General features: G+C 42.5%; 2 protein-coding genes and 1 long non-coding RNA gene across 21 annotated transcripts in view; 1 reads left to right on the forward strand and 2 right to left on the reverse strand.

Annotated features, from left to right (window-relative positions):
* Positions 1-39,924: 39,924 nt before the first annotated feature.
* TFCP2L1 (transcription factor CP2-like 1) lies at positions 39,925-77,108 on the reverse strand. Of its 2 annotated transcripts, XM_017823541.1 has the most exons (15): positions 76,975-77,108; positions 72,628-72,779; positions 58,796-58,872; positions 57,118-57,223; positions 56,743-56,849; positions 56,115-56,267; positions 54,948-55,058; positions 53,134-53,225; positions 51,717-51,765; positions 51,527-51,620; positions 50,560-50,650; positions 49,800-49,900; positions 48,694-48,836; positions 46,248-46,299; positions 39,925-45,810 (listed from the first exon to the last, which is right to left on the reverse strand). In XM_017823541.1, the coding sequence occupies exons 1-15, from the start codon at positions 77,034-77,036 to the stop codon at positions 45,773-45,775; spliced, it is 1,428 nt and encodes a 475-aa protein (XP_017679030.1). In that variant the 5' UTR covers positions 77,037-77,108; the 3' UTR covers positions 39,925-45,772. The 2 variants fall into 2 exon arrangements, with proteins under 2 accessions (XP_017679030.1, XP_017679032.1); XM_017823543.1 differs by lacking the exons at positions 58,796-58,872; positions 72,628-72,779; positions 76,975-77,108 and adding an exon at positions 57,655-57,777.
* A 199-nt stretch (positions 77,109-77,307) lies between these two features.
* LOC108501545 lies at positions 77,308-89,484 on the forward strand. The gene is made up of 5 exons (XR_001876207.1): positions 77,308-77,479; positions 78,008-78,123; positions 84,481-84,550; positions 84,636-84,695; positions 85,825-89,484. It is a non-coding gene; the product is annotated as an uncharacterized LOC108501545 (long non-coding RNA).
* A 10,708-nt stretch (positions 89,485-100,192) lies between these two features.
* Positions 100,193-144,179, reverse strand: part of CLASP1 (cytoplasmic linker associated protein 1) — a 175,830-nt gene continuing 131,843 nt past the window's right edge. For 9 of the 18 annotated variants that reach the window (XM_017823514.1, XM_017823516.1, XM_017823525.1 and 6 more), the window contains 11 exons: positions 144,058-144,179; positions 131,821-131,964; positions 130,516-130,622; positions 125,459-125,575; positions 121,732-121,882; positions 120,660-120,906; positions 119,703-119,896; positions 118,697-118,825; positions 108,238-108,444; positions 106,106-106,222; positions 100,193-104,326 (listed from right to left, as the gene is read on the reverse strand). The exon at positions 144,058-144,179 is cut by the window's right edge and continues 22 nt beyond it. In XM_017823514.1, the coding sequence (XP_017679003.1) occupies positions 104,240-104,326; positions 106,106-106,222; positions 108,238-108,444; positions 118,697-118,825; positions 119,703-119,896; positions 120,660-120,906; positions 121,732-121,882; positions 125,459-125,575; positions 130,516-130,622; positions 131,821-131,964; positions 144,058-144,179 (1,622 nt within the window). In that variant the 3' untranslated portion in view covers positions 100,193-104,239. The remainder of the gene's footprint in view (positions 104,327-106,105; positions 106,223-108,237; positions 108,445-118,696; positions 118,826-119,702; positions 119,897-120,659; positions 120,907-121,731; positions 121,883-125,458; positions 125,576-130,515; positions 130,623-131,820; positions 131,965-144,057) is intronic. The other 9 variants (XM_017823531.1, XM_017823524.1, XM_017823521.1 and 6 more) reach the window with 3 other exon arrangements.

Here is a 144,179-nt window from a genome sequence, read left to right on the forward strand (position 1 = left end):
AGGGCCTGGCCATTGCCTGGCACTGCTCTGTCCCCAGCTGGCAAATTCACTGCTGGCCTTCCCATAACTACATGTTCCAACACTGACATCACATGAGGAGTACTGGTGTTGGGACAGTTTGCTATGTCCCTTGTTCCCCTAAAATAATGTTTCTAATGCATCCCTTTTGCTTTTCCCTGTGAATTTCCATATGACTCCTGTGGAGGACAGGGATGAGGGTTTGGGTGGAGTGCTGCTGAGGGGGCAATGGCCTTAGCTCACGGGCCAGGAATGAGTCATGAGAATCCCCCAGTTTCCTGGTCCCTCCTGGTTTTTCACCTCTGTGAATAATACAGGCTATTTTGTGTTGGGGGGACTGAGGAAAACCACTCCCTCCAGTGAAATCTGGGGACAGGAAAGTCATGTTGCAGTGTAGAGCTGCTACCCCACAGGATATTGTAAAAAGTATCCAGTGTTGGAAGGAAATCTGTGAAAAAACAGGAAAACACTAAATTGTCAAGGGAAGGCTCCACATTCTAAGCTGACTGCAGCTTCATTGAAGCACAAAGACCAAGTCCTCAACGGGTGTTAACTAGTGAGGTCAAGTAATATTATCCATTTATCTAACCAAGTTCAGTATATTCCTTGGGACTGCATCATGCTTGGCAATAGCCTCCCTGTCCTATATGTGCTCTCAACTAGCACAACCCGTGTACAAAGATGAGATTTCCAGCCAGAGCACTGTCTGAAGTTTGGGACTTGGAGGTGGCTCAGCAAGTGAAATATCCCACATGATTTCAATTCACAGCAGTGGTCAAAAGCAGAGCTGTGCACGCTGGCTGTGCCTGAGGAAATCCAGAAAAAGCAGAGCAATCAAACCAGACCTTGCCGAGATCAGCAAAGGGAGGCTGTGGCTCAGTCTTTTACAGTGCACGTACTATGTGGCCATCTGGGTACACCAAGTAAAGAGAGGGTGGGAGGGAGAGAGTGATTGGATGCTTTTGATTGAGCCACGAAAAGTCTTCTACTGTGTTATCTCCTTCCCTCCATGTATTTAAATCCTTAATATGGTCGATCCTATCAAATTGCTCAATGGGGTAAAGAAACTTCCTATTTCCATTACACAGTTGCATCACAGATTCACAATGTGTCTTCATATACAGCACTTAGCAATGTTTTTGGGTGACGCTGGGTCAGGAAGTGTATGGCCATATGCTTCGGAGGTGCATTACCTTGCCTACAACAGCTATCCCATGTTGACCCCAAAATATTTATCTATCCATAATCACTACTTTCTACTAAGATTGCAAGCTTTTGGATAGACAGAGGTCAACTTTGTCCTCCCCGACAGTATTTTCTTTGCTGTCAGCTCAGGAGAGGAAGCAAAGGGATTTTTCTGCATGTCTAGGAAGCCTGACAGAAGGAAAAAAGCCTTTCAGTATATGTCAAAGTATCGAGTAAAGAAGGTCAGTATCAGTTCCTGATTGACAGATGGGAAAATCTGAGAAAGAGAGGTTGTGCCTATCCTGGTTTGAAAGAGCAGGTTTGAGCAGTACAGGCTCCCACTTGCTCGCCTGTGCTTGTCTTTAGAAAGCCCAGCTGGCTTTGCCTGGGGGCACAGTCAGCTGCTGTGTGTGCCTGGGTGGATGAGATCATGCATGCCCTGGATGATGCCTGAGGCATGGGTCACTGGCTGGTTGTGCAGCAAATGAGGATGGCCTTAAGGCACACATTGCCAAGCAGACAGCTCAGACATCCCCCAGGCCGCTTCTCAGAACTGAGAGAGGGACTACAGACTCCAGGTCCTGTTTTGTCTACATCTTTCAGTCTTGTACAGGCTATTCAAAATATCCCACAGTTCATCTAGAGAGGTTTTATTTTCAAGACATTGATATTCAGTGTGAGGATAGTGGTTCTTCAGCAGCAAAAACATGGTTCAGAGTATCCAGCAGCTGTGATAGTGACATTTTCATCACTACACCAAGTGACATACAGAGTGCAAAGCAGGGGATGGGTGCTAAAAGGGTAAGTATACAGAGAGTCTCTTTTTCTCTGTAAAAGCCAACCCTCAAGATATGTGTATTGTGTAACAATGGGATTTAGAGGAACAACCAGGATTTACCTAAAAGCTCTTTTTCTTTTCCTTGTTTTCTAATGTTACCATTCCTAACACTGCATTGTGTGCTACAGGATATGATGGTAAAAATTGGGCCATAGTATAAATTACCTTGTTCCAAGTGCTAGTAAGGGCAAAGATGATAAGTGTCTGCTGGATACGCTACAAAGAATTGTTCTAATCATAATGACTGTGGATTTGCTGTACAGGCTTTGAAGGCACATAAAAATCAGACTCAACCAGATTTCAGTCCTACCTGTGCTAGTGCATAGTGCTAGAGCAAAGGTACCAGTGCCACTAAGAAATTAATGCTATGGTAAAGCAGACATTTCATGTAAGTCATTAAGTTCTATTTTCTTGATATAAAGTGCTAGAAATATGTTTATAATAACACTGATGTCAGATGTGCTACAGGGCTTGAAAGTTCTTTTGGTGTGAACAACTTATTCCTTGGACGTGTTCTCTCGTTGGATGAATCACTCTGAACAAGAAATCCTAATCATCCACCCTAAATCAGATAATGTTCTTCACCTGGTTGCAACCACATGCTATGCACTTTTCCATACTGAAATCATCAAACTACCAGTGATTCACTCACTACTGTAACTGGTACACATCCAAGTACAGAGCTTTCTCTGATTCAATTTAATATCCAAGAAAATCAAAGAAGAAAATTTTTTCTAATTTGGAAGGACAGTTATCAGGACAGTATTCACTTAATTAGAACAAAACTATCTAAGTTTTACTGGAAGAAATTAGTCTTCTTTCTCCTTCACCAGTGTGTCCACCACTATTTCATCCACAAAGATGTCAGCATTTTATTTAATTTTGGGTAAATCTCAAGGGATTGGGTTAAACAATCCAAAACCTGAAAAGCTATTTGACCTTCTAAAGTCTGCAAGGTCTGGTACCAAATACTTAGTCATTTAAATTTCCAGCCAAAAGCAGACACACAAAGACCTAAAGAGATGAAAAACAAGGTGCTGAAGGGCATGCATTAGTCACTGGAATTGATTACCCTGCTGACTGCATAAAGCTGCAGAAGTCAACAGCCACCATTTCTCCTCATGTGACAATCAAAGTGAGATTTGCACACTAGAAGACATGGGTGTAATGGCTACCAAAGGGCTTTTCCAATTGGTTTCTACCCTAGCTTTGTTTTCCAAGCCAACTCCATCTTTTTTGGAAATTGCTCACAACTTTCTTTAAGGATTCCTTTGGGAGATGAAGTTTTCTAGGCTAAGATTCAACCCAAAAGGTTTTAATTTTAGCCAAATTGATTTGACCATTTTTGAGTGGTGAAGGAATGGAAGAAAATACTTTCTCCATATGTTCCAGACAGAGGAGTACGTTTGTTGAGAAGACAGAATCCTTGAGGAGACAGAGGGGGAGAGGGGGCAAATATCTCTAAAGGATAAAAATATTTCCAGACACAACACCACCATGAGCTAAGCCCCAACCTTGCGTCAAAGAACACAGCAGCCACGGCATTTGCGTTCACACCAGCTGAGTATCTGGCCCATAGGAATGGAGAAGAAAGCTTTCCATTAAAATTTTGGATGGGATGCACCAGAATCTAGACAACATGGAAAAACCCTTGTACATTAACTCCCTTCTTGCTCTTTCTCAGGACTAAAAGACAGCATAGTCCAATGCATAAAGAAGACAATAGGCTACAAACCTTACCTGAATGTAATGAGTCCCTACAGTGAGATCTCTGCCTAGACCTTCAGCAAGACTCAAGATCCTGCAGGGATCTGGGCTCATTAACTCCAAGGGATTGCTAATTGCTGTGTGCCCCTGGCAAGTCAGCTGCTGAACCTCCCTGGGTCAGACCAAGCCACCCATATCTCCACCTGTTGCCTCTTAGTTAAAGACAATAGGAAAACCAGGAATAAAATTAACAAAGTCAGTGGTGAACCACACTTAGAATTAGAGTTGTCAAAGCTTAGCCATTCCATAGTATGAGGGAAAGATAAACCTTAAGACTGTCAGCTTCCAGTTCTGACTGTGGAAGCCCATGGATCTATCCCACAAGACAATCTATGCTGCGATGCTACCTTAGCCAGAATTCATAAGGCTTGAGGCATGTCATGTCAATAAGAGTGCCAGTTCTCACAAGAACCCAGCTGCACATCATGAAGCCCAGAAAATCAAAATCATAGTTTATTTCTTAACTTACTCTCAGTAGAGCCTCTAAGGTTTGCACGTTCTTGTTGTCATGCTCCAAGTCCAAGACGCTCCAGTTTCCTCAGCTTCCAAAGAGATTTTATCAAGAAATTGCATGGAGCTGTGGATAAATGAGACCCTGGAGTCACAAGCAGCACACTCTCTTTTATTTAATAGTAACACCATTATTAAATACCTGTGTCCTAGGTACCTCATCAAGATTGCTAGGTGTTATGCAAAAGTATGAATTCTCTTCCTCAAAGTTTACAGTCTATGAAGATGAATAGCAAAAAAAAGGTGAAATTAGGCAAGGACATAAACAGAGATTTTTATAATTCAATATCACTTTGAAGTGTGAAAATCTATAGATATACTAACAAGTACCTATGAATCAAAAACCTATAGGTAAACTAACTAGTACCTATGAATTAACTGCTTCTGTGCACACACACCTTCCCCCTTGGCTGTTACTAGTCTACTGGTTCTTTACATTAGTATTTATTACAGATGTAGACCTTGGAGAGAAAAAAAGTGGTTTTGTTCTCTGTTTCTTACGGTCTCCTTTGAAAGTCTGCCATTGAGCTCTGCTAGACACAGGCTCCCTATAAGTGCATGAGCACAGCTGGAGGACACTGAGAATACTCATAAGTATTTGATAGGAATACAGGTGAGTAGGAGATAGAAGGCTGTGTATTGAAGGGGGGGAAAAAAGCAAACAAGGTCTGAAAGGCAAGCCTGAGACTCCCACACCTGGTACAGTTAGACAGAGAAAAGTAATAATGGAAAAGAAGTGCAAATGGCTATAACAAAAGCATTATAAATCAGCAGCTTTTCCTAGTGGTGATCCGGCTTCCATACCTTTAAAAGTAGTAGTCTGTGGGAGGTTAGATAAAAAAAGGAATGCTAGCAGAAGGCTGAGAAGGAAGACAAAGATCAGAAAAAGATGGGAGAGCACTTTCAACATAATAAAAATAATTAAAATGTTGACATGGGTTATATGTTGTAGTAGAAAAGAGTCACTTAAGCCAAGCAGTAGCCATTTGATAGCCGGGAAAATGGTAGAAAACCAATAGGATGGTATTTTAATTTTAAGGAAATTTAACAGTAGCTACTTGGTGATGATTAATAACCCATTTATATTCCATGCCATGGACACCTAGAGAGATGACTGTCGGTAGTAAGATAAGATTAGTCTATTCTAAAAATTTCTCTGATGTAACTATATCAGCATGAAGAAACAAGTGCAGACAGCTTACAAAAGCCCTCATGCTGGGACAATTTAGCCCGAGTAATACAACTCATCCAAACAAAAGGCTTTTTTACCCTCTTGCTTTTTACACAGGAACACTTTGCTTAGCCAGCAAAGCTCCACTGGATTTGAACATATCTAACTATTGCTGGTCCACAGCCTATGTAGGTTCTTAGAAAATACACCTATCTCAGGTCCAACCCTGCAACAGGATTGGCAGAGTGACATTCTAAGAGAAGTTTCCTGTATTGCAACCTGCTAATTTACCTGCTATTGTCAAATCTCAGTGGTTAAAGACATGAGTTACATCCTCTAAGAGCAGTATGTTTGGGTTAGACATCATGGGGGTTTAAAAACAGGTAATAAACACTGTGCTTCTTTTTTAACTGCCTTTTGTTTAGCATTGTCAGTGATGTGTGTTAGAACTGTGATTACAAATAAAGCTGATTTTTTTTCACCCTGGGAACTGCAGCCAGAGCCAGGTGTGTAGGATTAGCTCATTGTATCCCCAGAGCAATACTGCAATGTGAACCCCTGGCACCAGCTACAGTCTGCTTTGCTGAGCCACCCCTCGAGGTCCAGACACCAGTGAGACAACGGCACTGGCCACACCAGGAAGGGACCCTGAATCTGAATGTGGTACAGCCACGCTTTGCCAAAGATTAGAGGATTCTAATTAAATTCAATCATGGTTATAAATTCTCTTTCATTTAATTCAACAGTTTATTTAATTTTGGTTCAGAATAAGCACATTGACTTTCAAACAAGCATCAAGGTGCTGAGGTGCAGTGGGCAGTACTTTGCTGCTTCAAAAGTTCTTCACTCTTGTGAGACAGAACCTGTCTCTATACCAAAATGAGCTACACTGAAGAAAAACAGGAGAGTTCTGTGCCCTTGCTGCGAGGTCTGGGCTGTAGATTGGTGAGGAAGTCCCTGAGTTTCAACATAAGGAATACAGTAACCAGGAAAAGGAAGTGGCAGAAAAGCAAGCCCCAAGGAGAGGAAAAGAAATCAGTAAATTTACTGTAGTAAGTGTGACTCTTGAGCACATGTTCTCTGAGGACCTCAAAAGTCTTTTGAAGAAACTGGTTACCATGAAGTTTTGTGGGTTCCCCCCTGAAAAGGGAAGAGAAATGGAACCCATGAATGTTTCTGCTTACTTGATGATGGGGCACATTCACCTCCACCGCCTGTTTCCTATTCCACCAACATCAAGGATTGTGTTGACCACAGAGCTGCTGAGAGCAATTAATTCAGCTGAGATGTGGAGAAAATCTTCTCTGGTTTGGATTTCAAGACTTCACCAGAAGGGAGCAGAAGAGCTCCAAGCAATGCATGTACTAGATGCAGTGTTGTCCTGCACAGAGCTGGCTTTGCTGTCCGTGAGTGGTAGCCAACAGCTGCAAGATTAAGCAAGCTTACCAACATCACCTCACACCTTGGGAAATTGTAGCTTTGCAGTTTTCTCTATATGTGCAAGTTGTGTGCCTATAACCATGCCAGCCCATGGAGACAGCAAAAGTTGTCCATTTCCTTTCCCACTGCTGATATACTTCCAGTTTATAAATACATGTACACAGAACAGTTCAACTTTATGTAGAAAGAACATTAACTAAGTCCAGTTTCACATACTTTTCTAAAAATGGAACTTTATCTATGCTTACTAGTAGAACAGGTTAAGATCAAAATATAAATCTCCCCTATGCTACTGACTTGGATATATTGGTCCCAGTAACAAATTTTCAGTCAAGGATTGAAAAATCAAGTCTTAACTGACCACCATGAAAAGGATAGCAAGGAAGAGGCTAATTCAAATTAGTATCTAGTTAAGAACAATATTTCAGAATAGGTTTCACAAATAAAACAGAACAGTAGGTACAGAAAACCAAGGTTTTGCCTTGTGCAGAAGAGTTTCCTAGACAGCAGTTCACGAGGCCCTGTCCTGGACACAAGTTGCTGTCTGGCACACAGTTGCAGAAGCAGTCCTGTGGCAGGTTTTGTAACTGGTTTCTTGGAAGACCAACATTAACAAAACATTCAGTGTAAATATGCCAGTCTTTAACTGCTTAGAGGCCTGCTCTTACAGCAGACCTTTCTCTGACAGCAGCTCCCCTCGCAGCACGGGTTGTCTCTCTCTACACCACCACTGGAGAGTCAGTGCCTTACACATGATCTTGACAAACTGGTATCAGAGGAAAGAAAGGTCTGATATTTCACATCTGTCCCAATGTCAGAGTCACAGTCCCTGGGAAGGCTTAGAACCATGGATTTTTCTCAAAATTCTCCTGTCATCTATTGTAATTACACTAGTGGACATGGTAGGTGAGAAACTTTGGACACCCAGCAGAGGAGTTTTGTTGCACAGTCTGACTACACCTGCAGGTTCAAGACCTGAGTTTGAAGAGCATTTTCTCATTAACTGAAGCCGATTACGGAGTTAAGCAGAAGTAGCTAACCTGCATGCGTTTCCTCTCAAATCCAAGAGGAAACATCCCCATTGAGTCCAGCAGGAGCAACCATGAACATCTGCTGTCCATCTGCCCATCTTCACTGCCTAGCTCACTGTTAGTGCTGCCAGAGTTCACCTGGAGCACATGGGCGCTCCTTAGGCTGTTCCAGTGCAAGACCAGCCAGCTCAGGGCACACCATTTCCACCAGATTAAACAGACAGATGATCCCTTCAGAGAGGAGTGGCTCACCCTTCCCAGAGCATGTTACGGTCCATCTGCTAGAGAGCAGTGTGACCACTGGCTTGGATCAAACAGGTTCAGCAGCAGCTCTGAGCTGGCCCAGCTGATTTTGCCCAACATGAAGGAAGGCAGAATCACATCTGCTACCAAGGTGGAAGAAAATAGCAATGCAACAAATGGTGATAGGCTGGTGGTGACCAGAGAAGGAGATAGCTGTCCCCAACCAAGAGAGCCAACTCTGTACCAAAGTGACCAAGGAGTTGCACAAGGTCCAGGGTCTAGTGGGCCAAGGGAGTCCACTCCCAGCAGAGCTGTGGGTCAGCCAGGCACAGGTAACACCCAAAACTTCACTGGACATCTCAGAAGCATGGTCAGGAACCCTGTGAGCTGAGCAATGGATCCTGTTTATCCCCCAAACTCAAAGCAGAGTAGGAACTCATTAGGTTTTCCTAGCAGCTGGACTATATACACAGAAAACTGGGTATTGACATTTACAAGACCCAGAATTGACTTCTGTTTATTTCTATACACAAAGAACAAAACATTTAGGTACTTTTCCATCTAAAATAACTTTGCTCTTGTCTTTTTGACTCAACTGTCCAAGAATGAGGGCTGTGTGTGACCAGAATAGGGGAAATGCTTAGAAATCCATCTTGTTCAACTGTTGCTGTTCCTTGCTGACATTTAACCCAGACAATGTGAGCACCACCCTCAGTTACACCCAGCTGGGCTCAGTGACTTCACTGGGAAGCCATGGTGCAGCACGGCTGTAGCCAACAGCAAAAACAGCTCAAGTATTTATCTGTGAAGCATGAGATTGTTTGCTAGACTAATTCCTTACTCAGTATATTTTGGGTGAAAATAAACCTTGCTGCACCTCTCTTGCTCCCCTGGGTAAGAGCACTGGGTGGACGAGATGGGAACACAGATTCCCCTCTCCTGGCTCTGTTCCAGGGACAGCTCTCACCTCTGCTCTGACATTCTTGTGGCTTTGCAGGACTTTGCAAGCTGGAGATGAAAGAAATCTGAAAACCTGTCTATTGTAGCTGCTATCACTCACACCTTCCAAAATATCCCCTTCAAAGGGTGATAGTGAATCAGACAGGGGAGCTCAGGGAGGACATAGGAGGCCCCATGCAAAAGGGGCAGGGACTCAGACTGCCTCTCTGCTGATCAAGTCACACTGTTTCAGTGCTTGGAACACGAAAATCTCTGAAATCAATCAGTGTGGCTGAAACACTGACCCAAACCAAGACGTGCCCTGGCTGAAAAGTAAGATGCAGCCCTAGGTGGGGGATGAAGGCAGAAGAAGGGTCCTCTCCCCACCAGCCATCTCCAGCCAGGAGAGAGCTGAGACCATCTTAGCACTTGCCAAAAAGAGAGCTCTGAGCGCAGTGCAAGACCCACAAATCCACATGTTGGAGGGAGAAAACCCCATCTGCACCTCCAGCTCTGTGACTGCACACCTCCCTATACCACCCCAGCCCTGGTGTTCCTCCAGGAATCCTTCCACTGTGACAGGGATTTGGTTCTTGTGGTGACAACCGGACTCTCCACATGTCCAAATCCTGACTCTGGCTGTGAGTCACCCCCACTGCCTTTGCTGTGCCCATTGCAAGGGCAGTCTCCTCGTGATGACGCATCCAACACCCTGCACGGAGCAGCTCCCAGCCAGGACCTTCAGACAGCAAAGCCAGAGCTCCTTATAAGTAACAGCTGGTTTGCTCACTTCACCACTGGAAACCCTGTTTTCACTTCTGGCCAGCCTTGCACTGCTCAGTTTATGTACACAGGGCAGAGCATGCCTGAGCGCCAGATCTCTGCATGCATTTCAGCCTACCCTGTCCAACAAGTGTCTCCCCTCTCAAAATCTAGAAATAAATTAAGAAATTTAGCAGCCAGAATGTCCCAGTAAATGATTAAGCAGGGACAGTTGCACAACTTCCCCTGGAATGTCTATGTTGATGGCTGCAGTAGACTAATGGGCTGGAATGGCAGAAACAGACGGCGAGGAGACGATAGGGTCCAGGTGATGCAGCAGCCACAGCAAGACCCAGTGGGAGATGGGCTGTCCTTCTGCAACAGAAGGCTGTTCCCCCTGTTAGCACGTCAGCCCCAAGCTTCAGGGATTTAATGCCAGCCAGGCTCAGCAGGTTGTGGGAGTCCTACCATCATGGGAAGCAGGAAAATAAAGAATCGTGTTCACTTGCAGGCATGGGTCATTGCAAAGCAAATGCAAACCTTATACCTCGATGTCCTTACATACGTGTTTAAAAGAACACAATATGCTTATAAAAGGGCTGAATCTCCAGCCCTAACCTATAAGTGACAAACAAAAATCCATCAAGATTGATGAGTTGGTTTTTTTGCAGTGTTTGGCACATCTGACATTACACTGGACTTTGAAAAGCCCCTCAAGAGCAAGAACCAATAAATATCTAGAATAAATACAGCCAAATAGGAGCTCAGACACCCAACTGTTTGTTTGCATCGGCACGTCCTGTGCTCAGAAATGTGGTAAGCTTTCAAGTCAAATTCCTGGAAAGATTAGCCTAATGCACAACTCACAGATCCCACAGGTCATTAGGAGAAGACTCTAATGCAACACCTTCCGAGCAGTCCATGGGAGCAGTCCATGTGCATGCTGGCAAGGCAGCTTCTTGCACATATTTTTTTAAGACAAAAATCTATTTAGCTGGTCATTGGGTCATTTCAGCTTCAGAGACATCACCCAGCCACAGACAGCATCCACCCAGCGCTTCAGGGTTACAAGGAACAGAGAAACCTAATGCTGCTGCTAAAAAATGGGTTAGTGAATTGATTCATCTGTAGGAATAACATGCCTCATGACACACCTTTTACTGGTTCCAGTGGAGGGCATAAGGGCACACGTGTAACGGCCAGCACAGCGCGTGGGCTATTTAATGATATGTCCTGCAAAGAAAGCTCTCCATTGCCAACTTACATCATTATTGAAAAAAATACATGAAATTCCCTGAAACAGCCTGCTTGAAGGCATCTGGAGGTGAACAGGTCACTTCCAGTATTAGCAATTTGTTCCTCTAATAAATTTCAGAAGGGGAATTGCTGCAGAGGCTGCTGAAAAGCAGGGTCACAGAGAGCCAAAACAGGGGGAGCAAGGGAAGGAGGGATGGAGTGACTGTTGTGGTCCCTCTTGGAATGGTCAAGAGGGACCATTTTCAGGCAGGCTCCAACCTCCAAGCTCAGAAACCACCCTATTTCTCTCATGCTGAAGAAAACACAGGTCTATGGACTGACATCTGTTGCCAATAATTTATCTGAACCACCCAGATGCCTGACTCACCTTTAAATGAGTAAACTTCTCAGTTTTGAGACCAGTTCTGTTCCTCAGCCATGCCTTGGCCACCCACTGGTCCCTGCCTGGTTGAGACTGCAAAAATGCTTCATAGCTAACAGCAATTATCATTCTGGTTTCATCATTGCTTTTCCAAGCAGCTGCTGTCTCTGGTGTTTGGAAACAATGCTCAAGGCTAGCAGCACCAGATCAATAATTCATCTGGGAACAAACAACTGAGATGAAGGAAAATGGTCAAGGGGGGACCTTTTTGCCAAGGGAAGGTTTTCTACCCCATGATAGGAACCAGAAACATCCGTGAGAACACGGGCACAGAGAACAGAGCATGAAGAGGGGAGGCCAGACACACTGCAAAGGGAATTGCGCTGGTGAACATTGCTACATTTTGCTGACACTAGTGCTCCTCACCGACTTGCGCTACAATCAGCTGAGAACACAAGACCCTTGTAGTCATGGAGGCATCCTATATAAATCCCAAAGTTCCAGAAAGGAAGCTGATGTAATTTTTATAAGGAAGCCCTGCTCCTAAAGTTCATGGGCTGGGATGCCCAGAGTTATGTGAGACAGTTTCAAGGATTTAAGAGAAGCATTTATTGAAGACCAAAGGAGTGCTGGGGTTTTCTACAGCTTTTCACGGGGAGAGATGGGTTCTGTGTGCACATAGCAGTTGCTGGGAGGGAGGAAGGGAGTGAGGAGGCCAGACATGACAGTGTTCTCAGGGACAGATGGCATTAGGGGTGCACACATTCCTCACTCTGTTTCCCAGCCCTGTGCTCTCACTACTTTCCAGCAGGATGGCTATATTCATCCATGTGGCCTGCAGGTTCAGCACTGGCAGTTGTCTGAGCACTCTGAGTGCTCTGGGCGTATCTACTCTCCTTCCATTGGTTTTATCTACCAATATAAATTAATTATTTACACCTTTTCTGCAAATGCTTCTCTAAATACAGTTCATCAAGTATTTAGTTTTCTGATTTTCTGAGCCTGATCCATTGTCAGTGAAACTTTCTTCTACCCAAGAGTCCAGTAAAGGGTTTGGAAACCAGAGCAGAGAGGCAGGACCTTGTTGAAAACACAGCTTTGCAGCTCTTAGCCTCTTGCAGAGGGCAGACCCCAATACTGCACACCTCATCCATATCCATGTGTATTCACAGGGGTGAAACCTGTGTTAGCATAGATCTGTGTTGGTAGGTGTTAACGTCCACTGAGAACACCAGGAGTACACATTCCCTATATTCCACCTCAGGACTGAGCTGCTTCACTTCCTCACCTCAAGTTCAGTTTCAGATAATCTTGCTTGGCACGCCTGGGAAGGTGAGTAGCATGTGCCATTTCTATACAACAAGAAATTACTTTGTCATCCCAGGCATACCCAAGAATGATGTAAACTTGGATTTTGTTTCCACTTGCAACACTTTGGAATAATGTACACTCGCCCATCATAATGAATTAATTAATGTCCACTCATACACCACTCATCTGAATGCTTCCAAAATACTTTTTATATATTCTTGTTTCCTCCCCATATTCTGTGTATTAAGCCAGTACATAAGTGGATATTTTACCAAATAGATGATTGAGTGTGTTTGCCAAGAGGTGGAGCACAAAATACTGTCCATCTGTAACGTTATTACCCAAAGACTCAGATTTTGATAAGGATTCAGCCCAATATTTGTGCTGGGCTGATGTCTCATAGAAAGTTCAGCGTGGATCTCTCCATCATGTATCCCCATCTGCACTGCAAGGCATATCCCTCTCCAAAAGAAGAGAAAATATCATAAAACACACATGTGCATCTACTGTCCCAGAAGGGATTAAAGGGACCACCATGGAGGGAAATGCTCAGATATTATGAAGAATATAGTGGCATAAAACCTGCTGAATGTAGCAGAAAGGAATTATCACCAAGCATCATCAAGCATCAAACTTCAAGCATCTGTCCTAGTATGTATTGGATCTTTTCCCAGCAAACACTGGGGTGAGGTATAATGAACTTCACAAATGGCATGGCTGCAAACACTACTACACTGATAATTCAGAGGAATTAAAACCAAAGGAACCATGTTGCTTGCCAGTTCTCTTTGTATTTATTGAAATAGTTTCTTCTGCTTAAATCGGTCCCTTGGTATGACTAGAACACATTTCAGCAGTTATCAAGAGACGGATAAACAATGCCATCCCATAGTAGTTTGGTTATTCACCTTCCCATTAAAAGTTATCCTTTATTTTTAAGTTCCAGCATCCCTCTTCAGCAACTCTTCATGTTGCTGCTCTTTCCAGAGAAATGGCATGCTGCTCTCGCTTCTGCTACTGCTCAGGGTGACAAAGTCAGCCTGCCCTGACGTGAGTTAAAAAGACAGAGAGAGTTTCTTACATCTCTTACTGTAAAAAGAGGCTTCTCCCAATATGCCTTTTGGGGGCACTTTTCTGTGCCCCATTCATATTTTTTTAAAATTTCTTTAAAAAGCTTTAGAGGTGAAGGAACTATGCCAGTGTCAGTCTCACCTATACCTGATGAAATACAGCAGAACAGACAAATGAACGAGAGAACTAAAAGCTACAACTCTACTGAAATTTCAGTCACATACTCGACACTTCACCACCACTGAAATGCAGCCAACTTCCAAAAGTACTATCAGTGCTTTAAAACTACACTTCAAATACACACCTATTGCTTTGGCCACGACAAAAGCACTACAAAGAGCACAGTAAGATAAAATAAAATATAACACAGCCTAATAAAATATAATTACTAGTACTGCAGAGGTTAATATCCCCACATTTATAAAAAGTGCCTTTTTCAATCTTCAATCCTTTACAACCACTTAATTTTATTATAGTGCCACTATATCTGTGCTGCTGCACGTGATTCAGTCTCTCACACAGCCATGTACAAGAGATTATGTTTTGGTTATATTTTAACTGAGGTAAAAATACAAGTTGTGTGGATCTTTCATACACGGTAGTATCTTGTTTGTGTAATGTAATTGAAGTGCACTCTGAGAGCTCATACGCCTGTTAAAGACATCTTTGGTCAGTAGAATTGGACTACTGGTAACGAATTGGTTATTAAAATCACTCTGGATGTCTATAGCACAAGCCACATTAGATCACAAAACCACAAGAACAATTTTTCTAGGTCACAGATAAATATATTTGAAACAACTGTTGGTTCTGCCCTCAAAAATGTTTGCAAATTCCTTAAGTATCTCATAAAATCTGTATTTCTCAGACTGCCCTGGCAGGGATTTCAAGTTTGCGCTTTGTATCATCGCTGAGGAGTTCATAAAAAGCAGACTTCTAAACTGGACATGCTTTTTTACTATCAGCCACACAGTATGTGATCCTAAAGGCATTACAGTTTTTCCATGAGTCCGCCATAAGAACCAAATCAAATAACTCACAGCTTGTAGCTAGATCAGAAATTAAAGACGAGCAGGAGCAACAACCAGACTGACAACTTGCTAATCCAAACAAGATGATCTGATCCTATTACAGGGAAGGTTTTTCTGGAAGCTCCTGCAAGAACAAGGGAGTTCATTGCTATTTCAGACACTCTGTAGAAACACCAACCTTCAGCTAGATTTGTAATTGTCCCTCAGTGTAAAAATTACTGTCAGCATACATAAGTGATAGGGCAAAGCTGAGAACTCAAACTTCAGACCACCTTTGCTGGGGAAACTTATGTCCTTGTGTAAGGAGAAGCCTGTATGAGTGTGTGCACAGAGCACACGGATGCAAATCATGGAGTTGTCTGAAAAGATGACTGGCCAGCTCTATAGCCAATTCATGTTTTCTCAGAACAACTTAGAATCTCTTTAAATGGGGCACATACGAAATTCTGTTCATGAGTGTTTAAAAACTTGAAACTAGGACAGAGGAAATCTATGTTTCACAGAGGAATTCAATGCTCTAATAGGGATTGTATATTGTTGAATATATTGATTTTCAAATATAGATAGAACTTTTTAAAAAATGATTGGCAGCCCATTGTAAAACAGGCACTGATAAAGGATAGAAGACAATATTTTCTAGACAGTGTCCTCATCTGCACACTGCATGTCTTATCTCCAAAAAGCAAGACAGAAGAATTACAGCAATAAACTCTCAGTTACCATATCTCTGTGTGAATAATTTCTATCCTGTCACTAAAAGAGCAGAAATTGTTATAAAACTGAACAAATTATCAAAACAGCTCTAAAATGTGATTGATATTTGTGTAGGTATTTAACTGTTGAAAAATGAGTCAAGATTATTTACAGAGTTATGTAAATAAAAGTACTACCTATATGTATGGATTTGCACATATGTGTGCATTATGTTTGTCATGAAAAATACACTCAGAATTTCTTCAGCTATGTTGGTTTGAATGGATGCCGTTCCCCTCTCACCATCCATTCTAAAAAGCATTCCTTGGTTTCAAAACTGTAATGTGTCTTATGGAAAACTAGCTACAACCAGCTCAAACAGGTTGAAATTTATGTCCTTTCTATCAGCAATCAGTCTCTTGCAAGGAAACTCAAGGGGAAATGATCCTTGACATACTACTCTGGGTGGCTATGAAAGTCCTTCTAATTGTACACTAATCCTGACAGTGACAATAAGTAGATACTATTTGCCAATAACACTGATTGCCATCAGTCTGGGCTTACTATACTTTCACACGTATAAACTGCATCTCAGATAACCCACATATAAAAGTATGAGCGGTTGAAATGTGTCCTCAGTTCACCTTGGCATTAACTACCTCCCACAAAAAGCTGGAGGTGAAGGGAAGTGCCAGTTGAGGGGATCAGGCAGCACAGTGATGCAGCTTCCCCTCATGTTGCACTTAAGTGCATGTGGTCTCTCCTACTGCTAAGTCACAGGGACTTTTCTACAGGTGACATGGATTTGTATGTTGCTACCTTAAAATACCTGTAAGATAAAAATGAGGTTGCCCAATGACGTATCTCTAGTTGGACACACAAAATCCTCAGTCACTTGTCACTTTAGACAGCTTCCAACAAGTAGCCACACACCAGTGAAGATAAGGAAGATGCAGGAGTGACAACATGCTGGTTCAGGCGGACACAGCAGTACCCTCTCGCAGCCACACGGCGGGGTTGGCTGCAGCAGGCAGGAAGCACAGCAAGCTGCTCTGACGTGCTGAATCAGAATCGTAATCATTTAGGTTGGAAAAGACCTTTAAGGTTATTGAGTCCAACCATTTACCCAGCACTGCCAAGTCCACCACTAAACCATGTCCCTAATCGCCACATCTGCATGGCTTTTAAATACCTCCAAGGGTAGTGACTCAACTGAAATGTCATGCCAGGCATTTCCAGAAACCCTAATCTCCAGAAACTAATCCAAAGCCTGGCAGAAGTCCTGCTACCAGAACTTTTTTCAAGGAAGAATCTTATCTGCATGCATGTTTACAAGAACATCACTAACTGAAGTTAGAAATTAGGGACCCACTGGATCATTCAGTCCAAGCTCCCACTATTTCTGTCAACTGTAGGAAAGTCTCTTTCAGAGGTTAAACTAAGGGGATGGACAGTCATGTTACTTTGTCCAACACAGCCACAATGTACAAACAAGTCGTGTTCCTTCACCTTCCTTGTACCCTTTTGTTGTTCTGATTGTCCCAGGCATGCTTCTCTGCCTCTCCTGGTTTTAGCTAATTTTCTTTATTTGAAAGCCACCAGAGATGTAAAACAGAACTACAGAGGAATTGCTGCACACCAGCTGAGCAAAACAACAGCCAGAAGTGTGTATATTTAGCATGTCCCAGAAAAAGGAAGAGTAACCTAACTCTACTGTATTTACAAAGTATAGGAATAAGTGTTCCTCAGAGGTGGTGTGTTCCCTGAGTCCTGCATCCCCACCATGAAGGTCCCCTGTCTTCTGCAAATAGGTGCTGAATTTGTCCCAGAGCGTGGTGCCCACAGCCCTACACAGTTGCTGATTATGCTATCAGCCATTTTCAGCAGCAAAGGGTGTGCTACAGCGCTGTAACAAAATACAGAGGACCTATCATAATAAACCATTGATGTAGTTCATGGTTCACAGGGATGGGACACAGTTTGATTGCAACCAGGATAATCTACATGTTATCATCTGCATAACATGCCCACTGCAAGAGACAAAGAGAAACATGAAGTATCTTGAGGTGACAAGTGATACAGGGAAATTGTGCATCCAGAAAGGAAACTGAAATCTACTCTGCAAAAGTGTCCAGCAGTCTGAGTAGGCAAATCTTGAGAAAGAATTGAAGACAGCTCATAAAGCATCAGCCATCCAGTACCACACAGGAACATAAAACTAAGATTTATCCAGACAGAGAAAAATGACACCCATTCGTTCAGTCACTTTGGAGCAGCAGCAAAAGTGGAGACAAGTGGCTTCTGTGTTATAATAACAGCAATGCCAACATGCTGAAACAGGGAAAGCAGCTTTGGCTTACAGGTAAAAACTATTGCAGCCTCATGAACTATAAAACGCCCTATTGATCTATATCGCCAAATATTGCCTGCAGTTTGATAGAGATTACACGCTCTGCAGACTGTGGGACAAATGTGGGGAACTGAAGAACAGGTTTGACAAAAGCAGAGAGGAGCAGAGGCCATAGAGACTGTGTATAACAGTTCTATCAAGAAAAAACTTGTCTGATCTCAGGACAAATGGTGACCACACTTGCCAGAGTTACTGCTGAGAATTAGACACTAATTAAAGCACAGTCAGGTCATGATGGCATTTTCCCATCAATTCAATGTGAAGGTTGCAGTAACAGGCAGGGTTTTGTTAAAAAGGACCAACAAGGGGCTCAATAACATTACAGAAAAATATTGGTGAAAGAATCTACAAATTTTATTTGAGAATTAAAAATTACATTAAAAGTCTCAAACCCTTTTGATTGCCCTTAAACAAGCAGTGACATGGGCAACATTAGTAAAGTTTGCAGCACAGACAAAGGCTTCATGCTGGTAGAATAAGAAACGTTTTCCTTCCTAGAGCAATGAATGTGCAGTTCTTTGAATTTAGTGAGAAAGTAATCTGTATTTTTATTCTCACTTCTTTGAGCTGGAGATAACACAGCCAAAGCAACTATTTCATGTCAGGTATATTTTTGCTGGACACAGTTCATCTGACATAGGGATGGCAGTCACATAGGTTATAGCTCTGTTGGGTTTTAAAAACCTTAAGGTGTTGTTTTGACAAATAAATGCTTGACCTCATTGCTAGCAACCTAACAAGCCACTTAAAAACATTTTTAAAATAATATAAAATGACTCCCGAAATGATTTTCACCGATGCACGTTTAGCCCTGTTAAGGTACACGTCAACCACATTAAAACCTGCAAACATTTTGTGTAACAGAAAACTGAAAATAAAAATGCCTGGAATGGCAGAATCTGAGACCAAAGGAAATTAGGATTTTCAAGCATATTAAGAAAGCTAAACAAGAAGCCTGCCTGAAATGAGGCTGCAGGAATGCCCCCACTTCACCAGCATCACACTGACCCATCCGAGCAGGAAAACAAACAGGTAGATCACCTGCAGCTTTGCAAGGGGGGACATTGAGAGAAGAAAATTGTGGGCGAATCTCTGTCTTGCAGAAAAGAGAGGAATACAATTCCGGAGGATTGGGCTTACCTATTTCAATCTCCAGCATTTAAAAGTTGGTCATCAGTGTAAGCCTGTCACCTAGATTCCTTCTGCATACCAATGGGATTGACTCCAAATGGATGTGGAGACCTGAAGCAGGCTGGAGTAGTTACTCCCTGCAGGCTGATCACAGTGGGGTATTAAACCACTAGCTTAGACAAGATACTTGATTTTTGGATGGCTACAGACGACTCCTAAGCACAGATTGCCATTTTGCCTGGAAAGGTTTCAGTGCCAGGCAGCACAGAGCAGCTGCAGGACCAAGCACTGCCTGATCTACTGAAATTGGGATTCATTTTTCTTTCCTGGGTAATACCACAGCTTCCTACAGGTCAGTGCATCCAGGTCTTCTTCACACAGAAGCCCAGATTGCTCATGTCAAGATCTTGCCCCTGCCAGGCTTTGAGGCACAGCAAAATCAGGCACTGGGTCTGGCAGTCACAGCAAAGCTACTTTTGGTCCCATGCTGTTCCTGAGTCACTGCCTATTTTAAGCATTTCAGTTTCTCAGGTAAGGGACATGGCATTTTTCTGGAAGGTAGAGTCATGTGGAGTTGCATTGTTGAATACTGAGGGTTTCTTTCAATGGTATGTGCCCAGAGTGACTCCTGAGTCCTGTTCAGCTTAGCTAAAGTTGTCATCTGACTACATCCAAAATATCTTAAATCCATCTTCAAGGAAAGGTTTGTTCTGAGCACTGACAGTGTCTGTTTCATAAATGTCCTCTAGAAAAGGCAGAGTATAGTAAATCTCATAAAAAATAGGGATCATTTAACAACTCTGGATCTTAAGAAAAAGACCCAGCTAAATCAGCATACTAGGTAACAGCATTACACTGTCTCATCTCAGCAGATACTGTCATCCACCAGAGGCAATATCTGCATTCCTGAGTCAAAAAATCAGCATGAAGGCATGAGTCTTATGTCTCGTTCCTCTCACCAACCACTAATGTCTTCCTTACTGTTAGAAGGAGCTTATTCTCCTTGCACACATCAAGCTTTTCCCCATTATTTTCCCTTCAGGAAGGCTTCACTGCTTCTGTATGTTGAGCTACTTTCTCTCCTTGGTTTTCATTGACGTCAAAAATCACATCAGCAGATACTCTCATACCAATAATTCAGATCATTGTTTTGCCTCGTTATACATTGCTATAATATTTAGTTTCTGTGCTTAGGTCCCACAATCAGGTTCACTGTTAGTAGACTCTCCTTTCCCCATACCTGGTGTCTTTTATGAGCTTCTCTAATTTCATTGCTGTCTGGAAGAAGCAGGGTTTCTGGGTCAATAATTTTCCATTTTTGGAAGCTCTCCAATTAATATTTTGTAATTTCTTGTGGTGTCCTTGTGACTATGTTGAGATGCTATTCTTAAAAGAGTTTTAGACTGTTTTATTCTTCCCCTCCTGGGAAGAGAACATACACTCATAATTCACATCATCTTGAATACATTCTTGACAGCACTGCACACATTTCCAGCACTTTCCTCCATTGTAGCTTGTTTGCATTGTCCAAGGATACATCTCATAACACTATGCATTATCCCCACCTTTGTCAGTGCTACAGTCAGTCCACAAACCCAGAAGTGGCACAGTAACTCTTGCTTGCTATACAGAGAGACAATTTATTACCCTAATGGTTTTAATATTGTACAGCAGAAGCTTTACATCTTCTGCTGTGCCTGGTGCATTGGGTTTGAAGCTCAGATGACTTACCAGATCTGAGTGTGCTGTGGCATTCTTAGATCTAAACAAAGACCTTCTCTAAACATCCCAAGAGGGAGCTGTCAGAGGCCGTAAGTTGCCATGGCTTTTGGAAATTAGTGGTATAGCTTCACCAGCTGGTATTCAAGCTAACTTCATCAACTGATGAGGCAAATAATATGTACAGTCATCTCTCTTTTTGAAATGGTTCTACCACTTTATTATATTTTTTAATTTCTGTCTACACTTCTGCTCCTAATGTTAATCTTCAAGCTTCCAACTGAACTGCTCTCAGTTTTGTAGTATCAAACCATTTTTGGTAACACTAACAATTTTTGTTTGCTGGTCTAGGTACTTGGCTTATGCCCCTTCACTATTACCAGATTTAGTTTTGCTGTTATGTTGCAACTGGTGGTTAATGCCATATGTTAAACATTCCTTTCTAATTAGCTTCTAATTTAAACACATGCGACAAAAAGAAATCTTTAATTTTCTAAGCACATACTACCAGGCAAAATTAACATGTGTCATGGTCTTTGTGTCTTAAGTCAGAGTGGTGTGTTTATGGCCAAAATACCAACAAAATTATGACACAGCCTAGGTGATTACAACATGAAAGCTTGCCCACTGATGCCACAGGCTGCATTTCTTTAGCTTATAAATCACCCCTCTCCCTGAACCCAGGCAAAAGAAAACAAAAAAAACAGAGAGAAAAATAAAGACAAAAACAAGATGAGATGAAGGAAAGGAAAGTCTTCTGCTATAGCCAGAACACTTCTTTACAACAGGTAAAGCCACTGGTCCTGTCCATTCTCCTTCCTTTTTTAGAAATATAGTGAGATTGAGGGTCACGGATTTCTTTTCCAACTGTTGAACTTGATGAGCCAACATCTGACGTGCCAGTGAGAGCCCCACTGAAGATGACTCATAGATATTGCTAAATCCCAGGTCACACCCAGCTCCCTGACCTGTCTTCATCTGACCCCAACATATTGGAACATGAGAAAAGACACAGAATTCTAAAGAAAATTTTATTCTCCACCTTATTCTAAGCACTGGAGTCCTGCAAATTTACATTGGGCACTTGGAGTAGAAAAGTCTTAAAATAAAAAGTCTTTCCTCAAGAACATCAGGGCTTTCATATAACCACAAAATGTTTACTTTCCTGTGATCACTTTGTGCAACTCTGAATTGGAGCTCCCTATCCCAGAGTAAGTTGTGGTTGACCACAGCTCTCCTCATGGATATAAGATCCTGTAAATGAGGAAATTACTCAGAGGCCTTCAAGATAAAGTTGTAATATACCCAAGTATTTTACACATGTATCCTTCCCAAAACAGATCTCCATGCGTAAGAGCTGAGCATCACCATGACTGCTTTTAAGCAATCTCAGTGTTCAAAAGTGTTAGACATGATTTCAGCACCTGCAGTAACTGCACCTTTGAGATGCATGCCTGTTTTCTCCACCCCAAACTCCACAAGAAGGGAAAAAGGCATTTGAGCAGGTGACTCAGTCAGGTCAAGGAGTGCCATCAAAGGCTGAGCATTTTTAGCATCATGTGAAAATTTTCTTCAGAGTCTGGGAGCCTAGAGCATCTCAAAGAATTACAGACATGAGACATGATCCACTACTGTTGTAAACCTGACCAGCTAAATCCCAGCCAGACTGCATTTAAGATCTCTGAATGCCTTGCTGTTTGCTTTCCTAGGTCTTCTGTGCCTTTTGTCCAGTCTGTCTGCTGTCCTCTGAGACAATGACACTTTGCAGAGGTGACATCAGCAGATGTCTGAAGGCACTCATGCAAACCTTGTTATTTTGCTACACAAAACTGTCAGTGAGAAAGAGACAGCTGACCTCTTCAAATTTCAGTGTTCAACTTAATACTGATGATCATAAGGCTGCTCAAGTTATCTGGTATGCTTTGTCACATCTGTAAGTCCTGCAAGCTAAGGAGAAGCAGGAACCAGGCAGCATTCAGTCTACATGAAGATGGATGGGAGCCAGGAAATCTGGATCCAATCCATGAAGTACTTCTCATGGATTTATATGTCTTTTATTAAGAGTCACATAAGGTGGCTAGATGAGACAGTTTGATATCTCCCTTTTTTGTGTCCTGCAATAGTTTCTTTGAGGTGTCATCAGTGTTGCCTCTTGCACAACCCACACTTTGCTTGCTTCTTTTCCATGTTTAAGGAGCAGGTAGGCCTTAAACAGTGCTCTTCATGTGGTGCTGAACTGCAGAACTGCAAGAGGAGACTGTGGAAGCAGTGGGTGCCAGACTCTGCCCCAACAGGCAGTACCCAGAGTCACTCCAAGTCATCTCTGAGATGCTGCAGTGATGAGAACACGATGACCAGGTTGGACAGAAAGAAGAGAAAGCCACTAGGCCAACACACATGGCAAAAGTCTGCAACACCAGCACAGGTGCATGAACCAGAGCCAGTTGGAAACATGAGCAAATCCTTGCAGGAAGGCAGACAAGCACTCTACCACCACTGCTCATAAAGGGCAAAGCAGAGGCAGGGAGGTTAAGTAGTTTACTTAAGCTATGGAGCAGAGCCTAGTTGGGCATTCTGGAGCTGGGCTCAAGCCACTGTTAGACCAGCAGCTTTCAAATAATCATTCCCACAAACTTCTTCTGTGGTGATATTTCTGAACAATACCAGGGAACATTCCACCATAAATTGTGCTGTGTTCCAGTTTCCACATTATAGCTATGATGTAACTCAGTAACACTTTGTCCCATCAAGCCCAACAACAATAGATTTAATCAGAACATTTGTCTCAGAGAGACAATGGGGAGTTCTGATTAATCTGGCACCAAACTCTGGCAGGGATTTTTTTTTTCTAAATGCTTGCCCTTGGCAGCTCTTCAGCCAGCAATGTGCCAAGCCTGTGCCTGCCAGGAGAACTGTGAAAATGCCCCATGACATTTGACATGCAAACAACATACTTCATTTCAGAAATGTAACATTTCTACAGAAGTGCAAGGAGGAAGATGCTGTTTCCCAGACATCCCACCAGCCAACCACATGAGCATCGAGGATATCAGACCACAGAGGACATCAGACCACAGTAAGATGCAGAGGGCCTGTCCTGTGAGACCTTGCTGGTGGATATTGAACAGCAGGCACCAGGCTTTCAAAGGGGGGAAGGGGACAAGGGTAGTACTGCAGCACTGCTCTGCAATGGCTTTGTTGGCACCTTTTTCCTCCTTGCTCAGACCACAAAACCTCTATGGTTTTGTGCAACCCTGTGGAGAGTTGCACAAAGTGGAGAGGCTCCTTCACGTAGAACAGGAGCAGATGGGAGCCCAGGTGAGAAGTCAAAGCACATCAAAGCAATCACTCTAGTACAGTGATGGGCAGACATCACAGTCAGTCATCAAAGGTACAGGGGCACAAGCTACAGCCCTGCATGATTACGAGCAATGGCAGAGTTCCATTCTGCTTCTCTGCATATTTCTGCAAAGATTAAGGTTGTGATAGGACAGTGTAACCAAGATGACAAACCATCCTAAAAAACTTGCATGGCTCTTGATAACACTGGCAGTAAGTATCACTGCTGCATCCAAGCAGCGAGTGGTACCAAGTAGTTCCCTCAGGCCTGCAGGGTGGGAGAAAGTGTTTTTCAGTTTGGGCTTAGGGGATATCCTGTATTGTCCCCTCATGCAGCCCTCTTTGCTCACAACCTATCCCAGACAGCTTCCTCCCTGGCTTGCACACGGACAGCACCCCTATATCTTCCATGCAGTGCCTGCCTCCCTAGCACAGCAGTTCCAAAAAACCCCTTCCATAAGGGGCCAAACTATATCAAGTCTGAGTCTCAGACTAGTCCTGAAGTGGATTGCTGCTGGGTAGTAATGTTTAGGAGTTGAAAATGTAATGACAGTGTCTATCTCAAACTAGCCCTTGGCGTTTGCAATCTAAGAAAGTTTGACAGAGGTTGGAGGGGATATGAAAAAAAAAAAAAAAGAAAGAAAACAGTGAATAGGAAAGAAGAAATGTAGTAACCAAAGCCTGCAACAAGGTCCCAAAGCAGCTATCAGCTTCCAGCTCTTGCTCCATCCCTCTGCCTCCAGCTCAGCTTTGCTATAGTTGCTTTCTCTGCAGTAGCACAAAGGAAAGAGGCCAGTAGTGCTAGTGGAGATTTGGGTCCAGAGAAAGCCCTTGCCCAGGGCTTACAATCAGAGCAACTATAAATAACATTTTAGCATGGCATCTTCTGCAAATTCCTTTTTTCCCACCAAAAAATAACAAGGCAACTTCTCCAAAATCCGAGACCAGATAAGATTCCAGGTTGCCTCGTTTTCACCAACACACCCACTTCCACCCTCATCCTTTTGCCTTTTTTATGTTTGGCATGAGGGGTACTTCTGCAGTTACAAAAGTTCTTGTGTATGCTGATGGAATTGAAGGAACATTCTCTGGATGGATGTAGTCAGACAGAGAAGCTTGAGGGTTGTTTATGAGCATGCTACTCATCTTGACCAGATCCTGCCGCTCATTCATTTCAAGAAAATATATTTGTTTTGTTATAAATCTTGATTTGATTTTTGGGACATGAAATGCCCACCCCTGCCAAGAAAAAATGCTACATTCTGCATGTCACCACTATGTGCTTCTCAAGAGCCTGATGTTGTGAAATAAAATGATCAATTTATATTAAGGCCATATTTTTATCAGGCCAGGGCTTGTAACGGAAGGAATCTGTGCATGGAAAAATACATTAAAAATGACTGAGAGTTACTAAAAAAGCCACCAAAACAGTCACTACTCAAAGCATGTAAGCCACCACCTTCTTTACTCTATAATTTATCCAAAAATCCCTCACATTCTTATGACAGTTATATTATTGTTGCATTCATCATCAAAATACAGTCCTGAATCTCAGAATTCATTTAAATAGCTCTCAAATAATACGGGCAGATCACGAAGTGTGCAACAAGGAATAATTAAAAAAAAAGTGAAAAACACCTTCTCTTGAGCTCTCTTCGAGGGCCTTAAGATATCAAGTGGAAACTCTCTTGTTTCTTAAGGACCTTCATTATTTTTTCATTACAGGAATTGTATTCCTCCCATGGAGAAATACAAATGTTTACAGGCCAGAGTTTTTGGAGCTATGCAATAATTAGAGTTGTTCCTGCAAGCTCAGGAGGCATTGGAATATCCTGGAGATACTCAAATTTAAAATGTAATAAAATCTTCTCCACATGGCTGCAGAGAGATTTGACAACCAGACAGAAGACCTAGCTGTACAGACAATTATCTTCCAATATTATTTGGAAGCCATTCAGGACCTAGTAATAGTGTACATACACCATAGTTCTGTTTCCCTGCCATCAGTAGACTAATCCATCTACAATTACATTTCCACTCAATATTACCCACATTTGTAATTCAAGGAGACTAATGTCACATGTAGCCTCTTAGTTTTAAAATATCCCTCTGGTTAATAATGGTTTTCATTGACTTCAATCGCTCTGTATCTTCATTAGAGATGGTTTCAAACCAGATTTTTGATGCCCCAGTTTCGGTGTCATGCACTGTGTGGACCTTGAATCTATCTTTTTAAATAAGTAAGACTTATAGAAATGGAGTTCAAGGTAGAGCAGCCTTTCATGCAGGGGCTGTTTACGTCTACAAGTTTGGTTCGGGCCTGAAAATAATTTTTCCTAGGTTTGAGCATGGCACATTTACCACAAGTAAAGCATGTGGTGAAAAGGATGTCTGCAGTTGTAAGGAAACAGGCCTTCTCAGTGGATAGAGCAGAGATGTAGAAAGAGGAACAGATTAGCATGGCCTAAAAAAACAGTCCCATTGACCAGACAAGAAGGGTTTATAACTCTCAGATATTTCTCCCAGAAACTATTCACAACAGAAGCCATGTCCAGTTACCAGTTGCTCATCAGAGGCTTGTAAATATCCTACAGCTACAGAAAACCAGGGCCCAAAGCCAGTGATCCCCAGGCTCATCTTGATATGTTATTTACCTCACTCTCTTTAATATAAGATATTTGAAGTTCTACCTCCAGATTTACTCTTTCCATATGCATTTTTTCAGGTCTAGTAGATTTAATTATTTCCAGACCTTGCAGCAAAAAGCAGAATGCTGAAAGAAACCTAAAACATATGATCAGAACATTTTTTCCTTAAAACAGTATGAATAATCCATTACAATTATTTATGTCTTTGGATTGAGTCAAAGTAAGAGAACAAGTATGTCATAAATGACATCTTGATGTATTTTAGTATACCACTGAACTGCGTCAATGAAATTACTTTTAGCTTGTTCAGATGAGGTTCCTGACAAATCTTATCAGAATTGTTGCTGAATACAAGCCAAAGTTGGTATTGTTTGTGTTTTGAGTTGCAGATTGCAAAACACAGAAAGTGTTTTGAGTAACTCTTGAAGACAACTAAAAGAACAAAAGTTTTGAGAAAACAGTAGGGGTTGTGATGGTCCAAGAGCAGAGACAAGGCAATGCCTGTAAGGAGAAGATAGTATCACTGAATTGTTCTTTTGTACCTGAAAACCTACTGATTTCTTCTAAATATAACAGCCAGCTTAACAAAAGATGATGTGTTTACCCACAACATTTGCCCTGGTGATCTGATTTACCCACAAAATTTGCCCTGATTACCTTCTACCTACAATCCTTTCTATCCCTTCAAGGCATCCAGTTGCTTTAGGTCAAGTAGGATATGAGTGAAATTCAAGTGATGACCTATTGAGAATTAATATGTATAACAATAACAATAGTCACAGTATTTATAAACACTTTAGATATCATCACAAATCATAGCAGGTGCCTGCATCCCTTGCATAGCCAGATATCATTGAACTGACTGGTCCTGTTTTCAACTTTGAGTTTGCCGTCACATGATAACTGAAACCACTCTTTGCTCTACCAGAAAGTTTGATGATATAGTACATTCTTCCAGGAAAAAAAGGTCCCTAATAAATTCTCATTCATTAGTCCTCCAGAAAAATATTCTTTGCATTCAGCAAGCAATTACATTCATACTAAAACAAGATAAGGGTAAATTTTTCAGTTCTGAAAGACCATTTTCCAAATCTGGTGGGATTAGCAGCTTTCTCCTTCACTTCTGAAAATCTAAAATTTCTCTACCACTGCCTGCATTCAGAAATGACAAGGATGGATTTCTGTCCTTGCAATGAGCATTTGGCCCCTGCAAAGAGCAAAAAGGCCTGTGAGCAGCCTAAAGCAAACTAGCTCATTCATTCCTCAGAAATGACCAGCACACTAAGGAAAATTTGCACTGCTCTAAGTTCAAAGCAATTAAGTGAATCTATCTTCCCACACATCACTCACCTCTCCCAAAGGAAGCAACAGGCTGGTGGCTTCCCATTTTCTGCAAAAACAACCAGCCATCAAGGAGGGCTACAGACGTCAGGACTAAATAAAAATGACAATTAATGCTGCCCTGCAGAATGACAGGCACCCCTGCTTTGTTTTTTTTCCAGTTAATACCTAAAAAAAACCCCAAAAAAAACCAAAAAAGAAACCCTGCAGTGCAAGGATTTAGTCTGTGCATCAATTTTTTCACTTTTGCCAAGTCACCACATCTCCCAGTTTGTATTTGTGCAGTGCCAAATCCCATGTGAAACTAGTTTTGCCACAGCAGGGCTACCTGTGATGATTAACCAGTGCATGCACCAAGTCTCCACTGCTGTCATGCTGTCTTGCATGCAGCCATAACTCATCTTGAAAGAGCAGTTCTGATTCAAACCTTATGGAAGAAGTTGCACATAAGAAGTTAAGCAAAATTAGTAGTGCTGGCATTTGTGTGTCATAGCAGGTAGAAGACTTCTATGCACTCCATGAACTTTAGTAAAATGACATCTTGAATTCTTTAACACGTTGTTTTTGGTTAAAAGAAAAACCCACACCAAGCTGTTTTGCAGCTTTATTCCTAAAAAATCCATGACACAATGTCTGTTGTTGCAGAGAAAAATGAGAGCTCTTTGTGTGATGTCTCCTGGCTTGAGCAGTCCTAAAGCTTTACATAGCGTGATGTTTTGAGAGGGCTAACAAAGTCATTGAGAGACACTGAGGGCTTTGGCTGTTTTCCGGCTTTTTCTCAAGGGAAAATAGAGTATGGATTTGTTTGTCTTTTAAGGAGCTGTACTTAGTGGAAGCATGAAAACAGGGAGACCTCCACTGGGTGATCAAACAGTAGTCCATATCAAGTAGTGATGCTGCTCACACTGCTTTTTAAAGTAAGTGCAAGTGTAAGAAGCTGGGGCTGCACCTCCCCACACCGTGTGCTGCACAATACTTGCAGCAGGAAGATGCAAGCAGCTCTGGATCCGTGCTGCTGCCTGCTCCCTCAATAGACTTTTGTTCTGTTTCTCTATGGGCTTGTGTTTTTTTAAGATACCTTTACTAGTTAATTGCTTCATCCCTAGCTGAGGACTTCAGTCAAATACACGAGATGTTTGATGAGCTCAACTTCCCTGTGGAGCAGCAAAAAGTTAAGGTTAGTCTGAGCCTTTGCAGGGCACAGCCAAGCCATACACTCCAGCCTTGCCTTCTGATGGGCTTCAGCAGCCTGGGAGGAAGGTATTCAGAATCAGATCAGGCAACTGACTCTGCTTAAAACACTTTTCTTTAAGTGCTCACCCCTCTGACAGTGCAGCTTCACCCCCACCTGTGCCAGAGACACCTGGGAGATGAGAAGAGATGACAGGACTAAGAGGGCAGCCACAGCTGTGTGGTAGGAAGGGGGTGAAGTTAAACCATTGAGGGGTTACTCCCAGAGGCTGGGGGAGATGCTAACACATGGAGAAGTGGGCCCTCATTCAAACTCCCCTGAGAAACTAAACCAGATCCCCATGAACTACCACAACTTTGTTGCTGACCTCTCTGGTATTGTCTGAAGGAGCACAAGACACATTTCATTCAAGACTGCTACCATCATACTTGAATACACATTTTCTTTCCCCAGACACTTCAAACACATTGTCTTGGGCCAATATACTCACTGTTGTAGTCATGAAATTAATCAGATGAGGAAATTTTCCTGAGTTAAGACCAGTAATTTATTTCTAACCTGGAGTAATCACTGTGCAGGCACTGGCACACAGCACAAGCAGCACACCACAGCCTAGGCAGATTGGTTTTGGGATGCAGGGCAGGAATATGTTGTGGGTCAGTGCTGCAGACAAACATCTCCTGGTGCAAGAGCCCACCCCCAAGCTCGTCATAGACAAGCTCATCCCAACCTAAGAATTTCAGGATCAACAGCAAGAGTAGGGCAAATCCCATGTAGGAAAACTGAAAGAAAAAGTGCAGGGGGAGGAGGAAGGAGAAGTGCTGTGGAAGGGGAAGCCACGTAGCAGGTATTTGCTGGTCTTACCTACAACTGTGTAGTGAGTAGCCATTAACACACTCACAAATCCCTAAGACTGTCCAGTCAGACAACACCCTAACCCAGGCAGTGTGCCAGACCAGGGAGGAGGAAAGGTTTACTTCAGTCAGCTAAGCAGTGAAGAGCAGGCTTTCTACAATGTCTACGTGAGGATTTTACCTCTTGATAGTTCACAAGATCACAAAGTCTTTGAAGACATGTGAAGCACAGGCTGGAAATGTCAGAGCACCAGCTGGTGATTGCCCATGGTCCTTACTTTCCCTGTGTATCAAGATGAAATATTGTTCCTGTCTGCACAGGGCCGGGAGTCCCACCTCTGAGCTTTAAATCTCCTGTGACAGTGGGAACTGGTGAAGTTGGGGCTCCCTGCTCCTTGTCCCAGGGACATCCCTGGCTATGTTTTGTACATAGTTTGTAAAGAGTGATATGCTGTAACTGCTTGGTGCTGATCCAGCACTCTTACAGCTTCTCTTAGAGGGCACTAACCTCTATGCTTGACCGTCATCCAAACACACTCTTTGCACCACACTTTTTATCTGCCCGGCTGGTAATTGCACCAAAGGAGGCTCTTGGATAAATATCAGCAGTAACACTTTCTCCGTCACTTGTCATTGTTCTCCCATGATTCAAACAGCTTCAAATGACAGGTTTGAAAAATGGCCAGGGGTTGTAAAGTGTGGGAATGGAAAGTTCCTGAATGCTGGCAAATGCTTATCAACCCCCGCATTGTAATATCAGTAACCAAGTGGCAACAGAGCTGTGCCAAATTAGGTGGAAAAGGAGCATACACAAAGAAAGATCAATAGATCTAAAGGCAGAATTTCTGTGAGCATGAGTAGTCCTGAATAATTTCACCCACTATTTGCTACAACAGGAGTTTCTCTTCAGTAGCATCTCTAAGTGTTGTTCCGGTGGCTCTCAAGGAAGCTGATACAAACATCCAAGCTTTTCAGCTGCAGGACAACATATACTTCATCCAGTTTTGCAGCTTTTCAGCAAAACCAATCCAATATCTCAGTCATAGTTTGTTGGGGAAAATATTTTACCAACCCATGAACTCTTTGTATCTGTATCAGAGTGCTCGGGTAAACCTTCAAAGAGAAATGTTGTTGGGTATCATGTGCTACACGATGCTACAGAAAAGTTTTGCTCGAGAACATACAGTGAATATGTCATTCAGGGTGGTGGGATGCACTCCCTGACCAGTTCTGCAAAACATAATATTATTCCACTGACTTCCATTGAAGTGATGCTCATGGTTACAGTATGTGCAAACCTCAAACATCAAGCAATCATACCCTGCCCACCTTCTCCGTGCAGTAAAGAGAGCTTAGCCATGCTTCACTAGTGCAGCAAATTCACTTCACAGGATTCTGACAGAGCAAAACTATTTTCACACTACAGAATTTCCTTTTCCAGAAAGATTCTGCGGGAGAAAGAGACCATCAATCCCCCAAAAGTCCATCTGAGTATTACAAAAGTGTAAAAAAATTTCTGCTCTTTTGTCAGCGACTTCTGCACGAATGAGGACATCTTCACCATGCGTGGCTGACTGTCACACACTAAGAAAAGTCATCCTTAACAACATTAAATTTCCCCAGACAAACACAAGGTCTTCCTAAGTGCTCTCAAAGGCACTCCATTAAAAATATATAAAGAAATCAAACATATCACAGACTAGTTAGTAAAGGCTGGGCTTAAACCTAATGCTAAGTTCCTATTAACCCTACAGATCTCAACTGAACTGGTCCTTGGGATGCTGCAAGCAGAGTCAAGAGACATCCAGATCTATCCAACCTAATGCCTTCTTCCATGGGTCTTGTGGATGTCCGTGGATGTCTTGTGGATGCCCTGTGCCAGGCACAGCTACTGCAAAGTCCATAAGGATAGCCCTGCATTCTGGTCTCATTCCTTCTGAAAGCAAAATACTTAAAAATATGATCCGAGACTGGGTTTTAAAAAGTGCTCTCAACTTGTGTGTGTAATACCCATATCTTATGCCACTGACTTCAGCCATATAAGGTATGCTGCACAGACTTGAGCCCACAGGTAAGTCATTTCTCTCCAAGTCCAAAATAGCATCCAGGAACCAAATAGTGTGGAGGTGAGTCAGGTGCCCAAATAATTTAGAGGCTCTAAGTCTAAAACTCCTTTGTTTAGTTTCCCCTCACAGAACAAGGCAAAGAGCACCTCCTGGCCTCCTTGGGCTCTTGAGAAGAACCCGGGACACGGGGAGAGATCTCACAGCAATGCCAGCAGAGCAACTAACAATTTGGCTAAGAGAGACACATAAGGATCCAAGGTACAAGAGCAGCTCAACAAGCCCATTTGCCCAAAGTTCAAGTGAGTGATGTTCTCTAGGTTTTCTGTACTATTTCTTAGCTGAAGGCACAAGGGACCCTCATGCTGTCCAAAACCAGCCTTCCTAGGCTAGGACTAGCAGCATGCACCACTGCAAACATGGCAGGTTCTTTGGCCAAGCCATTAGGTCAGGTACCTGTTCTGAAGGCAGTTTGCATAGCCAAAGCAGTGAGAACAAAGCGTACAGGCTAAACAACTTGATAAACAAAAATGTACCTTAGGCAATGGGTGTTCTACCCTGCTCTGCTGCCCTTAATTTACTGAGGTGAACAATGAATTAAATAATACTTTGCCAAGGGAAAAAAAAGTCTGTGTCAGAACATCCCATTTTGGAAATGAGGCAGGAGTATTTTTGCATAGCAAAACCTAAATTTTCTGTTTGTTGGATCACAGTTTTGAAGTGGTATTTTCACCCTAAATATGGTTTACTCAAAAAAAAAAATTACCAGCTACAAAACAGAAAGATTTCTTCTCTTTCTCGAAAGCTGTATCATACACAGGCGGACTGCTTGAGGGAAGTTTAAAAATGAAATTCCACAGAAGCATTTACTACTGCAGACCATGGTATCCACAGATCCTCAGTAATGTTGGCAGGGACTACTCACAGTAGCAAATGTGTCAATTAAGATTTTAAATGAAAGATTTTAAATAAAAGAAAAACATGAAATATATAACCATTTTTATTATCATCATCAGATTATGCCATTTTCCACATTTTAGATCTTTCAAAGGTCAAAACCTTTCTAAGGTGTGTCTCACATCCATTTGAGTGTGTTGCATTTATAGCTGGGCTCTTCAGTGTGAAGCCCATGGTCACAACTCAGATGATTTAGGAAACTGCCAAAGCACCCTCTAGAATTTCCCCCTTTTTGAAGGAATGCAAGAGAATCCTTCAAAGGAAAGGCATGAAGCCACTACATAATGCTTCTTGTACTTACAGCTTATGAGCAGGCTCAGCTTGTAAGACTTATCTTGTTTCTGGGAAGAAAGTCCTGCCAATTGCAGCCTCCTCATCCAAATGAAGAAGTACTGAAAGGAAAATAGCTTGCATCTTCATTTACTTCAAGGCTGTAACTTAAGGATAAGCATCTCTTATTTGCTAACTCCGTAGCCATTTCTCCTCCTGTTTGTGTGTTCTTTCACCATGTACAAAAAAAAAGCCAAGGTAACGAACCTCTTACATTCAGGTTACGTGGGACACCAAAGCAAGCAAACAGAGCTGGGAATTTGCACACACAGCCAACCGCACTAGAACCTGGTTTGGAGATTTAATGCATTCACAGAACAGGCTCCCCAAGCTGCTCAAAATGCAGACTACACTGCCTTGCACCACAGCACATGTGGAGTAAGATGGCATCCATGCAGTATGGAGAAGCTAATCCATTGCAGTTTCACCCCAACTTAAAGCCCACTAGACCCCTCACACTGCCAATCCCACTCATCCCTTTGAAGCAGTGCTGTTAGCAAGCAAAACCTTAAATTTTAAGTGTTCAGCTCCATTGTGACATGCTACATGTTAGCTGGAAAACACATCACCATAAGAACTGCCAAACTTAGTAGACTAAGTGGTTGCCAAGTTATATTCTTTCTATTCGCCGGGGAAAATTGTTAAGTAAACAAATATATCCCAATTTAATTTTTAAATAGGCATTCTTAAGGGATGAACTGAAAGATAATTATGGCTTGGCACACCTGTGTTATTTTACTTTTCTTCCACCCAACACTGGAAAGACAAAAAGCTTTTCTTAGTGAGGGTATTCATAGATTATCTGAGGCAAGAATGAGGTATTATGATCTCTGGTTGGATTTCCCGGCTAGCGCCAGCCATGGGCTTCCCCTTGCTGACCCTGCACAACACCAAACAGCCTTTGGACTGGTCCAGCTTTGAGAAAGGTCTGGCCCAGATGACTTTTGAAGACTCCTTCCACACTAAATTATTTTATGAGCTTATGAGTTTATAGCCTTTGTTACAATCACAGGTTGACGTCAATCACACATTCTGGCAAGATGGTGAAACCTGATACTAAGGCTGGGAGCAAGTTTCATCCATAATGCCGGTTTTCATGAGTAATTATCTCATTGAATGCAAAATCACCAGCCTGTAATTAATTTAATTGCATCCTTCTGCAGCTCCCACCAATGCCAAGCACTACACAACCAGCACTGGGCTGGTAATTCCTTAAACACCCACAGGTAAGCCACACTGGGAGGGATCAGCACAGTTTACAGCTGCAGGCAATGATGCTGGCTATACCAAGACTTTGGCTTTATGATTTGGGGTCTGAAAATTACTTGTCTGTGTGCCTGTTTCTATCCCCTAGACAGCTTAGACAAGATGACTTTTGCTCTGAATCACTCAGAATTTGTCTCATTTACACAACTAGAATAGGCAAAACCTCAAGGTACACAGACCCTTAAGGAGCAAGGCAGAAAGAGCAGGTGGACAACCACTCACTAGAAAGAGACCATCAGGATCACTAGACGTTCCCATCACAAAACTTTTCCAAACTATGCCATTAACTTCATTCCTAAGGAAGTAGCACCCATTGCTATAACAGCAAAGCCTTGTATCACAGCTGGCATGAACTGGGCGCTGACAGCCCTGATGAAATGAGAGAGAAGGACAAAGAGGGGGGGAAAATACTGTAAGGGTGGGGAAAGGAAAAAGCAATAGGGATTTTCATGCTGAGAGACCTGGTACAGACATTTAAGGAGCCTTACTGCAGCTTTCAGTACTTAAAGGGGACCTATAAGAAAAATGGGGAGAAACATTTGAGCAGGGCCTGTTGTAATAGGACAAGGGGTAACGGTTTTAAACTAAAGGAGGTTCAATTTATATTAGATATAAAGAAGAAATTTTTTACAAGGAGGGTGGTAAGACACTGGAACAGGTTGACTAGACCAGGGAGGCGGTAGATGCCCCATCCCTGGAAACATTCAAGGCCAGGTTGGATGGGGCTGTGAGCAACCTGATCTACATGAAGATGTCCCTGCTCATTGCAGGGGCTTGGACTGGATGACATTTAAAGGTCCCTTCCAACCAAACAAGTCTATGATTCTACAACAAAACCCAGCAAGAAGCACAGCACACACTAGCAGTTAACAACACACAGGTCCAGACTCTTCAGCCACTCACCTGGGACAGCACTGCCTCCTCCCACAACCACCAAGGAAGAGAATTGATTGGGTTTATAAAGCCAGGTCTCCTGACCCGGTGCAAGGAGGGCTCCTTCTCTCTGTGCTAGTAAGGTTGACCCCAATCTTGGACCAATATGGGAAACTAAAACTCCTGGGAACACCTGCTGGCTCATTTGCACCTCCCAGGATATTCTCTCAGCTTTGGAAGAAAGGGGATTTCCAGTTCTGGCTTCCTTTCAAGACCTCCCAAAAAGTCAAATGTGTAGATAAAAAAGTGTCATTCTTCATTAAGTTCCATCATTTTCTTCCCCAGCACTTACTAATAAGAGGCTTCCTTGCCCTCCAGCTGCCTGGCACCCTGATGAAGGTGACAAGCAAAATACCTGAGAAAGAATCCAAAGGCTCATTTTCTCAATTGCTTTGCCTGTGTAGCTGGCCAGCAGGTGACCATAATCATCACCACAACTAGATGGAAATTGCTCTTAAAGAACTGAGAAGCACAAAATAAAACCAGCCCAAAACCAAGTCCAGCATTGCATCACTCACACAGAACAGCAGGACCCTCCTCGCTGTGCAGACATGCTCAGCTGTGCACATCGAGCAGGATCGTGGTGGTCTCCCCTCCTTCCACAGGGAGCTGTCAAGGCCACTGCACGTCACATCCAGCTGTGGGCACTCATGCCAAACAGCTGTCTCTGGTTTCTGAGCTGCACAAAGGGCATGGCACTGCCTCAGAAACAACATGGGAGGGTGAATGCTTCTTTTCTCACAGGTTGCTTAGTGAGCCATTTGCTACCAGCCAGCTGAGTTTCAAAGTAAGCCAGCAGTGTGTTGCCACTTTGTCCTCGTGGTGTTAAAAGTTATTCATTCTGAAGCGAAGCGAAGGCTTCACTGAAGGTAAAGTTGCTTCCTGGTCTTATTGACCATCAGTTAATGGTGATGGGTGTACTTGAATTCCCCTTGGCAGAAGGACTGGAGGCCATTTCCAATGGGATTCAGCTCCATTCAAAGCAGAGACACACTAACCAGAAATAAAACACCCCAGCCCTGTTACTATTCCTACAGGAAGGTGGGTTACAAAATCTGCAGCCTAGCTTTGTTTAAACAGCTCTGGAGAGCAGCCTCCTCATGAACAGGCTGTCAGTAGGTTGTGTTTCGGAGCACTGTGTTCAGGGGGTGGATGTGCACTTAAACCAGCAGCATGGCTGCATTTGTTTGGGAACAGGCACTCCTCTTCCTCAGGCACGTTGGGAATGCTGCAAAGCCATCGGTCGGAACTGGAAGAGCCAAAAGGGAGCCAAAGACTTTGAAGAACCTTGTTTTTTTTGTCTCTCCCTTTTTTTGGCCCCCAGTAATCACTTCAGCAATCACCAGCTTTATACCCATGTTCTCACTTGGACTCCATTTCTTTCATGACATGCATGTGACAGTAAATAACTATGGCTGCTTGAGAAACAAGAGTCATGGCCTCATAGGCACTGCTGTGAAATGAGGTAAATAGTGATGGAAAAGGGAAACTGTGGGTGGTTCTGGAATAATTTTGTCTGGGACCATGTTTTTTGTGCTCAGGACAGCTGTGCTGAAGCACGCACTTGGCCTAATGTATGTGGCCTCCATACTTTTGCACTGAGCTTTCCTTTCCCGGGCTGCTCTGGCCATGCAGCCTCAGCCAGGTTTTCTTTCCTGCCTTAAGTCATGTTGTTCATCTTTTTACTCAACTTTTCCCTTATTTTACTACCACAGGTTAAACTGTTAGGTGATGTCATGGAGATCTTAATTCCCAAAGTGGTACCAACCCATCCAGGAACTTTTTCTTCTGAGAGATACTAAGCTTTGAAAATATTTTCACAGAGAAATTCCTCACAGCATTGCATTTTTTTTTTTACTCTATCCAATGTGATATTTATAGCATGTCTCTTCTCTAGAGCATAATCTTAAGTTCAGCATTTAAATTCTCAGCATTAGAAAAATTATTTCTCAGTGCACTAATGTGCTCAGCCAATTTTGGATTCCTGCTAATCAAACTTTTTTCCAGGTGTATCATACTTGCTTATGACTTAACATCAGATAAATCAGAACTAGGGCTTTTCTAGACCGTAAAATGGATAGTGGCACTGTTTGCAATAGTCAAAAATAGAACATTTTGCATAGGATAGGATAGGATAGGAACAGGACAGGCCTGACTTCCTAGGCCACACATATCTAAGGAGGAGGGAAGACTACGCTTGTCTGAAACTCCAGTTTGATCAGGACAATCAGCTTCTGCTGTAACATACTAAAAAAAAATAAATTAATTTATTGCTGTGTCAAATCTTTCCCATCCAGGTAAGCCTGGAAGCATTTAGCCTCTTTACAGAAAGAGTATGACAGATATTATCTCTCTGCCTGCTCCATAGTTGTGACTAATCTGCTTAACTGAAAGACTGCACTGTTTTGTGAATTGGAAAATTAATTCTAAAATGTTTGCTTGCCATTGAGGATTTAGATCAGATTAGGCCAATGCTTTGACTAAGCAGCTGCAGTCTTAGGTCTTCCTTCTCCTCACTCATAAAAGGAGTGGCTCTTTACCACTCCTGTCCAGTCTTACAGCTGCCACTGACTTCTGGGTATATTCCCTTGGAACTCTATACCTTGTTTCTCTATTGGTGTGTTTCCCATAGAAATTATATTGTGAAGAATTACCAGTTTCCCTGTCCTTGAACCCTTTTTATTAAGTAAAAACCTTTCTAGTGTTCCTTTTTGCATTTACCAACCCCTGCCAGCACATAGGTCAGGTTTACAGAAGAGGGACAATTTTGCATGGAGCTTGGTGGGAACTACCGATGCATTTGGTGCTCACACAGCACCACACACCTTGTGGGGCTTGGGGAGGAATTCACTTCCTCCTTCTGAAAGCCCCAGAGATGGCCCCTGCAGCTGGCAGGGCTCATACCTTCATCAAGTCATCAAGCACTTGCTGCCAGTGACTTCACACACTCAGCACCTTCCAGACAGCCCTGGAGAGCCCAAATGCCAGCCCGGACTCTTAAGTGACTACCCAGATCTGTTGCTGCTGCCTGCAGGTGGATTTTAGCCTATGCTAAAGCTGTGTTGAACCCAGCAGCCCTCTGAGACTTGATGCTGCCTAACCATGCACAGAGCAGCTGAACACTTCAACAATATCAGGCCTCAGAGAGCTGGATTTCTGCCTCCAAAGAAACTTTAAACTAATAGAAATTGGGGTAGACAGTCCCTTTCCTCTTCTCAGGGATGTCACCTACAGGGAAAAATACTAAATTGTCATCTACCTTCATCTAGGCACATTGCCTGTGCCCTTATAATTTGCATATGAACCAACACCTTTACAGGCCCAAGCCGCATTTTCTAATTTTGTGATTTGAATACTTCAGTAAAGGAAAGGAGCTGAAATTGCTCGAGGTCAATTCAGATTAAGGATCACCCTTACATTGGTAGTTCATCTATTCCCCCTTCTTTGTCTCAGGGTGAAGTTTGGCTGCTGGAAGATACTATTTGCAAACTGGGCTCCATCTTCTCCTACTGGAAAATGACACCGAACATCTGCTAATTTCCTGACCGTGTACGTTACAAGATCTATGGCTTAGACCTCAGAGGATAATGAAGTTCTTCCACCCAAACCACTGGGAATGCTTCATATCCAAACCTCACTGCCTCTGCTCCAGCACGTGTGTCACAGCTGCTAAACGGGACAGAGCATTGCTACGAGGAGGGACTCTCTGCTCATCTCTGATGTCACCAAGGACCAGGCTCTGAAACGCCCGTGTCTTCTGAGCACTGCAAGACCAAAACCAGCTGTCATCTAACACAGCTTGTGTTCTCACTAAAGTATATGCCCATTGTCACGGCATCTTCAAGAATGAGGCATTTCTCCTCATGCCTTGACCTGGATTAAACACGAACCAGGCACTGCATTGTGCTGTGGAGAAATGAAGTCTACCCCAAGTCAAAGAAAATGCTGCAGGACATTTGGCTACAGCTGACATTCTCTCGCCAGCACTTTGCAAATTCCGCTCCCACTCATTTTGAGAGGGTGCCCAGCACCTTACAGCTGCCTACCAAGGAGGAGCCGATGCCAAGGCTCTCCTGCGTCCATCCACACCAAGTAAAGCAGAGACCAAACACGTGCTTCTTACAAACAGATTTATTTGCATTTTGACTGGAGCACAGATTCTAGATACAGATTTCTTCTGCACAACAGTACAAGAGCCAGTGCAAAATATGCTTTTTTGGTTTGTTTTTTTTTTTTTTAATTCATGTACAAAAAAACCCAAAAACAAAACAAAAAAAGACAAAGAGTGTGGCAGTATTTACTCACAACTGGTAACGCCTCAGCCTCCCATCGACCCACCTCCACTCGCCCTTGCCCGTCATGCCAACTTTGTGGTCAGCATCGCCTGCCTCGAACGGCTGCACTGTCAGTGAAGAGAGGTAACTCCCCGGCCCTTTGAAAGATAAACACTCACTCCAAGCAAACTGGGACAACACCAGGCTACTTAAAGAAATTGAATACACCATCTACTCGCCAATGCATCCCCCACCAGGGAGCAGAATTTTGAGGGAATGGCAAAAAAAAAAAAAAAGGTATAAATCAAAAATGCAAAAAAAATTTAGGCACTAGCTTAACCCATTTGTTAGAGAGAAGCAAGGATGTCACATACAGTCTGCCTTCTCATATTCACCCACGGTAGTGATGATCAAAGCCAAACACTCCCCACTCTGAGTACCCTGTGCTGTCAAACAGATTATAATCTTATGAAAATATTTCTATTAGTACCATAAAGTTAAACCATTTCATAACCGGAGGAGAAAGAGAAGCTACAGTCTGAATATAAGCATTTCTTTGAGAAGTCAAAAAAGCCCAAAACAGATACAGACAAAAAAACCTGTCCCAGTCACCCACCAGATGATTGTTAGAATTACAGCCAATGCTTAAGCAATACAACATCGAGCTAGGAAAAGTCATCGTATGGTTGTTGTGCTTAGGGAGTAGCCTTACTAGTTCACAAAGCGTTGGGCAATCTATTTCTCTGTTATTCTAACTAATTTTCAGAAGCTGCAATATAGAACTGCAGTGTTAGTGCAACAATATGCTCTTCTTCACCAAGGCCTGGGATTTATATTGCAGAAATTCACCAAATTTACATCACTCCAAGTGTACTGTGTCCAAATCACCCAGAGTCGCTATTACGGACTTTTACACTTCTACCCAAGGAATGGCTGGGTTTTGAAGCTTGGTCAACCAGTGTCTTTTACATTGAACTGCAGTTAAACAAAGCAGAGTACCAGTTAAAGCCAAAGAACACATGTACTCAGCACAAATATGTGTTGATGCAGTACAGTATGTATGTGGATATATATATATGCATATATATGTATATGTTACATTATGAGGAGAGTGCCATTCAGGGCTTCTCCACTGCAAGAATCCTTTTACCACATCCAAGCCTTGAAACTTCAGCCTGTTAAAATTTCACACTAAGACAATGAGAACTCCAATGTTTTCCAGATTGAATGATTATTTTAGCCAATTAACCATGCAGGGCCAGCTGAAAGAACAGCTTTCATTTTAATAGCACCAGTCCTGACACCTCCGTCAGATGGCCAAATTTTTATCACCAGATTATTTGCCCCTTCAGTTGTGTATCATGGGCATTTCTGTGAGTTCTCAGGACATCACCAGAGTCATACTAACTGATCTGTATCAATTTACTCAGTTGATAGAGAAAATGCCACAATTCATGAAATCGTTTCGAACAGACAATACAGATCTGATGAGAACATGGGTTTATACTTTGTAGTACTGGCTGCAGTATTGGTATAAATCACATGATGATTCTGCCTTTTCATTCCCAGCAAACCCACTTTTACTCATAGTGGCTGTCATCATAAATACAACTGAAGAGCTGGACAGTTTGGGAAACCATATCATTCACTGTTATCCTAAAACCCAGTCCGTATAAAGGTCTGCTGTACAAATTTCACATATAGCTGAAAAAAGTCTCATATAAACCACTTTGAACAAGTTTCATTTGTTGCTTTTTAAAAAAGAAATAGGAGCAACAACAACAAAATAAAGCAAAAATAAGTGTAACAGACACTTAGGAGCAAAGTAAATGCAGAACTCTTTTGGATGCTTAGATGAGCGGGAGCTACTCACCTCCCTTGCCTTTAACCTATCTAGAATTTAGGTGTCTATCCCAGACTAATCATTTGTGCTTCCTCCAGTCTTGAGGAAACAAAAGTTTCCTTCTGGAGTTTGTCACATCCACGAACAATTCAAAGGGGTTCGTCCAGGGGCAGCAGACCCTCTGCAGCCACAGAGAGGGTCTCACCTGGCACTTCCACAGGTGAGACAAGTCTCTCTCTCTCTCATTCCTCACATAAGCCACTAAAACAAATCCTGAAGGCTTTGCGTGGTTCCTGCATGGACAAACTCAGTTTCAACAGGGCAAGGGTTTGTTTTTATGATTTTGGGAAGCAAAGGGGAAGGTTCCTCAGCAGTCCAGTCTCACATCAACATTGCCCTGACCACGTGCACCAACCTCTCAGCCACGAGTGGCCAGTTTGCCCCTGTAAAACAACCAGTTGGTTACGCAGCATCATGGAAAAAGGGCAAAGGGTGCAACATGTTTTCCTGACACCCAGAGATACAACACATTCTGCACCTTCCTCAAGGGGGCAGTGAAGGGGGAGATCCTGATCTACTCAATCAGGACCAGCAATAAGATGTGAGGGAATGGAATGAAGCTGGAGTTCAGATTGGACACTGGAGTTCAGATTGGACACTGGAGAAAAGTTCTTCCCTGAGAGGGTGGTCAGTCACTCAAACAGTCTCCCCAGGGACTTTTCTTGCCCTTGATCATGGCACAAAGCCTGCCAGAGTCCAAGAAGCAAGTATGCTCTGGATGACGCTCTTAGACATCTGGTTTAGTTTTGGGTACTCCTGTAAGGAGCAGGGCATTGGACTCTATGATGCTTATGGGTCCCTTTCAACTCAAGATATTCTACAATTCTAAGCTGTAGTAATTCAACATCCTCCTAGACACCAAAACAGCTGTGCTATGTCTTCATGGGTGTCTATGTTACTTGACCACAAACCTCCAAATTTCTGCTGTGACTACAGACGTTCAACAAGGACTAGAACTACCCTGTCAAGGGCATGTAGATATTACACACACATTAAAGCTATACAGCTTAACAAGAGGCTAACACAGATAAAACAGTAGAGCCCACCCAATAGGACAGTGTTTATAATCTATGGGACTGTTTGCTCTGCTATACCTTCTTAGAGCATAGAAAGAAAAGCAAGATATATTGTCAAATTCACCCTCATATCAGTATAAAATTTTATTTTTAAAAATCTAAATACAGCAAGGCCCTAACACTTATTTTTGTTCAAAATTGATCAAGCAAGTGCTAATGAAACACTATGAGGGCTTTTGCATGTAATTCCTTAGGGAAAGAGTTTTTTTTAAAAGAATCAAGAGGTCAGACTTTATAAAATAAGCAAAGAGATCTCAGTTTCTAACTCTGGGAGCAAAGCTACCTCTATCCTTTCTTCACTCTGCTGTGTTTCAGTATTGCTGTGTTCCCTCAATTACAGAGCTACCCCATCTAAGTGGATATGATACAGACTGCACTCCTGGCAACTTCAAGGTGTATTTTAAAGAGCTCTCATGAGGTCAGAGTCACCTGAGTCACATGCCAATAACAGCCATAGCCTGTATTGGGCCAATATTACAGAATAGGATGAAAAAGCACAGCAAACACATCTTCAACAGCACTTTCTACAACATAAACCAAACAGCCCCTGGTACACGGAGGCACATTGGTTCTGTATACTCACAAAAACATCTGGAATTTATTCACTGTTTTGGAAGGCAGTTGTAACTGTGTGGCCACCACCTGGAAGCCCCAGTGTCCATGGCCAGGAGCTCCTCCTCACCTACGCAACCTGGTCCTCAACCAAGAAGCTTCGATTCCTTTACTTCAGAGGGAAGAATCACCATTCCCAGAGCCTAGGCATAGTTTTTGGAGAAACACTACAATTCACGGAGCATCCAGGACAGCCAGTTTAGCAAGATCGTGCCTAAGTAGGCACTGTTACTCAATTAGCTGAGTTGGCTGAAGGTTTTCCCATTGTAACACGACTTTTCTATTCTAGTATTATTTTCGGTAAAAAAAAAAAAAAAAAGAAAAAATCAGTGGGGATGGGTGGGGTTTTTGCACAAAACTTGTTGCTTTTAATGAAAAAAAGGTTGCTTTTCTCAATATTTTGCTGTTTATTTCTGTTGGGAAAACTTGAAACACATAATTTTTGTCAGAAAAATATCAGTTCACGTCTGTCCGAATTCCTCTAGTGTCAGTTGGGAGCTATAATTCAAGGGTTCCATGGTCCCCTCTTTCCCTGGGCACATCTCCAGCCTTCATGACGCATTCCGTGTTTGACTAACCCATGGTAAGAGCATCATGGGATCTGTAATTCAGCCAAAGAGCTCATCCCCAAGGCGGACACAGCGCGCAAAACACTTGAATGAGAATTTCTGAGGGCTGCAACAGTAGCTCAAACTGATGCTGCTTTAAGGGCCAAATGGATTTAATTAAATGTTTCCATTTCAAAAGGCTGGAACATTTTATTCAGTGTTTTCCAGCTGACAATTTCTCATTTTTTGAAAAATTTCCATTCCAGGAAAATGTTTGGTATTTCAGCTTTCCATGTCAATTCAGGATGAAATTAAATATTCAAGAATAAGATTTTGATGCTGTATAGACATTCAGTTTGGGAAATAGCCTTATTACTTAGCTATCAAAAATGAAATGGCTTCATCCATGCAAGAAAGGTGTGATCCAGTTTGCCTCTGACATCAGTGGAAGCCATTTTTTTAGCTTAATGGAGCCTGGATAGCATCCCAAAAGGCCAAGGAAGGGTGAAGTTGATCATAGTTACACATATTGGAAACAGGAGTCAAGAGTGAAAGAGCAAGGATATAAGAAGCAGCAACTAAGATGATCTGTTACCTGCACTTGATCAAAACTCAGTTTTACTTTAGTAAGTAATAGGAAGAAAATTCATTAAGATTATAAAACCTAATTCCCAGTTGCAGTAAAGACAGCAGTCAATCACTACCTTGTAGAGTAGAATAAATCCACAGTATGAATTTGTCATGAGCACTATAACTTTCAATGTTCAAAGCATTTCCTCAGAAAACATTCATAGACTCCATTCAGGGAGACTACTCTAAGATAATGGCATGCTACTGAACTGCTTGCCTCAGGTTGTGTGTGCTCCTTTGAAACCCCCAAAAACTGTTTTGTTGGATTGGCATTACAGAAGCTCTGTCAGGGGGGACCAAGGTCTCTGGACTTTGAGCACATCTGCAGGTAGAGATCAACTAAGTGTGGGCTTCCAGAGCTGACACTTTGGGTGAAGACTGGGCACCAAATCCATCCTCTGTATTGCCCAAACTGGTTTTGGATGTAGCCCCAAGCCTTCCACTTCAAGGAGTAGAAGAGGACCCCCAGGGAGTCTACATCCATCAGCAACAGGGTGTATGTTGAAAGCAAGAGAGCACTCAGAACAGTAAGTAAATCAATTTGCTCAACCATGAGGGTTCTAGAGAATTGGGATTTGTTTATCTTTCATTTCCCTTTAGTACAAGGCAGATGTTTCTAAGTAATAAGCAGAAACCTCTACAACTTTTAAAACTGAAGAGGAAGGGAGGGAGGAAGAAACATGTACAAGCTTTGAGGATGTTCTCAGCTCCAGCTTAAAAAAAAAAAAAAGCAAAACCAAAATCACACACCACAAAAAATGTATATCTGTAAAAGCAAGTTTTTCCTTAAGCTGTTTGGTAATTCTTAGTTCACAGGAGCATTTATCCAGAAGGTTCTTCATGTTTCCAGTCTAGGTTGTAGCAATCTCAGTGAGGCACTAAAATTTTAGGCTGTTAAAGTCTCTCTGTGCAGCACGGTCATTTTAAAATGATGTGGTAGCCATCATTGCTTTCAGCTGTAACAAAGAAATGCAAAATGAGTTTTCATTGCTTTTAGGAAACATCAGAGGTACAGAACTTTAGATTTTCTTCCTAGGTAGTCTACAATAGTTTCTACTCTTGGTCCACAACCCACCCATGAAAATCAATGCTGAGCATCTAGGTCAAATAATTTACATTAAAACCCCCACATACTGTCACCTTTTATAATTTTACTATAAGTTTTTCTGCTTATTTATGTCAGTGGTATCAATGAATTTATGAAATTTTTATAACACTAACTGAGAGGAAAGCATAAGATCAATCAGTCTATCATAATGCAGTCAAGACCTTGACTTACACTAAATTAGATTATCTTTTCAGGATAACAGCACTGAGTTTGTGATAACATTTAGTGCAATTGAAAGCATGAATTATCTTTAGAGCCACAGGTAATAGCAGCAGCAATACATACCTTTTAATGTGCTGATAACAAAACAAGATTCATCTTGGAAGTTTTGCACCATCTGAAGGGCAGAAGCAAAAAAGCCAACACAACATATTTTTAGCAATTAAATTCAAGTTTCTTTCAGTATCAGTATAGACTTGGAGGAGGGGTATCAAACAGCATTTGGTGTCTAGTCCTACACAGTCCTGAGTAACCCTGCCCATGAGATTATTAAAGTACATGGCTGATTAATTAAGGTTGCTAGTGTGTTTAAGAGAAGCTCATGCTAGAAGTGCTTGCCTGAAGCAGCTCTTGATCCTGCAGGTTCTTATACCACTCCAGTTATTCTATTAAAGATCATGCTCTTAATTGCCTTCAGTGAAGCTGTTCTAGTTCAGACTGGATGAAGACAGACTCTTTCCTAAGATCTAACAGTGGTAATTACACATTCAGCTAAACTATGGAGCTCAGCTGAGCTTACATTAGCATTTAAGTAACATGTAGAGGTGGGTAAGCCCCAGGAAATGGCCTCCTTGCTGGATAAAGGAATTGCAACTGAAAAGCCATCTCAGCAGTGTCCATCTGGTTACTTTGACCAGACATTAGTACAGATGCTGTGCTTGGAGGAGCCATTTACTTGTTTGTATTTCATCACGGAACAGGAATCTTAGTGAAACTACCATAAGAGGCAAGGCAAATCACGGGAAGAAAGATTAGAACCTAAAGCTATTTGAGTTATTCATGAGAAACAACTGGATTTTCAGAACAGGTGCAGGTTCTAGAGACATCTCTAAATAAAGAGGTGAGTTAAGAAATTCAGATGACTTCAGATCCAACATGAAAAGCCCATTTAAGCTTCATCCTTAGTCAACAGTTCCTCCCATCTTAGAGTAGTTACGTGGGACAGAGGACTTGAACTACCTTCAGGAGGTGTCTCATACAGTTGAAGCAGATGCTGGACACAACTTGAAAGGAGGGAGATGTGACCAGATCCTGTCTGATGAGCTCATAAAATCCAGCTTTAAGAAAAAGCCTTCTGCTAGATACTGAAGAGCATTCAAGCAGTGCACTTTCCAGCTATAAGTTCTCACACCAAAATACCGTTTTCAACTTAGACTAATCCCTCTATTCTCTTTTGGGTTTAACATCCAGACCCTGCTCCTGCAAATCAAACTTCACTGGCCAGTTTGTGTTTTTCTGCCTAACGATGCATGAAGTACACTCACAGAGTGCCTCACTCTTGCTGCTACAGTACTAAAACAAGAAAAAATATTTAAAAAGCCATAGACATTGTTAATAATTGACTTAAACAAATACTTTAAGCCTTATATCCAAGCTAGTTCATGCAATTCCCCTACCAAGTGTTGCCTCCAAGCACTTTGCATTCATAAAGCATCAAAGTTTCAGATTAAATCAGGCTGGAATAGCAAGGAGACTTCAGGAATAAGCATTACAGCCTTCAGTTTAGGCTCCAGTTGAGACCTATGCTCTGCTTCATTTGTTTTAACAATGCTTCTTATAAATGAAGTTCCTTAAGTGATTCTGGTGCATGAATGAGTAAGTAATTTAGTAGGGGGAAAAGAGGAAGAAGGGCAACTCACTATTAACCTCCAAGCTAATGGAATGGACTACATTAAGCCATCCTATAATGGGACACAAACAGCTAGCAGAGGTCCATTAAATTATAGCATGCACTTATATGGCACTGACTGACCCAGTGGCTGTAATTGCTGGCCAAGATGTAATACTAATTGCCCTACAGATTTTCAAACTTGCCTTAAGAAACTTAATTATTTAATTTTAAAGGTTGTTCTTACTTTAGATCCTCACTTCAAAATTTGTGTAAGTAGTAAAAATGAAAAGATATGCATAGAATCATTCAGGTTGGAAAAAACCTCTAAGATCATCAAGCCCAAATGTTGACCTAGACATCTAATGGTGCCAGCAAGTGCACCACTAGACCATGTCCATAAGTGCCATGTCTACACATCTTTAACAGCCCCAGGGAGGGTGACTCAGCCACCTCCCTGGACAGCCTGTTCAAATGCTTGACAACTCTTTTAGTGAACAGATTTTTTCCTAATATGCAATCTAAACTTGCCCTGGTGTAACTTGATGCCATTTCCTCTAATCCTGTCTCTTGTTACTTGAGAGAAGAGACTCGGCCCCACCTTGCTACAATCTCCTTTAAGGTAGTTGTAGAGAGCAACAAATGAGCAATTTTATTCTGTTTTGTTTTGTTTAAAAAAAAAACCAAACAAAAAACCCAACCTCTTTTACAAAGCAAAGGTCTTGAAACCACACCAAAATCAATGCTACGCATGACTGATCCGCTCTAAGTATTTGCTTTAACTTGCTGGGATTAGTAACTTTGCAATGCTTGAAGATGCATTCCATAATCTGAAAGTTCATTCTAGCATCAAGAAGTCAGACAATTGTTACAGCTCCAACAAAGTTTGCATTAACCCCTTACCTCATTGCTCACCAATACATGGATCCCTGTGGGTCCCTGCCGATAGATCCGGTTTATCTGCTGTGGAGAAATGCTGTACAAGTTTGCAATCTTCTCCATTAATTCCAGCGTGGTCAATTCTTCTAAGAAGATTGCATGATATACTGCAACAAATTGAAAGTACTTACAGAACAGCACATACAGATTGTACCAAGATTCTCAGCTTCAACAATCAAATGGGTTTAAAATGAAGGTTCAAAACTTGACAGTAGATAAACAAGCTTTGTTCCTTTAAAATATCTAGCCTGATGCAGAAAAAAACCCCAGTACTTGGATGCAGCAGGCAATTAAAGAATACACAACTTTTACCTAGAGGAAAACACAGGTACTAATGACAACATGCATCATGGGGCACTAAAAAAGCCCTCTCATAAAGATGCTAATATTTTTTGATAATCTACTTCTACTGATTTTGACATTTTTAAAAAAATATGTCAAACTTATGATACTATGTAACACAAAAGCAGTATTTTATTAGATGCCATCCACTAATCCCATAGGCACAAACTAAAGCATACAATGTATAAGGTAACTACAGGTGACAGTATTGTTTTATAAATCCAAACCAAATTATAAGAACCAGGTAGGAAAGTTATGCCTGGTTATTACTAAGTGCAAGAATTAAGGACAATCTCTATTCTCATTTGATTGTACATCATGCCATGAGTCATGACAAGTCCCCAAAAGCTTTGAACTTTCACGAATTAGAACCTCACTTTAGGGCCTAGTGACCTTCCACTTCCTGGAATTTTTTCAGACAAGACATAATCTGAAGTAAATTGTGGACAGAAGGATATTTTTTTAAAATGCTGTTTTCCCTACTAATAACTGAATAAAAGATTTTGCTGTGGCATTCTGCAGCTAGGTTGTAAGTTGGGTCTGTTCCCCAGACAGATGGTATCAGTTGGAATTTGCAGACCTGGAACTATAACCAAAGTGGCAGAAGTGGGATAAACAGGACCTCTTCAAACTCTTCAGGACACTACAGTGTCCCACACAGGACCTCAGGCAGAAAGCAGCATTCTTACCAGGTAAGTGTTTAATGAGATCCATACGTAAAAACTTACCACAAAGACTGCCATCTCCATTGTCTCTTTTTTGGTGGAGATGGGACCTGTTTTGCTCTGGTTCTTGACAGACATAAATTGTCATCTTGGGCCTTACATTTCTATGGATTAATAAAAAACAGCAGTAAGATGTAAAATTGTTTCAAGTCAGCTACCAAACAATGAGAGATAGAATCATTCAGGCTGTGCATAAATAACAAACTAAGGGACAGTCTTGATGCTGGCGACTACATGTCTTAGGACATCTATTAAGAGACCCCTGGGAGGTAGTGCAGAGCACCTTAATCTTTTCAGGATCAGATAAGACTAAACAGTTTACAGCAGTTGTCAAGCAGTTCATCACACCTGCCTCTACTGATTTAAATCCTGCTCAGCTGTAGAATTTCTGAGGTTACTGCAATGAAAGTACGTTTAAGAGTCACTTGAGGCTCCAGGGGTTCATTGTTTTGTTGTCTGTTACCTCTAATGGAGATTTAACATAGGGTATTGTAGACTGTGTCTCTCAGGAAATGGATGTAAGCTATCAGCTGGTAGCAAATAAACCATTGAAGATCCACATTATGCAGCTTTATATATTGGCAAAATTTCTGAGCTATGCTTGGATTTGAATACCATTGTGATCTCCAGCCTCTGAGACAAACTCTCTGAAGTATTAAAAGGAAGTCTAAATGCTACAGCTCCAGGATTAACTTCTAGTTAACACTGAAATTACCAAGGGATGCTGTCAAAAAAAAAAAAATAGGCAGGAAATAGTACAAACCTTCCTTTAATTGCATTAAAGAGCCGAATTCCATCAGCAGGTCCACAGATTTGAACAAAATCTTCTTTGGACATCTTCAGTAAGTCGGCACCTACATATTTCAAATTGATTTTTTTTCAGAAGTTAAGCAAATCTTAGTATCCAAACTGTGTGTATGGGCAGCAGGAAAGGGCAGGGGGAGAGAATCCACAAAACTCAACCAGCTGGTTTGCATAGAGAAGTTGCAAATTCAGAGAGGTGTACACTTCAGATCAGTCCTTGTGAAACAGAAAGCTAGAAGCTGCCAAAAGAGCAGTGCTACACTGGAAAATATTCTAGCCAACTCAGAAACAAGCTAGATATTTAACTGGCCGTTAAATGACCCAATTTTCTCTAACTGTCACGTTCACCGGGTTATTTAATCATGTTGCAAGTCAGAGAGAGGCTCCTCGTGGTTTCAACATCTCTAACAATTGCCCCTTCCACCATCCTTCTGGTTTGTACAACAACCTAATGGGAGGGTACATGAAAGATGAAAACAGATTTCTCAAAACGTGCACAGGGACAGGATGAGAGAGCAGACAGAAGATGGAAAATGCTGATTAGATATAAGAAAAACCATTTTCACTGTGAGGGTAGTTAAGTATTTGAAGAGGTTGTTTAAAAAGACTGTGGAATTTCCAACCTTGGAGATAACTCAAAGGCAACTCCACAAGGTCCTGGACTTGCTTCAAGCAGACGGTTGCACTTAATGAACTCAAGAATTCCCTTCCATTTTAATTCATTCTCTTCCATCTTTACCTATTCTGTATGTCTACAAACTGTTCTGACAAACGCTAATTACTCTAAGAACAAAAGAACAACCACACTGGATCAGACCAGTGCTCCCATCAACAGTGGCCAGCAGCAGATGCTACTGATACGAAGCATGAGCTGCACTTTTACAAAAGAGAACAAAAACCAAAATAATTGGACTGTTTAAACTCACCCGAAAAACTTGAGAAGAGTCTACAGAATGGAGAGAACCTATTACGATGAAGCCAGTGCTGGGCATCTTGAATAGAAGCAGAAGGAAGGAGATGCTACATTGCAAAAAGAATAAGAAGGTCTTGAAATGAACTGTTCACCAGTGTCCTAAAAGAGAAAAGCACCACATTAACATGATCTCAAGTACTTACATCATTGCTGGGAGGCAGGAGCTCCATTTGGTGGGTTGGAGAACTGTTGCTAAAAGAAATTATATAAAAGTTGAAAGAGAAAAAAAAAAAACACATTACTTTAAATTCTACATTGCAGTGTCCATTCTCTTCCCCTTCTCCTCTATTTGACTCAACTTTCACAAGTTACACACCAATTTGGCTTTCTTTCTCTATCAGGTTTTTAAAAAGGTGTCCAAAATCTGGACCAAGAAAAGAATAAAAAAACTTTTTCTGCTTGAGCCTTTTGTTGGTCAGTTGAGGTCCTACTCAACACTCAACACAGAGGAAAAACTCACATTTACTGATCTCTTTCAAGCTTTTGTATACTGGTGACTCACTAATGTGACATAACTAAGCAAGGAAATTGTAACCTACAGGGTAGTTGAACTCAAAATTTCTATGAGCCAGAAATAACCTAATAGTCATTCTTCACAAAAATTGAATAAAGGACCTTATAATTCAACCCTAGCATTATTTTAAACACAGTAAATAGCAATTTAATGATATTATACAAAACCACATTTCTACTAAATCCTCCTAAACATAGACAGGACTTCTAAACGTGTCAAGGATTTTATCAAAGAGCTAATAATCTATAACTGGAAGAAAATGCTCAACAAATCTCTCTACTAACTCAAAATTTTGTAATTTCAATGTTTCTCCTTATTCATAGGTTGAGGCCACTGATTGAAAAGTTGTGATACAACATGGATTGATTAATAAACTGTGTGGGAAGGCAGTCAGTTGGCAGAGTTCTACCAGAATAAAAAGAAAGGTCTATGCCAAATTCCTAGGGGAAAGTATGCTGCAGGGAGGACTCAGAAGTACTGAAGGACCCTGCTGTACATTTCTGACATCAGTTATCATCTCAGGCATTTCAGGATTACTAGAACCGTTTCTTTATGATGGCTATATTAATGAATTAAACATGCCTCCACCAGTCCTTTGGTCTGAAATGGCTTCTCAAACCCCAGGCTGTTTTGCCCCAGGCAGGATTTCTCTACATCCCATTCACCTGGGAATTCAGCACCCCAAACCACCTCAAGATAGAAGGTAAGGAAGAAATGACAACTCTAAGGAGGTGCTGAAAGCCTCTAACAAGCTTGCAAGAAGATACTGGGAATTGGTACAGGGTATGGTGTGTTCTCACCAGGAATTGCCCTGGTGGTCCTCTGATGCTCACCTTACAGTCACTACATAAACAGTGGACATACAAATTACAGGGAATTCCTGGACGAAAGGTCTTAAAAGGCTTTAGGGACATACTTTCCCCCTTCCTAGAAAGGGTGGTCCTTGACCTCTTCTTCCAGGGTATGAAATGCATGGACACACAAAGCTTATGCACCCAAAGGCTACCACATCAATAGGAAAGATAAAGCATTTATTTGTTACATACCCATCTCCGAGGTTGAAGCTGTTGGGAGAACTGTTGTAGCTTGGAGATGGAGCATTGTTCATTTGATAAGGCACATCTGGCCAGGGAGAGCACTGTTGGAAGAAGGGCAGCAGGGATACTTTCATAAGGATGGAAATAAAGGATTCGATTCTCCTCTAATACCACATTCATGCTGTTGCCACGCCACTAACTTCAGCTCATCACTCCTGCTGGGAGGAGGAGATGGGCCATGGATTTTCTACACTGCTCTCCAAGCGGGCTGTCAGGGGGCCAGATTGATTCCAGTTGTGCATTCCACATTTCTTTCTCCCATTTCACAAAGCCTGTCCCCAAATAACACTGGGCCAAAGTGTGCACAGCTGTAAGTCAGAGCAACGCCAGTAAGTCAACTCAGACTGGAGGCAGCAATGATACAGAAATACCCCTGGTCTCAATTATAAATCCCTAATTAAATCCAGGCAAGAGTGACAAATACGGTCCAGTGGCATTGCTTCAGGTTTATACCAGTGAAAAAGCAGAATCCTTACCAGCCTGCTAAAGCCTCTGGCGATCAGTCAAATAGCTCCAGTCATAAATGGATATTACATGGAGAAACAGACAGACAGACACAGAGCTACTAAAAGCCTTCACAAATATAGGTCAGACTCCACATTCCATTACAGTAGTATAAAACCAGAGTAACCCAGCTAGAATTGGTGACTGTTCTGAATTTAAGCCAGTGTAATCAGTAGGAGAATCTACCCCTTTGGAGCCCCCTGCCATCAAGAGCTCAAGAAAATGCTCTGTAGTATCCTTGTTTGCAATGATAAAAAGACAACAAGTGTAGCTTTGCAGCTTTATCATCTCCACAAACACTAGCAAATGCTTTATCATCTCCACAAGCACTGGCAAATATTTAACTCTTTGGCAACTCACATTTCCCCATGCAATATGTCAAAGTGCAGCAGAGCTCATAGGAGAGTTTGGGACCTGCCAACTCAATAGAATTAGGTCTATCAATTAGGAAACATGCTGGTTGCTCCTGGCAACGTGAGGAAAATTGAGTGGGAGGGACTGGATCTCACAAACAGGAAGTTGATTTAAATTAAAAATAAATTAACATAATTTTTGAAAGTCCAGCAAGCCACTTCAAAAAAAACCAAGAACTAAACCTAATGACAAGACGTTCCCATAGGGAGACCGAACTGCACTTTTAAATGCCTTCCATGAGCCCTGTTGCTTAGTAATTCTGCAGCCTAGGGTAAATTTATACATAAATCTTAGTAATGACAGGGAGGGGTAGAAACACATACAACTCTACACCAGATGCATCAGAAAATAATACATTCAAGATACTCCTAGAGTAAAACCCAGAATCTTCTCAGATGTTGTATGTAACAGTAGCTTCATAGGCACATTCACAGAAAAACATATTAATTATTTCATCAGACAGGTCTATTCATCTGCTCAAGTGCCCCATCACTGACACGAACTTTTGCCAGACAGTTAAAAAAAAAAATAAAAAAAATACCTCTTACAACTGGCACCTGAGGGCCATGACAAGTGTCCAGGAGCACAGAAGACTATTGAGAAAATAATTTCTTTTAAAGCTAGGCTGTTAAGTGTTGGTTTATACCCCGAAACATAAGAAGTTTTGGCATCTTTCATAAATTTCAACAGTGAGAGTCATTTTATAATTTCACTCTGCTCTCAATTTCCATCACATTTGAGCATACATGTTTCCACAAGACAATCTCCAGGGCTCAGTTAGATGATGCTTTCTCTCAAATTTATCTCCCAACATGATGTAGTACAACGTGTCTAAAATGCTTTACCTCTGTGAGAATAGTTGTCTCATAGGAAGGCTGATACTTCTCCTTCTCTTGGGTGGTCTTCTTTTCCATTTTTTCCCTGTCAGTCTTCTGTTTTCTGTCTGCTCCTTTAGGCTATAAGCACAAGCACAGGCTCTCCCTTACACCAAGTACTACAAGTTTGGAGACAAAGGCCAACAGATTTATCTAATCTGCTCACAAAAGCTTCCTTAAGACTGATGGGGACTTTACATATGAAACAAGATCAGATCTGTATTTTCTAGACAAAAAAAAAAAAATTAATCAAGGATCTCTCCTGTTTCTACACATCACCCTGCATGACTACTGCAATTCTAAAATAGGCTGACCACAGTCCTGAGATGTGATTTCAATCATTTCAGACCATGAGCCCCAGCAGTTATGCATCTCAACTGGTGTTTGTACCATCTTTCCAGGAACAAGAAAGATCTTTCCAGGAACAACAAGATGCTCACAGGAGCAAAACTGGAGCAGCAGATCCTTTGAGAAAACAAGCCTATGGAAAGTTTGTTGTTAAGTAGCTACAGGTCTACCATGCCCAAATTAGGAGCTTCAGAGATACTTTCTCTCTGAATCTCTCCGTGGTAGCATGGAGAGGAACTCTGCTGAAAAAAAAAACCAACAAAACAAAAAACAAACACACGCCCCACAAAACAAAACAAAACAAAAAAAAACCCAAACAAAAACCAAAAACAACAACCACCACCAAAAAAAAAAACCCCAAAACCCACATAAACACAACCCCTCTCCCCCACCAAAACTACAAGGTATTTAAGATCTCCAGGATATACTCTTACTGTTCATGGAGGATTAAATAAAAGAAACTAGAGATGCCATTACATCTTGATTGCCTACGAGCATCAAAACACTGTGGATACCCTAAATATCTCAGTATTTGTATAGTGTTTGAGGCACAACAGACTGGCCTAGGTCTTGGTGGAGCACTTGGATCATTTGAATTCAGTTAGAATTGCTGTGTAGTTCAGTGTTTATGCCACCTTGTGCACAACGGTCCTGTTTAAGATCTTAAGCACACCCAGCTAAAAGTCTGTTCTTTTACTCCACTATTTGCATCACTCCTACACAATTTAAAATCTTGGCATGTTCCTGTGCCTTAATCTAGTTGATGACAAAGCCAAAACTACCTCATACCTTGAATACTTTGATCTGGCAGCTTGCAGAATGCAAGTGTTCTGTGTATTCACCATTTTCGTTCTGCTTAAAGGTGTCGATTTGCACCCGGAAAGGCACCCCCTTCTCTCCTCCATGTTTCCGTGGAGTAAATTCTGTGCTGATGCAATGTACCTGGCAAAATAGAAGCTGTGCTCATCTCTGGAGACGGTTGGAACCTGTGCAAATCTGAATTTCAGAAATTGCCTGAATATGACATTTTGGCTCCTCCCAAAAAACTAAGAAAGGCAGAAGAGTTCATATGTTTTCATTTCTGTTCCTCAGGACAAAACAATTAGAAGAACATGCAGTTCAGAAAGAAACAGGGCATCAGGAAAAGCATCCTTTGAACCCTTCATACAGCTTAAAAACAGGGTTGGTGTTCAGAATGAGAAATACTCATGAAGGAGGAAACCAAGCAAAACCAAGATTATGAACAGTTTCCTCCAGACAAAACTCACAATTGGAAAGCAACGTCAGTGTCACGTGAGTTTGTATATTATCATTAACATCTTTGTCTCTCCTTCATCTCCTGGCTACTCTAACCCTTCAGGTCTTTGTAAGATATCCACCCACTGTATTGACCCCAGAAATATCACTTCTCTCTTACCTGAATGAATGCTGAGGCTCTCTTTGACGGATCCCAGAGAAATTCAACAGTGTTCAACTGGGTTGGGCTAGCCCTGGGATCCAAGATACCAACTGACAGCGGAATATCTGTAGAAGAAAACCCCTAAAATTTTAAAAATATTAAATTCAAGAAGAGAAAGCATTTCCAATTACAATTACAAGATGCATGTGAAAAGTGAAGCCACCAATGAGATATCTATTTTGGACCTATGGTGCTAGATCTCCTTCCCACTCAAAGACATACAGGATTCCTATGACAGGATATAAAAAAAAAAACTAAACACAGATGCAAACACTCCATACACATGATTCAGCTTCCAAACACTGCCCAGGTACTGTAATGAAATAGTCTCACCTATATCAAGGATGCGGTCCCCGGGCCGACTCCACCTCCAGCCCTCAAGCTGCTGGTGCTCCGTGTACTGCAGGCGTCGGTCGTGGAAAACTACACGAATTATGCTCTGTTAAGAAAAGACAGCAATATCAACACCGTGATCCAGAAGCCCCTTCTCTTGAGATGACTTCTGTTTTCCAGAGTAGAAGCAAAAGCTGATCTGTTATGTTTCTCACCCCCATTCATGAGGAGAGTTGAGGGTCCACCTAAGAGACCCATCACCATGTTTATCAATTCCTAAGGGACCCCTGAGTGAGAGAGAAACACACTTCCCCCTTCACAGGGCACATCTATACTGCATAACACAGCCCTGTACAGCTTTCTGGGATTCACTCTGGAAGCACTATAGGCACCTCATCTTAGGTGTCATGCCATGTAAACATCACTATACTGCCTCCACTCAAAAAGGCTCATATGGGGGTAATATTTAATATGTCTGTACCATGTCCCAACCCCAATATACCCCATTCTGATTAGCAAACATGGAAGCCAGCTCACCTGTCCCTGCACCAGTGGAGCTGACATGTCCAGACACCTTGTCAGTGGGAATTAAAACTTGATTCCAGCCATTAACAGCCAGTCACTGATTTGCCCACGTGTAGTTAAACAAGTCTAGAATAGGAAAGCATCTGTAACAGCAAGCTGGCCTGCAATGGTGCAGCCATGTCAATAACTGGAGAAAAAAGGCTGGAATAAAGGCAATCCCCAGGGCAGACAAGTCCTAAGTACTCCTAACTAACATATCCTTTTGTATATTCAGAGTGCTACACTTATACGAGTTAATGACCCCTAACATCCCAGTTTCTCAAGCCCATACTCCTGCTGGGGACTTCCGTATCAAATGAGTGGGCAATTTTTGCCAATGAACCTGAGAAATGCCCAAATCAAACCCTAGCTTCAAGAAGCAAGCAAGCCACAGTGGGAACACCTGCAAAACTGGAATCCCAATCCACACACTACCTGAAATGGGCCAAAAGACAAATAGGGAACTGCCTAAGTTTAGACAACATTTGAAATCTAGCTTGGAATACAAATTTTGCAACTGGTCCCCACCTCTCAAAAGAAATCCTGAGGCAGAACAGTCAAGAATTGAAGGCTGGATCCAGAACCAAGGTCCAGACCACAGTTTTTGAATTTGAACTGTTTTGGGAGTGGGGGAAACAAAAAAAGAAAATCCTTCCCCAAACCAAATGATCAAGTTCTGTATGTTCATAAATATGCCCATTACCAAAGTAAACTGGAGCTACACAGAGTCTGCCTGGCAGAATGATATAAACACCTGGGCCCTCCATGTGACATGTAATAGCCCAGGTATGTTGCTGGGGTTAAGTAGGGAGACAAGTCTGCCTCTCAGCAGCTTTGACCATGTTCACCACTGAACTTTGGGATTCCCCTGAACCCAATATTCACTGTGAAACTCTGGGGTCATGATCACAAAACAGAATAAAGGTTCCCCTGAAGCCCTGCAAAGCCAAGCTGCACAGTCCCGTGAAACTAGCACTCAACAACTTCATCAGCCCTACTCCCACTAAAAACAATGGCAAAGTGTTTTCCATTGTCTTAGTGTGAGCAAGGTCAGGCCCTTCATTAAAGGCTGTATGTAGTAGCAGGAAGAAAAGAAATCTATATTTCTCCTTACCTTTACATATTTTGTGTTTAAATCTTGAAACTCTCCCAATTTCCTATTCTCAAGTAGACGGATTTCATAAGACTGACCTAGAGTTTAAGGAAACATTTCCAAGGTGTTTAATATGTTGTAGCAATGAGAGAGTCATGCTGGCATTTATGTGGCTGATAAAGCATACGTTTGATCAGGGAAAGCTTATTTTTGCTAACATAATGCATTTGCCCCGGTAATCATTAGGCACTAAAGCACAGCAGAAATCTGAGGGGAAGGTTTGCCTTTTGGCAACTGAAATCTCTCCATTATGGCATCAATTATAGCTGCCTCCCAGGGCTGCTACACTTTTCTGGTCACCCTCCAGAAAGTCACCAAGGTGTTCAAGGCAGTTGTCCACCCATGTCACACGGCTGTGACAGCACTGCCTTTGTCTGTCCCTTCTGCTAAAGCAATCGTTGTGTGAAGAGATGCTGGCACAACACATCTAGGCACTATTTTGCAGAGGATAGAAACCTGGGCAAAATCTTCCCTTTTCCAGAGAGCAGTCAGGCCTGTAAGGTGTTTTGGTGAACCAGAAATACAAAATTTGTTCCATAAGGCCTGGGAAGTTGCTGCTCAGGGCATAAATACTCCTTTAGATATGTGTGTGGAGGCAGTGGGGTATTACAGCATTTGCAAGGACCAATTCTGGGAAGGGAATTCATACTCCAGCACCCCACGACCACCCTCAGAATAAGGAATTTAGCCGGTGCAATAGAAATTAGCTAACTGGTTTATGAAACAACATCTCTCTCCAAGGCTGACAGCAGACAAATGAGACTGATGTCTCAATACCTTATGCACGCATTACTACAACAGTACAAAAGCTCATTGTTTTATAGCAAGTCTTTACAATAAACCTGCAGCCAGTACCAATGCAGGACAAGATCATTAGGATTAATGGAGTATATGTATACCTTATTTCTTGGTTTTCTTGCTATCCTCTCTTTTCCTGAAAAATGTACAGGGTATGACAGGGCACCAAGAAGATCAGTTTGGGTTGTCTGGCCCAACTAGTACCTCTGCAGAACTGGCTCTGCAGAAAACTGCAAAGCAGATATATCTCCCTTCAAGCAGCTCCTATCAACAGAGACAAATCCACTACATTTCTGGATCCAGATCTAGAAATGGAAGACTTATGACAGCAGATGTATCAGAAAGGCACTACGTTACACGGAGATTCCCTTTTGAGAATCCTACCTGCATGAGTACAGAACATATCAACAGAGCACATGGATAACTGTGCTTATTCAGCTGGCTGACAGGTAGTAAAAAAAAGGGGGGGGGGCAAGAGAGGCCATATTGAATCCCCAAATATTCGCACAACACTCCTACAGATGTTAATAGGAATTTTGCAAACAGGAAGTGACCCTTAAATCCAGCAAGTGGCTTAGGGCACAGGCAGAGGGGAGAATAAACCATATGAAGTACCAAAATAAGCACTGGAAAGATGCATAGATCTTTACCCATCTCTTTGCACATGAGTAAAACAAAATGACAACAGTCACCTGCCTTTAAAGACTGCTGGACAACAAAGTGGATTTTGCAAACTGCAGTCCTGAAACTGAGGTCTTCCACACTTTAACTCAAGAGACTTTCTAGCATTCCCACTGATACATGTTAATATTGTTCACTTGGCAAATTTTAGACAGATGTACATACTACCCTACATAATCCATGCTCTTGCGTTAGCATAAAAAAATCAGGGTCGGGTTAAAAAAAACGTGTTTTCTCTCATAGAATTACAGAAAAGATCAAGTCTAACCATTAACCTTGGACTGCCAAGTCCACCACTAAACCATGTCTCTAAGTGCCATGTCTGTTGTACTATGTACTTTTAAGTACTGTACCTGTTTATCTATGAAGTACTTGGCTGCTCAATGGTTCAGTTTGGGGATAGATTTCACCAGCTATGGAGTGATACAGTTCATCATCTCAAACCAATTTACACAGCCAAGCAACTCTTGCACTTACAGTTCATTCCAATGCAAATATGAGGCTAATTAATCATTACAGAAAATTAATTTAGGTTTTGAGACCATGAGCGCCCAAAAGACAGTATCTATGACTGTACTCATGCAATTACAGGGACAGGGAAATTTAGTGGTATGAGCTGTGCTACAGAGGAAGGCAATGGTCAAACCAGAAGCACTGCCAGCCATTCAGCAAATATCTCAGGAACGAGAAGGTTTTTGGGACACCTTCACATACTGATACACTCTTACTCTTTTGTCAGCCCGATTCACTTATTTGTGGTTCCAATGAGACAACAGAAAATAATGGGCATAAAAACATTGGCCATGTTCCTTTCACAGTACCATCAAGCACTCAAAAACTCTGCAGCTTTGCATCTTCCACCCCTTAATGGGATATGAACAGTACTGCAACCTGGCAGCCAGCAGGCACTACACATCTCCCTCCACCTGATAGGACTGATTCACCTTGGATGGAGCTAGAAACACATTCTGCTGCCTAGAAAAAAAGAAACTGCAGTGTAGACAGAGTTAATATTAAACAGAAAGCCAAAGAGGAAATAAAATGGTTTGATGAAAGATATATGGGTCATCTGATGGAGGCCCTGGAATGCAATTTATGCCAGGAAAAACCTCAAGCAAAATGGTATTTTATGCTAACTGCTTTCCCCTTGAACTCAGAATCTTTAACTCTAGTTGCTACACAGAACGATTATCAAACAAGACTGCTCCCAGTAAACCTTCAGAACACATGCAGTTTGTTTCCCTCTCTGTGAAACTCTGTCACTGAGAATTCAGTCCTAATTCCTCAAAGTTCCTTTATGTATCAATCTTTTGGTACTGATTTTGAATTTATTCCCCTTAGAGCTTTCCAGCAAATTCATTGCTTCGTGGCTCATGGTACACATAATTCATTAGCATAGACAGCATTCAGATCCTTGTACTTTTATAGCACCAAACTGCTTGGATTATACCTTTTCCTTGAAAAATATGTTCCAAACCTTGTTCAGCCTATGTCTTCCACCATCACTATCAACAAAACTCCTGAAATGGTGAATTACAATCTCAGCCCTGCAATTATAACTGCAGGGGAAAAAAAAAACCTAAAGAATGACCACTTGGACATTAGAAAACAAAATCATTTTGTAAAATAAAGTGAACAATAGCAACCTAACCTGAAGAAAGCTGAACTCCCCCTGGCGTCAAAGAGGACAAAGAATTCACACAAGGCTCAGATACACAGATCATCTATGAATCCTCTATCACTGACTCACCAGCACTGGCAGGCACAGACTGACAATTTTCTGCTAAAACTAAATCAGTAATAAATCATTCTTAGTCAGGTATCTAAATCTGTAAAGAAGCATGTCAGCAAGTGTGACTAAAGCAATCCATATTTCCAGTTCCCAAGACAGACTGCAAGTAGCTAAGCCCAAAACATAATGCTGAAATACAGAGTTTTCCCATACTGAATTTTTCCATCTGTCTGAGATGGAAATACAGATTAATACAGATCAGACTACAACCTTCCAAGTCAATACTTGGTGGTAAAAGCTGGAGACAGGGGCAGAGGGTACCAATGCTGAAACTCTGCAGTGATTTGATTGAATGGCCCAGGTCCAGAACCTGGGAAATATCTGGTCCTCAGCTGACATGGGTTCAACATCCAGTGGGCTCAGATGGAAGAAAGAGCCTGAAAAAAACAATTGTGGCAATGGAGGGCAGTGGTGGCTGCATTAGATCAGTCCCCCTTTAGCAGGATGATAGTCATCACCCAGTGCTAAAGGCCAGCCACGCGCTGAAACCTTTTCCTACCACACCCTCAACACTGGCCACAGCTGCACCACCATAGGCAACACAGGTTTGAGATCACTTCACCACAGCCTGGCCACTGGCCATGGTGTAATACTGGACACATGGGGCACCTAAAGCATCTGTCACCACCTGAAATGAAGAAAACACTCTGCAAGCAAATTCCCAGCACAGCTGATGCCAAAGCAGCCTCTGCATGTCCGTACCACCCAGTGCTCCCCTCACTCACCACAGCCCTCCTTTTCTACCTTAGGCAAAGAACAGAACAGCAATAAGTATTTAGAAAACCACAGTAAATTCCTGAGACGCAATTTGTCTCCCATCTTCATTGAAAGCTTCAGGGGCACCAGTAAAAACCTGGGTGGGTGATGATATACTTCAATTTGTATTTTAAAGAGACATTCCCTGAGCAACAGCAAATTTATGCAATCTCCTCCTAAATGAGAGTTTGAGCAACTTGCTTTACAAACAAGAGTAGTATCCAGCAAAGTAGTAACCATTCAGGTTCAGAAAGTTTCTGGTTGGTAATTCATAAAGAAATTGCATCTATCTGAAGGAGGATTTATAGACTGCTGAGTTTTTTTAATTTGTATTCTGGTAATTAATGCACATCAAATGCAGGTATGACCACTTAATTTGGGGACAAAAGAACTGAAAGTCAACAATTTACTACAGATGAAAAATAATTTAGTTCAACACAGGAATGCTTTAACCTGCTCAAAAGGTACAAGTTTTAACAGCTTACTGATCTCCATGGAATTTGGTCAGCCATCAGGAATTCTAGGTAATTTCTGGTTAAAAAAGATTATCACCATTGTGAGCTTGAAGTTACGTTTTGTTCAAAAAGTACCTGCTACACAACTAAAATATCGTTCTTGCTTTTCCTTGTTTTGGTGTTACGTTTCAAGGGCCACTTGCACTATGCATTTTGTGGTTTTCTGCACAATACACTGACACGATACACTAATTTCCAATTAGGATGCTGATGTTCCAGGCTGATATGACTCAGGCCTTACTTAATCTAGCAAAGTAGTCTGCTTGCCTTTCCAGCAATTAATTAAACCCTAACCTTCGACTAAGCAATATAACCCCTACAAAAGTCTGTGGAAAGATAAAAAAAACAAAAACAAACAACTGAGACTCCTCTTTTTCAGAATGGATCCACACAGCACTGGACAGAACCAGCCTGCAAACTGTTTGATTATTAAGCCAAGCTGGCCAATAAAAATTCCATGTAGCAACTTTATATGGACATCCTCAAGAGCGCACAGATAAAGGCAAAGGAATGCTGACAGTAAAAAGCAGCATGTAGAAGGAGGGGGAGGGAAAAAAAGCAAGCGTTTATCGTCCCAAACCGAAGCACATCCAGCAGGCAGGAGGATCACCTTTGAAACAGCCAAACACAACTATTCAGGGCATCAGGCACATACAAAGATTTTTCTGACAAGAAAGATTAATGAACCCCCAGGGTAAACAGACAAGAGTGACACAGCTGGCATCTGAACTTGCATGCTTGATTACCCACACCTCTCTAGCCAGTCACAAGCAAAAATAAAAATTAGCATGACTTGCTCAAGTGTCCCATGTGTGGAAACTGCAGGAAAAGCAGCAAAAGCAGAACCCTCAATCCCTGAGCCACAAATGGCAGTGGATATTCTGCAGTTGCTTACTGTAGCCTCATTTGACAAGATGCTGTAGATGTTTATCCAGTGGATATTATGAATTCACCAGCTACACAATAGGCCACCCTGAAAGTTCCCACTACGCTAGGAACATGGAAATCCTGCAAAGGAGGACAAGCTGTGGGCCAGGAAATGCAAAAGGATCACTAGAGACAACCTCATACTGCAAGCTCATCTTGCCCCACATCCTATCTTCAACACAGCACCCAGAGATAGAGCACAGTGAATGCTGTCAGCCTTTTCCTTGTGGTATCTTCCCAGTTGCTGATATTCAGTATCCAGATTGCATCCACATTAAACTGCCCAGTCACAACCAAACCTCATTAACTCCTGTGTGGTCTCCTTCTGAACTTGCTCATACTGTGGCAATCAGAACCACAATTTACACATCTTGCTTTAGTACTCAGAGTCTTGCCCTTCACCTGACTCCTGCCTGTTTCCTCCTGCTTAAGATAAGCTGCCTTAGCTCCACCATGTTCTGGTACCCATCCGAGTTCAGCACCGAGGATACCTGCTCTACTTCCCACTGCCACCAGGGCAGCAAGGCTACAGGAACACAGAAGAGCAGTTAAACTACTTATTCTACTACCACACCATAGAGCTCCCTTGCCATCATGTTTATGTTTTTCCTCCTTTTACAACCTGCCCCCAATCAAGGTGGTTTCTTTGTCCCCCTCTTTCTCTTTTCCTACTTCTTTCTTGAGGGAAAGCCAACACATGCCTCAGAGCCAAGTTTGCTGCAGGAAAATGTCACTGCTCATTTACTATATGAACATTTGATAGAGCCCTACTCTCCCCAGACTTCTGAAGATGGTCTGTTTTACAGTGGTGACTCTTCATAGCTAACAGGCACTAACAGAAATACTCATTTACAGTGGTTTCCACTCAAAAGAGGGGGAGGTACATTTAAATCCCTGAAGACTACAGTCCAGCTTTGAATCAAGGACACAAAACAAGCCAGAAGACACAGAAACACCCCAATTGCTAAACTCACTGTGTGCACTTGGGCTTCTCTTGCATAGACCCCATCTACTTTCCTGGATCCCACCTAATCTAAGCCATGTTATAAACTTTGACTTTTAATATAAATTAATCAGTGAGGAAATTATAGACTTCCAATTGAAAGCTGAACAAATACCTACCCTGTGAAAACAATTTCTTCCTGTATTTCCACTTCTCTAGCATGTACTTGAAACACTCAGGATTATCTTAGTCACATCTGTCCAGCTCAGAAAACCTCAGCCCCCTCTGTGTAAGTAAAAAAATACAGGCTTTTTCTGGTTTCAACCCGTTCTAAGTCAGTTTGGACAACAGGTTTTATAGCTCTGTAAGAGTAACTTTGTGTGTAATATTTACTTGAGTTTCAGATAACTAAAAAGAATGGTCCTGGGTGAGGGTGCTGAGGAGGGATGCAGAAAAGCTGAGTATGTTTCCTGACCCCACCTAGCACCTCCCTCAGATGCCCTTAGGTAAGTCGCTTCCTTTACCACATTTCTGCAGTTAATAAACTGGGAGAAGCAAGACCCAGTCCTGCATGTGGCTGCTCAATCAGTGCCTACCACAGGGAAGGGGAGGACATGTAATTGGCAACTGCCCTATCAAAGCAGACCATACCTTCCACACTGCTCACAGGTGTGGCACCAAGCTAGGACAAGAGCACTGCTCCAGTGCTTGCTGTCTAGTTCCAGGAACACATATTAAATTCTTGGTAGGAAGCAAATGGGAGAAAAAGTGGGTTTTTTTCCTACCTCTTTAGGGGGGAAAAAAAAGCATATTCTCCTATAAAAAAGTTATTATTTCCATAAAAACAGCTAATCATGTCAAACCTCCAGCATTTCTCAAGCTTTTTACTGCTACCTAAAATGTGATCTTTTAGGACACTGCAAATTAGAGAAAGCTAACTGGAAAATTTCTACATCTTCTCAGATTGGTAGGTGCATTGATACAAACATCAGAGCCTGTAAAATTACAGGCAAAAATTTCATTATCATAATTAAAGGAATCTCAAAGTAAATATGAATAATGGGGTAAAGTAAAAAAATTACGTGGAATACAAGGGAAAAATCTTCCAGTTATTCTCACATTTCTCACCCCAGTCAGAGGAACTTCTGAGCACTCCCTTCCTTCACAGATATTTAAGATTTATGGGAGAACAAAATGCAATCTAGGGGCTTCCAGTAGGAGTTGTACACAGGCTACAGTCCAGCAAGTTCATAGTCCCATTTGAATTTTATCCAGATGCTAGCAACAGAAGAAAGGATTACAAAAAGAATAGAAAACAGCCTCTTGGTTAAAAGACAACTGAGATTCTAGCTTCCTAGGGACAACAGAAGTCAGATGCTCTACTTACGCAGAGGTGCCTTGTCATCTGAAGTAAGATTCATAGTGAGCTTAGGGATGGTGTGGTTTGGAGACAGGGTTGTTTATCCTGGGCTGCCAAGTGAAGACAGAGCTGCCAAACATATGGGGAAATTGCTTCTAGCACAATTAATGGCTTCAGTTGAGACACTAGAACCTACTCAGAGCTGTCTTCAAAGTCAGGCAGGAGACAAATTCCTTTTCTGAATATGAAGTGCACCACAAGAACCAAAACCACCAAGTAGCCAGTCTCAGATATGGGAAAGACAAACTAGCTTCATTAGGCATTTTTTAAGCCATCCAAAACCAGGAACAGAGTGGAAAGGGGTCAAGGAGCAGCATGGCAGCTCACAACGATCAGGGAACAAGGATGCCGAGGAGGGGAGCCACCAGGGAGTACCTGGTGCTCAGTCTCAACAACACAAAGTCATTGTTGCGCCTGTGATCTCAGGCAAGGGTGGAGTGCATGTCCACAGGGAGAAGCCACCAGCAGCAGAGCTCCTACAAATGCCCAGGGCCTGGTCAGTGGTGGCAGTGACTAGCATGGGACAAAGCAAAAATATCCCCACAAGCAAAGCTATAATTAAACCAGAAGCACACCCAGCTAGAACTCAGCCTTCTCTACACTTCATTTAGGCAAATAAAGAATTGTTCCAGGAAAAGTACAAACATCCAGGCAGTTGTGACCCCATAAAAACTCAATTACGTAGGAGTTAACGTCAATACAAAACAGCTTTTTTTCATTTACTGTAAATCCCAGTGTTTAAAACTGGGTTCTCTGGCTGTAGAAGATTAGACAACCAAATTTGAACTTTAGACTTTTTAAGGGAGGCAAAGGTTCTCTTTTGCCTTCTGTTGTAAGCAGTTTCATCTCCTACCCAAACAATTAGCAATTGACTCCAAAGTGTCCTCTTCAGCTTCTCCTTGCCCAGGGCTTTCTACACCTTTCTTTGGAGAAGAAACCAGAACATATCTGCAGTGAGCTGAGGCAGGACAACACCCAGCAGGTTTTAAATGCAGCACTGTTTAAAGTGCACCAGCTTATGCACATGTGTCTTGAACCTGGATATATGCCTTTGCAGCCTGGGATTGAAATGTGGGGCTTTTGCTTAGGTGCGATCCAGACTCACACTAAGTCCATCTTTAGCTCCATGAGGCAGCTGTTGCTCATGCACTTCTGCAGCAACACTCCCAATATCATCTACAGGTTTCTTCAGGTGTTAGTGGTTTATTCTCATGGTTTTTGTTTTGGGCTTGTTTCTTTTCTGAACCATCTAGGACTGGCAGTAAGGCTGACTCCTGGAAGATACAGTAAAGCAGAGACGGCCAGCCTTCCAAACCCTAACCAGCTGTATACTAAAATCCTCACATGGCCAAGAACCTCAAGTCACACACTGCAGATCTGCAGAGCTGAACAGAGCCCAGGAAAACTTTACAGGCAAGTGACGGCCAGTTACTCTTAAGTACCACTGGGGGACTGGGCTGGATTTGTCACACAGCCTGCTCTCAGTGACCCTCTGCCATCAACCTTAACCACGCTCTATTTGAAGTAATTGAGACCCGAGGCTCTGAGCCAGCCTAATGCTGGTCATGAAACAAAATCATGACTTGAACAGCTCAAAGTCCACATGTGGTTCTGGCACTACAAGCTGATTCCCTTGAGCAATGACTTTCAGGTTTTTGTGATTTTTGGCATTTTGTTTTTTTAAAGGAATGATTTTATTTCCTCATATTTATTAGCACTCAGATCTACTGTACACAGTGCTTGTTTCCTCTACATTCCTCCTGCTGCAATTTCTGGAACCACCTTTCATTGCTCCCATTTCTCTCCATGTTTGAAACTGGTTTCAACCAGCCATGGTCAAACCACACCCCATATGACTGCAGACCATGGAATATGCACTGCATCAAGCTGTCTTGCTAAAGCAGTGGTTTGTAACATGGTTGCTGGTTGATTGTTTTTCTGAAAATCCCTATCCACAAGAGACACTGAAATAGTGCTAAAAGGCAGGCTAGTTCCAGAAATGTTAGGCCATGTTTGTGCTGCAGACTTCTGGACAGTGTAGCTCTGTTGACAGATGTGATTCCTGACCAAAGGAGAAGTGCCAGCAGCAGCTTCTAATGCGAGGACAGCACCTTTACCAGTTTTGCAGACTGAAGGTGGAGCGGTGTTGAGACACCACACTAATAAGCCTATACTTTGTCCCATCGGATGAGTAATCCTCCCGAGATCCAGTAAAGACCTCTTAATGAAGGAACTGCCCTAAAGAATAGCAAACTAAGCCTGTGTTCAATTTGGCTCCAGTTTCCCAAGGAATGTGGGAAGGCAGGGGGGTAAGAGATCAGGAAAGACAAGTGTAATGAGTCAGTCTTTGGAAACCAAGCTAAGGATTTGACTCTAGTTACTTCATTTACAGGCTGGTTCTCGAGCTGTGGCCAGCAAGCACTCATGGTTTCAAACTGGAGTAGACAAGCTTGGGACTCTGCCACTGCCGAACGTCCCCAAGTCAACTTAACACTACAGCTAAACTCATTCCCTTGTGCTCCCTCACAAATACTTCCCCTGCCTTTGCTGAAAACACTGGTCTCTGCTCTCCAGCTCAGGAGTCCTCTCAGCCTCCACTCTTGTGGAGAGCCCAGGCCAGAGACCTCCTCCTCCTCAGTGCCACTGGCCATCTCTCTGGGTCTATCCAGCAAGAAGCAAGGCTCATGAGAAGTAATTATGTTCCACAAGCCTGGCGTCCTCTCCCATCTGTACACAAATATAGCCACTGGATAGTCCTTCTCAGCGCTTATGAAATCCTTTCAGATCTCACTTGAAATTCTCCACTGGTTCCTCTTCTATCTCTGCTATGTAACTTGGCCTTCAAGTTGCCACCCAGTATTTTCAGCCTTCCACATTTCATAGCTCTGTCAGGCCTGACCTTTATTCCATCCTGCCTGTGAACTACCTCCTGAGCTGGTCCACTCACCACCATTGAACCAGTCACGTGCAGAGAACGTGTTTCAGGGCAATAAGCAGAGCTGCTTCACGGTGACAAAAGGTCAGTTACTGCGTGGTGAAGAGCTCAAGTTCAGAAGGAACATCTGAAGAACAAATGCCAAGAGTCACCTAGCAACCAGAATGCCCCATACCCTTTACTCAGTTTGGGACAGTTACCATACTGGATGTGAATTGCTTTGTCACTGCTGGGACAGTCACTGTGTCTTTGTATCTGCCTTACTAGGAACTATGACTGACACACAGGCAGGGTGGAGGGACATTCATTAATGAAGTTACCCATTTGCTAAAGCAATCCATCCCAACACCCAAGCATACAAGGAAGAAGGGAAGTTTTATGTAAGTGTTTGGCCAAGCCATGATAAACACAGAGAGAGGGTAAGGTGCAAGAGGTGTCCCTTTGCTTACAGTCAGCATACGGGGATAAGGTGTAGGGAATGGTCTAAATTGCTTCATGAGACGTCTGTGGCATTGCAGCTGGATCACAGTGCTCTGGAGTCAGTCAGCTCCTCCATTGTGCCAGGAGTATTGATTCCAGAAACCTTGGCTGCCCCAAGGTCCCCTTCACATACCTCCTCAAGCTCATACAACGTAATTCTACTAATGGGATTAGTTTTCTGACAGAGCCTTTAAATCCTCATCTCTTTAACCCAAGGCAATGTTCCCACCGATATCCCACCAACAGCAATTAGACACCCCAGCTCTGACCACAGCTGGTTGGAAGGTGGGTCCACCATCGTTGTCTCCTCATATCTGTAGTTACCTCTAGTGAACCCACAAGTTTCTCACAGCAGCTCATATCCACATGTGACCATACTCCATTCCCCTTTTACTAACTAGCACAGGCAAGGGATTTTGGTCTAATGGATTTAGTATCAAGGCAAACTACATGTCAGACAAATTTACAGTTAAGGTCTGCCCTTGCTACGGGAGAGGGTCAGTGCTGGGAGCCAGAGTGCACCCAATGGTGTGAACTCTGAAACAGCCTTTTGGAGTAGAGCAGAACAGCTTTTAAAGCAAGTACATTGCAAGATCGCCAAAAAAAAAACTTTAAAAAAAAATATCAATCTACATACAGAGAGCCTTGAATTTCAAGAGGTTTTTCAAAAAACCCAGAGCAACCCAGTGTAAGGAGGAAGACAAAAATGATTGGGAGTTTAAATAAGTGAGGTGTGGATGCTCATGAGAAGGTAGCAGGCAGATGCAAAGTTCCCGCCAAGGGGAACAGAAAGCAGTGAGCCAGTCAACTATCAGAAGATGCACCACCTTTTACTACTAATCACCCCTCGAGGAGAAAGTGCTGTTGCCATGCACTGTGGCAAGCCAACAGAATTATGGGATGCCCACTTCTTCCCCCAGCAGCTTCCCAACTCTGCCCCACTGCACAGCTCCTGCCAGCCTCATCTCTGCTTTGGTCCTCCAGCCTCATATTCTCCGGGGTACATTCTACAAGGACACATCCCACCTTTCTCCTTCAGGGATGAAAGACAGATGACACCCAAGAAATGCCAAGGAAACAGGTCAGTACTGTGTCAAGCCGTAGCAGGAGACAACTCCTTGCAATAGTAAGCAGGACAAAGCCAAACATAGCATGGTCTATCTGAAAGGCAGTAACAGTCTTACTTTGCATAGGAAAACACAGACTACTCCAGTCAGAGTTTTTTAAAACTCATGGAATTGTGTAAAGAGTTGTCTAGCTTTTTCCTTACCAAGGTAAAACAGCAGGCACTGCTTCATGTATGCTAAAATATTTGGCCATTGCCTGCTTTTCATAAAAAAAAATCTTTTATCCTAATACAGGAAAGAATTGTGTTTCACAGGAAGATTCATCTCAATCTCACCCTTGATATGCCCCATATCACCTCCTGGGGTCTGCTGTGTTTAGATGGATAAACTGGGAAGCATCCAAAGTATTTTTTGATCCTAGGAGACAGAACAGTGCCAGCTGATGTGACAGGAAACACCTGGCTCCTTGGGTAGAGCCTGCAGTACTCAGCTGATCCTTCTGTAGGGCTCCATGGGTCTACCAGCTACCACCACAGATCCAGCAGCCAGCTGCACCTGAGGTCAGACTCCAAAGGAGATCAGGGCTCTGATTTCTACCAGCATTGAGAGAAACCTACGCAGAGAGGCACTCAAGTGAGCATCCTACTCAGTGCATGAAGCTTAAAGAGCTGGGGCAGTGTCCTGAAGCAGAAGAGGATCTCAGTAACAGTGCAGACACCCTCCAGGTTGTTGTTGTCAGGCTAATGCCCTTGTTTACAGCCCAGCAGAAAATAAGCATACTATGTTAGCATAATATGTGCCTGGAGAGGTCTGATCCCTTCAAGACCCACATGCAGGAGGGGCTGCAAAGTGACAGCCAAACACCAACCAGAGATGTATCTGCATGAATTCTGCCAAATGGAGGGGGGCAGGGGGAAAGTGTAGAGAAATACACAGTGCTTGTTTATCCAGGAGTAAAAACTAGCCTATGAGGTCAGTTATAGAGGACTTTGATGCACTGAACCCTGGCAACTTGTCAAGTTAGGCACTGAGCAGAGCCATATCTCAAAGCCAGTGTGAATGATGTCATGCTCTGCCCAGACCACAGAGCAGCCCTTGGATACCTGTTAACTCATCCTCTGGCAATGCCTTCCAGCATCCAACTTTGCCAAAGTTTGCCCATCTGCTTATCAATCTGGCCTTGTGGCTGCAGTTTAAGTTGTCTGAGATCTAGCCAGTACTTGGCCACAGGGAACTGTACATGCTACAACACTGCTTTAAGCCGACAGTTAAATCAGTGGTACTTCATTATTTTATAATAGTTGATAATCTGGTATCTAAATATTAAAAATTAAATACTCCTCCTTTCCTCCACCCCCTCCCCATCTCTATCCCTCTTTTCCCATCCCGCTGCCCTCCCGGTGAGACAAGTATGGGATTAAATCTCTCATCAACTGTTCCCAGGAAATGTGTTCTTCTTCAGTGTAGTGCAAACCCTACCTTGGTTGAGGTAGGTCAGGGTTTCTTCGTGCAGTTTCACGGCAGGTGATGTGGCTGTGCAGAGGACGTACTGAAAGGGTGGCAGTTTGGCATCGTTCTCAGGAGACAGCTGCGGTTCTTCCTGCTTGAAAATAGGCAGCGCAAGGACATCTCTGCAACACACAATTCACAGACATTTAGCTACAAAGAGTTTATGGAATATCCTAGCCTAAATCTGCACTTGGTTCTCATGATCTGGTATAATGGAGATGGTCTCTGAAGAAACAGAGTTAATTCTGCCTGTATAAAGTAACCAGGCAACTTCTGCCTCTAGGACATCAGCACTGCACAAAAAAAGAACACACCACTGGCAATACAGAATGTCTGAGAATTAATTTATGTTTTTAAAAATTAAATCAGATTTACTTTTCAGTTAAGCAGTTTTCTTGATGAGGACAAAAATTATCAAAAATAGATTCTTCATCCTTGTGGAAGTACATATGTTTAAGAGTTCTTGGGTTCTCAGATGAAAGCCTTCCAGGGGGAAAAAAAAAAGCAAGAAAGGGCACTTTGACAGTTGAATCTCTGGTTAGTAAAATGTCTACAAGTAGCAACCAAGGGCAAGGAACAGACACAGCTCTGGTGTAAAAGGGAGACATTCAGGTAAATAATGGCATGAATCCTGCTGGATTAATTGACTCATGAGATCTCCATGCACTCTAAATAAGCCTGGTCCCAAGTAACCACATAGCTCTTAAGTCAGCACTGGGCCATCTTCATAAATGCACACAAAGGTGCTCAGAAGCAGCTTCACCAGGACCTGCACATAGTCCCTGTCCTCACTTCTTTACAAGATGTTGATGCTGACCTGCCTGCTGATTTAGTGTCAGGCTGATCCCAACCCACACTAATCCCCAAGCAGAACTGGTATTAGCAAGGCTGAGAGCTCAACAAATGATTAGTTGATTAGTACAAAATGAGATGACAGGAATAAGCATCCTTGTCTCAGCCTGTCTGATACTGAAGAACTACATTAGCCCTACCCATGTCACAAACACTTCTGATCATTGTGTCCACCTACTTAAGACATTAATATCCTTCCAAATTAGGAGGATTATGTTGAACATGGAGACAATTCAGAATAAGATTCTTTTTCTCCTGCATTTCCTCCAGATGTGTGAAGACTTGAGATTCCCATTACAGAGGCTGCAGTTCTGCTCCTTTTGATAATCTCATATACAAAAAGCTTTAAGAAAAAACATCCAGGAACATACCAGCATGTACAGGCATGCACCCTAAAAGGGCATTAAGAATTTTTGCCTTGCCTGTTCAGTTAATGATCCACTCGTAGCACCCACAACCTTGAAGGCTACCCAGGTCATGAGTGAAACAGTGCAGCAGTTTAGAGCAAACTGCTGAAGTGCCTGGTTCAACCATAGGTACTCCTATTTATGGCAAAATAAAGCCAAAGAGCAAAATGTGCCATTTCAGACACAAACAGGAGAAAAGAAACACCCATCTCTGTTTCCATTCTCTCTTCCAACCCCACGCCCTCCATGTTATCACCCACTCAAAGGCATCCAGCCCCATTTGCTTACTGGCATTACTGACATAATCACAGCTCTTGCCTAACTGCTGCCACAGAGAGGGTTTTTTTCCTTAGTGATGATTTACTACAGTAACGAAGTGACAGAAATGCCTGCAGTAGATTTCTGAAATAGATAGCATTGCTCCACACACATGCAGGATCTGATACTGCTCCAGAGTCATCTCGCTCACGGATGCCAACATTTGCTCTTAACACACTCATCTGCACAATGCCATTGGAATGTGTGCAGCTTTACAGACGAGAACAGGTCAAAAACTCCAAAGCCCAAAACTTCTACAGTTCAGCAGAGATGGTGCACAAAGTCTGGCCCAGGTTTAACAGTTAGGGATGAGGAATTTGTACACCTACTCACCTGAAACAACTGAGAAATTTAAGCAAGAGGATATCAAAATTCCACCAATACCATATTTCACATCAGGCTCTTAGCACCCCTGCACTTGCCAGAACAGCTGTCTGATTGCTGAAGACTGTAAGCATGGAGGAATCCACGATTTGGTTTCTTAAAAGCTTCACCATACTAAAGCCCCAGTGAAGCCACACAATTCAATCACATTTTTATTCTTGGAGCATTTGAACTAATGGCCTGCGGTATCCGTGGCTTTGGGTCAAGACCTTCTAAAACATTCCACCTTATTAAAAATGTTTGGAAGTTAGGAGGTGAAGACTTAAAAGAATTTTTAAGTTAAGTATATAAGCCATCGCAATATTCAACTCTTAAAAAAAAAAAAAAAAGGTGAACTTCTAAAAACTCTCACAAGTTTCACCTTTTTGCTAAAACTCTCCAGTTCTGGTCTTAACCAACACTTAGACTGTTGCTTACCAGAGAACAAAGTTATTTGAGAGTTCAGTCAGCTGATAGAACAGAAAGTAAAACATGTACTTGGTTTTTATAAAAACTGAATGAAGATTTACAAGGATTTTTCTGTAATATCATCTTGCTTTAACTACAAATGCCACTGAGGTATGGTAGAACTTACACGGATGCCTCAGATACGCAGAAAGTCTTTGATTTCTGCAAAGTATAATTTATATAAACTTTTGTTACAGCAACTTCAAGAATTGTACTATTTCAGTTTTCCGTGCAGAGTCGCTACAAGGGGGTATGGAAAGCCTTCAGAAAGGCACAGCTCAGCAGAAAAATGCCCCTCTTAGAAATGCATATCTTGACACATTCTCATGGAAAGTGAATTGGCCAGAATTAAGAGGTCTCTACACAAAAAACGAGGGTTTTGTTCAACCAACGTTCCCTGAAACACCCGAGGGCATTGTTGCCATAAAACTGATTTTAGGGCTTTTAGTCCGAGATCAAAAACACCATGGTCACAGTAGCAGATACTCACTAAAGCTGAAGTTTGTTCCTAAAACACTGACAGGTCACTGCCATACCAGCAGCCTTCCTGACAGAAAGGTATCCTTTATCCCCCAGCTAGCATCAAGCCAGCAAAAATAAGCAAATGTGTTTTCTGGCCAATTAGACAAAATTTAAATTGTGGACTCAAGCCTGACCCAGACCTGATGATCTTGAAGCACTGTGCTACAAATCCATTATGAAGCAGTTAATGAAGCAGCCTGAGCACCATAAACACTCTCTAACGCTGAGAATACACACAAGTAGCAATGCTGATGCTCCTCTGCTACTGCCGTCCTCACTGTCCTAAACCAATCAGATCCGCAAGCACAAAGCAAGAGAACAAGACTTTTGCCACATACATGTTGTGAAACTGAGTTATTGAAACAGAGGGACGACATGAAGAATCTTGTATGAAGAAGTGGAGAAGCTGCCAGAAAGTAAGAATCTTACAGTACCGTATCATTTGATAACGGGAGATTATTATTTAGAGCAAAAAAAAAAAATTCCTTTGTAAACACACTGATAGGGAGTAGGAATAGACCAGATAGCGTGTCTCCTTGAAAAGGAAGTATTATCTGTGTTGGAAGTGCTTCCTCAGACAAACTCAATGTTCTCTCAAGAGGGGTTGTTTAGGGGTACATTTGAAAGTCAGGCTCTTGGGCCACGGCCAGGTTCTCCACTGCCATAATTCAGCAAAATCCCCCTTTGGCAGAGCAGCAGCAGCAATCGACACCAGCTGACGGCTGAGCTTTACATCTTCAGAAAACAAATAATTCACAAGCAACCAGCAAAAAGGAAACTCCCAAAGTTGCCTGCTTTCACATCGGTTAGAGGGAGGAAACATGGGTTTGTGCTACACATGTTACAGACTATTGTTTAGCAGCCCTTGTACTTAAATTAGGCGCATTTAATTAAACGCAACTGTGCGGAGGCAGGAAAAAGCTGGTTTAGGCAAGTTCAGAAAGTGAAATTCTGAGCTTTACATACACCGTCCCAAAAAGCAGAGAAAGAAATCCCGTCCCCAGAAAACTGCGTGCCTTCTCAGTTTGCCAGCAGGCGTTTTCCACAGACTTTTGACAGCGCCTCGCCGCTGCCGCACCTCCTCCCTTTGAGCCGCGCTACCTCAGCGCGGAGGAGAGAGAACCGGGCACCAGCGGTAACGCAAAGCTGCACAGAGCTGTCTAACGAGGCGCTGAAGAAAAAAGAAGGGGAAAAACAAGAAAAAGGAACCCGCGGTCTCTCAGACGGAGGGAGCGGCGCTAACCCCGGTTAGGGCACCACGGGGGGCCGAGGGTACCGGGGGTGCCGCCGGGCAGCCGAGCGGGCGGCGGCGGGACGGGGGCACCCGACCCCCAAACACACAGACCGCTATGCCAGGGCGCAGGGGCTCCCGCCGCCCGGGACTCACCGCAGGTAGCTGCCGGTCGAGTGCTGGTTGTAGTGCTCCGGCTGCGTGTGCCAAAACAGCATCTTGGGGGCGGCCCGGCGGCGGTCCCTGGGGCTGCGGAGGGGGCGGCCGCGCTGCCCACTCCAGGCGTGCCGGGCACGGCTGCCGCCAACTGGAGCCGCAGACCCAGCGGCTCCCGCCGCTTTTATGGCTCAGCCGCGGCGGCCGCGGGTTGGCCGGGCCGGGGCTCCGGAGCCCAGCGAGCCCTCCCCCGGCCCGCCCCGCCGCCAGCCCCGGCCCCCGGGCGGGCACGGGCCGCCAACCCCGGGGCGGAGCGCCCGCCCCTGAGGGCAGGGCGGGGGCGGGCCCGGCCCGGAGCGGGGTTTGACGGGCCGTGGCGAGGAAAGGAGTAGAGGTATAGGGTCAGCTTGGCGACCCCTGGCTCTGCTGGACCTGCCCTGGACTTGGAATTGCCCGTGTTTTAAGCGGAGCCGCGGGAGTGACCTGGCAGCTCCATCCGACATCTGTATGAAATCTCTGCTCAGGTTCCGCTGAGGTCCCTGCTTGAGTGAATGACAGCTGGTTGCTTTAGTTATAGTAGTGTCTATCTCTTACGCCGGCCTGTGCCTCGTGTTAATGTGACCTTTGTGTCGGGGTATTTTCCGAGTGGGACAGCAAGAGGCAAAATTTGCCAGAGGAGGTGCAGTAACAAGAGAACAGTGTCAGGGACTAAACTCACCCCTAACCGTTCAAAACCTTCCTGCCTTTCCTATCTCAACTCCCCCTCTCAGTAAGGAGAAATCTGTTTCTTTGCCATTTCAGATTGCAGATCCTGATCCTCACACACAAGGCTACTCATACCCATCATTTTCCTAACCCCCTGCTTTCAGGGCACCTTCCTGTCCCATCAATCCTTTTCTGGTCTGACAGTTTGTGGAGGGGAAACAAAAAGGGTAGAAGGGTTCCCCGTTTGGTCATTTTCTATTGTGTATCCACCAGCAGAAATGGAAACAGACCCTTAATTACTCTGAGTCATTAAACATATTTCAATCAGTTTTCAGAAGACTTCTTATCTGTGAGGTTTCTGGTCAACTTTCAACTGAGAAAAAGGCAGTTTACTCAACTACTCAAAGGTAGTTGTTGGCATTTGCTGTCAGATTTCACTGTCAGGTAAGTTTTTTCAGACAGGTGATTTTTCTATTCTCCTACCATTATTATAGAATATTGATATTATCACAGCACTTATAGATAAATCATTTTTAGGTCAAGTCAAATAGAGTCAGACACAGTATAGGCATTGGTTGTTTGTATCTTGAAATGAAAAAAAAGGTAACCTGAAAGGTAACAACAGCTTCATAGAGATGCTATGAATCTAAAAGTTTTTTAAGATGCATTGTTTATATCTGCTTGTCTCAGTTTCAGATTAAGAAATAGCGCAAATCAATGTGCCTTTAAGGTAGTTTCTCTTTCCTCTGTTACTACACAGCAAGACAAACACCTGGTTCTAACAAAGCCAAATGGTTGGAGTTATCTTGTTGCTTTTTTATACTCTTAAAAATATTTAGCTCTGCTCACACAACATCGGAGACCTTGACTGAGCAAAGCCTATATATAGTTCTTGTACAGAGAAACAAGACAAAGTTTGCTGAACTGTCCAAGGACTTCTCCAAACAGTAAATATCCTCCCACAGTCTGAGTAGTTTGCTGCACCAACTGGAGAAATATGAAGTCCAATGTAAGAGTAAATTACCACACCACATGAAACAAAGGATCCCATCAAGACTGGCATGTCAGTATTTTCTTTAGTATCTTTCTGGAAAGTAAATATGTTGGAGTGAAAATTACTTTAAAATAGTCTGATTTGTTTCCTATCTGGCCTGTTGCTGAATGGAGAAAATAAGGTGAGATCTGCTAATTAATTTTACAGATAGTCTGGCAACAGCTTCGCCATCCAGATGTTTCTGTCCCTGCCATTCCTTGCTCAGCCAAATCTGAGGAAGAAAAAGACATCTTTGTTCCTTGTCTACCTCTCACGAAAGAAATTTCAGCCATCTTCTGGTCTAATTCCTGCTCTTCCCCCAGCATGGAAACATGTACCACAGCATCAGATACCCTCTCCTGATCTTCCAAATCCACGACATCATACAGACCAAGTCCTCCTCTGCTCCCCTCTGGGGCTCCCTTGATCATCCAGCATCTGCTCTTCCTGTTACCCTAACACAGCCCCTCAGTGAAGAATTCTTCTCCTCTACAGCTTTCTCACCCAAAACTCTCCTTGCTCTCCTACTCCCTTCCGGATCAAAGTAATTTCTTTCCCTCTGCTTTGCTCATTGCTCTTCATCTCTCTTTTTAGATGCTTGTTCAATTTGCCATGGTAAAATACTTTGATCATATGATTAAAAGGGATTGAGTGAATATTTTGTTTGCTGGATTTTTCTGCTAGAGGTAATGTTATGAAGGACCTGGAGATACTTTTTGTGTGAAAAAGAGGTATTTTAAGAATAAGTATCTTTTTCTGTGGCTATTTGTGCCTGGACACAAAATTACTGTGCCAGTGGGTTCAAGCTGGTATGAAGAGAAAAAATATTTTAACCGTGTAAGTTCTTTTGATTAAAAAAAAAAAAGCAAAACAACAGTAAAAGACCCCAAACACACATACAAAAAAACCCCAAACAAAACAAAACACAAAACCTTCAAGCATTAGTACATGCACTTTCAGTTTAAGATGTTATTGCTTCAAAAGTTTGTTCTGCTGCTTCACTGGTCATTGCAATCCCTTTAGCTAAGCAGTGAGTGGGAGACATGTATGACCTTCATCTGCTTCACTGGAGAGTCAAGAAGTTTTGATCAGATTCTCAGCACTTAGAGCCAAACTAGTAGAACTTGCACTGAAGTGACCGAGACACAGTCACATATTCTAGAAAAAAGGTGTTCTCATTACCCAGAGGCCTGAAGGGAAGTGAGCATGGGAGCATTAGAACACTGTAGAGATGGCTAAGTAAAAATTTAGATCTGTAAAAGAAATTAAACACTTAAGTCTCATCACACTGAAAAGAAACAAAGCATCTCTATACCTTTAGGGCTCCCACCACAAACATCTGAATTGCTTCTGAAAAGTCTAACAGGAACTTCTATGTCAGTTAAGCAATTCTGTGTTCATGAAGACCCAGATAAACTCAAAGGATCAAGGTTGAACATTATACTGTATTGAAGAGCTTCCAGAAGTTGCCATTAGTTCATTATGGCATTAGTCAAGGTTATTGAGGGATTACTGCACTTCTCTCCTGATGCACGGACCACAGAGTTACGGCCTGTCTGGATGAACTGCAGGGATCTGAAATGAGCTGCAGAGTCTTGGGAAGGCTTACTGAGATGGTCACCCAAGCACTGAATATGCTCTAAGGAAAAAAAGTCAGCATGATGCCTTCTGTGTTCCCTCTGTGTGTATTTCAGCTCACAGGTTTCTGGCTTTCAACTGGGGAATTCTTGGAGAAACTATATTTAAGTAGGTTCTGCAAGATAACCAAGAAAAGTGACTGAATTGTGACAGCCTAATTTGTTCTACCTTCCCTGGGCTGAAACTAGAAAGGACTGAAAACTGGAGGTTTTAATAAATTGCAAAATTATGAATGAAGAAAGGAACAGCTTTTATACAGCCCTTATTGTTCTAAAAGCTGGAAAAACATTGCTTTGCCTTTGACAGGGTTTGGGAGACCTTCCAGTGGCAAGTACGGGCTCTCACAGGTAGCCCACTGATCCCTGAGTTCTCATCTATTCCATGCAGGTCCACTTTTCAGATGAAAACCAGCCTAGATGGGTTCTCATTGCCCTCTACTGAACAGCACCTCAGGGCGTAGCAGGTCGCCAGCAGCTCTGGGCAGTGGCTACCACCAGGAGTAGGAATGTGTTACAGCTGAGAAGGAGGACACTGAACTGGAAAAACTGAGAATGAGCAAGCTCTTGAAAGCGTGCCTTATAGTGACAGAAGCATGGAGCTTAGTTTGGTTTTACCCACAGGAAGATTAAGAGGTGACTCAAACATAGTCTATAAATAGTCAGATGGGAACTCAACATTTCATAAGAATGCTTCTAAACATCACAACAAAGATAAAAGAGCCACAGAATAAACACTGCAATTTCATAAAGTGAGGCTAAGAACACACTGCAATGAACATAATCAACCATGAGTGTAACTTTCCCAAATTTTGTGGTTAAAGCCCCCTCCCCCCATATCCATTTTTCAGATGTAATTCCAGACTAAATTTTCCTCACAAATAAAAAAAAAAAAGAAGGTAAACAGAAAGGAATTCATTTAGGTTCTGTGGCCAGTTTGACAGAGGAGAGCAAAGATGATCTGCAGAACACTTTCTATCTTTACGATCTCTGACATTTTCTGCCAAGGGCTTCCAAATGCTCTCCTATTACAGTTACCTCCCTGTTCTACCTTGTGAGTTTGAGGCAATGAATCCCCTTCCCTGACAGTCAAACAGCCACAAAGCTCATATGTCGTGATGTGCTGTCAGCACGATCACCATGACACAGTGAGAACCACATTAACCAAACTTAATAGCAAAACAAATATCTTGAAGAATACCACACAGACTGGCTTATTTATTTTCTTATTCAAGTCATTCATTAAAACCCTCACCATTTTCTCGTTTATCAGAGGTCACCATCAAATTTCCAGCTGCCACTAAATTTCCAGGCACAACATAGCGCTGGTGTATCCACGAGGTCTTTTTGCCACAGAAATTAGGCGTTGTTTGCAAGCTTTCCCTGATGTCATATTAATCACTTTGACTGTCCTGATTTTATCACCAGAATCAATTTTATTTTTCTTCCTGGTGAACATTTCTTTTAAAGTCATTTTGTTGTGGAAACAAAAAAAAATATTTACACAATGAGGATGATCGATGATTGGATGACAAAATAAGTGCTTTTTAAATGCTCATTATACATCTGTTGGCATTGGCTGCCTCATTGTGAGCTACGGGCTGCAATCGCAGGGATGCACAGTAGCCATGTTTACATCGCTGCAAGAGAGACCTCCGGAGCTGACAGCACTAGTGGGAAAGGAGCACATGACTTTAAAAAAAAAAAAAAAAAGAAGAAAGAACAACAACAGAGAAAGATCATGTACTTTTTGGCTGCAGCAGACACTGAATCCGCAAACATCTGTGCCCGGTACGTGTCTGGGGGTTAGTTACGGTTCCTCTGCCCGAGGTCACCATGTGTGCTGCCAACTCCAGCAGCCTCGGCTGTCCTGGCTGGAACAGCATGAATACATCACCCCCTCACACACACCAGGCTGGCAGAGCATGTAGACCGTCACCACTCAGTGCTTTGTGGGGAGCAGTGGCAGAAGGCGAAGCATCGTCACCCAGAGACGACAACAGCCCAGCTCTGCTCACAGCTCTGCTGTCTGAGAGAGCTTTGCTTCCACAGCTGAAAAATTGTAGCTGTACAAAAATATCTGTGATGGCTGCGGGTATCCCACATCTGCTCACCAGCGTGGTCTGCCACCCTGCCCCAAACACTGGTGTCAGCACAAGCAGGGAAAGCAAAGGGGAGAAAGGAGTGGCCAGGAGCTGGGCTGCAGCAAGAACTGACTGCTTCAACCAGCTTTGCCAGAGGTGGGTGTGGGAAAGCAGAAAAGATGCCAGAAGATGTCTAGTCCATAGATCCCACAGACCAAGACTGTGTCCTCTCTTCCCATGGAAAGAGAGTTCTAAAAGCCTGAACAAGAGGCAGAAGTCACCCTCTGCAGATATGCAGACAACACCAAACTGGATTGGGTGGTTGGCATACTGAGCACTAGTACTTTGATCCAGCAGGACCTTGGGAAACTTGAGGCCAAGAGAAACCTCATTAAGCTTTGTAGAGCCATGCAAAGCCCTGCACCAAGCTGGAATAACCCCATGTGTCAGTTCTGGCTGGGAACCAACTAATTGAAGAGCAGCCCTACTGAGGAGGACCCATGTGTTAGTTTGAAAGACAGATTAAATGGGAAACAACAGTTCTCTCTTGCCACAAATGAGGCAAACCACTCCTTGTAGTGCAGGAGATCAAGGGAAGTTATTGCCCCTTCTCCTCAGTGCTGCTGGGACTGCACATGTTTGAGCCTCTTGTTCAAGATGGAGGTGGAGAATTTTGAACAGGGTCCAGCAGGTGAACTGCTAAAACACTCAGGGCATAGAGTACTTTTGTGAGGAGAACATGAAGGCATTAGTCTTGCTGAGTCTGATGATGATGAAGTCAAGACAGGACCTAGTAACAGCCCACTATGTAAAGGCATTAAAAAAGATGATGAAGCCAAACCCTTCTCAGTAGTAGCAGTGATTAAGCCAATGTCCACAAGCTATGACTTGGAAGTTAGACTGAGCACTAACAAAAACTTCTTCACTAGAGGACTGGAACAGGTTACCAGACAGGACGTGGCATCTCCATTCTAGGAGGTGTTCAAGATTCCAGCAGCAGAGCCATAGTTGATGCAATCTAGGGTACGCTCCAGCCCTATTCTGAGGTGAAGTTTAGATTAGAGACATTCAGAGGTTACTTTCCATCAGCATTTCTCAAGTCTATGAAATCTTGCAAGGGCTACTGTGACCCTGACACAGGTTTTAGTGGACACGCCCACAGTCCCCTTCCTGCTCAAGGCAATGTCCAGGTCTTTACCACATGTGTAATACCTCATGGATGTCCACAGCTTCACAAATTCTGAAGAGACTCATAGTGAAATGTCCACATGCTGTTCTACTGCATACGCTGTCCTGCCCTGGTGAGACTTCTGTGTAAAAAGCTGCTGAAAAGTGGTTATTTTTAATTCTAGAGGAAAGGTGTTTTTATAAGTGGGACCTGGCAAAGTAACAGTGTCAAGTAGACCCATCCTCTCCAATGTAAACTCCTCCGATATGAAATTATTCCAGGATAATTACTGGACACAGTTGAGCATGTAGAAAGATCTAAAATGCTCCACCCCAGGGCATTTATCTGTTGCAGGACGGTACAAAGCATGAAGTACATTACAGAGTCTTTCATCTCCCCTTAAACACTTTAGAGACATTTAAAATTCCTTGAAAGGAAAACATTTTAAGACCCTTCATGTAATCAAAATGCCTTTCAGTAGTCCCTCAGTGAATACTTTGTACCATAGCAGAATCACAATTTACAGCTATAAGACCACTAGTCCTTCACAAACACCGTGACTTTTAAAAACTCAAAATATGAGAAAAGAATGACCATTATTATAATTATTATTAGATTGCTTCTTTCCTTCAAAGCAAAGCTTTCATCAAATGAGGTTTTCCTTATAGAAATGCTCTAGGTAGATGATTCACACAACAAATTCATAACTAAGAAGATAGACTGGAAAAGGGAGTGTGGTTTTCTTATATTAGCTACATGTAGTCTGACTGTAATTATTCTCAACTGGAATATCCATACATAAAAGCAATTTTGCAATTATATTAATTTGTACAACTATTCTAATAACATGTTATTTTCTTAATTTTTATAAACCAATTTTAGGACTCTTTTTTATTGCATTTGCACAGCAATTTCTAAGTCAAATAATGAAGCCTCCCAAGTTTTCTGCAAGGTAAGGTAAGGTGAGGTCAGTGGAGACTGATCTCTACTGCTAGTTACAAATGCATTTATTTCCTCAGTGTTTCTTTCTTCTTCAGGATATCCCATACTTCCTGCTTGTACAAGGTGTCACCTCTCATCTCTGCAAGTCTTGTGTGGTAAGTTAACACATTTGTATTAATAAGTAAATACATTTGTACTAACTTCCTGTGATGCACAGAGTGTGGATGCACCTTAGATGTGCAAATATCTCATCACCGTGAGGTAATGAGCAAGTAATCTTACCTTATAGGAAATTTAAGGGCAAACTGACATCACTAAGACAGTGATGGATGTGTGAATTACATTCCAGAGTGATGAATCCCAGTCTAGCTCTCCTTTACAGCCATACAGTTAGACCAGGAAGCCATCTCTTTCACTGTACTGAGTCTGAGATTTCAATTTCTTCTTATGCATACAGGGATAAATTTAAGAATTGTTTGACAAAAAATAGTGTAGTTACAGAAATGTCAAAACCATGTAGGTGGAAGAAAGATCACAGAATCACAGAATATCCTGAGTTGGAAGGGATCCACAAGACTCATCGAGGTCTAACTCGTCGTCCTGTGCAGGACAGCCCCAAGAATCACACCATGTGCCTGAGAGTGTTATCCAAACACTTCTTGAACTCTGTCAGGCTTGGTGCTGTGACCACTTCTCTGGGGAGCCTGTTCCAGTGCCCAACCACCCTCTGGGCAAAGAACCTTTTTTCTAACATCCTATTATCTAACCTAGACCCTTTATCTTTCCATATGAACAGTGTGGTATATTGATATGTCTTTTACAATAATCTTAGTGGGATCAATAGAAATGTGACAGTTTTAGTACATTACCACACAACTTAGGGCAGTGATTTACAACACTGTTGTGTCCAAATTTTTTAAGACAAATCCGCACCAATTTCAAGTCTCTTTAATATACAAATTATCTGACCACTGAGATGCCCTTGTTCTGCTCATAAAGACTTCTCAGAGCAGGATGGGATAGCATCTGAGGGCATGAACAGTAATGAATATCCTCAGATAAGTGACCAAAGCACATAACTGCTACTTCTTCACTTCCAAAAGAAGGCTTTTTGTTTTGTTTTCATAGCGAAATAACTAACCTTACTGTCCAACCCTCCTGGGGACCATTACTTTAACTTTTCCCATGATGTAGTTAGGGAAGGTCAGCAGCAGTTCAGATGCACAGTATTTGGTACTGCTGGCTATAGCACGGCAAAAATTACCTATTTCTTGCCACCTTTAGGTTTGATCGTTGAACAGCTGTTGGACTAGAGAGACAACAAACACCGAGGATATAATCAAAGCTCACAGGACCAAGCAGAAACTGTTGTCTTCAGCAGGATTTTATCTCAGGCTAGAAGCACTCCAATATTTCACAGTAAAGACAAGCCTCAGACTTCCAGAAGAAGTTTTCCTTTGTTCTACTTTAATGAATCAGTGATAATTAACCAACATTTAGTTTCAGCTCGAGGAAGGAATGACAGAAATAATTATGTCCTGAGACAGACATCCCATCAGCTTCTCCAAACCTATTAACTGCCTCAGATGAATTGACAATCAATGAAATGAGATTAAAAGTCTAAAACACAAACCATCTCCATTTCCATCTCTAGAGCCAGGATGACACAAAATTACTACCCAACTGCTGCATATGTTCCTATAAACGCACCATTATTCTGTCCATAAAACAGTTTTGCTGGTTCATCCTAGGACATGAGTTCCTCTGACACTGAAATACAATGTGGACTTGCTCCTAACTGATCCTGAGCAGGGAATGGAATAACCACTCCTGACATGTCTGTTTATAAGGCATCAGCTAAACAACTGTGTTATCACAGAATAACTCAATCAGGAGTTTTGTTCTATAGGTACAGGTGGCCCATTGTAAAAGAAATTTGCGGTCTTGAAGAGAGGTTATTGTAGACAGATTAAAGATATGAAAAATATAAATACTAGTGTGAAATAGGAGAATAAGGCTGTGGTAGTTTTAGTTACTTACAAGGTGTAGCTCTGCCCTCTTTTTTGACTTAATGTAAACATTTGTTTAGGATAGGATGCACAGCATCCTAGACTCCCTGAACTGTGCCAGTGCAATCCCACTGTCTATAAACACTGGAGAGGAATCAGATGAATCCTGCCAAACATCTGCTTTCATTTATCAAAACAAGGTTAAGAAACTTGATCACAATTTATAAACATCTCTTGGGAAGGGACTTAACACAAACAGAAGGGAGGTGGTAGCACTGAAGGGGAAGCTGAGCCCCTCCAGCAGTGTCCAGCTCATAACATCTGGTGTGAGCAGTAGCAGTCACCGAGATTATTATTGGTGAGACAGCACCGTTATTTTTATGATGAATAAATAGACTAAACCCAAAGTGACATAAACCACTTGGTAGTGGCAAGCAGTCAGATTTATATCTAATCTTCATAGCTGCTTTTCAATAGTCTCCATTTATTTGGAGCTCCTAGTATTTTGATTTTATCATTATACATGCCTTCTGTGCTTTTTTTCTTCAAAAGCATAAATGAAATTATTCTTGAGTTCTTCCTGCAGGTTTCTTGTGTGGACTTTTCTAACCTTAGCAGTGAGTAAAATTTCGTGGTCTTAATCCAGCAATTCAAGCATAAACTGTATTGGAGAACAGACTTTACCATTGGTGCCAATGTTCAGTGTGACTTGGAATCCACGAGGAATTCCAGAAAAACCCCCACATTGTGATAATATTTACGAAACAGGAGTAGCTTGCTCAAATTTGAGGAATCCAACAGACTGGCACCTTTTAGTCAAAAGAAATGTGCTTTTAGTAAAGGTAACTTCTTAGCCAGACTTCTCAGTTGCAAATATTATTAACTTTACCACCACAAGTCTCTCTAGCAGCATTCAAAAAAAATTAAATTTTTATTAACTATAAGAACATACAAAGATTGCCTGAGTGATACAGACTGGGAAGACACGTGAGAGATGCCAAATCTCCAAGCTCAGAGTAAAAAACCAACAAAACAAAAAACCAACCAACCAACCAACCAACCAGAAAACCTAAACAAACAACCGAAAAAAAAAAACAAACACAAAAACCCCCAGAGTGTTTCAATACAACCAAACAGGAGCCCAGGGCATGGGTAAGGACAGAGAGCATCAGCATTACTCACAGCGGGAAATCTGCAGAGGGACTATAGGAAATACCCAAATGCTCATCTGCTAATTAATGGTGACAAGCAAGTCTCAAGATGAGATTTTGGAGGACAGGAAGAGGATTTTATTTTAAAAACAAATCCATTTTCACTCACACCTGTCATACACACCACACACCCACATACTCACAACCAGAAGAAATGTGTGTGTCCATCATCCAGGCACCAAAGCATGTATATCCAGGGCCTGCTCAGGATCCCTCACAGTGAAACAGAATGGAAGGGACACAGCTCTGTAGTCCTTATCCTGGTCTCCTTCCATGGCTGGTGACCACTCACTGCTTTGGGATGTGCTTTTTGAACCCTGGAGCTGACAGCAACTGCCTTTTTCCATCTCTCCATCCCACCCTGCCTCTGTGGGTCATCAGAGTGCCTCTCTCTGAGTGCTTCAAGGCTCCAGTTTCATTTATTCTCCTGCTGTCACCCCTTTGATGGTCTGAGGCTTTGTTTCAACCTAAATGTAGGTTGTCTTTGCTGTAGATCATCCCTTGTTTGTCTGATCCAGCCTGAAGGTGTATCTCTATCAGCTCCAGCTCAGCTAGGCATGTATAAATGTGACCAAAGGAGTGTCTTTGCAGCCTCTCACCTCTGGTGATTGAGATGCCAGCAGATGCAATCCCATGGATTCTCCTGGATGACAGGGTCATGCTGCAGCAGACTTCAGTCAGTGACCTGGAGACTCTGTAAGAGTCCAGGTTGCTCCTGGTGTTATTTCCACTCCTGTGAAAAGTGATTGCACTTAGCAGGTCAGCTGGCTATAGATGTGACTTTTTGGGGATTCCCATCTCTACTGGAAATAAAAATAATGGTTGAAAACCACTGAACTAGATAATGCAAGAGCCTTCCAGTGGCCTTGAATATGCTATTCATTGAGGTCGGAAGCTGCTATGGAATTTTTCAATACATGATTTAATCTGGGCAGCCTGAGCTCCAGAAGCAGAGGGAGGAAACCCAGCGACTCTGGAGCCAGGGGCCCTCAGGCAAGGAAAGGGAACATTTTCAATGGCTTTTAAAGGACGCATTGGCCAAGTCACACATGTTACAGCAGTTCACTGGTGGCATTATAAAGCTAGAAAAGCAGTGTCAGGTGAGCTGCCTAAAAGGACAAAGATTGCTTCATACTCTGCAGCATGCTAACATTTGGGCATTTCTGGGTTTTAACTGCCTCACAGTCAGACGGCAAGCTCTTAGCATAGGGATTTTTTGGCCATCGTAAACACAGCAGCAGTTCCTCAGCAGGCAGAAACTGCTGTGGCACTGAATTCTCAGCAACTGTGGGTTCCAGAGTGACATAATCTTGCCCTGGTAGCTGCAATGGCCTACCCTGTGCACTTCCATCCACCCACTGCAGGACATGCAGCACTTCTCCCTTCACCTGCACCAGGAATGCCAGGAGACAAGAGGCTTCCACTGGGAACTGTTCTTTCTTCGTAAGACAAAAAAAAAAGGCTTGAGTTTGCTTCTCAGATGGATCAGTCCTAGATCTGAGTCCCAGTGTGGCCATGCAACTGGTGGTGCCAGCACAGTGCAGGAAGCAGGGAGGGAAGGAGCCAAGGGAGGTCTGGGGATGGATTCTGCCATCACCCCAGTGAGGTGTGACTACCACTGAGGGTACAGCATAGTCTCAACTCCAAAAAGATCAGTGTCTGAACAGCTTTCCATGAACCACTTCCACATCTTTCTGCCTCAATGGCATTCCTTCCCTTCTTCTTCCTGGAATAGTTTGCTGATGTTTCCTGCGGACAGCATTTTCTTTTCTATTCCAGAAAATCTGGAACTTTATTAATAAAGCAAACAGACCTGTGAGTCCTAACCTTCACTGTTTTCTTTTGTTCATTTCCAGTATTCTAGGGGAAAATAAAACAATACATTCATGACTGGTTCCTGCAGGGTGTGGGAGCAGCTCACAGTGGGGAGAGGTGACCCAGAGCCAGGGAGCGCCGGAGGACACTGTGACTGTCTCTCCTCACCCTACACCACACTGCCCTTCCTGGGACCTCTGATAAATGTGCGTTGTGACAGAGCTTCAAGGGTGATGTCCTCAAGTCAAGGGACCAACATCACCAAAGAGGAGCCTACTAAACTTTTTGTCCTTCAAATGACAGTAGCCTTTTGGTGAGTGTCTTTGATTTCAAAGACTGGTCGAGCCCAGGAAATTATACTTCACACTCAAATACATTCCAACTGTTTTTAAAGCAGAAAGCATTGCCAGCCCAAGAAATATAATCCTATCCCAAGGCCTTGAGAAATTCGGTGGCTGTTTTTAAGTGTCTTACTCCATTACAGGCAGCTCTTTGTCAAGGGCACCCAACGCTAACCAACACTGATAAGAGGATAACATCCCACACTGCTGCAAATGGTCCTACTACCCAAAGGGGATCAGACTTCAAAGAAAGAAACACCACTGGCCACTGAAAGGCATCATGCAGGCAGGGGTTGAGGCAGAGCTCCCTTCCCATCACCACATACACTTGACAGAGACATCAGTTCAGGCTCTAAAACCTGCACACTGGCTTTAATCCCAAAGGAAGGGGCATCACTCCACACAGGCAAGGACCATCAGTTGCATTACTCATCTCAGGGCCAATTAATCTTGGAGAGCCAAGGGAAGGGGAGAACAGCAATGCTTCCCCTGGCAAAGGTGCATTCTGCAGCATCTGTGAGATGGGGTGAACCTGGGCATAAGCAAGGTTAGAAAACAAACCCTAACACAAGCAGAGCTGAAGGGATGGTTGGATATAATTTAAACATGTTTTAACAGTAGAGGCAGCCCATATGTGAACATGTGTTTTAACTCCCTGCAGATATGTAACAGCTGTGGAGGGATCCTGGAAGTGTGGAGAAACAGCACCCCCTTGATAACATGACCCTTGAAGGAAGATGTGCTCCATGTCCCCAAAAAACCTCCCGGTGGTCATAAATGCTTTGCTAATTTTTTTTACTGGGTGCATGGTTTGCATGGCCTTCTCCTGAAAGGGACTCTGCTAGAGCACCATCCCGTGCCTTGGTTTCTTCACCTGCACAGCCAGGGTAACTGGACTGTCCTCACAGGAGCACTGGGAAGATGGATTGGTTAATATTTGCTTAGTGTTCTGGAGATAGCACTATATAAGTCTAATTACATTTTATGCCCTCATGCGATAAGGATGTCATCTTGGATTAGAGGGGATTAGTTGTTAATGCCATTCCTGTACATACCGGTCCCCTCCAGGGCTTTGATCTCTGCTGAAAATGTTTTTCGCTCTGCTTTCAAATCAGTAAGGTCCTCCTAGTTATGTTAATCAAGGAAATCAAAGATTTTTGGTGGATGAAAACAACACTTGGTGGATACCTGACTAAGCCTTCAGACAAGCATAGGTGTGTGCTCAATGAACGATGGTGTGCTCTCAGTGACTCTCTTGCTTTGACATCGCTAAACCTTTGGCAAGGCCAGGGAAGGGGGGTTGAGTGTGTCCCCTCCCTGTGCACTGAGCTCCAAACACACTACCAAGTTATTAAGTACAAATCTAAGTTAATGTTTAACAGTTGCCCAAAACATGGCAATTGACGAAAGCCAAAGAAAATGGAGTGAGAAGCCACGTGCTGGTAACAATTGCAGGGCAAAATGCTACTGAGAGGACATTCCCACATCCTAGGAGTGCTGCTCTCAAGGGAGTACTCCAATCTGCATGTCCCAGAGCAATGAGAGGAGATTCTGGCTTCCCAGGTGACTAAGAGGAAATTTGATTTTCTAAACTAGCAACAGTGAAGCTTCCATCCCTTCACCACAGTGACCCTGACTGCTCTCAGAAGACAGACTGGAGAGCCAAAGCACTCTGCCCTGGTTGCAGAGGTATCAGGAATTAAGCCAAGATCCCTTCTGGGATCCCTTTCCAGCACTCCCACTTGCTCCAAGCATTTGCTTACCTCTGGCACAGGCTTGGATTTCAGCTGCTGACTTGGAACAAAAAAGGGCTGTCCTGTCCCCACCTCCCACTAGTGAAGGTTTGTCCCAGAGGAAACCCTGGATCTGTCACCTATTGCTGAAGACCCAGATTAGCCAGGAGTAGAACCCAGGCTCCTCTCAGCAGCAGGAGAGGAAGGATACAATCTCCTGGTTCTCAGCCTCCAGCTGACAGGAGCAGTTTTGGCTTATCAGCATGTTGAAGAAGCTCATTGTCAGGGACTTCTAAAGCTGCATTAAACTTCCAGAGACAGATCCCACCATGATCCTTTAGTGGGGACCATCTGCAGTCAGGTATAAAACAGGGAGCTGCAACAAGAATTGTGGGAACTGGTGAACAGCAGAAGTCTTGCAAACACCCCTAAATTGTGAAACCAGTATTCACCCAGGCTGCATGATGATGGCCAGGGTCACACATCAGCACAGGCTGGCAGAAGCACCTACCAAAATCCTGTGAGGAGATGGTCTTCCCTACAGCTAAAACTGGGAGCGGAGGCCAACAGCCTGGACTTGTTGCAGCAGCATCCGAGTGGAGAAGTGCTCCCAGAGCAAAGGGGGCCCCATTGCAGCAGATACTGGAGATGTCAGAAGGGGTTTTGGAGAATGATGAAATCTCAGCAGCAGCAGCAGAGCTGGGGATTGCCTGGGTCCAGCTGTGATTGAACAGCCTGGGAGGGCTCAGACGAGCACAGTGCAGGCTGAGCCTGCTGGGAGCCAAGCTGGGTTGGTGGTGCTCCTCCAGCATCAATGGAATGCAAAAGCAACCGGAGTTTTCTGTTTACCTGGATTGGCTCTGCATGAGAAATAACTACCTCCATTTATTTCTTGTTGTTCACCAGAAGAGCTGGTCTGTTGCAAGACAGGGACTAAATTACTACCGCTATCACTCTGGGTAGGTGCTCCCCATCCTCCCAGGGCAAGAAGAGCTGGGGTGCAGATGGGGGTAAACTGTTTAACTGTCTCCAGTACAGCATCCTTAGCTCAGGCCAGTCTGCAAGGCAGAGCTGAAGCTGGTCAAGAGGCTGAATTGTCACTCTTAAAAAAAATACTAAATAATAAAAAAATCAATATTTTGAGGAAAAAAGGTAGTTTAGGGTCTGAAACAAGACACATTCCATGGAGGAGAACCCATGGCACAAGAGGCACTAGGGGCAGTTGCAAGGCAGGGTGCTGGGGGACGTGGGGCTGCAGATGCCAGCAGAGTGTCCTGGCTTGGCACAGCCCATCCAGAGTCTCAGCAGAGCTATCATCCTGGGAGCCCAGAGCATCACACTTATTCAGCTGCAAGGACTAACCTCCCTCCCAGCAGCTACTCCAAATGCAGGGCGTGGAGCCAAGCTGTCAGGGAAGCCAGCAGGATCCCATTAGCAATTTTATCAAACTCAACATTTTTTGGTAAAACATTTCCATTTCAGTGACTCAGCAGCCTTGGAAAGTTTCTGTCTGCAGCACTGAAGCTCGAGGTGGGCACACAGGGAAAGTCCCCTGGGATATGCACCTGACCTGGCTGTGTGGCTGCTCAGAAGGAGCCATGCAATGAACCACTCCACTTCTTTGTCAGTTCCACTCCAGTCTATTGACTGTCCATCAACAGAAGAGCTTGTATAACAGAAGAGCTTGTCCAAGCTGAGTTTTCAGGTTAAGTGGACCAACATGCAACAGGTCAACACAACAGAAGGATTCAGGCACTGGCTCCCTTTTATTCACATTCTTCATTAAATCATCCATTTGTCAAAATTAGACCTGGAAAAGTTAACTTTATCACTCTAACTATTAAAGAGTTTTCATCATCTAAATTTGTCTTGCTAAGCCCAAAATGTCTTGCCCCATCGGCAGAGAAGAGATTATCCCCTCTCTGCATTTCTCTCTTGCGTATTTGAGGGCTGCTCTCATGTCTCCCTGAGCCCCTTCTTTTGCCTGTTATCCAGCCCAGGTCAAACTTGCTGGGAGCCATCATGTCCTCACTAATCTCTGGCCACGCTCCAACTTGTCCACGTCTTCCCCATCCCAGTGGGAAGCTGGCTTTTCTTTGCAAACCTTCTCTGCAAACCTCCAGTCCCTTCTTCAAGCAAGTCCTCACACCCTTCTCAAGGATTTACAGCCTGTCCCTCGGCAGGGATGGAGCTGTTTGTGCTGTTGGAGAGATGGAGAAGATAGGGCAGGGGATCCAGGCTCAGGGGTAGCCAGCAGATGGGAGACTTGCCAAGAGACCAAAAATGCTGTCAGTCGCTACTACCGGCTCCCTCTCCAGCAGGATCTTTCACTCAGGGAGCAGAACTGGGTCTTCCACATCACCTTGCAGCACTTGAACCAGGGCTTCGCCTGTCCCAAAAAGGGGATGGCTCTGAGGGGGCTCTGTAGGGGCAAGGCAAGGAGTCAAACTGGGCTGGGGACTCAGCACAGACCAGGATTGTGGAGCCCCGGCAAGAGAAAGGCTTGGTTTCTCTCCTCTCTTTTTTTTCTTTTTTTTTTTTCGTGTCTTTTAACCAGTCTGGTTAGAGGACAACTTGCAGATGAGTCTCATCAGGCAGGACTCAGCTGCTTCTCTCCCTCTCCCAGCAGTGTCTGCAGGGCTGCAAACTGTAGCAGTTGCAGGTACCTCCTTGCAGGAAAAAGCAGGAAAAAACTGGCAGGGAGTGGAAACGAGTGGCAAGTAGATTAGAAACCCAGCTCCTATTTATAGACCAGCAGTCAAAAAACTGCCCCTGTGACAGGGTGATTCGTTTAACCCTTTTGGCCCCAAGCACCAACCCACCCAGAAATGCTGAGCCAGCCCCAGCCTGTGTCATGAGGGAACATTTTGGCACAGGGGAAGCAGGAGAAACTCGGTGCCAGGGCACCCAAGGAGGGAGCAGGAGACAGGTCCAGGCACAACATAACTTACAGGGGTTACACCTCAGCAAGGGAGGGAGATGGGGGTTATGGATATTAAGAAGTTGGGTCACCAGGACAAGGAAAAGAATATCCCAGCCTCCTGCTGCATGGCAGACAGAGAGACACAAAAATATTTCTTCTAATAGTGAGGTAATGAACCTGGTTTAGGAGCAGCTCCAGTGTTTTCAGCCTCTTTTGTCTCCCCTGAGTTTTGATAGGTCTGAAGGCGATGGGAGCCATTGCTTTGAGGGCCACTGCATATCCATTGCCCAGTAGTGGTTGCTGATGCTCATGGAGGGTTGCTGCATCCCACAGGAGTGGATTGTGATCCCTACCTCCTGCTGCTCCCCACCATGGTCTCCCCAGAGCTCATCAGCAAGAGGACAGACAGATACTGCCATCAGCCCCCTGCCACATTCACAGTATCTGTTAAATGTATTCTGAAGCTCCCCTTTGTCTGCTCTCTACCTGCTGTCACTTATGGCTGTCTTTATGCCATTCACAGTTGTTTTATACACTGCCATGGAAAGACTTTCCAGCTGTTCTCCCGCTTGCTTGTGTCAATAGCTATTTTTACAAGTTTTCTTTTCTTCTTAATTGATCTAAATCCTTTCCCTTAGCTTTCTTGTTAAAGGTGGATTTAAAGAAAAGGAGTTCATTATCTTGGACATTTTTGAGTCATTATGAATTTCATCCCTCTCCTCATTAATTACTCATTACCCCTCAGCTCTGGAGGGCTGCTTTGTCCCTGATGTGTTTGTGAGCAGCTTCCCTGGCACCCTGTAATCCCCCCGGCCCTGCGTTAGCTCGGTCTGGTTTACACTGCCCTCGCTGTCCTCTCTGCTGTCTGCTCAGCTTCTCCCAGTCTCCTCTGTTCCCAAACAAGCTCTTGCCTTTTCACTGCACCCCAGAACTGTCTCCTGCTGAGCCCTCTGGCCCTGGGTCCCTCAGTGGGTTGAACCCCTTGTGCATCTTGCCTGCCCCGAGCGACAGGCAACCATTCCCACTGGCCTTGTGCCATGCAGCAAGAGGAGTAACTGGCTCCTGGTTAACAGGTTAGCACTGGAGTTTGGATATAAATAGCCATTTTTTGGAAAGCAATAGCTTTGCTGGGCCTGTTTTGGTACGTGCCAAGTTATGACAAAGTGGCATGGAGAGCGGAGTAATGTTGTGTAAGGGCTTTGGGATTAACAGGCCAGTATTTCCCAAGCCTTTGGCTGCAGTTAGATCCCCAGGGAGAACCTGAAACATATAAGCATGTCCTGTGCTGCAGTGGCCCAGGGGGGAACAACAGAAGCAGTGGTGTCATCATCCTCCCATTGTCCTGGCAGAGGAAAGTTGTGCACAGTTGGGCACTCAGATACTGACCCTGCTACTGAAACAACCTTCTTCAGCCCATGTCACATGCACATATTGGCTATAATCCCGTGTTACCCACAGATGGATCCATGACTGGAGATCACAATGAGTGATGGCCTTTCTCTAGACCTAAACAAGCACACAGACATCCAATCTCTGCTGGCAAGAGACCCCCTCCATCCCAGCCTCATGCTCAGGTTGACTTCCATGCCCCTGCTGCCCCAGCAGCTTCCCTAAAGCTTTGCAGGACTTTTTTTACCATCGCAGCAGGGGATGGCAACTTACTGTCTGCCTTCTCCTCCACGAGGTCAGTGCTAATGCATTTCTGTGCTGAGCCTCCTCCCAGCAGGCTCCTGCCAGGGCTGGGGTGTGGTCACTGAGGATGGCCCTTCCCATGCTTCATGGAAGCCTATGAAAAGGCAAAGCAGGAAAAATGCGTTGCGTTGGTAAAGGGAAGAGAGCGGTGTGTGATATTTGTTTGGGGAGGGTAAACGAGGGTTGCGCAAGCAAGCAGTTGGGTTGCACAATCAGAAGCAGTGGAATTATTTAACTTAAGTTCCAATGATCAACTGAGCTGCACTTTCTCAGGAGGTTTTACCCAAAACATCTTACTCTTTAATTGGGGCAAACTGGGAAAAGGCACCTGGTCCAGGAGTGCAACTCTGCTGACGTGCCCTGAGCTGTGCCTTGGCTCATCCTTCAGTGGGAGGGAAGGGGGTCACAAAATCATTTGAGGGGGATTGAAGTGGTGTGTTGTGAAGAAATCAGCAGCAGCTCAAACTCTTCAGGACAGAGAAATAAATTGAGAACAGGCTGCAAGTGCTTCGAACAAACCTTCAGACTTGCTAGGAATCTGCTAACTACCTTTAATGGCTGGCAGCAGCTCCAGTCCACTGTAGGGGTGAGCCCAAAACCCTCTGAGCCAAGGATTACAGCCATTCCTAATTCTTCATCTGCAAAGCAATCATGTGACAAAGTAGCTACAAGGAACAGATACTTTCAGGTGGCTCAATAAACAAGCACTCCCTTGTCAATGTGCTGCAGTCTCACCCTTAAAGAACACATCAAAATCCGTAGAATCATTTAGGTTGGAAAAGACCCCTAAGATCATAAAGTCCAACTGCTACCCCAGCACTGCCAAGTCCACCACAAAACTATGTCCATAAGTGACACATCTATGTATTTTAAATACCTCCAGTGTGACTCAGCCACTTCCTTGGGCAGCCTGTTCCAATGCTTGACAAGCCTTTCCATGAAAGTGTTTTTCCTAATATCTTATGTAAACTTCCCTTGGTGTAACCTAAGGCCCTTGTCCCATCACTTGTTACTTGGGAGGAGAGAACGCTTCAATACAACCTCCTTTCAGCTGGTCGTAGAGAGCGATAAGGTCTCCCCTGAGCCTTTTTTTTCCAGACCGAATAGTCACAGCTCCCTCAGCCACTCCATGTAGTACTTATGTTCCAGAGTCTTCACCAGCTCCATTGCCCATCTCTGGACACACTCCAGCACCTCAATGTCCTTCCTGGGGGCAGAGGCCCAAAACACAGGATTCAAGGTGTAGCCTCACCGATGCCTGGTACAGGGGAACAATCAGTGCCCTGGTCCTGCTGGTCACACTATTGCTGATACAAGCCACGATGACATTGGCCTTCTTGGCCACCTGAGCACACTGGTGGCTCAGCTGGATGTTTACCAGCACTCCCAGGTCCTTTTCTGCTCTGCAGCTTTCCAGCCTGCTCTCAGCCTGTAGTGCTGCCTCCTCTGGCTGTTGTTTATTGTTTTGTACAGCAGTAGCCAGATTAAGTTCTATCTGGGGTTTGGCCCCACAAATTTTCTCCCTGCATAACCTTACAACATCTCTGTAGTTCTCCTGAGTTGCTGCTCCTTTTTCCAAAGGTCACAAACTCTCCTCTTTTTCCTGAGCTCCAGCCCAAAGCTCTGTCCAGCCAAGTCAGTCTTCTTCCCCACTGGCTCCTCTTTCGGCACACAGGGACAGCCTATTCCTGCGCCTGTAAGATTTCCTTCTCGAAGCATGTCCAGCCCTCCTGGACTCCTTTACCCCTCAGAACTGCCTCCCAAAGGACTCTGTCAGGCAGTCTCCTGAACAGATCAAAATCTGCCCTCTGGAAGACCAAGGCAGCCATTCTGCTGACTCCCCTCCTTACTTCTCTGAGACTCCATTATTCCATGATTGCTGTGCCCAAGACAACCATCACATCACCCCCAAGTTCCCCATCACAGGAGCCAGGAGACTGAGAACATTATTTTCTTCTGCTCCTGTATTTCAATTGCATTCCCCAAAACTTTTGCCTTCTGCCATGCTCCTCCCTGCAGCAAAGTGCAGTGGCCTGTGCTGGCACTCCCAAATGTGCAAGTCTTGGTACCAAGGCCCATATTTGTGTATTTTCCAAGGAGATCAACAGGTGGTCGGATCTGGACAGTGAGTGCCTGGAGGCATGAGCCATTGCTGGGAGAAGAAAACTTCTCCAAGGGAGCTCTGTGCATCTGGCAATGGTTGGCAATAAGCCAACCACAGCTCCATCCTGGCCTTATGCCATATAACCTGAGCAACAGCACAAGGACCTGGTAAAATCCAGTTGCAGGGTATGGAGAGTTGTGCTCCAGAAGTGAGGAAGGCGAGTGCCCAGCCTCCTCTGATCCAACCCATGCTGCCTGGTGCTCCTGAGGGCAGGGAGACCTCCACCCATGCAGACAGGCTTCTGCATGAGTCTTGCACAAACTGCCAGAATTACCTACTTCTGCATCTGTGGGATGTCCCTCTCCTCAGCTCCTGCAAACGGTTTGGAAAGGACTGACCATTTTAAGCACGTGTCAGTGAAATCCAGCTCCCCAGCTTAGGTTGTCTAACACAACATTTGCTATGCCTCAGACTTCAGCGTTTTTCCAAACCCCTCAGGACTGTAAGGCTAATTTAGGCCAGCTTCTGGAGTTTTACAAGGCCCAGATGAGGTACTACACTGTTCATTCTCTCTTCCCATTCTTATAACCCCAGGTACCTGGCACTGCTTGAGAAAACACATGGAATGTGCTCTGGGAAGAAGCCAGGGTCACTGGGCAAGGCTGAACCCTCCCTCCTAATGCTTTGGCACACAGCAGAGTCAAAAAACACACTGTCACCACAGGGGCAAAATGGTCCATTGGCAGCAGGGAGAGCCATCACTGCTCCTCACTCCCAGTCCAGCCCCTGAATCTCAATGCAGCAGGGTCCCTGGGCTGGCATGGTGACTGGGTGACAGCCAGGAGTGCCAGGGCAAAGGCACCATCAGTGGGGGTTGCTGATGTTGTGATGGGTCTGAGCTAAACAAGACTATTGCTTGTCTGAAACAACCCCAAAACATTTTCAAACTTGCTCTAGCCCAGTAATAAGCTAGAGAGTAAAAAAGACAGATCAAATAACCTTCCTGCAGAGGGTGAGAGGACAGTTTAACTAGCAGTGCCTTATCCAGCATGGCCAGATCCACTGTGTCCTGCTGGTGCTTATGCACTATGACACTTGCATGTATTTCTCTGCCTAGGAATAGTCACAACAAAAGCCTCCCATACAAAATCTGAATCTCCCATGCTCTCCTGGCTTCCTTGCACCCACTACAAGGTATTTGAGGACCTTTTACTTTGATCAGATCATCAAGGTAAAAGTCATACCTCCGGGGTCTGATTTCATTAGTGTAGAGCACAGCTTCACTACGGGTTTTTAAGTTGTGATGAGTTGTTATTCCCCCAGGGCAACACACAAGTGCTTGAGCGCTCAGTTTCCTCAGACAATTCAAACTCAAGTTCTTCTCCATTTATTTGGTACCAGGCACAGAGACCTGTGCAGTTCCCAGCACCCCTTCACTTCCCTAAACACTTCATCACCCAAATTTCCACTGCCATATATTTTAAAACCTCTGCTGTTCTCTTCATAAGCCTCAGAACACAGGCATCTTTTGAAGCCCTTACTCCTTGAGTTCCACACCTTTGCACAACCATCAGCCCTCAAACAGTAAATGGCTTTCCAGTTTGCAATGTCACAAGTATCCCCTAAAATCATGACTTCCCAAGACTAGCATCCAAAAATTGACTGCCTGCCAGTCGCACTGGCACTCATAGACTGGTGCCCGTAGGAAACAGCCAGCCCACCACATGCCCTCTAATACATGAAAACACAGGCTGGAGTGAGGAGCTGTGATGGATAATGAATCTACTTTAATATTTCTCCCCCAAGAAGACACCCAACTTCCACTTATTCTAGGGCAAACTCAAAAGGTTTTATTTTAATTTTTTTTTTTTAGCAAATTCTATCACGTAAATGTTAACAAAAAACATCTGTACAATTGCCATGATACACTCAAAAGTGAAACAAATAAGATATAAATACAGATATGGATGTAACATGACAAAAGCGGAAAAAATAGAAAAAAATACATGCGCATGAACACGGTGCCAACAAAGTCATTTCTCATGGCTGGCATTTTTCAGAGCGTTTTTTACTTCCCATTTAAAACATTGTTAGCAACGTCCTGTGTATACTACAAAGGTCTAGTTTTCTGTCCCTTAATATGTAATATTATGCTTGATAAATAAAGGGGTGGGGAGAAAAGGTTTTGATGACAAAGATGCAAGTTACATTACTTATACAGGTTATTGGTAAGCTAGTAATAAGCATTAAAAAGACAGTCTTGTATTGTATTGTAATCCAGGCAAGCACACATAGTGTACCTTAAGAAAGCCACATGCCTCGATATTTCTGAACTACATGAGAACTACAGTACGTAGACCTGTGGGGCGGATGGAGCCTGTATTTGCCCATGCCCACGGAGCACTGGTGCAGCCAATGGCAGAAAAAACATCCACATCTGAGATTTCGGCAACCTTGCAGCCAAGAGCTGCTGTCTGCTGAGAGTTTTCTCCCATTCAGATTTTTAAAGCATGGTGGGCAAAGAAAATACACTTTTTTCCTTTTTTTTCTAACCTCTTTTTTTTTTTCCTCTTTTTTTTTTTTTTTTTTAAAGGTTACGAAAAATTGAAGCCCTGCATAATGGGCAGCAAGAAAAAAAAAAAGGCAGCTGCAGTAGGTGGCTACTGCCAGGAGAACGTGAACACAAGCTTCACCGGTGCGGTGAGACACTGCAGCATGCAGACCTTCCTCTGCAAGCCTGCGTGGACACTGTGATTTGTAGCCAGAGAGACCTTTATGCTTGCTGAAGAGAAAACAAAATGATTGTACAGCTTGTTGAAGTCAAAACTGGAGATCAGAGAGGTGACATTCAGAGCTAGCCCTTTGAGTACTTCAAAGGAAACACAAAATAAAAATTGGGTCATGTTCAACATACTAAACAACTTTACTATGTACATTATACGCAATGATTTATAAATACCTAAAGCAGAATGCTCCCTACTGTATACAGGTATAACACACTTCTAGAGTACTCAAAGGATGAACAGTCCTCGACTGACTCACAAAACGAAATTAAGTAGCACATTAATGAGCATCTGTTGACAAACAGAACTGAATTTGATTCAGAAAGTAAGGCCTGATTCTACCATGTGCAGCCCCAGGGGTGCCAATGACATCGGAGAGCGCAGGCTGGTCGCTGCCTGCAGCAGGTCACACACCTTTGCAAGGACGAGCTGTCAACTCCGACTGAGGTGTCATGTCAGGGACGTTACAGTGCATTCACTCTCAGTGCATACTAACAGGATTTTATAAAATATATAAAATCATTTGAAAAGGAATTCAATTCCTGGAGATTTGCTACAGTGTGCCATTCAAAGAAAAAAAAAAACACCAAACCAACAAACAGCAAACAATGATGGACCAAGCTCCATCACAGCTGGGAGGGACTAACACCACCTGGTCAACTGTGCTGACCTTCTGAACCCCAGAACTGGAACAGAAGATGCTGAACTGAGATGGGGAGAAAGAAAGGCATAAATACTAAGCAGTTAGAAGTACAAATTAAAAAAAAAACAAAAACACCCCCAAAAAGCCTAACCCACTACTAAAAATTCAAACAAGACAGCTAACTGCTGCCAACAAGTCAGCTGAATATTTCCTCAAAAGGAAAAATAAATTTGTGTTAAAATAAAATTTGAATAATTCAAAAAAATTTTAAAAAGAGCATTCTGACAAGCATATTGAAAGATGTTGAAAAGAAATGGTCCACAGAAAGGGAGACACAAACTATGGAGCAGCCAATCCTTCCTTTACTGAGGATGGCTTTTCTGAGCCTGCAGAATCCCACACACCAGGACTGCACACAGTTTCTCCTGCCATAGTATTAGTTGTTGGGAAAGATGAGGGAACTAGCCCTGCAGCCAGAAAAGGCCTGGACATGTATAAATCAGGAGGTGGTCACCTTCTCTGCTCTCATGTGAGCAGCAAAAGGGACCAACAAGCTTTGCAGCCCAATACCACATAGTCCTCACCAGCCCAATCCCTCCTGAGATGAGTACTGGGAGAGGAGCTGGCACCAAGCATCAGCTCCCAGCATAGCTCCTCAGGGATGGGGCTGAGACACAGAGGGATGAACTGATGGAAGGGGCTTTACCCTTCCCTGCTGCAGTAATGGAAAGTCTCATGTTCTCAGTATGTTCCCAAGGTGTCCCTTCAGCTCCCCAAAGTGGAAATGGAGGAAGCTGGAGAAACTCCAAGGCACTGACAGCAGCCAGGGAACATACATCCATCACCACAGCTGCAGCCGTAAGCTGCATGTCCACCATCCTCTTGCATCACTGGCACTGGGGACAAAACCCAGTTGTGATCTGCTGCAGGTTTGGAGTGGGCATGCCCATCAGCCAGGATCCAGGCCAGGGCCAAACACAGCACTAATCAGCAACATCGTACTTTCCCTGGTTACAGGCAGAGCCAGGGGGAGCTCCCCCTTTGCAAACAGAAGGGTCTTTATTTGGGAAAGGGTGGTGCTGAATGTTATTTGACTGCTGCTGGTTTGCCTCTGATGTGGTCTGTGTCATCAGGCTGCAAAAGGATTTGCCCTGCTACACCCTCACCCAGAGCACCCTGCTGACAGCAGTGCCCAGCAAGGGCCCTCTGCACTGCTCTGAAATGCAGAGCACCCTGCAGGCCTATGTGTCAGGATGGCCAGGAAGGAGGAGGCTTCTAAGGGTAGTTAACAGCACTGCAGGGTCTTCAGGCACAGGAAGAGCTGTGGCAGGCAACCAGCACTGTCCCAGCTGGTTCAGAGGTGCTTCCATGTGGTATTTCTGCTCAGATTCAGACACCCTTTCTGTCCTCTGGGATGAACATTTTGCCCAAAGCACAAAGGAGCTGTGGGGACAAAGCCACTCACCACCCAGCACCAGTGGGTCAGTCAGAGCAGCAGATCAGCCCTTTGATGCTACAGACTTCAAGAAAAACATCTGGCACTGAGGTACAGCTCTGCCAGCTCCCACCGTCCACCCATGAAGACCCACAGAGCCTAACCCAATCCCCACCCACCTAACTCCACCATCCTATTCGCAGACATCAGTCCCAGAACTGGGTCTCAGGTTCCCTTTGGGGAGTAAGAAGTAACCTGGAGAGTCTTTTAAGCATATGAAAGAGCCAAATGGGTTGAGAGGGGAGAAATATTTACACAGTCAATGAAAGGAGCAAAATCCCAGCTGTTACGCACAGCACAGCTGGCTGGAGAGAGATCAGCCCATCCAGGGTCTGTCAGAACTATGTACAAAAACTCAGGTGTTTATAAAGAACCTACTTTTTCATTACTCACTTGGTATCTCTCAGTATTAAAGCATCTGAGGCTGAAATCACAGCCACATCTGCAAAGATCTCCCCGTGAAGAGCCCTGCAAGTCAGGCAAGCTACAACAGGGAGCACAAAACAGGAACACAAGACTTGTAAGAAGAGGAGAACCTAGCCAGAATGGCTGTGGGGAGAGAGCAGGTAACTAGCACACAGAAACCAAAACGGGATAAACTAAACCAACAAGATTTGTTTGACTTTTACATGTGTCCAGGTTCTTGGACTCAGTGTTGGAACGCTAACTTAAACATACTTCTGAGATTTCAGCAGGCTATACCAATATGTTTAAGTATGGCTTCCTGTTGTTCACTTTTAATGAAGACTGCAACACAGACCTTGCTTCCTTTACATTCAATACCAGTAAGATTCTACATAAAAGCTCTTAAGGGACTAAAATACTGATTGCAATAAATATCTGCATGGCCTCCTTAAGCGGATGGAGCGTGCCAGTGAAGAGTAGCAGAAAGGTCTCTGAGAGGCACCGTTGATTGCTTCTAAGTCTACACATATGTCCACATATCTCCATTAACTGTGCGTTGAAACATCTGAAGAGGAACTGCTGTTGCTGTTGGTGGTCTGGGCCCTCTTTATATACAAGTTTAGTAGCTTCATCTGAAAGAAACAAACAAACATCAGGAGAAAATGCCAGGAAAAACAGGTGGGTACAAACTGACTGCAAATCTAAAAACTCGCATTCTGTGGTGAGCTCAGTTTTGAGTGAGTTGACACTGGGCACTCTGGAGGAAAAACAGAAGCAAAACCGACCATATTTCAGAACAGAGGCAGGAGGGTATGCCCAGTCCAACTGAAGTTACAGACACATTTAATGGGATTTAGAAAAACCTCTTGCATTTCACTTCAGCAGCCAGCAAGCAGTTCACAGACTCAATCCTGCAGCCTGATTAGGTCAAGCAGGATTCCCACAGAAGTCAGTAGGATTGCAGGCACACTGGTGATCCAAGAGCCATAGGTCCCTCCTAGGAAGCACCTTGAACTCTCTGTGCTTTATAAAATGTTCATTTTCAATGACATTGTATCTTCACTAACTTGGTACATCTAGTAAAACTGCAGTTATTATGGCTATATACTTCCTTTCCATGGGTTTGTTTTCTTTTTCTGCCTTGCCACCCTAACTCCAGATCCTGTAATGACTCATGCTCACATTTAACTTTAGACATGCAGGCAGTCTGCATAAACCCAGAAGAATTACTCACATGTTTATAGTTAGTTATGTGGTGGAGTAAGTCCATGGCACCAAGGATACTGGGATAATAAAGCCTCTACAACATTTTATAGGGGAATTTCCTAACAGCCCAAATGTAATGAGGCAAACCTCAGCACCCATAGCTGTCTCTTTCCAGAGCAATTTGGAGGCACAAGTAATTTGCTTAAGCACAAGACAACTCAACACAAAAATAAAATCCAAGTGTCTCAGTCTCAGGTTGTTTTGCCCTACATCACACTTCCTACCAATGAAAGAAATTATTGCTTCAAAATGACAGAACGAAGCCCTCTGATCTAAATAGCTATTCACATACAGAGATCTATTTCAGAAACAAAAAATACAGAATTCATCTTAAAATTGCATAGAAATCTTGTGTATGATGACTTCAGACAGGAGAAAAAAATTTTATGATGGCTTCTCAAGCAGCTCTGAAAAGCAAGCAAACACCACCCGCTTCAACACAAAAGGCCAGCTCTTGTCTGAAGGACAGAACTGAATTAAGGGCTTGGTTTCACTTGTAACATCAGATCAGAATCTGAATTTTGCAGCTAGCCTGACTCCAGGGCACAAAGTCCTTTGAAGGGTCACTTGAGCTTGCTGTTGTCCCAGAAGAAAAGGGACCCATGTGCAGTGCTATTAAGAGTGAAGCTTTACCTGCATGTCTACCAGCCCTAATCAAAATATGCTGCTGAGAGGGCCTGCTCTCCCACCATCCCTGCCATGCATTCCCATCACTCTCTGCACCAGGTTATCTGTGTAGCCACAAGGCAGACTGAAAGGTATTTAATTTGTATTGCAGATCTGGTTTTCAGCCAGAGCAGCAGCTGATCCAACACACTGCACAGTCGCCCCTGGATGCAACACCAAAGGGCAAGGCAAACATGGCTGGAGTGGGAAGGACCTGCTCAGTGGCAGCTTGCAGTTAAATCAAGGATCAAATGAAACCAATCTCTGAACCCCATCAAAATTTTCTTAGTGGGATTTCAAATGCTCACACTGCTGAAGTGTTGTGCTGCTCTAGCGGTATTTGTCAGGGTGAGATAAAATTTAACAAGAGTACAGGGAACTTGACCCAGAGCTGCAGTGAAACCACTTTTCTTGCAGCTAGTAATAGTCAGCAGAACAGCTTGCAGTATCAAAACATCAGACACATGTTACTCCTGTACCTTGCTTCCTGTGAGTTGTGCGAGATGAGGTTTCAGTTCTTCTCCAATTACTGAATAAATTGCCACTAGGCAAAACACGCTGGCTTTACGGACACTGCTCTCTGTGTTATCATAGCCCTAGGAAACAAGACAAAAGGGTCAGAAGACAAACAGCACTTCCCAACATCCTTCCTGAGCAATATACTACAGAGCTGATGTCCATTTTGTAAATGTGGTTGGCCTTTCTACTGACATATCAACAGAAAGGTCCTGCTTAACGTAACAGTTTGCTACCTGAATACTTGAAGAGCAAGAGAATGCAATCCCCCAGTACATTCTGTCTGCTCCTTCTGTTATTACTTACTGCTGTCCTAGGTTATTAATATCTTGTTATTTACAGCATTAAATAACAATTTAATGTTATTTAATGTTAAACACACAGTTTCCTAACATGAGCTTGGGAATCTGTCAGATATACACACTTCTGTGTTCAGTTCAGACAACCATGTGCTATCTTGGATGGCCAGGGCTTCTTGGAGAGGAACCTACCTATCAGGTAGGAAATACCACAGGAAAGAAAATGCTGAAAGACCCGTGCAAGTGTGCTGATCTCTGGCAGCTTGAGCAGAGCTTAGGCCAGCCACCAGGTCACTGAGCAGCTGGTGACATCAGTCCCAAACTTGGGCAAAGATTCATCACTCAGCAGCCATCCCATTCCATCCCATCCCATGAGAAACACAGACATCACTTTAGCCTATGGGATGCTGGCTCCTCTGGATGCTGGGTGATCTCTGCCAGGAAAGCCAGAGGAGGGATGCAGCATAGCTGGGCTGTTCTAGCTGCAGGGCCAAAGTACAGCCCAAAATGACAGTCTGAAATCCCACAAAGCACTGAGCTAGAAAAGCAGAAGACCTCAGTGAGCTCAGAGAAACACCAAGTTATTGAAGATTGAGGTAGAGAAAAGGCTGAAGCCAGGCCCACCTTCAGCCAGGATCCCAAAATACTTCCCAAATGTAAGGAGTAGAGTTCTTCGATCACTATGAGTTTCTAAGGTAAGGAAATATCACTGACAAACTAGGCTCTGAAACAAGAACCATTTAGAGACATGGAAGCAATTTAAGAAATCATAACAGCCTTTTTAAAGACATGCTGTTCCCAAACTTTTCCAGTGCAGCAAAGCTTCACTGTTCATGTTGTCTCCAACAATTATGGCTAAAACCATTTTACAACAAAAGTTTAGATCAATACAGAATTGTCCAATTCCCGGAAGCTGATAATTAAGAAAAGAATTGCAAGAGCTGACACTACAAAATTGGGATGAATACTAGGATGCATAAGGGGAATTTCTGACTTTGCTCTTGTCCTTCCAACATTTTATGCTCACCCCAAAGGCTTCTTTATCCCAGTTCTCCATGGAAGTCTTACCCACACAAACATGTCTTCCCTTTCACACTGACTGATTTGTTACTGTAACAATCTCTCCCTTATAGACACACATAATCTCTTTCCTCCTTCACTGCCACTTCCCTTATTTTCTTCTTGCTTGCAGCCTCATCCCAACCGCTGGCACCACCAGCTGCTTGTGCAGTGAACCAGAAGACAACATGCTACAGCCAGTGCTCAAAACTAAATTCACAATGTAAAATCAAGCCCTAGCCCTGACAAAAACACAGTTCCCCACCCAGCCTGAGAGGGTTATGAAAAAGAGGCTGAATGAAGTCAGCGGGTAGTTTCAGAGGCAAGAAGAAAGGAGCAGCCTGCCTGCTGGGATTCAAATTCAACTGCAAAGTACCATCAAAGCACAGAACAGCTCAGCAGAATTCAAGGGGACTACAAGATGTACAGAGACAGCATAAGATGTTGTTAACCCCTACTCTCACATTTATTACATGGCTGCTACTGGCTTATTTAGGACTCAGGCCAAGTCATCTAACTGTGGAATATACACATAGGACCCTGAGTTTTCTTTTCCTTAACACTAAAAATGTCAAAAACTCAAATACAAAAACATTAATTTACCAAAAATTAAGAGTTTAAAACTTTAATTTACCAAAATCTGGCTCCAGAGAGTCCATCATTTTCTCTTAGGTCACAGACCTAACAAATTACTCAATTTTGTTTGTGCTCAGGAGCAGTGACATAGGATTCTGTACCTGTAACAACCCAGGAATGATATCAGGTAGGAGCTGATGCAACGATTCCTTGGAAATCCTCTCAATGACTTTTGTCTGCATTTTGATGGCAGCCAAGTTAATTGGATAATCTGCAGTCTGAATGATGGGGCAAAGCACCTTGATGCACTGCTCAGGGTGGATGGAACTCGCCAGCGTGGAAGCAGCTTCTTCGGCAGCTCTGACGACCTGAAATGAAAGTAGAGCAAACCCTTATGTTAATGAGGTCACACTTGACAGCCAGCACCACTGGAGTGTGCTGGGAATGACTGCCAGGATATGCTTGGCGATGTTCATTAACAGATCTGCAGGAGGCTCTATCGAGCGGTGACCGACTCCGAGAATTCACATCCTTTGCCTCCAGTGACATCTTTATTCCAGCCAGTGGCAAGATGTCCATCCTGCCTAATATAACCATGTCATAAGTTGTGTCTACTTTGAAAAAATCATCTGTCACCTAAAACAGATAGGCACTCCCATCCCAAGAGAAGCAGGAGGATGACATCTCTCCAGCCACTGTCAAAGAACCTAAACCCACTAGCTTAAACTTATACAAAACTTATCTTCTTAAACACCACCCTGCATGGCACTCTTGCATCTTTTAGTATCTCACCTGTCAAGTGCTTGGGTGCCCAAGCTGAGACATCTACAGCTACACAGCGGTGTCCTGCCATTTCCCAAATAGACTGTGCTGTATTCAAAACCAGGCTACAGACACAAACAGGCTTTAGGGCGTCCCTGACCAGGCAGCTGCACTCTCAGAACATGTAAGTGGGATCACTATACAAAATGGCAGGAAGAAAGGGTGGAAACAGCAGTAGCACTCACCTTTTGCAACTAGCCCATACTGTAAAGCAGTCACACAAAGCAAGGGAGATCCTAAATTCAACTCCGTTCTTCCATCAAGGCAAGGCAAATTAACAACTTTCACTCCTCCCCAGCAGGTAGGACAGCTAGTTCAAAGAGGAAAGACCCAAATCTGGTCTCTCCTCCCATGAGAATTTATTCATTTTACATTCTGCAGTAATTGGATAAAAAAGAACAGGATGGGAAGGCAGGTTTTCTTTTTTTCAAGTGTCTGTGCTAATTGCCAGGCAACAAAATGAAGCTTTCTCCTGGTTGCACTCTTCCTGGCCACAAATAACACGCCTTTTGCTCCTCATGTTCTTGTTACAATACAAAAGATGGAGGATGCTTTCTCCCCTGTGTTCAGGGCTTACTTTTAAGGGAGGGTAAATCCTGAGTGAACAGAGATGCCCCAGTGGGCAGACTTAAATCCACACCTCAGTTTTAAGAAGAAAGAAGCATTCACAAATCCTCATGTTTAGGATCTCCCAGCTAGCCCCAGGCAGTCCCTAACCCTGAGCCCAGGAGCAGTAATACAGACTTTCAAGGCATCCCCTCTTTCCTGATTGTGTGGGATGGTCAGGTGCCCCACACTGGTTCTCTGACTCCTCCTAAACTGAGCTACCTGGGGTTGTCTGACGTCAATGTTTTGCAACCAGCACTAGCAAATCTGTCCCAGGCGAATCACAAAAATGCAAATAAATCCAGCCATCACTATCACTTAGACTGAAGCCATATCTGCTGAATTTGCCTCATTCTCCTCTTCCACACACTGTGATGGTATAAAACTCAGGGATTTCTGTTTGACTGAGGCAACTCATGGATGTACCTCTAGCAAAGCCTCAAAAGAAGACAAGCTTTCATTATTTTTAAGCAACTACTGTGGATAATGCATGAATCAGGAATATTGGGAAGTTTATCTCAGGTCTCACTAGGATAAGAATGTCTCCCTGTCTCGACTATAAAATATTTTCCTGAAAGGTTTAACTGACTTTCAAGATAGCAGCAATGAGCAGTGTGACCAGAAGAGATCATCTCCATCTACAAAGCCTGATTCACCCACAGTCTTTGTATCACAGCCACAGTACTAACAATAATCTTGCAGACGTGCTGACAGCTACCTCCCTAAAACAGGAATGGCACAAGACACTTGTATACCCAGGAAATAATAAAAGTCATCCACTTGACTTCTGGCATTCTCTAAAGCAGATCCAACAGTGAACGTGATCTCAGACACTTCATACAGCACAAATAATGCATGCAAGCAAGGTAGAGGCAGGATGGTGAAATAACATGAGATCTTGACTGCTTCTGTATCAATGCCCCATTTTCAGAAGAAAAATTGTCCAAATGCTCCATTTACTTCAGGCCTTTCTCCGCATTTAATTAGAATATTAAAACATATTCCAAAAAGAATGGCAATCCACAATGTGGTCAGTACTAAAAAAGTTTCATCCTCAAAGATCTGTGAATGAGAAACCATGCAGAACAAAAAGCGTGCTTTCCCACTTCCAGCAAGTTTTCCCTCTTCCAGCTATTTCTTTGCTAATTCCTCTTCAATTTCACATGTAAGAAGAATGAAAGTTAGTAATTTTTCCACATAAGTTAGTACTAGCTTAGGAGCAAGCACTATGTGATTTTATTGGCAAAGGAGAGAAACAACCCAGTACTTAAGGGAAACCTAACACCAAGCTTTTGATACCACAGAGTTGAACTGCTGGAGTGGATGAAGTCAGGAGCTCCCAGAAGGTCTCCTTTAAAGGAATCCACTTCCTGGCACTGCAGCTTCTGATGTCTGCTTTCCACAAACAATGCAGTGGACTTACAGAGAGCTCTGGTATCTTGCAATCAATTTAATTACATTCACTAACAAGCCACTGGCTAAAAAGCCCCAACTACAAATATTTGGACACAAGCACTTGGGATTTTGTTTTGCAACAATGCCAAATACTGTTGGTAAATGTTTTCAAACACCCTCAGAAAGAAAAGCTTGCACATATACCACAACACACTAAGAAAAAATTAACACCCCCCCCAAATCTTATATCCTCTTGGTTAGAAAGCAACAATACTTTAGTATGCACTCATGGTCAGACTCTGACCTAAAATACACTACTGTAAAAAAAAGTAGGTAAAAATTTCACTGAGTATTCTGTCTGGGTTTCAAGTCCATATCCTGTTTGCATACAGTTTACCATGCATATTAAGTTGAAGGTATGAGGCAAGTGCATGAGACAAAATCTTTTCTTAAAAAGCCTATTAACCAATTCCAAGCACAAGGGACATTAAAATACAGTTGTAATTTTTCACAAAATAAGAAATGGTTCCATAGCAATAAAGATCACACATATTTTGCATATCATAAGGCGAGCAAGGAAAGTTGTGAAGATGCAAGAATTATTTATGCTCCTGCCTGTCCTCCTTCCAGCATAGCCGCCCACTTCTAGCAAGGATCTGGCCACATTTACACAGTGGTTTGGTATTTCACATCCCTTCTCCCTGCAGTGCCTTCCCCCTGAACACAGAAGGATGTATTACACATGTCCAGTATGCTTCCTGCTGACATTAGCCTGTAAATGTGACAACACCAGGGAGACTTCCAAGCCTTCCATGAGCACATCTGGCAGACAGTGCCTGCATCTCAGCCACACTTCAGCAAACCCCTGAGCATATGATTAATAACATGCTGAAGTCTCACTGACATCAACAGGATTCAAAAGCATGTGCTGACATGCTTGCTTGAATCAGCCTCCATCGGTAACTAGTTCCTGGTTCCTTTGGGAAGGATGGGCAGGCGACAGGGTGTAGGAAAGGGTAGGACATCAGTGGAAAGTGAGCCAAAAAGACAAATTCATCCCTGCTGGCACAGAAGGCCAAATGCCACTGTTCTGAAACACAAGCACCAGCCCTGTCTTTCCTTCTGGCTTTAGCAAAACATTCAGCCATTCAGATGGACTCTGCATCCCATGAGGGGAAGCATGTCCCTGAGTATTCACCCAACCTGCTCTGAATCCTGCTCACCTCATAATGCCAGAGAAATCAGCAGCATTCCCACACACAGGACAGCGCATTATCAAAAGATACCAACTGTCAGGTCATTTGGCAACAAAAACATGCAATTATAGTAAAGTTTAGCAAAGATATTTTGCCATGAGGCACAACACTTGTGACTTGCAAGTTGTACATACCATACAATATCAAAAAAATCAAATATCTTTTTTAATCAGGGGTTTAACCTGATTAGCAGAGTGAAACAACCTTAAAAGGAGTGGGAGAAATTAAAAAACAGCACCAAGCAACAGGTCTTCCTCCCATCTTTGAAGGCAAGACCCACACATACACATCTGGAAGTGACAGGAATGACTCACACTAGCAGTAACACCACAGTAAGCAGCAGCTATGAAATCCAAGAAAATGAAAGGGTGCTGTCTGCTACATACTCAGACGGGGGAGCTCACTGTCACAACAGGATTAAAAGTACGACAAGTTTACAAAAGGACTAAAAAGGCCACCACACACAGAGAGTCAGGCAGAACCATTCACATGGGAAGGCTTTAAGCTTCAGACAGCTGGAAGGAGGAAGAATATCCACAGGGAAGCATCACTGTATGCTTTCTTCTTGACAGTCAGTCAGGTAAGGTATCAAGTGAAGCAAGCTTTTTGTCTGACCTAATATAATTATTCTCAGGGATCTCAGAGATACAAAAGAAAACTAGCAAAGACATGAAACGATGATGGCAGTTGGAAGCAGCAGGTTCAAAAGGGTGGCTATGAAGCAAGACGTGAAAGACTAGAGAGAGTCCTGCAGTGCTTTAAAAACACAGACACTAAGCTGTGTGTAAGGTATGTCACAAACATGATTTTACCTCCCAGTAAAAACTTTGAGCAAACCATGGCTTGAACTGGTTAGTTTGACATCGCTCAACACAGGGCAGGCAGCCCAAGAATGCAGATCTAGGAGATAGCTCTTGGCCTTAAAGCAGCAGGCTTTTCTCCTTTCCAAACCCTTACCTTATGCTCTACACACTGGAGACTAGATTCAGCCTGACTTCTGCTGGCATAACCTAAGCTGTGTTTGCTGGTGGGTTCCTTGAAAGACATCTGTGGTGCATTAAGACCTTTCTAGTGAGTTGCACAAAAGAGAGAAATTTTTATACTTCCACCCAGTTTGCTTTAGGGAAGGAACCATATTCACACGCACAAAGCCAGAGAGGTGTAGCACACAGACAGTTCACCTCTAGCAATGTCTTCCTTAATGTTATCAAGGTGTGAGCTTCAAAGTAACAGGTTAGGCGGTCCCAGGAATATGCACAATGAAAAGCTGGGAGGGGATATGCTGACATGCAGTATTAGCAACAGTGTGAACAGGACAGTAGTCACCTGTCACATATCCTTTTCTTTTAATAGAAAAGTACATTAGCATCAAAGTTCAACAAAATTTGCTGGACAAACTTCAGACGACAATTCCCACTGCTTTGCCTGGTTCACAGTGCACTGCAGCCATGGGATCCTGTTCACTTAAGACAACCAGAACTGAGACTCCATCTCTTCCACTTAATTTCTTCTGTTCAGCTACCTCTCAGTGCATTAAGATGATGTTTGCTGCCTGATGGCTGCAGCAAGCAGCTTATCTGTGGCAATATGCAGCAGCTTTCTAAAGAGTTTTGGTAATTTCATTTCTGCTTCGAAGTGACACAAACTACTGGCAAGTAAGGAAAGAAAAATATGTCCTGACTCACCTTAGGCAGAATATGCCAGGTTCATGGGCTACACAGGGCATCAGTGTAACAAGCTGGGATCTCAGCAAAGCAGCACCTGCACACCTAGATGAGAGCTGCAGGTAGAACCTCAAGCTGGAGTGCTTTGCCATGATTATTAGTTACACTGTCTCTGCAGAAAGTTAGAGAGGATGAGGCAGTGCAGGTGAAACCCCACTGAAAAGGCTTTGAGGCTTTGTACACTATTGTGAAACACGCAGAGAACCAGAGAATTTTATTAAGCAAAAGAATAAGGTTTTGCTTTGATGCTTACGAGGCATGTGGCTATGTTTTTGAGCCAATTTTTGCCATCTAGAGGTGGTTACTTAAAGCCTGTATAATCTAAGCTGGAGGGGATGGAGGTTTACCAATACCCAGCCAGGCAAACTCCCATCCCCGAAGGCTTTAGTCTGATCCAGACAGGAACAAACAATTACGGACTTGGTTTCAAAGCAGGAAGTGGCCTCAGCAATGGGGAGTGCTAAGCAGATGAAAAAACAATACGATTTTTATAAGGGATTCAGAGATGAAGTAGATTAGGCTGCTTCTCCTGTGCACTAAATATTTGAAATGTGTTGGGAAATAGAGCACATAAACGTTTATTATGAAACATCAATGACTGCCCAGCTGCAGTGCTTGGCAGCTTCCAGCACGGCCTATATAACAATTAATCTTCAAGACTGCGATCATTTAGTGCTTTTCTTCTTTAGCAAGCTAAATTTTGTAGAAACCTACATAGATCGTACCATCATCAGAGGACAGTTATAAATCCTATAAAAGCCAGAGGCCAGTCTAAAAGCACCTCAGCAGATAATAAAAATTATCTATAGCTAATGGATAACTGTGATTTCTTCTTTTTCTCCCTCTTTTAGAGGGTTACAACAAAGAATGTTACATATAAATTATGCTTATGGACCTTCTAGATAATAAAATACAGAAATTAGATATCTAAGATATGGCACAGTATTTTTTCCTTACACACAGAAAATACACATCTGTTAAGTCTATAGGCTTAGTGGCAGAGAAAAACAGAATGGCAGAGACAGAAGCAGAGAATTAGCTATCCTATGATTTTTCATTTTGCAGCTGATTCCCAAGATAATGAACTATTTCTGTTTTAATATACACAGTAATAAGAAATTATCCTCATTTTGCTAGTATGAATCCAAAGCAATGTCATATCAATGGTATTGGGTCACCAGGCAGCATCTCTCCTTAGTTATGGGTGAGTAACTACACTGGAACAAATGAGTTAATATTAACTAATTGGCAACAGAAAGATGGTTCTCTTCCAAATAACTCCAAACAAAGACTGATAAAAATCAACAAGATTTAATACCATCCACAACTTCAATTATGTTCTAATGCTCCAAAAGTAAGTGAAAGGCATTTACATGTCAACCCCCATAAATATTTCCAGTTATGACTGAAGCAGGCTTCACTCTTCACATCACCCCATTAAATCAACAGCATTGAATAGACTGTTATACTACAAACAGTATAAAAACACGACGAAGTTAAAAAATGCAAACTAAACGTGGATCCCAACCCAGAGTCTTCTAGTCTGTAGCCTAGGGTTACATTAATTCTGACCTGCCATTGAGGTTTGTGCTTTGCTAATCTCCTGCATTTGCACTCAGAACAAGGTGAGACTCAGCCTCCAACTCCAGGTACCAAGTTTTCCTGTGTCCCTGTGTGGAAATGTGGTGCTCTTAGCTGCACTGCTCTGCTGATCCCAGACCTTGCCTTCAGCAACAGAAGGCAGAAGACTTCTAACCATGGCAAAGATTCAACTGTCTAAAGACTTCTCTTTGGACTTGGAAAAACAGTCAATTATCCAGGCATCCCAAAATATCTAACTATGCTAACACTGCTTTGATACTTCCAACTATATAATCTAGAATAAAACCACACACTTTTTCTTGTTTCAAAAAAATCTTTAACTAGGTATCAGCACTCAGTTGGGGTAGGGGGTGATATTTGCTATTTGGTGAATGTGTTGATTTTAATTCATCATTTGATCTCTCCTGGCCATGCTGAACAACAGCAATATTGAAATTTGGGTAGCTAAATGAACCTTCTTGATTTCCAAAGAACTGCCTCTTAGTAGGACAACTTCTTGGAGACAGTACCCAAGATTACCAGTTCTGTACTGTGCTCCTCTTCAAACTCCCTTTGCTTAGTCACTTTAGACTGATTCTCTCTGCGTCAAACATAATTGAAAACGTGAGCAGTAACTTGAAGCAATTAGCAGTCCCTGTGGTGAAGGGGAAATTCAAGTAAGAAAGACTGAGACATATACACCTTGCTCAGAACAGACACTTACACAGCTAACTTACACAGCCTATTGCACTCCAAAGGATCTCAAACCATAAACAGAGATCACTCCTGTCTTCTACTACAAGGCAGAAGCATCCAGAAATATAACAAATTCTGGAGTGACATCTTATCAGGACATCACTGGCACAAATAACTAAATGATATAGCAGCCTTTCTTACAGTCTAGAGGAAGACTGTATTTTATGTAGTCTAAGGACACTAACACCACTGCCTTTAGTATTGCTCTGATACAGAGAAAAAGAAAACTGTAGAACAAACTGCTCAGATCTTCCCTTCCTTCTTCAGCTATTCTTTGAAAGTGTCCTTCAATCACAAATTGGTGAATCTTCACTTAATCTTCTGCTCAGTGGGATCCAGTCAAAGGGCAGCTCCTCTGCCTTTCCTGGAGAGAGCAGTGCTGCAAAGTCAGCAGTGAGAGCGAGCTGAAGGGCCACCATGGGATGGGAATTTGTGACCTTCTGGCCCAGAGCTAGGAGTTTGACCAACTGGGCCAAGCCCAAATGAACTCTTAGGTTAATTTTTCACACACTTAACTGAATCAGCAAATCCCAGCTACAGGTAAAACTACCTAAAGCATATTCCCAGGTATATCTTTACCCTAGTTCAAGTGCAGGTACCTGTCTTAACTTCAGGAATGCTGATATTCTCAGTCTACTGAGAGACAGATGATGCCTTTCATGGGCTGCATCATGGTTTTGAGAGCTTCGTTTACACAGGGATCAGAAAACACACACAGAAAAAAAAAATCCAGCACCAGTGCCCCCACTCAATACAGCTACACACACAACAGGGAGGAAAATAAGAATATTCTTGCAGTGTTCTACTATGAGAGCTGTCACCCAAAGGTCCCATTGCAGCAGCTGATTTTTCATTATGAAGATGCTATGCAAAACCATGGTAAATCAAAGCCATGCTATGTACAGCACAGCAGCTACTTCCTGATAGCAATACACCTCAATTATTCTATAAAGGAGTGCCACAAACTCCCATCTCTTCATTCCTAGCATGAGCTTCACTTTCTCTGTAGCAGACTTATCCATTGCTTTTCCTTGGCAGGTAACTCATGTAAATCCTGAAGAACCTTTCCACACCACAAGCATGAAGAACATACTGTGGGGAGTACAGAGGCATAAAGTATAATATTTTCAACACTGTTCTTGATTTCTACAAAACCCATCAGTCCCACAAGGACAGTGAATTCTGACAGAAATAGCAGTTTTGGAGGACTCTCAGGCAACAAAAACAAAGGGCAATGAGTCAAGGTGAACTGAGAAACATGCTAGCAGGAAAACTTGCCAATAAAAGGCACTCCTTCAGAACATAATGTTTTGTCTGACTGCTTTATCAGGAAATCAATTTACAACTGCTTCTTATTACTCTGAACTGAAAATGACAGGGGTGCAAAGGCTCTGAATCAGGGAGAGGACAGCAAGCAGAGTAGGGCAGCCCTCATTCACTAAAGGATTAAACATTTTCTGCTTTTGCATTTTAGAGAAATTCAGCCTGTTAGTTTCTTTCCTTGAGGGGGTTTTTTATTTTGATTTTTAGGCAGTACAGTTTCTGCTACCTACAGCTAACATAACCTTGTGCCAGTTACACAATGCTCTAGAGCAATCTGATCTATACAATGATCTTTTCATGGCCAAATCTCTTCAGACAGAGACGCCCAAAATTGCTAGCTTAGGACAATCCTGTTGCAGAGGAGAATAAATGTCTTAGATTTCAAAGCAAGGTCTTAGAGAACAAAGTCATCACAGACATACAGAGAAATTCTGATAGTGCTTTCCAAGGTTTAGTTCAAACTTGCAACATGCACAAGGTAGATTAAAAGATCCAGCTTGGAAGTCCATCTACAAAGCTTGACTTTAAATGTAATTTGAATTGATCTACTTCAAACGTTATCATGTCCCTTTACTCTTGCTTTACTCCAGAATACTTTCAGTTTTACACGAGTTCTCTCGCAAAAGGAAAATGCCATTCACCCTTCTCTTTGCTTCTTCCTCTGCCCCTGAAGCATGTCCTCTTTCTCCTGTTACTCACCAGTTCCCTGTTCTCCAGCACAGCCCAATTTCACCATTCAATTTTCACGCACAATTCTGCTTAAGCATGGCCTTTGTGTTCTCTAGTACATTTTCTATCCTTACCTTTTACAGACAGAGGCAGCACAGTGCCCCCAGTGTTCTCCAAAAAATAATGAAACATGCAGTTTTCTACTACAGTGTCTGAGCCTCTCCCAGAATGTGCAAGGAAATGCTGGCAAGCTGATTAACGGTGGCCGACAATTCCCGGTAACTCCAAGTCCACCTAAATAGCTCTGTTGGTCCCAACTTTTTTCCTCACTGCTTCAGCATGAAAAAATCTGTCTCTTCTTGGGAGATTTAATATCAATCTGTTCTATTGTCAAGATGGGTCAACAAGTTTTCCTGTTAAGTCTCACAGGCATTTCTTCAGCAGGTCCATATTGCTTTCCCAGTAGCAACACTGAAAGGCTCACTCACCTCCTTGTGGGAATCCTTATGTGCTTCCAGTGTTTTCATGATAGTCAACTCTGCATAATTCTTAAACCTTGCCGGCTGGTTCCGTAAGATCTCTCTCAGGACTCGCAGCGCCAGGGCTCTTATTGAATGCTGTGTCAAGAAGAATCCATGTTAGAAAAGGTCACTTCTCAAAATCGTAGTTAGAAGTAAATTCTCATGGCTCGCTATGCCACCAGAAATCTTACTTTATCAGCTCCAGTGGAGTGAGCAGTGTAATCAAAGTAACAAAAATTCAGAATTGGTTTCCTTGCTTTCTCTTGCACAAAAATCCACATGAAATTACTGTTCTCACAGATACAAGAATGAACCATTCTGACAAAGCCACCATTCTGATAAATGCATGATAATGCTATGATTAAACATGTAGAACTACAGCAGCTCATGCTTATACTATGAACAATGATTGAGAAAATGTAAACCACCTACACTGCTACAGAATTACAATCGCTGTGATAATAACATAAATTTTTAATACTTCAAAACAAGATCCCCTACAGAAGCAGCTTGTTCTTGATGACATTTTTGTAAGGGACAGAGACCCATTCAATGCAATCTAATACCCCGTGTCTTTAAACCAAATAGAGGAAAAAAAAATTAATTTCTTCTAGAATGCCTTTATCCTTCTTTTGGGGAATGTGTATAATACAGTTAAGAGCTTGTAACTTTATCCTAACTCAGAAGGAAACAACCACTGAAGTGTTGATAGTTTTTGTACTAGATTAGAAGATAACTTCTTTTCTGAGTCTAGTTCAATTTCATAGTTATTTATTAGTAATGCTCTGGAGGGAGGGGAAAAACTGGTACACTTCAGAGTCACTTAACACAGTGAAAACTAGAGTTGTCAACCTTCAAAAGAAAAAGCAAGCAGTGCAGCATCACTGATGAGTAGCTGGTTTCATTTAAACTGTGGAGGAACTATCACCACAGATGAAGCAATGTACAGTAAAGACAAAAATCTACATCTCACATCTTTGTCTCCAAGCGTTTCCAGCAGCAAGAGCAGAATGGTTTTGAAATGCTCTTCCCAAACTCCGAGATTATCCTCCCTTGTGATCTTTAGCAATTCCAGGAGAGCTCCTTTCCGCTCCTCCACCCGCTCGTTGTGGTTGGAAAGCTCTTTCAGAAGATCAGCCACCAAATCTGAATGGTCAATGGGTCCTTCTAGGACAAATGGCAGCAAATCATTTGGAGAAAGGAGGAACAGATCAAAGATGCCAAGATTACTGACCCTCTACAGAACAAAGTGCATGCAACAAGGGGTCCCCAAAAAAATGCATCAAATTCCCAGTGGCCTCAGTCAAGCAGGCAAGAGAATCTGACTAACCCACAATAACCTGAGTTCATAACACAGCTCATGAATCTGCACATGGCTTCTAACGAACCAGGAAGAGATGACGACTGGATTTCTTCCAGTTCCAACAATTACTTCTGCAAGATGAGAACTGCTGTGGTTTTTTCCCAGACATGCACACACCCAAAACCAGTGGTCACATGCATGACCTTTAGATCAAAGTACAGTGACTCATCAGTGTACTGCAAAAGAATTAAGCTGAGGTGTAGCACCACTTAAATAAAGTAAAACACTTAGTAACAACAAGCTATTGAGTGAAACATTCCAGTCATAAAGAGGGGAAGGTCCCAAAATAGTGTCCCTACAAATATATGTAGATGCTTAAGGGACTAGTTTAAGGGAAACTTCAGGCAAACAAAAATCAAAACCGCGGAATAACGTTTTCTCAATAGTCACAGATGAGGTTCTGCTGGGACATGAAGACAAAGGGTATTTCATATCAAGCCTCAACTCAGATGCAAAGTAATACACAACACATGCACAGGCAGGCACATATCTGAGAGCACTACCCATACACAGATATACCAGAAACGGAGCAAGCTCCTGCAGTTTTATGAGGGAGCTGATACAAACCATCCCGAAGCTGGTCCATGTCATCATCAAACACTGCTTCCTTCAGGGCAGTCTTGTCGTACGTGTTAATGGTGTCAGCATAAGGATAGGGGTTATACTCTCGAGCACGTGGCCCTGAAAAGGCGCGGGGAGGCTGCGTGTTCAGCAGGGAGGTTTTGTTATCTAGAGCCATCCTTCCACCTTCCACAATGTCACTGCCTCCACGGACATCTCCAGTAGGGAGAGCAAGGCCACCATCTCGAGACACCTGGAGGATCAAACAGAGAAAAAAAGATATGAGACTACTTAAATTCTGTGTAAGCTGTAGGCTTTTTGGAAGTCACTCACCAACAGGAAGAGGCATAGAATCATTTATATGTATTACTTATACATAATACTTACATAACTGATTACCACCTCTTTTATATAACTACAACTGCTCAAAAATCCCTCATGATCACAGGGCATAACACTAAACTAACATTCCTAAATATAAGTTAAAATCTCTAAAACTGCAAAAACTGGCAAAGATCACAAGCTCTGGTACAGGACTAATTTGCTAAGAAAGGATCATCATTTAAGATTCCCCTAAATTTTGAAGGCTGTGTATTTCATTAAAACAAAAGGCACTACACATGGGAGACAATTGTGTACCCATTCATGCAGCATAAGATACTATAGGAGCTGTGCACCTGGAGTGATTACAGGTCCTAAGCCTGTGAGGGAAACCATCCATGCATTTTAAGAGCTAACATTTCCCATTATAGACCTGATGACACACACTCCAGGAAGAAGCCATCTCTGAGCCATGCTGAGCCTGAGGGACACTACCACTGTTTCCAGCCTGCATGGGACTCCAACAGGGGCCCAGTGAGCACATTTCACAGGAGGCTAGGCTTCAAAGGGAGCAAGGGACTACATTAGTGGGACCCCGTAATTAAGGTATAAGAAGTTAACAGACAATAAGCAGAAGAAGCTTGTAAGAATACAGAATGAATAACTGAATTTTGTATACTAACAATCCACAGCCAGGTTTGATCACAATGTTTTAAAATTTCATCTATCTGGGGACATTAACAAATCTAATACTTACAATGTCGCAGTCTTTCTTTCCATCACGTTTGATTGGCTCATTCAGGTCCTCTTGACTACGGAAACTAAACTTTTCAATCGCTTCTGTGACTCCGCGAAGAGAGCTGTAGATTTCATCAGAATTTAGGTTCTCCGTGTCATAATCCAGCATACTAAAGACCAAACGTATATGAAATGTTACAAATGAAATTGGAATCTGCTTCTGAGCGTTAACAAAAAGAAGTCAGAGACAGATGGTTTGGTGTACCCTTTCTAACAGTGACTTGTAACAAAACACGGATGGAATCAAAGCAGAGTTCAGGTCTGAGTCCTCCCTCAAGAGGAGCTAAATCCAGGAGAAGTTCCACTGAAATCAGTGGTGTTACACTGCTATAAGTGAGGGGAAACCAGGTACACTGTTTCTTACATTGCATAGCAATAAGTGTGCTAAGCTTCTGTAAACCAAAAAAACCTATCCCCAGCATGGTAGTGGTGTAATTTAAAAAGGAACATAAAATCCATCACTATGAGAACCAAAAGGGTTGTTACAGCTGGTGGAAAGGAAATCAATGAAATTTAGGTTTAATAATTTATGAAACTGCGACAGATTTAAATGGAAAATGTATCTTGACATAAACCTCAGTCTAACACGGCCCACTTTAATTCATAAAGCAGTAAAACCAAAACCACTTACACAATGCCTTAGTAAAAGATGTATTTCAATATTGAGCCTGGGAATTCTCTTATACTAATCTGATGCTTTCTTGCAGTCTGTCTGTTCTTTAGAAATTTTTCAGCAGCATGAAGCCATAAAAGTTTTGGGATTTCTTGAGGAGCTATCCAAAATTAAGTTCCATGATAAAATGCCATGTATGCAAGGGCAGATGATTAAATTAAAAGTTCTGGCTACCGAGAAGCTTCTACAAGCTTGAAGAAATTAAAAAGGCATTATTGGCAGGGCAATGGTCTATCTAGGAGAAGTTGAGTTTGCATGACAATCAGTTTTCCAAGAGAAATTTGAATTAATAGACCCAGAGAACAGAGAACAATTTCTCTGGTACTACTCAGATCTTAGTAGAGCCAGAAGCAAATAGATCAAATTAGACATTTACATCAAGTTGTTTGTCAACAAATGGTAAGAAGTGGCTCCCTACAGTGGTGAATTACTATTTCTTAACAGTTTGGGAAGGATGACAGGATGGGCTTGGAGGTGGATGGCTGATCAAAGAGTTGTGTTTCTTTTCCACAGAAGAAAAATTGTTGAGTGGGGGGGGATCAAACCAGAAAATCCCTTCTGAATCCTGGGTACACAATTACTGTTTTCAATAGAACTAAAGGTAGGATATTAAATATCTAGAATGACTTTTTTTCTGGAAGAAACTTGGGAACTTCAGACAGAGGATACAACTGGTGCTGCCCAATTCCTTCGAGATTAACACACTGAAAATAGCCATAATCCCTGGCTCCCAAGCAACGCGCTCGCACTACACTCACAAAGCATCAGCACCATGTATTCTGGCAAAGAAACCAAAGAATAACTCCCCAACTTGAAACAGTGTCTGACAGGTCAGGGAGAAAAAAGAAACCACTTAAAGAACAGACCAAGATCAGGAAACAAAAGTTCTTCATAAATCTGCAGAAGTCGAAGTCTTTAGGGTTTTTCAGGCAGCTGAACAACACTAATGCACTGTGATGGTTTTCCAGACAGAAGGGAAGGTAGTTTTTCTTTAAAAGTATCAGGCAGGAACAGGAAAATCTTTGTTTTGGATGATCTCAAAAATAGACGTTTTGAGCTCAAGCATGTTTAATTAGTTGATCTTAAAAGGTTCTTCATACAAATACACAAAACAATAATGAAACCACCATTCCAGAAGGTATACATGTGACTGTACCTGTGTGCTCACACCAAGAGATGGTACAACTTAACAAAGGTCACACAATTACATCCATGGCAAAAAAAACATAAATAATTACTAATATACTGGCACTAAATCTTCTGCTGAAATCATCACATCTTTCCTCAGGGATGAATTTTGCCCTACACTGTTAACAAAGTACAGACTCTTCAGTGCTAAAGGACTAAGGTAAATTCTCAACAGAGCCACCAATCCGATGCATTTGTCAAAGCACAAACCCACATTTTAATAAAAATCTAAAGAATCCAGAGATTTCATATGTCAAGACTGAGCCTGTGCAGGAGATAACATTATGGCTGTGTTCTACATGAATGGAAATTCTACATGTGAACACACATGTTTATTGACAGTATGTGCACTGGAATACTTCACAGACAACACAATGTGGGGAATAAAAATAAAATGGAACTACACTCACCTTTCAGGACAAAAAAAAAGGCACAAAAGGAAAAAAAAAATTATGACCCATGCAGAAAACTAGAGGAAAGGCACAGGATGAATAAGAAGTGAGTAGAAATGAGAAGTGTTTACGGATGTCACAACATTATTTTCCATCTTCTGCTGCACAAAAATCAATGCAGCTGTCTACGAGTTTATCAAGACACAATTTGGCAGCTTTCCGGTCTGACATGAAATAAGTTTTACTTCCATAAACTGTTATTCCGTTTCCAATCCAAACTACGCGTAAGTAATCCACAGTTTAGTGTCTTCAAGCAGTACACAGTAACTCACTTCCTTGCACTTTCAGGCTCTGGGCTGGAATATATGTCAAATAACTCCAAAACTTGATGTCAGATAATAAAAGGCAGAAAAAACATTTTCAACTAGTTTTATTCCAAAAATCAACATGGATCTCCCTCCACATATATCTTAGTGTCCTAGAAGAATCAGAACATTAAAGTTTTAATTCTGCAGGTATTTACAGGGGTATCAACTTATTGTATTCTATTTTCTCTCTCATACATCACAGGTTCTCAAATTTTGAGCCCTCAAAGAAAAAATTCTTTGCTTTTCTTTCAATAGTTTTTCATTAGGAACTTCTTGTTTGAAGGAAAAACTATGTATTAGTCCTTCCTCAGGTAACAGGTATATTTAAGTCAGGAGAAACCACATGTATAGATATTCTGTTGTCAAGGTACAAACTTGAAAAAATCCAAAGAATTTTCAGAGACATCTGACAAATTAAATTTGTACTGAGAAAGTTTTTCTGATTAAAACCAGTATACATCTTTAGTCCAGTATACTGATCCAAAATCTGTATGCAGACTGGAAAAAAATGTGAGGGCACAGGAAAAGGAACAGATGTCAAAATTAGAGACTGATAACCCCTAAATCTTGTGGTAAGAACAATTTTAAATTCAATGCTACAAATTTCAAGAATGTTCCACAATCACACTATGCAAGCAGCTGTTAAAATGATACGTAAGGTTCGGTGTGAAGTCACTCCTGAGCTGTATTTGCCATTTAAAAATACTCAGGCGCACAGTGTAGCCAAATTGAAGATCCTGCCCATAGTATCATAACGCAACCAGTGCCTGCCAAAAGTGCTCAGCAACTGTGTTCTGTGTTGGAAACCAACTGTGAAGCACCTCCCTGCCACCTTCCTGAATGGGTGTAAGAGTCTGAAAAAACTCCTTTTTTCACTGCTTACATGCTGCATCTTCCCCAAGCAGCGAGCAAGTGGCTACCCATCATCTGTGCTCTCTGAAAGCTGTCATCATCTCTTTTCAAACCAAAGCCTCTGAAGTCCCACATTTGAACAAATCCCACAGTATGAAAGGTAAATAATACTGTGACACCTCAGACAAGTTGGTTTAACAGGTAGCTTGTTACCTGGGAGAGTAAGAGCGTCTGAAAGTCTTGTGGGAAGGAGCAGTGGGGATGGAGTTAGGCTGAGAAAGGGGAGGGGGGTGCTTCGACAGCCCATCTGCACTCCAACCCCAGAGCCGACTGCCGTGATCAGAGGAGAAACAAAAGAGAGAAAAAAACAGAGAAAGGAGAGGGAGGGAAAAAAAAAAAAAGAAACTATAATCTGAGTGGCTTAGTGCTGTCATGCTGCCTTGGAGAGAGAAAAAAAATTAATAGAAACAAAATTAAACAAGAATACTCCGTTGAGCCTCACAAGTCATTGTTTTGGCCTTTATTATTAATTTCCATTTTTATTCCTAACATAATAATATGATTCATAAAAAACCAGTCCCTGCTTGTACTAACCAGTAGATTTTACAAATGGATATAGTCTCTATAAACAACTCTTATAATGTTCTACGTAACCAATTCCTGACCACGCATCTGCATTCAAACTCTAAGCACATATTTCTAAGCAACAGGATTTCCCTGGAAGAAAGGAAAATTGGAGTTTATTTTTTTATCAGGCACCTGAAAGTACCTTATGAAGTTTGTCTCCTGGTGCCTCTATAAGAGCCTGCAATCAGGCCCTAAACAATCAGCAAATCTTTAGAGGGCTTTAGATCTGATCCTATTTCACCAGATTCAAACTGAACCCAAATATGCAGCAAGTGAAAGTCAGTCTAGAGTATGAACATATCATGTAAACTGGGTACTTGGCTCATGTCTCAGCAGACAGAACTGGAAAGACTGGGTGACATCGGTTTCTGAGTTGATTCAGATCTCTCCTTAAACTTCCACAAGCCCCTCTGGGGTTTTGTTTGATCCGGCGCCTTTGGGTCAAGGCATCCATCCCTGTGTCAATTTGTTTAACCTCTGCGTTTGTTCTGTTCTGTTTATGGTACGTGGATTTTCAAAATCACCTTCTAAATGAAAATACAGATGCTTGAGCTGATGGAGTATTCACGACACTACTTTGTTTCTATTACACAGCACACTGTCTTGCAATGTCGTATTTTAATATATGCAAGTGAAAGATATCGTAAGATCAGAAGGGGCAAACAAGTCAAGAATTGCTCCAGTGCAAACAGCAGCAAAGCCAGTTGAAAATTCCTCTGAAGAGTAGTGTCAAGAAATTCACTCCTTAAATAGCAATCAAACCCATAGCTATTACATGCCACTATTATTATGGAAATACCCCACACTCCCAGACTGCTGATCAGAAGTCTCACAGCTCAGGTCTCACCTACCTGCAAAGAGGCCACCAAACAATGCAGGCTTGTCCTTACTGTATAAAGTGGGTGGCTTGATTTTAATTGTTTCCATGCCTTGACTTGCTAAACTTAATACTGAAAGTGTCAAATTTTATTTTTAGTGGTATTTTCTATTATCGGTGAAAAAGTAAACACGCAAACTTACATAGCCAGATAAAATAGTTAAGCCTTTTATTTGATGCATTTCCTCTAGAGATCTTTGAAGGACTAAATTGGTTTTTTTCTTTAGGTGGTTTTTGTTTGATTTTAATAATTAGAACCACGTACACGCTTCTGGACTACTAATAATGGCAGAAACAACAGGGCAAATGTATTCATTGGATATTCCTTCAAATAGTCCTACAGAATTCTAGGTGAAATTTTCCAATCTGAATGTAACACTTGACTTTACAGATGGTCCTTCACCATTCAGAACAGTACTCTTACACTAAAGGACTTCACAACTTAAGTGTTTTTCTTTTTGTCATACAGCATCATTTATTAAATCTCAGAAGATTTTCTCTGTCCAACACAAACTCAAGCCATTCATCTGTGAATTGCCTAGGGAACATTCTTTTCTCTCAGTCTAAAGTCTGGGGTTTTTTTCCTATTATTTTCAGTCTTCCCAAGTACCCTTCCCTGCTTTTCTTCTCCTCAGAAAGCACCTCTTTCTTCCATAACTCCTCTCACCAAAAACTAAAACTGCCAAGGGAAAAAAAAAAAAAAGGCAGGTACAAATGCAGAAATAACTCACAGATGTAGTGGATGTGTTATAGTGATCATGAAGAACTGGAGGGAGGAAACGAAGGCAGGAGAAAAGACTCTGTCCAAGGCCCTGAAGGCATGTTACCCTTCTGAAGACCTAACATCAGGGCATACTTAGCAGATGTTATCATCCGGATAGGCAAATTAGCTGTTGGAGGAGTTCACTTCAACCAAAACATTCAAAATCTATTCAGAGAGCCCAATACACCTCAAAAAATCAGTCATCTGGAACACATGCATAATACAGTTAGTTTGTATCAATGAAGCCCTGATGATTAATACTGGGGATATTGTTCACAAACCATTAGTAAAATGGGAGAGCAGCTATGCTTAGCAGCTTTTTTATATTCCTACATGAGGACCCAAACATCCTTCCTACTTATATCTCAGCCCCAAAGACAGGTATGTCTCTAGATAAGACTCCAATCTGTGCATCAAGAAAAAAATCAAAGGAAAGTCTAACCTTCAAAACTAAAGCTGGCATTAAGAACTGGAGATAATCCTTCCACTGACTGCACTCAGGCTGGCTTTACAAGACACAGGTAGGGACAAGGTAGGCAGGGCCAGCACACGGAGCACCCCAGGAATCAACAGGCATACACAACCTCGCTACAAACCTTTGGCAATGGGTCCCATGAAAATGTAAAGCCAAGCCTAGCTCTGGAGGAGGGCTACACGAAGAAACTGGGAATCTTTATCCTTTTACAATGCTGTCAGAATGACCAGGGTGTGCTTATGTTTCAAGTTTGAAGAGAGAAAAGTGACACTTTACCCCACTGATGAATAGCAAATGACAAGTATTTGTAATGGAAACAAGCTACTGCAGCAGCTATCCCAAAAAATGCTATACTACACTGTACCCTACTTCACTCAATCTGTCAGCACGTATTCCAAAGCCTGTTTCTAAAAGAAGGACAACCAGAGCTAATTCTCCCTTGTAAGCCAGGATCATGGCCAAACTGTGCTACATAAGACATTTTCAAGAAGGATGCAGTCCACAGAGCATCAGAAGCTACTGCCCCTGATTTGCAGTACTTGCTGCCATTTTTACAAATGGTAAAAATCTCCAGCTATTGTTATTGCTCAGAGGTTGCTCACCAAAAAAGCAGAACTTCTTCCCTCAATATTTTAAAGGGTTTACATAGCAGCTTCCTCCTTCACCTGCCACTGAAGAGTAACTTTTAAACATCACTCTTGAATAACTAAATCCAGCAAGGAAGCAGGACACACTTCTTGAAAAGACATCTAACTTTCTGATTCAACATCTCCAAGAACTCCACAGAAAATTGAAGGAATAATTGTTTTCTAAAGGAAATTCCCAGCCCACTGCATCCACGGCAGTTTTGGTCTTGACTTAATGGCAGAATGCTCTGGAATTACATGCCCTCTCTAACTATTCCTTGAGAACAAATGACATGGGCTAAAAAACCCTCCACTTCCTAAACTCAAAATGCTAGAAAACAACAGCAACAATCCACACTGAACGTTTCAATCCATATTTTGATATCAAGAGGTGAGAAGAATGCAAAGACAAAATGCAAAGCAGTGAGTGAAGTGGAAAAACACAGTTGTGTCCCAGTGGGAAATCCCAAAAAGCATGGTAAAAAGTTGTGGAATTATAAAATAAGTGCCACATACAAACTTGGCTAACAAAGCCACAACGCAACCACAAGGAGACATATCTCAGTTAATAATTTCCCATGACAGAAATCAGCAGGGCAACAATGCTCGAGCTAGTTGAAAAGGAAGCAACACAGTTGAAACCATTCCCCTGAAACTCTACCACTTAATTTCTCAATGACACCTTTGTGGAAAAACTCATAATAAGCAACTCGACCTTAGCTTACAAACTCTTGCTTTAGTTCTGCATTACAGCAGATTTAGGGGTCACAAAGATGAATTTAGATATACAAAATTTTCTCAGGAAACCCCATGTGCTCCTGTGCTGCTGGAATTAGCTACTCATTAAAGGCTAAAGGCCTGTACTTTTCCTGACACATGGAAACTCACTCACATGTCTAAGCATCCCTCCAGACAGAGTTTTGCAAGTCATAGCAAGGGCAGATCAACATATTTCAGTGTAAATTACTATATTGGACTAAGAACTGCAGTCCTCACCCTTTTGTTTCTTCTAAGACAAAGGGAAGCGACCTCCCATGGAGAGGGCAGGCAGACAAGAGCAGCAGCTTTTAAGCTTCCCCAGCATGAATCAGCTTGTCCAGGTAACAACTTAATACTTTTCTCCAATATTTCTATGCTCCCAGAACATACTGTTTAAATTGTCATCTCCTTTGCTCTAAGTTTTTATGATGCAAAACATCTACATTCCCAAAATCCAAGAGTCCACATTGACTCAATAAAAGATTTTGGACCAATATAATCCAGGGTAGCATCTGTAGCTTCAGCAAAACAAGTGGTAGCAGCAGACCACCGCCCAAAAGATCAAGCCACTGCTCTGCTGGTGAGCAGTCAGGTGAGCAATTTGAGGGATATTCAGCACTGAAACACAGTCACCACCTCTGCTTGTCCTGCATTCTCACAAAGAATAAGAAGGGAACAGGAGATGCAGTACTTCTCTCAGCAGCACAAGCACTGCACTACAGTCAGAGGAATTATTGATCACAAGTGCACACCTGAAAAGTAGACACAATCTGAAACACCTGACCTGAAATTCAGTCTATCTTTTGTGATATATGCAACCTCAACGAGATTTTATTTCTAATGCTGCCATTTAATATTACTTTCATTGACCCCACAAATGTAGTTTGGAGAAGGCCTAGTTATGAAAGCAAATTAATATTATAAGAAAAGACACTAAGATTACACAGATAACATGAGGTCTGGAATACTGAAGTCAATCACCAACCATGTATTATCATGTTCAAACCCTGTTTCTTTGGAGCAATCTACTGTAACCTTTCCATCTTGTTTTTGCTTTCAAAGTGAGTCATATTCTACAAATGCACACTCAGTGTTGAAATCCTTTAATATTTTGCAAGTGATTTAATTAGCCTGCCACATTACCTTGGAGACAGTCCACCATGGGAACAGTTGGTAGGTGAAGTTAAGGGGCTGGTTCTGCTGCTGGAGTGCCGGGAAGGAGTCCGACCAAGGGTATTGCTGGGGGAACCCTGACACAGAAGCAGGAAGACAAAGATTAGCAATATGTTGCAATGCACAGGCAGGAATACAACAGGTCCAAACACTGCCTTTGTTTGCCCTAGACAAGCTTTGTGCAGTGTTTATTTTGCTTCTTGACCTAAAAAACTGCAGCCATGGTTCATGTAGTCATTAATATGTTCCTGAAGGTACTACTCTGAGAATAAAGAAACTATATGTACGTTTCTCTACAATCCACAGTACCTGAAATTTTAACTACACAACATGTACAGCCTGAAAATAGTGCCAGAGAAATGGTTTGTCAATTCAGCAGGCTATCCAGCTTCTCAGAAACGATTTGCCAGGCTCCAAAATATGCAGACCATTATCCTGGCAATTTAACATTTTAATTACGCAGCTATTTTCCACATTGTCTAAAGCATTCTGATTATGCTTGTTACGAGCATAAGTAAGCAGTCTAACTTATCATTTTTCCACTGGCCTGCACAACCATTTATACCACAGCAAAATGAGTAGAAATTGCTCTCAATTCCGACACTCTTCACACAAAAAGTACTAGAGAATCCAGACCATCTGCCTGGAAGCCTAACGCTGCAGTTCTAGCTTACACAAAGCTCTACTTGTCCCCATCGAAGTGCAAAGATAGGGAGGGAGTACTCAGGGGCGGGGGGGAAGAAGAAATTTCTTACTTAAATTCTCTACTAACATATTCCTTCAGGGAAATAAAAATATGTAAGAGATAAATAGTAAAGCAAAACATAAGATACTAGGCATAGACTGAGATGACCTTGTAGGTCACATTGAAGGTCCTGCAAGTTTCTTCACAGATAATACATCTGTTATTAAACTGATTTCAATAATAGTCAAAAGCTCAGAAAATCTGTGGTGTCATGATCTGTTTTAGTCAAAAGTCATTACTGGCAGGATTTTCAAAAGCACCACCAACTTGAAAGCACAAACCCTACCAATTTTTATGCACTTCTCAGTCATTTTTTAATCTCTTCTGGTTATGACTATATTAAACTTTAAAATAACTGAGTTTCTTATTTTAATGGCCCCTATAAAAGTACCATCAAATAAAAGCCTCTGTTGCCATATTGCTTCAAGACAACAGTTACAGATAATTCAAACTACTGAACATCTGTAACAGCTTATCAATGAGCTGCTCCCTTTGGGGTTCCGCTGTTTGCAAGGACAAGGGCTTCTCACCACACTGGTGTTACTGGAGTTCTTGAGGTGGTTGTGCAGGAGCTTGGTAGCACCATCCTGGAATGTTTTTGGCAAGGCACCAAGTAACATGGTAAACTCAGGAGTGTTCAATTCAAAGAGAGAAATCAGGACTATTTGTGCTGCCTGAAAGGAAGAAGAAAGAAGAGACCATCAGGTTTTTTTTCTTTGAAAAGAACATGCATTCTGTTAGTAATGAACCTTACAGAAACAGGATGTGTGTTTCATTCAAGAACAAGACTTCCATAGCAGACAAATTTTTGAAATGTTCTCTGTGATGTATCATAAGGAATTACTAACAGCTACAGTCAATTTTTTAGTTCTTAGAGTTTACAATATATTTTTGCATTTATTTCATTAATTTCTTAGATATTAAGTGTACAGCTATTCGCAGCTAATGAGAAACTCTTACCTGTCCAGCACATATTTCAATTGAACAAGTTACTGCAAAAAATTACTGAAAACAAATAAAACCAGAAACTCAGATAAGTATGAAGGATCTAGGACTGCAATTTGTCGTTTCCATGCTTTTTATTTTAAGTGTGAATGGGACTACTTCTCTTTCCAACCAATATCTCCTCTTCCTAAGGATCTGACAAGTTTGTTTCATCAGACCATCCACCTCTCCTTGCAAGTCTCACCATTGAGGCTGTTTCAGCAACAGAAGACTCCATCTGAAGTGGAAGATCTACTAGGATGGCAAGAACCACCATTCTCTTGACCACGGACAGGCTAAACCTCACCAGATTTCCTAAATTTAATAAGCGAAACCAGGGTACCACTGAAACAATTGAGAATTTTACCATTAATTTTACTGGACAGGGTTTGCTTTATCTGCCTCACAGAACCACTGCCAGAACAGGATCTCCACTAATCCATTAGCAAACATACAGCTCTGCATATCCTGAACTAAGACAATGGAATCAAATGGGAATGGAAGCGGAATAAATCACAGTGTGCATTTCTGCAAGAGTAATTAACATCACATGTTCCTAACTAGACTTCCCCAGCAGCATCCAACCTGGGTGAATTGCACCAATTCTGTTTTTTTCCCCTCCATGCCTTTACTTAGAAAGTATACAAAAATACAAGCACTGATTAAAAGAACAATAATAATGAAGCAATGATGAAGGACCTCTGATAGCGGCTTGGGCTCACAAAGTAAGCAGCAAAAACCACACATGCTCTTATTTTGGAACAGCATACACACAGGCTTAGGAAGAGCCGACACTTGTGTTTGACCCTTTCAGGAACTTTCTAAAACCTCCTAAAAATGAAAAAGAACTTTGAAGAGGGTATAAATGTAATTCCCTGCTGTGGGGATAAATGTGCATTTATTGTTCTCATCAATTTAAAGGAGTTTTTAATAAGTAATGTGTTTGTACAGTTGCAATAATTAAGTGTATCTGCAGTTCCCTGTGGAGCAGAATCTTTAACAGATGATGAACTTGGGTACACAAGAACCCTGTCATAGTGGAGGGGAATCAAAGTATCTCCTTGTTTCAGTGTGCAAACTGCAATTCAGGCTATACTGCTCCTTCTGCTATCAGCAGCAACTAACACGGCTTTGTATATAGAAACATTTTCCATCCATGAAGTTTGGTAAGTATCATCCTTTTCATATGGCCAACAAAGAAACCGAGGCACAGAACACTCAACAGGCTTCCAAGGACTGCAGCAAAGTCTTCAGATTTCATTCCAGATGGATCATGATGCCTCCTGACAAAACTCTCACCGACTTCAACAGAAACACAATATGATATTATTCACTCCATACTAAAAATCTAAGGATGAAAGAAGTGGGGAGATAATTTTCCCCATGAGTTTCTTAACTCCATATCCTCCATATCCATATACTCCTCTGACCCAAAGTTTTGGGCAACTCTGCCAGGAAGCCTGCCTGGTATCCAACAAGGATGTGTATTTCTGTCCATTTTGATCCAAGAACTTTTAAGTTTTCACCAGCATAGTATTTTCTGTAATAAAAATATTACTGCAAACAAGAGATCTCAGAACAACAAACAGCATGTTGAACTGAATGCAAAGTGACAAGTCATGCCAAAGTACATTCCTGTTTGTGAATGGCATGCGTATCCTTGGTTAGGAGTGGGCATGCAGATCCTCTGTGTCATAACAAGCAGATCTCACATTCACTGAGATAAAAAATAAAGTAAATAATATAAAGAAATAAATAAAAACCATGAACACCTCCCCCACCCCAACCAAAATCCACACAAAGTGATCAACAAGGTTCCCAGATTGAGAGATTGCTCAAACTAGAATATCTGGAGAGATCAACTGATAAATCAGGGGCTGCCCAAGTTGGGAAAGGATTTCGGATACCTTTGTCCCACATATCTCCCACTGATGGGTTAGAAATGAAGTCCATCCTTGGAGACTTCCTAAGTAAACAAAGCAAACAGGTGCAAGATCACAGTCACGCTATCATGGGACATTCTGGAGGTACCTTTCTTGTGTGCCAGAGATGTTCAAGATGCATCTCACAGATCTGAGCAAAACCTTTACCAAAGCTCCACCAGGGAGTTTATGATTCTGTGGCTTCACTTTGAAGCACAGAGTTATCTAACTGGGACAATTTAACCCTAACACACAAACAATAATAGCACAGACATTATCCTACAGGAGTAGCTGAGAAAAGTTTCAGGTCTCACCAGTCACTTCAATTTTGTTCCACTTTTGTGTTTTGGCTTTAATAAAAACAGAACTGTGTCCACCCTCCCTCTTGGCACAAAATACAGCTTGTCTTTAGGAGTGTCTGCCAGTATTCTGTGTACGCAGTGTGCTTCAGCAGCTTTGCTGTCGCCTGCAAATAGTCACTGGGCTTTAAATGAAGTGCTGAACAGTAGCTCCCAATACTCACAATCTTCTGTGGCCTCAAAGAGAGTAGACTTGTAGTCTATGCTTTTTGACATAAAGCCAAGTACTTCTACATCCTGGGAGTGGTGCTCCAGTAAAGGTCTCAAAGGCATCGCTGGAGTTACATGGGTAAACCCTGTCTATGTTCTTTCTAAATAGTCCTCACCTATCCAACTGCACTTCCAGGTTTATTTCAGGTAAAAGCCATTATTTGAAAGTGCAGGCATAAATTCCTACTTAATATTTAACAGAAAAAGGTCTTGGTCTCTGCTACCATAAGATCAACACTGTTACTACTGGCCTCAAAAGCTGGAAGGTACATCCTAGCTTGAAATCACATTTATAACATGTTTCAAGTTTCACTCCTGCAATACTTCCCAACTCTAATACAGTTAATTTTATTTCAGTAATGAAGAGCATCAGGAGCACCATTTCTGCATCTGTTTTAATAGTCAGATCTGGCACACTTGATAATCCTTTAAGTTTCATTTATCTAGCATACATTTATCTAGTCAAAGGACATATTTTACAGATAATGTTTCTAACAGTTTTAAATCTGTGAGATATTTTCATAATCTCTGAACCACTGGTTATCTTCTGAAAATCTTTTTTTATTAGAATACTGACAGAGTAGATATATTTAACAAGCAATAAAAAACTTATTTCTGTACACTATACAAACATTCTCCATGCAACATTCATGCTTGATGATACGTAGTCTGAAGAAAGAGTAATATCTGAATTTTCCCTTGCCTTTGTGTCCCTGTACCATTAGTAGGGAACATTAATCCATCTCCTTTCAGTGACATATAATGTAGACCCTACAGATTATCTAATCTTAATGAAGCCGTTCTCTGCTGGCTTGAGCTGGAGAAACTCCAGTGACTTCAGAGCCTGACTATGCTAGAGAGGGGGTCTGGCTCTGTGTCAGGCTCTTGAATCATTTGCAAAGGACTGCTTATGTAACTTCATTATTTTCCTTATCACAATGCAGTGAGGGATAGAGTTCCACAAGCCAGTAGCAGCTCCCAGAGTTTCACACTTAGGTCAGTGCAATTCATGCTGTCCAACAGTGTCGGCTGCTAAAGGGACACAAATGCTTTAGCAACATTTCTTTTTAGTTTCACCTAGACAGTGAATGATAGCCAGATTTGTCAAAATATGTAACCCTTGCAACTTGGTTGAATTATAATAAAGTCTTTTTGAAATGGTTTGGGCTTATTAAGCAAAAAGTTCCAGGTTAACTGGAAAAATCCACTGATTTTAGAAAAGAAATGTGGTCAGTGACCTAAAGTTAATACAAGTGCCTTATGATTGCTGCTGCTGGTCCAGTGAACCAAGCACAATAAGCAGTTGCTTGAGCTATATGAAGACAATTTCCAAGTTACTCAAACATCTGTTGCCAATGGGCTCCCAACACTGGCAGCTCCATAAAAGGAGAGGACTTCATACCCTGACCCTTTATGAGGGACCACAACAAAAGAGTTAACAGGGAAGCACACCAAAGCCAAAAATTACTTCAGACAGACACACTTTTTTCAGGCTTCCAGTCCAGGTCTCTTTACACAGCTAGACAGTTGAGTTGAGACTCCAAACACAATTAGTGTGATTAGTGCACAAGGCTTTCAGTCTACCTGTTTACATTTCTCTTCCAAGTTTCCTTCACCAGGCCCTGAGGAGGCTGTAGTTGTCCTAGCTGGTAAATCCTCACCCACCCAACTATGCATCGTCTGGGTTTGACAAACAGGAAAGTTGATATTATTTCAAGAAAATATAGATTTCAACTCAATCATCTAAACAGTACATGTTATCTTTTTGCAGAAGAGTTTTAGTCAGTTTCTTGCTTAATTTCAAGTAACAAAAAGCATTATTTTATATCATCAGAAAAGCATTCCTTTCAGCAGAGGGCAGCACTGGCTCAAAATCAAATTCAGTCACAATTCTCAGGCTTACAGATCATCCCTTAGTTCTCCTATAAGGCTTTGCTTTGGCAACCTCCTGGTGGCCTCTATAACCACCTGAAAACCTCCAGGGAGGTGCAGAGCCAGGCAGTGCTGAACTGAGATGGCACTTTTATCTGGCCAGCCAGGAGTAGGGGAATAGGTGCATCTCCCAGCACCTACCCTCGCAGACATCTCTAAGTTCAGAGAAAGAAACAGTCAAAAAGCTATAAACTCCTGTCTCCAGTCTGGGCATCAGTCTGATGGACCAACACTGCCTACAAATGCCTTTTACCATGTGATCTGCCTGGGGAAGATCCTCATTAACATCACTTTTGATGAACACAATCATATTCTGTATGCATCACACACTTCACCATCCAGGCTAAGGCAAATGTGGTTTTTAATAACTTAAGGCACACTGGAACAGAGAAACTCTCTCATGTCACTCTGAATTACACTAAACTGCAGATCAAATATAGATCCACTGAGATCAGAGGCAGCACTTACACATTAGGCAGCTCGTATTAGCACACATGGGCTTCAATTCTCCAATGAGTGCAGCTGATGTTAAGCGAGTTATTCACATCGACTGAGAGTTTGCAGGCTCTAAGCAAGTGTTATTTCAGTGTACTTTCCAGTAGACAATTAAGTGTTAGCTGGCACTAAGCTAACAAACTATCTACCAAACCAAACCTCCTGCTTGTTCCTTTTTCAGGTCTAGAATCAGCTGGCTATGGACATCCATATTACTGATATGAAAATATGAAGCACAATGGCTTCAGCAGTTTATACATAATCCAAGCATGTCAGCCTGAGTACAAGTTTTTAAACACAGTTTTTCCAAGAGACTTGTATGAGAATATGCTGTTCACATCCACATGCTGAAAAGAATTTATTTAACAGATTTAAATACAGAACTCATGTACAGATTAAATCCATATTGCCATTGTGTTTTACACAGCACACACTTTATATATCACAAAAGGCTTTTACCAGCCAGAGATGGTTGCATTACAAGTGTAAAAGGCATCTCAGAAAAATGACAGCAAAAACAGTGCAGCATCGAATCATCACATATTGGGGTTACTGTTCCATAATGGATTACAACTCCTTATGTGTGTTGTTCTTTTGTGACCTGGGCACAGGAAAGACCATGGCAAAAACGTTCATTGTTTCCTGAGAACCAGATGTTACCCTAGAAATCAAGTTGCTGAAGGCTACCCTGAGTAACTTTGTTCATTACAAAATGACATCTGTTGCAGAAACAAGTTTCAGGATTAGAAACAAAGGTTACATTTCATTAACAACCAAGAAACTTTTATTATTAACCTGGCATGATAGAAGTCTGAACTCTGAGGCAAAAGTTCTCACATATAAGCAAAGAAATAAGAAAAGCTACCGAAATCATGTGGCTTATAATGAAAACATGCACTTTAATCTGCACGGATTTTTGAAATGATAGAGGAAGCGTGGAAGACTTACCTGTCACAGTCCAAACAGCCCTACAATGCATCATGTAAACATCACCTCTAGACTTGATTTTCAAAATAGATACATCACCTATATTTATGTAGGGGTGTGTGTGTTTGCACTAGCTCTTCTAGCAAACAGAATATGTGCTTATATTGCAAACTGCTTTCAACTCAAATGATACTAGAAGGCTGTATAAACTGACGAGAACAATTTCAAAGAAATTTACCCCAGTACTATGTTTCCAACAAGCATGTGATGATTTTCTGGTCACTAACACTGGGTAAAAGCCATTTTCCTTATACTGCGTACACTAAAAACATTTGGGCTCTCATAGCTCTCTAGCATCAAATTCAAAACAAACAGAAAAGGAGGGATACTATTTTGGAAACACAACTAGGACACAGAGATCCTTTTTGTTCTAATAGCATTAAGCCAAGTAAACACTAAAGTCCACCAGGTGCCATTTTTGATGTACTACACTCTTCTTCCTAGCACTGACTATATTTAAATGTCTAAAAGGAGTTCCTCTGGGCATTTAGACTGAGTTTGATTTCTTTAGGAATATCCTTTGGCTAAAAGGCTGAACTCAGCAGTATGGACGTAGTCCTATTTAAGATTCCATAAGCCTGAAATGAAATCCTAATGTCTGCTTCTCTGGTAACTTGGCTCACCATGAGATGCACAAATCTGGTGCAGGAATATTGCAAGAGTGCCAGAGAAACCTCTGACCCAGAAAGACAAGGGCCTGTGGCTGGGGAATACTAAAACAATTTGCCATTCAAAAGCATTTCTGCAAACATCCTCTTTGCCACTGCTACTGTAACAGGCCATGACCAACAGCGTTTATTGCTCAACACCAGTAAAGATAAACAATACCATTTCAGCTCCCTAAGAGGCTTTGGGAGTGCTTTTACAGTGAAGCTTCTGTCCCAGAGTTGCTGAAATCAGCCTGATGCTAGATGGAAAATTAAAACTTCAAAAGATTTTAGAGGTCTCATGGCATCATGATGCAAAGGAGCCTGATTTCATTTTCTTAGAGGCATTTGCTATCCTGTCTATCACTGGTCCTGCTACGGATATCACAGCAATATTTTATCCAAAGTTGCTCTCAGCTTTATTGATAGATAGGATTTCTTTATCAAAGTGACAACACCAATATTTCTCAGAAAATGACCTTGAGGATTAGTAGTTAAAGTAATAAATACATCTCCATTGCCTGCTTCAGCTTATGAAGAATTTGTGACCTGAAGCTTTCTCTCTGAAAACTTCCTCATGTTCTGGTGTAATTTAGAAACAGTTTCTCAATCAGTTTTTGGGAAAAAACCTGATCCCAAACTCATTTTCTTTGGATACCCCTAGACTTCACCAGTGGTGCCAGTCCAAGGAGGGCCCTTCCCCGAGGTAGTCTGAGAGAGACATAATCTTCATGCAAATCACAGTAACACAAGCACTCTCCTGGGCTTTTGAATCTTTGCAATGGTTCCAGTTTCTTACCAAGTCCCATCCAACTGTCTGTATTCAAGGGCAGCTTGCAGTGACAAGTGGGACAGTTGAAAGAAAAAGTTTTCCCAGTTACATAAGTGGAAGGCAGAACGTGATGTCCATGTGACACAAGGTTGCCCATAACATGTAAAAATGCCTTCAGGCTTGTAAAATAAAACCACTGTAGAAATGTTTCATCAACAAAGAAGCCAGTCAGGATACCTGGCACAAAGGTAAAAATTTCTTCTGCCCTGAGATTAGTAGTCCAAATACCAATCAGGCAATACAGATCTACAGATCTTGCTATTTATCATTAAGACCAAAGCCTGGCTGATTAACAAGATGGTAGGCATTGTCAATGGCCCTTCACTTCAGAAGCCCTCATTCTCCTTCAGTCTGTATAAGCTCCTCCTAAACACTAAGATCCTGTATGCCCTCACAGTTGATTCCACACCCTCAAAGTCTGGGCGTTCATGTTTAATGAAAGTTTCCATTCAGCTGAGCCTTGGACAGGAAGCTTCTGCAGGCTTTGGCCAGAGCCAAATCAGAAGCCTTATTCTAAATTCCATTCTCAAACTGATAGCTCTTTTCCAGGGTCAAAGTATTTTCTCACACAGAACCCATGCCTGTCATCTAAATTCAATAAGCACTTTACCTACGTAACGATTGCACAATAACTTTCTTGTCAGTGTGATAACATGGTGAAGTTACTGATTTTATGTCCTCAGATCAGTCATCACACTGTTGGCAGTGCCATTGTGTTACTTTTCTGTGTGGTAATTAACTGGTTTTTGTAAAATTATTTCACCAAATCTTCAGCAATTTCCAGAAAAATGCAGAAATAACACCCTGCTACAAAGAGGAATAAACCAAGGCAGAAGAAAGTCAAGTGCATCACACAAGGTTAGATGCTACCACAATCAAAATCAGAGCTCAGTTATCTGGAATCCTGATCTGTGCCCTGCCCACTGATCAATTCTGCTTGGGGAAAAAGCAGCAAGCTGGCTGTACGTGTGGGAATTACCAACAGGTGCTCTCCTTGCACTGGAGCCACTTCCCATCCAAGTCTCCATGCAGTGCTGCAGGACCTGCTCCTACCCTATGGCTTTTGTTCAGCATGGGGAACAAACGTCTCCACCTTTTTTCCAACACTGGTTGCAGGAAGCAAATCATAACTTGAATGCAAGGTAAACGCCCACAAGTACTAACAATCTTTAAAACAAGTCAAATATTTACCCATAACAGACTGTGGATCACCTTATTTTAAAGCTAAAGCTTGACAATTATTTTAACTGTACACAGTTCATGGCTACTATCCGCAGCTTAAATGGTTTCTGCCCTGAGAGGGAATCATGGCATTTTGTCAATGACACTCTTTGGTATCAACTGGATGTTTCTCAAAGTACATCATGTTTTTCTTGTGTTAACAGAGCTTATGTTTAACTACAGATGTCATTCCATATGGGAACATAAACTGGTTTGTGCACAACAGCATTTCCTTTGACTTTTCCTGATTTTCTTAGCTACAAAACATGATCTGTAGTTCAAGCCAAGTGTCAGACTGGTTAAGTGTGCTCATTAAGTGTGTTCAAGTAGTTGTCCAAAAAGGCACAAAGTTATTAGTAAAGCTGTATCGTTCGGTTTGAAAAAATTTTTTTACTAAAATGACATTTTTGGCTCTGTTTTCCTCCAGTGCCTCAACGCTAGGAGACTGGGTACCTCCATGACCACCACACATAGACAGATTATTACCACAGTAATAGACAGATGATCACTAATAAAAGGATAATCTCAGCATTGACTGAAAATATAATCCATTTCTTGAACAGACACCTTGATTGCCACCATAGCATCAGATTTGCACAACCAATTGCCATGTGCACACAGCAGCCACATACTTTGCTCACTGACAGAGATCATCAGTATGAGTGAAACTTGTTTTACCTGCCTCTGTTCTAAGGTAAAATCCAGACATAACAGCATGGTTGTCACACACACAAATGCTACTTGCTTTAAGATAGCATTCAGTAACTCAAACTTGCGTAAGAAGGACATGTGGAACCATATTTCTTGGGGGAAAGAGCCCCTGCCTCCACAAGAAGCTGAGCACTGTCATCACTGTCCTACCAAGTCAGCCACAGTCATACAGGTGGACTGGACAACACTAGCCGGGAGTCCTCAGTACCAAAAATAATGTGCACTCCTGTCAGGTTGCAGGAGCTAAGCTGATTGCACTGGTAGTCTCAAGTCTGGATCCTATTCAAAAACTACCTTATTTTACACTTTTTACAGGCCTCTTGTGGTACTTCAATCCTTCAATCATCTCAAGATGAAACTGGTTCTTCTCCCTCTTCCCAATAACCTCAAATACCCTCTCCATTTTTAAGTCATCACAGTGTTTACAATTCATGGTCTGCTCTACATTTAGAAAACCTCAGATCTTGAAGGCTACCACAACACCCTCCACAAGGGTAGAATCTTCTGATGCTTAAATGAATCATCTTTATTCATTTCAAAAAAAGGTACTTCTTTTTTTTCCCAAGTTATAGTTCCAAAAAAAACAAGGGCAATGTTTTAATTGTATTCTTCATAACATTTCACCTGCCAGGGTTGGCCCCTGATAATCCAGTTCACTACAGCGTAATGAATTTATTAGTCTGTTAACTACAGTCCTGACAGACATAATGGCCAATGATTGCTTATAAATCCCTTGCTGCACTGTTTCTTCTAAAGCCTGTGGTTTGTACTCTGTTCTCAATAAAAGCATAATACAGCAACGGTATGATGAAATAAAGATCACCTGAGACTTCGTTTTTAGCAGCCTAAGTTAGCTTAACTGTGTAATAATTTATTTGAAAGCTACAGGCATCAAAGGCAAATCCAAGTCACATGAAGGTCTAATAAAAAGAATTTAGATTCAGTAATCTCTTGTCAACCCCAAGGCTCCTGCCCAAGTACTGCTCAGGTGGAGTTTATTGGAAGTTTTGCCAGAGCTCTGCAAGTCATTGAGAGAGACAGAATGACGGACACCACGCTGTGAGCAACCGCTCCCCACATCCCAGAGGGAACAGCCAACTCTTTCAGCTGCAGCAGATACTCCTCGCTCCACTTTGCATGCAGCAATGATGACCCCTAACGGTGGAATATTTCTCCTGAAATTGCTGAGCAATATGCAGAGATTTTGCTTTTCGATGTCTATTTTTACTTAAAGTAATTCCAACTCTCCCTCACAGATCACCAGCAGAGGAAACTGCTTAAGGTTTACCTGAACTCTAACAGAGAAGCAGCTGCTTTGACTGCTCAATTCTTTCTGGCTTTGGACATGCAAATGCATATTCCAGATCTAAGACCAGGATTTAAAGTCCTCTTTTTTTTCCTGAGGCAGACTGTCTAACAGAAGCAAATTTCAGTTACACTGCTGTGAATAACCCCTGCACAAAGTCTTCAGAATAGAGGACAAGATATTTTTCTCTAGAACCAGTCAGCTCTACGAGAGCAAGCAAACAGCACACACCCTAACAGCTTCTCTGAAGCCCTGTTTCAGCTATCCCATAATGCTGCAGTGGCAGCACATTTGATACCCAGTGATCTTTTCACTGGAATCAAATAAAAATAATTTAATTATTTCCAAAGTTATAAAATCATATGTTATTCTAATATTAAGTTGGCATTTTATGTGCATATAGTGTCAAATTGTCATACAATTTTTACCTTCTGGAATTATTAAAGTTTGGTGGTTTGTTTTTTTTTTTTTAAAAAATTCAAGTACATCTCAAAGTCTTCCACTCCTACTAGGAATAGAAGGTAATTTTAAATTGTGTAACAGATGCCAGGTACATAAAACCAAATCTCGCTTTTCTCCTGGGAGAGATGAGCATCCCCATCTTCCACATTTTAGCTTGCCTGACACTTGCACCTGAGCAAGATAAAGAACAAGGTAACTATTACTGAGGTCTGACCTAATTGTGTCAGTTTTTTCCAGGTAGAGATAAACACACAGCTCTTAAAAGAGAAGGGCTGAGAGCCTCTGGCAGCTTACTGATTTGTTTACTTTCTTTTAACAATATTATAACACTGAGGTTGTGCTACATTTCAGTCTACAAAGCCCAGCACCTTCACTAAACAAAAAAAACCCTAGAGATATTTCCAGACTGCTTAAGGAAAAGCACATTTTCAAACTATCATCTCTTTTTGCATGGTAATAGTAGTTAAAGTCACACAGAGATTAGGTACCTATTAGGAAAAGAAATATATGAAGGCATGCTTCAAAACTGTGTCTATAATGAGTTGACAATTTCATTTGGACAGTATGCAGAGGTATGCAGAATCAGGGTTTTTTTCAGTTAGAGTTTAATCATTGATTTTTGCATTACCTTTATGACAGGTTTGTTTAGGTTTTTTTTCCTTTTTAAAGACCAAAAATTACTGCATCATTTTGGCTTACCTTTCTCACATCTGAGCTCTTTGGTTCTGTTGTCCAAGTTATAATTCTAGATACAGCAAGCCTTGTCTCACTGGAGTTTCCAAAGTCTGTTGGATCCATCTGTCTTGCCAAGGACTCAATAT

Source organism: Lepidothrix coronata, unplaced genomic scaffold, assembly GCF_001604755.1.
Source record: "Lepidothrix coronata isolate B3197 unplaced genomic scaffold, Lepidothrix_coronata-1.0 Scaffold103, whole genome shotgun sequence".
Classification (NCBI taxonomy): Eukaryota; Metazoa; Chordata; class Aves; order Passeriformes; family Pipridae; genus Lepidothrix; species Lepidothrix coronata.

Bases quoted from the DNA above. Each gene is read 5' to 3' on its own strand.
- TFCP2L1 (XM_017823541.1), bottom strand. From the start codon at position 77,036: ATGCTGTTTTGGCACACGCAGCCGGAGCACTACAACCAGCACTCGACC. The intron at 58,873-72,627 runs GTAGGGTTTGCA...CTTAAACTCTAG, and splicing joins CCTGACCTACCTCAACCAAG to GTCAGTCTTATGAAATCCGT. The intron at 49,901-50,559 runs GTTTGTACTATT...ATTAATCCATAG, and splicing joins TTTAATGCAATTAAAGGAAG to AAATGTAAGGCCCAAGATGA.